Source organism: Malus sylvestris, chromosome 6, assembly GCF_916048215.2.
Source record: "Malus sylvestris chromosome 6, drMalSylv7.2, whole genome shotgun sequence".
Lineage (NCBI taxonomy): Eukaryota > Viridiplantae > Streptophyta > Magnoliopsida > Rosales > Rosaceae > Malus > Malus sylvestris.
Window position 1 is genome coordinate 23,378,201 of NC_062265.1, and position 144,179 is coordinate 23,522,379.

The 144,179-nt window shown below is 38.2% G+C and overlaps 7 protein-coding genes, 1 long non-coding RNA gene, 1 other non-coding gene and 1 pseudogene across 13 annotated transcripts; 5 read left to right on the top strand and 5 right to left on the bottom strand.

The window, feature by feature from the left end:
• Window positions 1-9,729: 9,729 nt before the first annotated feature.
• LOC126627383 (subtilisin-like protease SBT2.5) lies at window positions 9,730-10,675 on the bottom strand. Of its 2 annotated transcripts, none has more exons than XM_050296857.1 (3): window positions 10,411-10,675; window positions 10,171-10,318; window positions 9,730-10,055 (listed from the first exon to the last, which is right to left on the bottom strand). In XM_050296857.1, the coding sequence occupies exons 1-3, from the start codon at window positions 10,485-10,487 to the stop codon at window positions 10,047-10,049; spliced, it is 234 nt and encodes a 77-aa protein (XP_050152814.1). In that variant the 5' UTR covers window positions 10,488-10,675; the 3' UTR covers window positions 9,730-10,046. The 2 variants fall into 2 exon arrangements, with proteins under 2 accessions (XP_050152814.1, XP_050152813.1); XM_050296856.1 differs by having other exon boundaries at window positions 9,730-10,060; window positions 10,411-10,653.
• A 6,684-nt stretch (window positions 10,676-17,359) lies between these two features.
• LOC126627377 (uncharacterized) lies at window positions 17,360-97,365 on the top strand. Of its 4 annotated transcripts, none has more exons than XM_050296848.1 (6): window positions 17,360-17,369; window positions 93,801-93,921; window positions 94,037-94,154; window positions 94,976-95,438; window positions 95,743-95,870; window positions 96,709-97,365. In XM_050296848.1, the coding sequence occupies exons 3-6, from the start codon at window positions 94,077-94,079 to the stop codon at window positions 97,171-97,173; spliced, it is 1,134 nt and encodes a 377-aa protein (XP_050152805.1). In that variant the 5' UTR covers window positions 17,360-17,369; window positions 93,801-93,921; window positions 94,037-94,076; the 3' UTR covers window positions 97,174-97,365. The 4 variants fall into 4 exon arrangements, with proteins under 4 accessions (XP_050152805.1, XP_050152806.1, XP_050152807.1 ...); XM_050296849.1 differs by lacking the exon at window positions 17,360-17,369 and adding an exon at window positions 74,355-74,364; XM_050296850.1 differs by lacking the exon at window positions 17,360-17,369 and adding an exon at window positions 93,622-93,762 and having other exon boundaries at window positions 93,858-93,921.
• LOC126627384 (uncharacterized) lies at window positions 22,007-27,375 on the bottom strand. The gene is made up of 2 exons (XR_007624988.1): window positions 27,140-27,375; window positions 22,007-22,651 (listed from the first exon to the last, which is right to left on the bottom strand). It is a non-coding gene; the product is annotated as an uncharacterized LOC126627384 (long non-coding RNA).
• Window positions 27,524-28,403, top strand: LOC126625544 (uncharacterized; annotated as a pseudogene).
• On the bottom strand, window positions 35,180-35,298 carry LOC126627540 (5S ribosomal RNA). The gene has a single exon (XR_007625038.1). It is a non-coding gene; the product is annotated as a 5S ribosomal RNA (ribosomal RNA).
• Window positions 36,015-38,007, top strand: LOC126627378 (probable inactive receptor kinase At3g08680). Its single transcript, XM_050296852.1, has 2 exons — window positions 36,015-36,535; window positions 37,321-38,007. The coding sequence occupies exons 1-2, from the start codon at window positions 36,076-36,078 to the stop codon at window positions 37,890-37,892; spliced, it is 1,032 nt and encodes a 343-aa protein (XP_050152809.1). The 5' UTR covers window positions 36,015-36,075; the 3' UTR covers window positions 37,893-38,007.
• On the top strand, window positions 66,121-67,269 carry LOC126627380 (uncharacterized). The gene has a single exon (XM_050296854.1). The coding sequence runs from the start codon at window positions 66,290-66,292 to the stop codon at window positions 67,061-67,063; it is 774 nt and encodes a 257-aa protein (XP_050152811.1). The 5' UTR covers window positions 66,121-66,289; the 3' UTR covers window positions 67,064-67,269.
• On the bottom strand, window positions 67,336-72,514 carry LOC126627376 (probable polygalacturonase). Its single transcript, XM_050296847.1, has 5 exons — window positions 71,833-72,514; window positions 69,675-69,795; window positions 69,394-69,568; window positions 68,397-68,467; window positions 67,336-68,122 (listed from the first exon to the last, which is right to left on the bottom strand). Exons 1-5 carry the CDS (start codon window positions 72,157-72,159, stop codon window positions 67,488-67,490), a joined length of 1,329 nt encoding a protein of 442 aa, XP_050152804.1. The 5' UTR covers window positions 72,160-72,514; the 3' UTR covers window positions 67,336-67,487.
• LOC126627375 (uncharacterized) lies at window positions 73,112-78,384 on the top strand. The gene is made up of 17 exons (XM_050296845.1): window positions 73,112-73,236; window positions 73,859-73,991; window positions 74,381-74,431; window positions 74,523-74,698; window positions 74,984-75,061; window positions 75,167-75,278; window positions 75,373-75,457; window positions 75,548-75,599; window positions 75,690-75,751; window positions 75,830-75,948; window positions 76,039-76,160; window positions 76,306-76,374; window positions 76,561-76,618; window positions 76,721-76,794; window positions 77,566-77,614; window positions 77,810-77,889; window positions 78,176-78,384. Exons 2-17 carry the CDS (start codon window positions 73,874-73,876, stop codon window positions 78,236-78,238), a joined length of 1,368 nt encoding a protein of 455 aa, XP_050152802.1. The 5' UTR covers window positions 73,112-73,236; window positions 73,859-73,873; the 3' UTR covers window positions 78,239-78,384.
• LOC126627379 (ethylene-responsive transcription factor ERF061) lies at window positions 81,094-82,540 on the bottom strand. Its single transcript, XM_050296853.1, has one exon. The coding sequence runs from the start codon at window positions 82,233-82,235 to the stop codon at window positions 81,252-81,254; it is 984 nt and encodes a 327-aa protein (XP_050152810.1). The 5' UTR covers window positions 82,236-82,540; the 3' UTR covers window positions 81,094-81,251.
• Window positions 97,366-144,179: the final 46,814 nt, after the last annotated feature.

Here is a 144,179-nt window from a genome sequence, read left to right on the forward strand (position 1 = left end):
CATGAGTATTACAGGAAGTTACAGACTTGTCTCGTTATGATCCTGATACAGCTGGTAATCAGGTAGAGATGCTTCGTCGATTTAAGCTGGGAACTAAGAGGAAATGGCGGACTTTTGCTAGTGCACTTCCTTGTAATGATTATCATGAATTTTTCTAGATCTTGGTTCGGATGGAGGATTCCGATAACCTTCCTAGTGACAGTGAGGATGATGTCCTGATACAGCTGGTAATCAGGTAGAGATGCTTCGTCGATTTAAGCTGGGAACTAAGAGGAAATGGCGGACTTTTGCTAGTGCACTTCCTTGTAATGATTATCATGAATTTTTCTAGATCTTGGTTCGGATGGACGATTCCGATAACCTTCCTAGTGACAGTGAGGATGATGAGGACAAGAATGATGGTCAGAAGAAAGATGATAAAGGCAAGGGTATCTCCATTTCGGGACCCCGTAAGACGCAAAATTTCAAGAAAAGTGGGGTGAGTTCAAGTTCTTCCAGTGGGGGATTTAGTGTCACCGGCCCGAGGAGAGGTGGAAGATTTGCTGGCGGGCCCAGATTTCAGAGGCAGAGAGATTTTAGTGGTGCTAGTGGTTCTGGTGCCCCGTTGTGCCGTCGTTGTAACTTCAGACATCATGGTGAGTGTAGGAGGAATAGTGGGGCATGCTACACTTGTGGACAAATGGGACATCGAGCGGCACAGTGTCCTCAGAGTCAGCAGAGGCCTCAGCAGCCTGTTATGCCACCTCCAGCACCGACTCAGCAGAGCTTTGGTTCAGGCAGTTATGGTCAGACGGGTCGTGGTGGTGCTTACCATTATCAGGGTGATGCTGCTCCCTATGCTACCGGACAGTATCAGTTTTCTCAGGATCCTTATTCTCAAAGTGGGTATTCCCAAGACCCTGGGGGTTATCCTTCCTATTCTTCCATGCCAGCTAGTGGATCTCAGTGGCACCAGAGAGGTCAGCCCCGACGGGGAGAGGTAGCTGCCAATGGTACATGATCATCTAAGCAGTCTAATTAGTCAGGTCAGGGACGTACTTCTCAGGGACGAGGTAACCAAGGCAACAGAGGTCGTGGTGGACGACAGCAGGCTCAGGGACGTGTTAATCATATATCACTGCAAGATGCTCAGAACCATCCAGATTTGATCATGGGTACGTTAAATGTTCTTGGTCATTTTGCTAGAGTTTTGATTGATTGTGGTGTTACGCATTCTGTGATTTCTCATACATTTGCTCAAATGACTCAACCTCACCCTTCACCTCTAGGATTTGATTTAGAGTTTGCCATGCCTAGAGGGGACAAGTGTTATGTTGATAGTGTGTATCTTGGGTGTCCAATGATGGTAGAGGGCGTAGCTATGCTAGCTAATCTTATTCCATTAGATATTGTGGATTTTGATGTAATTCTCGGGGCAGAATGGTTGCATTATCATCGTGCCCATATTGATTGTTACGGAAAATCAGTTACTTTTTATCGCCCTGGACTATCCGAGGTTACTTTTGTGGGGGAAAGAAGTGGGGTGAGACATGGCGTTATTTCTGCCATAAGAGCAAGGAAGTTATTATCGAAGGGTTGCCAAGGATATTTAGCACATGTGGTGTTAAATGATGTTGTTCCTAGCAGTGTAGAAGAAGTTGGTGTGGTCAGGCAGTATCCTGATGTATTTCTCGATGATTTGCCAGGATTGCCGCCAGACAGAGATGTGGAATTCTCTATCGATTTGCTCCCAGGTACAGATCCTATATCTTTAACTCCATGTAGAATGGCTCCAGCTGAGTTGAGAGAATTGAAAATTCAGTTACAAGAATTACTTGATAAAGGTTTCATCCAACCTAGTTCGTCACCTTGGGGAGCTCCAGTATTATTTGTGAGAAAGAAAGATGGAACTCTGAGATTATGCATTGATTATAGGCAATTGAACCGGGTAACAATTAAAAACCGTTATCCATTGCCTCGCATCGATGATCTGTTTGATCAGCTGAAAGGTGCGTGTGTATTCTCTAAGATTGATTTGAGATCTGGTTATTATCAGTTGAAGATTAAAGATGAAGATGTACCTAAGACGGCTTTCAGGACCCGTTACGGACATTATGAATTTCTAGTTATGCCATTTGGATTGACTAATGCACCTGCAGCTTTCATGAGGTTAATGAACGAGGTATTCCAGCAATATCTTGATAAATTTGTTATTGTTTTTATTGATGATATTCTGGTATACTCCAAGTCTAAAGCAGATCATATTCGACATCTTAACTTGGTATTAAAGAAATTGAGAGAACATCAGTTGTATGCCAAGTTCAGTAAATGTCAGTTTTGGTTGATTGAAGTGGCATTTTTGGGGCATGTTGTATCGGCACAAGGAATTCAAGTAAATCCTCAAAAGATAGCAACAGTGGAGAATTGGGAACAATCTCGAACTGTCACTGAGGTACAAAGTTTTCTTGGGTTGGCAGGTTATTATCGACGGTTTGTTCAGGATTTTTCTATGATTGCTTTGCCATTAACGAAGTTAACCAGGAAGGATGTTAAGTTCGAGTGGGATGAGAATTGTGAACGGAGTTTCTAGCAATTGAAATATTGCCTCACTCATGCTCCAGTATTGGTACTTCTTGATGATAGCGGTAACTTTGAGATTTACAGCGACGCATCTTTGAATGGTTTGGGATGTGTTTTGATGCAACATAATAGAGTGATCACCTATGCTTCTCGACAGTTGAAGAATCATGAAAGAAATTATCCTACTCACGATCTTGAATTGGCAGCCATTGTTTTTGCTTTGAAGATTTGGAGGCATTATCTCTATGGTGAGAAATGTAAGATCTTCACAGATCATAAGAGTCTTCAGTATTTATTTACTCAGCATGATCTTAATCTTCGTCAGCGAAGGTGGATGGAATTGCTAAGTGATTATGACTGCACTATTGAGTATCATCGGGGTCGTGCTAATGTGGCATGGCATGGCATGGTGTATTCTTGCTGAAAAGCGTTGAAGGATTGTGATTTGAACTTTTGGTGTTATATATAGGACTATATGCTATTTTTCTGGGAAAGTATATAGGTTTTACGGTGAGGGGTTAGACGTGTTTTAAATAAATGTTTTGGAAATATTTGGTTTTACTGACCCACTAAATTTTGTTTTTGCGCCCCTCCAGGTTCTAGCTAGCAGTTGGCGGCTCACGAGGTTCTTTTCGGCATTCTGACAGGCACTCTACATGTAGGACTCACCTGCGGGTGTTGTACTTTAATTATAGTCCTACTTGACTGCACCTAGTACCTTCGCTCTGAATTGTGTGTTTACTTTATAACTCGCTCTAGTATGCTAGTTGAATATTTCTGCTAGTAGTTGGTATTAATCTTTCGTAATTCTTATTTCCTTGCTTCCGTATCGCACTTATGGTTACATCACGCTCACGTGACGGCCAACACGCCCTGATCCCAGGATCGGGGTGTGTCAGTGAAAACCCGTTTTAATACTTGTTCACATCATCATTTAACGTTGGTGACTTAACAAATGTTCAATTTTTAAAATTTTAAGTAATTATTTATAATGTTTTAAGAAGTTTAGACGAATTTAATTCATCCTTACTTCTATGCTTAATATTTTGATATTGTATGTTTTGATCAAGGTTCTAAAAGACGCTCACTAGGTGCTAATTGGGCGGTAGGCTAGGGCCTAGCACTTAGGTGGTTAGGCGGGCGCCTAGGCAGACTAGGCGGATTTAAGTAAATCTATTATATTTCGTGTAAATAAGTGTTTGCTTATACTCAAGATATATATAACTATTAATTACATCATAAACTACAAAATAGAATGACATATATATTACAAAGTATTGGAACATAATGAAAACATGGGGGACAAGGATATAATGTGTGTTCATTTATGGAAAAAATAAATAAAATGCAAAATGAATGTTAACTATTTTTTGTCTAAGCGAGTCGTGACCTAGGCAGGTCTGAGCGGGCTAGGCAGATACCTAGGTTGTTTAGGCGGGCACCTCAGCAGGTCTAGGCGTTCTTTCAAACGCCTAGGCATTAATCGAGATGGTGGTCAGCAACCTAACGCCTAAGCAGGACCTAGGTGGTGCTAAGCATGAATTTTTAGAATAGTGATTTTGGTTAGTTTAATATAAAAGATTTCTAGCGGTGAAAGAAAGCCATAGCCTAATTTGAGCCTTAAAAATGTGGTAGCTAGGTCACTGTCCACTTCGATATGGATTGGATTCGATTTGAAAGGAATTGATATGGTCTCCAGCTCGTATTGTCCGATGAAAACAAATGCTGTTCCTCTAGTTTTTTGCCACAATATAGAGCAATTTTGGTATCCCCTCCCTCCATATATGGTGACAATATCTTATCCTCACTAGCATCCAGAAGCATTTGGACACGTGCTAAATGCTTTAGAGAATTTTGGCTGATCATTCAAGAAACTCAGGATCAAATAAAGAAGAGCAACTTATATAGAATGGATTCAGTGTTACGTGACTTTCCAATTCAATAGTACATTGCCATGTGGAGAAAAATTGCACATGACAATGTATTATTGAATAAAAGACGCGACTTATATAGAACGGATTCAATGTTACGTACGTGGCTTCCCAATCTAATAGTACATTGCTATGTGCAAAAAAATTGCACATAACAATATATTATTGAATAAAAACGCTATGTGACGGTAAATCCATTTCATTTAAGTCTTTCTTCCAATGGAGATATGGATTGGCTATGGAGATATAAAGCAAACAAAAAGCTAAGATTATCATAGAAGGTGGGATAGGAGGAATGTCAAACAGGAATTAAATTTGTATCTGCATTGACCCCTAGCCTTAATGAATCAGATCAAAGATAAGGTTTCGATGCCTAGCTATAAGGTCCTTAAGCTTCTTTCATTTATTCTTTTTTAGTTAAAGATAAGCCTAATTGCTTGTCAAGGTTCGTAAGGGACAAGTCTCTCTCTCTTTTGTTTATGGTGACAAAAATTCCAAGTTGTAAGGAACGTGACTTCCAACACTTCTTTTCTCCGCATTGATACCTCTGGTTTTTTTTTTTTTTCCCTGATATTGGAATTGAATTTATTAAAAGAAAATTAAGTGAAAAAAAATAGAAAAAATGTACATAAGGAAGTAAAAAAAAAGGCATGCGAAAAACGTTTTCCTTATACAAATTCCTTTAATTAGTTAGGACCTTTTTTAATAAAGTATCGTTTTTGTTGTGGGAAATTCACATTGGATTAGAGAGATTTTTCAGTGTGACCGTCACACAAGATGGTACATTACGTATCCTTATATAAATGGTGGATTATATGTGTTAAAAGGTTAATAACTTAAAAATTAAAATTTTCCACCACTTGCATAAAAACACGTGGTGTACCATCCGCATTCCCGTCGCAACTAAAAATTTCTCCTTGGATTGGTGCATTGCATTAGCTAATTTTATTTTATTTAATTAGGAAGAGATCATGAAGATCTTAGGAAGCAGGAGGATCTGACTTTTTTTTACCACCAAAGGTCAAGTGCCAAGATCCGCATACCCCACCGCGATAGACTAATCACTATAATGCTCAATTTTCACCACATAACCTTTGTGTTTATTTGTGGCTTGAAGATCTATAAAAGGGCTTCTAAGCCAATCCTTTCTTCAACAAATAAGGCAAAGCCAATAAGCAAGGAGTTGGAGTTCAATTGAATCTCTTATTACAGGGCAGTGATTGCTCACTCTCCCTCAAGAGCTTCTCAGCTTAAGGCAATATGTTATACCAAGATCCTTAGTTTGAGGGGGATATTTGGTATATTTTAGGCTGTGGAGCTCGTGGGGGAGAACGACCAAGCTTTTGCCTTGATTTGTAGCAGGCTCTAAATTTCATCGATGGACAAATAGACCCCAAGGCATTTTTGTTGCTCACTCTCCCTCAAGGGCTTCGACCAATGTCAGACATGACGAGCTCGAAGACTTGGGGAGAGTGAATAAAAAGTGTCTTGATTAGTATATGGCAATGACATTTGATGGTGGTTATCAATGATCATGCATCGAAGCTCAGATGTTTTTGAAATGGTGGTTAGTGATCTTACTGTTATCATTTCTGGCTCAGGTAAATTTTAGAAAATATCATGTTCACACACACATACACCCACATGACATGCATCATACATATATGGAAACAATTTGAGCTCGTTGGAAAATATCAACTTTGACTAGAACAATGAACTAAATGAACTATATAAGTTATCATATGAGTGGGCAAGAACTCAACGCTAATTATCGATGAGTTTGCTTTCCATGTCTGTTATTTCCTATGCTATACATGTTCCAGTTGGTGAACTATATATACGTCCCCCCCTCTTTTTCGTTATCTGCAACTTTGGGCTCCATCGAATTGCATGTGAACGGAAGAAGAACAAAGGAGGAGAAAACTGTTTTTGCATGTCAGAAACAAAAAAAACAAAAAAAAAAAAAAAGAAGAACAAAGGAGGAGGAGGAGACTGTTTTTTATAGAAAGAGACGAGTACTGTTAGGGTGATCAAGTACAGGAGTATTTATCTTCTTACATAACCGAAGAACTTACTCTTTCACTCTAATAATCATATTAACTAGGGTTGTTTTTAGTTATATTCTTTGTACTCTACAGAAAATCTCACTTGACCTTCTACAATCTATTATATCTCATTTTACCCTTTATAGTCTTCTTTTGTGTCTTGCTTTATCCCATTTCATCAACTAAGTTGAAGGAAGCGTTATGTTCCGTTGATGTGGCATTAATTCTTTACTCTTTTCAACTCGTCTTCACATTTTGGACTTTTGAAAACCGCAAAATAATCCTAGGATGCAAAACAACAAACTAAAAGCCCAGCCAAATTTACCCCAAATTCTTTCCCTGACCCTAAGCGGCTTAATTTCCCCAAATCTTCATTAAAACTCCCAATTTCTTTAATATGTTCCTGTATCCAGTGTTGAAACGACCAAAGAGCTTATGCCATGTCAATAAACCTTATGTTTTTCTCAACTCAGTTGACGAAATATGGTAAAGTGGGACGCAATAGAATAGCACAAGAGGTAAAGTGAGACATAATAGAGTGTAAAGGGTCAAGTGAGTTTTTGTGTAGAGTACAAGGGCATAGCTAAAACTAAGTATGAACTAAACCTAAAATCGATATTGTCACTAATATGTTTCCTATTGGACATATTATTGAGGATTTTAAAGCTTTGTTGCTGAGGATCACTGAGGCTTCCTATACTCACGTACGTCGTCAAGCAATAAAGTAGTCCATCGCCTAACCTGCTATGCATGCACTTACTGTTGTTAGTCCTTATCTCTGGTTAGATACCCCTGCTGGCTTTATCTCCGATGTACTACTGGAGGATGATCATTCATTGTAATTTAACTTACTCTTTTGTTCTCCTTTGGGTTTTTCCCCTTTTTGCAATGCAATGCTATCGTTTTCATAAATAAATTAATATATATATATATATATATAACCCTATAATCACATGACACTTGTCACAATTCCATCCTTTGATGCTTTTACTAACATCCCCTCAAGTTCATGATTAGAGCATTGATGCATGAGATTGTGACAATGTGTTTCAAAAACGAATGTACTAATAATCCTTCGTAAGAATATCAGCTGTTCAGTTTGGAAGAGACAATTGAACATAAAGATGCTTCTAAATGCACGTCAAAATTGATACATAATTAGTATATGGCAGTGACATCCAATCCCAGAGGCTTTGAATTTGCTTATGGAAAGGTGAGTAATATGCTTATCACTTTTTTTCACATCCAGCTAGCCGATCAGGTTACTGCATAATTATCATGATCATAAAAAGTATATATGCATGTATGGAATCCATTTTTAATTTTATTAAATATCTGTTAGCTACATATAGGAATCAATTCACTTCCAGAACCAACAATTTCTTAATTATTTTTGTCAATATTTGGAGAGAATGTTTGAGTACGTACTCTAATTAAACACCACACATATACGTATATGCCATTTATATACACACGTTCATGAGAAGTATCCATAACTTGCTTGACTACGTACCCTAAGATTCAGCATTACACACGTTGCCAAGAGATGAGTCGAAGGGGGAGGCTGGCTTTTGCCTCTTCGTTTTACATCCAGGTTTCCCGCTGCATATGTAATTTGGCTTGGTACATTTTACATGTATGGAATCTTTTCACTACAAGTCAAAGTGAACTGAATATATTTGGTATTTCTATGAATTTCATTCATGAACTACCCACTTTCAAATTTCTAGTGAGGGAAGATATGCTTTTTCTTTGAGTAATTGAATTTTTTTGTTTCCCAAAAGGAGTTAGTGATGGTAATATATGTGAAATGAAATTAGTCATTTAGTAGTTAATTAGGATAAACATATATACAGTTGTAAAATGAAGGTGGACTAATGGAAATTTTTTGTATGATATTAAAATACAAACACTTGCATGTATAATTGATTCACGTATTATAACATAAATAGACACAAATGAGAAAAGGAATAGACCAGATAGCTTAAAAATAGAAGTAAGAAAAATGAATCATATCAACTAGTCCACCCCCTCCCCCCACCCCACCCCCGGGGGATCTGATTTCTTACTTTTAAGTATTTAATTAGGAATTTAAAGAAAAAAAATTGCACCCTTTAGATTCTTTACATGTAAACGTAGTGAAATTAAGAATCAAAATAATTCTTATTCATACTCTTTGTAAGTAAACATGCATATCCTTAATAACCAAACACGTAATAGAATAATATGAATCTATGCTTAAACCACGTTGGATTTCAAAACCAGAAAATAATTAATCGGGCTAATGACAACAAAGGAAGCTAGGGTATTGTATACTGATATGTGCATGTGAATATGTGAAAGAGTCAAGAGTGAAGTGTGAAGTGGTACATGCACTGATGCACATGAAAAATGTCAGGGTCTCTCAAACTTTGTTGAAAAGTAGAAGTGGTACCACCACATCTGCCATGCCCCTTTTATTACCTTAACTAAATAGAGCAGCTGCAGCTGCGACTCCAGGGCCACCATTTCCTGTTCCTGCTCAAATTATAGGAGGAAGGAATCTCTCTTCTTTCCTCTCTTATTGGCATGTATTTCTTCTTTTCTTTTCTTTTCTTATATGTGGTGATCACTTGTTTGGCCTTGTTTCATAAACTCATAGTCTTATATACACTTGGCCTCTCTTCTTAAACCCAAAAAAGCCCATGTTAATGCAGACTAAAACGAGTTTAATCGTCATTAAAGCGCTATATTTGAGACATGGTATGATGGGGTGTAAATCTTATATAGGTCATGAGAGGATGAACTAGGGAAGAAGTTGAACCCTTATGGCATTATCATCAATAAACGTGATTGGAAGGGAATTCTATTGCATTTTCTTTTAATTCATAAATATAACTTAGTTAGAGATTTACAGTTCAAGTGGTTAACATGCATCCGATGTTATGTTAAGTTGTATTCTCAGTATCCCTTGAAACACCAAAAATTAAATATAAATATATAAAAACGCTTATTTTATCATTATAAAGAGAAAAACTCTTACGTGTAAACTTATGAATGGAACCTAGTATGCTAGTTCTAGAACTTAAATTAGTGGACTACGTAGCATCTCAAACTTTCATATGCATATCAAAAACCATACAACTCTCACTGGATAAAAAGCCAGAAACCAACGAAAACGAGCTCTATTTTGGCCGGTCTCAGTCTACCAAATCTTGATTTAAACAGTTAACTCAATTAAAAGAATGGTTTAAGAAGGTGAGAACTCACTGGATCCGAGAGAGAGAGAGAGAGAGTCAATTCTCACAACTCCAAAATTACAATTCTCAAACAAATCTTCCTAGATTTTTACCAGCAATATTACTATTTAATTATTTTAGTTAACCCATAATCACACCCCAATTAACATACAGCCACAGAAGCTCCCGTACTAACTCATTTCCTGTTCGCACTCTCTAAACTTGATCTTCTCTTTCTGCTACATTAAGCAAGCTCTTGATTTTTCTCCACTAGTCTCACTTCTTTTGCAGATCTAAGCACACTGGCCTGACAAAAACAACACAGAAAAACAAAAGTTAAATCAGACCCAGAACAGAAATACACAAACACTAATCAACAATTAATGGCGCATTATTAATTTTACAAATTAACCAGACCTGGTCCTCAGTAATTTCCACAGAAAACCCATCAACAATGACGAGAGACAATGTCTTCTTGTAGCTTCCTGGGTCAAGGGTTCTTGCCAACAACTGGTCATGCTTCCGGCTTAGGAATAAATCTAGCTCATTTGCTCCTCTCTTTGTTCTATATATATAAACAGATAATTAGCATAACTTATTTGTATGATGAAAAATATACAATGAAATGAGTGGTAAAGATAAGTTTATAGTACTAACCGATCAGCTCGAAGGCGTTGGTACTGAGGATCATAGTTCATGAAAACAAAATATGACTCGCTTTTTGTACCTTCCATTTGCTTCTAGTCTGTCTTTCTAGAGAGTTTGTTCTTCTACTAGGGTTATATATTGACTCGTATACGATACAATATGGCCTTCAGCTACTTCTGAATGATATGGTTATTTATACATGAAGTCTGACATTTTCTTTTTCATTTGGGATGCCCAAGTGTACTTCTAAGATAAAATTATTGGGTAACTATTATTGTGCGAATGGTGAAACTTCAACTTCTTCTAATATATTTTCAGTTATTTTATATGTTTTAAACGAGTCTCATAATCTCATGGATCCCTGTTATTTGAAAGTGATACAAAAAATGGTTTGGGAAAACAGTACATTTGGAAAAAAAATGGGGAAGAAATTGATATATATCTACAGTATCTATTGGCAGACTGCATGCCTTAGCAAGTAATGGGAATCCTTCTATGGCTACATCAAAGGAAATGCTATCATTCACACTTGGAAATTTCTCACCTAGTGTTTGAAAAAACGTTTTTGAAATGTCGGCCACACGCTTGCGGGATAAAAGTCAACACTTTTTTTTTATTACTAAACAAGTTTTTTGGCAGAACATTTGCAAACCGTATATTTTATATTTATATACAGTGTTAGTTAGCAATTAGTAGTGTAGACTAGCACGAAGCTGAAAGGCAGTACCTGTTCATTTTTAAGAATTTAGAAATCGATTCATGACATAGAATAAAGATTAAAGAGAGAATCACTAAACCAACTTAGTCTACCACTGACTTATTCGTATTAATATAGCCTGACTTGGAAGTCAAAGATCCATATAGTAAGTAATCACAATTGAATATACAATCCATTATCTGTTCAAAAGAAAAAAGAACTTTTGTTCACCTATTGGATACCAAGTTCCCCAAATGTATGCTACAGTATTTTAATCCATCAATTAATTATTGTGCTTTTGTGTGTATATGCACGTGCGCCTCATGTTTGTGTGTATAATTGTTCTTTGATCTCATTTTATCTTTTATGAAATTGGATTTGTCTCACCCTATTTAAGTCCACGGTGGCAGAAATTTGAGAGTTTTAGAGGTTTAGGGAAGTTTGAAAATTTCATACCTTGCAACAACAATGGCTCATCTCTGCCATCATGGTATGAAATGTCCAAACCCTTTTAGTTAAAGTTTATGGACAAAATTCACATAAATGGGGTAAAATAGCTCGATTTTGGCAATTCCAGAGAACAAAGCGAGATAAACCTAGTTGTAGAATGTAAAGTGAGACCTTGAGACATTTTTAGGGGCAAATCGATAAATAAGCCTAAAATTATATGTACAAGCAAAGATCAAATCCCTGAATGCTACGCCATCAAATCCTAAATGCAACACTTTCTTTAAAGTTAAAACTCTAGTCGCAATTAACCTAAGTGCAGAATCGTAAAATATAGAAAATTGATACAAAACGAACAACTTAATTTGACAAGAAAAGGAGTTGGGTGCAACTATATATTGAAAGATTAACTAATTAAGTACTAAACCAACATATAATAATGAATATGAACGGAAAAAAAGGACCTCATATCTTAGGCTATATTTGGATGAGGAATTTTCAAGTGTCGAAGAGTTGAGGTCAAGTTAGAAAGGAATTGATCATAAAATTATAGAAGGAAGTATGTACACTAGTCAAGTGGTGATAAAAGAGGAATAAAATGAGGTTATGGGATTCTAGTTGCTACATAACCAACATAAATATAACGATGCGTCGTGGGAGTTAATAGCGGCAAAATGGCAAAACGAAAAAAACCTAAAAGCGGCATTTTGTAATGGTCATGGAGGTCTATTCTTATCTCTTATAACTAATTTTTAGTTGGAACTCAACTCACCCTAACATAACTTTACGGTATTGTTCTTGAAAAATACCGCTACTAATATGCCAAACAGTGTGCATTGTATTTACACATTATCTAGCTGGTATGAGGCGGTAATAGATAAGACAGAGTAATGTAAAATATGTATATTTTTAATGAACGAGCTATAGGGATCGGTTTTCGAAGTCATGCATGTCACAGATGCCAAGCAGAACATGCGCAGATTTAGCTTCCATGTGATCGATGATGTGTGTTGGAATTGGTCAAGTCAAGAGTGTGAAGTGCAAAGGATTCTCATTAAGATATATCGTTTTTTCTCTTATTATTATTCTAAGTTAACATTAAGATAAGGAAATAGGGTTTGAAACAATCAAAGAAAAAAACAAAAAAAAAACTAGAGAGAAGAACTATTCACTCGAACAATTCACCACCACTTCATGGTTTTTTGGTTACAAATATAAGTGTTGATGCTTTCATTATATCCATTGTCACTCATCACCTTCATTACCACTGATCTTGTATTGTTCTTCTCCGTCTAATTTAGATATTTGACGATTATTCTGTAGCATAATTAATTTCGTTGATTGTTTTACTTTCTTATTGTATCCCTTAATTGTATCATTGAGTAAATAACTGAATTCCACTAACCATTCTGCATTTTAGAGTTAGCATGGTACCAGAACCACATTTCATGTCCTTACAGGTCCCACATTTTAGTACATTTCACTTTTAATGGTCAAGATTGCGTTGAGCTATTGACAAAAAACATACAAAAAGAAAAAAAAATTATTTCGGTAAATAAAGGTGCAAGTTAAGAAATGTTTTGACGCAATTGGCTCTCTACCACAGTAGTGGCGAGAAGTGTTGCCCTTGCACTACGGCGTGGGTTCAAATCTCATTGTGCTTATAGATTGAACAACAAACTCTCTGGGAATTTATTTTCTTTGTCATTAAATACCCTAACAAAAACTTGAATGTCTGTGTGTTGTCGATCATAAGATTGTGAGGTTATATATACTTATTTTTCTGATTCATGCTAGCCATTTCTCAATTTCCTCCCAATTGGAAAGAATACATTTAAGTATTGTTTATGTCAATTGCGATCTGGTACTGCATGCATATACGATCGGTAGTGATGAAAAAAAATTATAGTGTTCTAAAAGAACTTCGATTGGTCTTAAATTTTTCAAAAGAAAAGATAAAGCACTACTTTGACCACCAAAATATAAAAGAACTTCACTGATGAAAGAAGTTGAATTACTATGGCTGTACCACCATATTCCCACCAACAGTACTAGGAGAATTCCTGAATCAGAAAATTTTGTTAGATTCAATTATCATTAAAAACGAATTTAAACTGCGATAGTGATAGTTTATTGTGAGATTTAGCCTATTTCACCACCCATTTAATATAGAGAATAACATTTGTCCAAAAAAAAAAAGTACTAATGCAATTTAGTCAACATTTAAAATGTCATCTTAACCGTTCAAATAAAGTTAATCTAATGATTAAAAGCATGTGTAAAAGTAAGTGTTAAAAAATTTGTCCCTTCATCCCAACTCTATATATATATATATATATTATTCTGGGGCAATGCAAGTGGGGCAAATGCCACGTACATGAACGTACGTACATGAATAATATCACAGCAACTGCTCATATTCTGCCAGAAGCGGTACGTGAAAACTGCAAGATGAAGGGGTCACCACCAAACGAACGACCTCCATGTGCCAACCATAGAGCGTGTAACAGGGTGAGTAGGCGGGGCACCATTTTGAGATTCCTCAGCACAGAAAGAGAGAGAATGGGAGGTACACAGAGTCGAGGGCATAAATCCGCGAGATTTTGTATAATGCTTCGAAGTATCTCTATATTGTTTTGAAGTACCTTACAATTTTTACGATCTGCAATATATATGTGATGGAGCGTGAACTGATGGAGACAGAGAGTCCTACTATACTAACTCGTGTGTTTGCTGTCAGTCACGTGGTGTGGTGGTGACTGGTGTCAGGTGAGTGGTCCTTTCCTAACCTCTGATCATCGATAGACTTTTCTGGTCCAAGACCCAGACCAACCCACACGTGAGGTAGATGGAATGCATGAGTTGTGTTTTAATTTGAATTTGAATTTTGCAAGCATCAACAACATTGCGTGAACGACAGACTACCAATTTATATTTATATTTGCAAAGCACATCTTTATTTATAAACTTATACCTTCATACATAATCCAACAGGACCAACACCTTAATTTGTAACTAATATTGTAGAGGAAGTTCCTAGAAAGGAGAGGTGTGGTGCTCTATCGTCGAGAGAGGTTTGACGTCGGTCTGTCGTCTGAGATTTGACAGGTTAGGTTTTTAGCTCGAAATGTTTGGTCGCGACTCCGGTGACTTTGCTCGGCCCTCGCGGTTTGTAGGGGAGGCCGTGAGTGAAGAAGCTCCTCTGGCGGCTAATGGGTAGTTTGCCTCATTGAGGAGATCTGGATATGGTGGAGATCTGAGAGTAGATCTGGTGTCTGTGGAAGGCGTTAGAGGAGGTGGCCACTTGGGGGTGAGGGGGTGTGACTGGGGTGCGGCTCTTCTGATCTGCCATGGCTGGGGGAAGTCCGAGGGTAAATCTGGAGGAGCTGGGGTTACGATTTGGGACCAACCTTATCCTGTCCGAGAAAGAACAGGGAGGCGTATGCATTGAGAGAAAGGATGTCGAAGGTGCATTGTTGGGGTTTCAATACACTGTGATTGCAAAAGTTCTCACTGCCAAGGAGGTGAAAGGCGACGTTTTCGTTGACTGCTTTATGTCTCTCTGGCGCGGGCCTGAGGGGGTCTCGATTAGGGAGATTGGAGATCGGAGCTTCCTCGCTCGATTTGCGGGACAATGGGATCTACAACGGGTGGTCGATGCCGACCTGCCTTGGATGTTCAAAAATGACCTTGTAATGGTGGCGGATCAAACGGAGAAGGGGCTGAACAGATGGACCCCTCTCTCCCTAGGGGTGTTTTGGGTCCAGTTGCATAATGTCCCGGTGCTCAGTATGACTCAAGCGGTAGCTGAATCAATAGGTGGTTTGATGGGTACGGTTCGATTGGTGGACAAAACTGGGAGTCGTGATTGCATTGGACGATTCCTTCGGGTGAAAATTGGATTCAATGTTCGTGAACCCCTAATGAGAGGGACCTTTGTGACCTTCCCTGATGAAGGCAAGATCTGGATTGATTTTAAGTATGAATCGTTTCCTAACTACTGCCTCATTTGTGGAATGTTAGGACACCCTACTAGGATCTGCAAGGAAAGCCTGGATGATAGAACAGGTGCTGAGGAATGCCCAGAGATGAGGAAATAGGCCTTTGCGTTCTGTGGGTTGGATGCAGTGTCGGACCTGAGAGGCAACCCGCTGGGAGCTGGCTCCAAGAATAGGGCATCATCTGGGTCTAATGGTGGGAAGAACGGTTCGGACCGGTGGAAGGATGAAAGAAGCGATGAACCGGGTGGGGGTAGACGATTCGGGCGATCCTCAACGGCGTCAGGTATAAGATGTCACCCTCAGCAATTTGCTAGTAGATCTCAGAGTGGCAGTGAGTGCACCGCCTAGTTGGAGGAGGAAGTTATTGACACTGCAACATCACCAAGTAAACCCCGATGGTCGTCAAACAAAACTAGACACAGCGACAATAAGCTTGCTGGGAAAGTCAGACGTCAACGGTTAGCTGAAGAGGAAGCGAGGACTGCGAGAGAACTAGATTTTGATACAGGCTTAATTGGGCCGGGGAGAGCGGTGGCCGTGTGAGCGGAGCACGTGGTACTCAACGACCACTACGAGCAGGAGGGAAGGGTGGACACAGTCAGTGTGACACTGAATGGAGGTTTTACTTTTGACCTTATTCTTGTGCCTATTGTTGATGAGGATGGTGACAGTGTGAGTGTTGGTTGGAAGAAAAAGATCGATGGTCGAGATTGTGTGTGTGTTAGTGACCTGGCTACGGATGATCATCCTTTCGAGCTGGAAGCTATCATAGAAGCTGTGATGAAAGAGAACAAAGGTAAAAAGAGAGTATACATAGAGGTAGAATACGATGAGGTTAACCCTTGTGTGGAACCTAAAAAATCTAAGCTAAGGATGAAGTCATCTGTAGAGGCGGAGGAGACCAGCCGTGAGGGGTCTCCTAAGTCCCAATGAGGCTACTTACATGGAACTATCAGGGTATTGGGGGTGACCTGACAGTTGACAATCTGCTGGATCAGAATCGGCTCCACACCCCTAACATTGTGATTTTGTTGGAAACCAAGAATAAGAGCAGTCGTTATGGGTATCTCAAGAAACGTTTGGATTTGGAGTACATGCACGCAGTGGAACCTATGAGCATCGGGGGAGGTCCCTGTGTGTTCTGGCAGGATGCTTCCCAGGTAACTTTGGTGAAGTCTAAGGACTTTGTTATTGAAGTTAAAATTTGAGACGATCATAAGAAGTGTCACTGTTATTTGTTTCCTATCTATGCAAGCATTGATGAGAAAAAACGGCAGGACCAATGGGTGTACCTAAGCAGTTGGGTTGGAAATGATAGGGGAATGACTCTTCTCATCGGGGATTTTAATGACATTCTGTGTAATGATGAGAAAGAGGGGGCAACTACAGACCGACGTCTAGCATGCGTGACTTCAGAGAGTTTGTGGCTCAAAATGAGCTTATGGACCTGGGTTTTGTTGGCTACCCGTTTACGTGGCGGAACAACCAGGAGGCGAAGCCTATTCAGCAACGCCTGGACCGTGGTTTGGCTACAATGGGATGGCACGACCTATACCCTGAGACTACAATCAGGCACGTGGTTCTGGAAGAGTCTGACCATGCCCTACTATTTTTGTCCACGGAGAATGTGAAAGCTTGGAGGGGTAGAAAATTCTCATATGATGTACGATGGAGCAAAATGGAGGAGTGTCGGCAATTGATGGTAGAGGAATGGAGAGACAAGCACGGGGGGTCACACGTCTTCTGTTTTTGTGAAAAAACTGAAAGCCCTCAGACACAGCCTTAAGGAATGGTATAGGGGGAGAGGAAGGAACTCAAAGAAAGTTATCGAGCAGTTGAAAGCTGAGATCAGAGCGGCTTATATGTCTACCGACTTCGCCTCGGATGAGGTTAAGTTTAAGGAGAGAGAGCTCAAGGCCGCCCACCGAAACGAAGAAACTTACTGGCGGGTGAAGTTGCGTGCCCAATGGCTAAAGGAAGGCGACAAAAACTCTAAGTTCTTCCACGCGCAAACGCTTAAAAGAAGGAGATTCAACCAAATGAAGGGATTGAAGAACTTGAATGGAGTGTGGCAGGAGGACGATGCAGCGATTTGCTCAATCGCTACCTCTTATTTTACGGAGTTATTTAAGTCGAGCAGTCCTAGCCAAATTGAAGAGATTGGGGAATGCCTGGGACCACGGGTGTCTGCGGAGGACAACCTTGCTTTAATGGCAGCGGTGACTGAGGCGGAAATCAAAATGGCTGTCTTTCAAATCCCACCAACCAGGGCCCCGGGTCCAGACGGGTACTCTGGGTGTTTTTATCAGGATCATTGGGATACAGTGGGCAAGGATGTGGTAAAGATAGTCAAAGCTTTCTGGCATTCTGGTACTATTCTGAGGAAGCTTAATCATACCAACTTAGTGCTTATTCCTAAGGTTAAGTGCTCGAAGAACATGACGCAATACTGGCCTATTGCGCTACGTAATGTAATCTACAAAGTCATTGCCAAGGTTCTCACTAATCGGTTAAAACTGGTGATGCCAAAGGTGATATGTGATAACCAATCTGCCTTTGTGGCTGGGAAACAAATTCAGGATAACATCTTGGTGGTGCACGAGCTCCTACATTCCCTGCTTCACCAAAAAAAAGGTGAACAGACTGGCATGGCTATTAAGCTTGACATGGCTAAGGCGTACGACCGCGTGGAATGGGTGTTCCTTTTATCCATAGTGGCGAAATTAGGGTTCGCGCCTTTATTTTGCATTTGGATCAAGGAGTGTATTTCTATTGCCTCTTTCAGCATCCTAGTTAATGGAAACCCAACTGGGTTTATCCTGCCGGAGAGAGGGCTGCGACAAGGTGACCCATTATCTCCCTATCTCTTCCTGCTTTGTACTGAAGGACTCTCTATGCTCATTAGGAAATGGATGGAGTGGGGTGCTCTCCACGAGTTCAGAGTGTCGCCTAATGGGAACCCGATCTCGCACCTGTTTTTTACGGATGACTCAGTGTTATTTGGTCATGCCAGTGTGGTGGTGGCGAAAGGCATCATGGAGGTGTTACGGACATATGCCTGTGGCTCTGGTCAAGCTGTTAATCTATCCAAAAGCTCGATCTTCTTTGGCTCGAAGACCTCGAGCCGAGTTAGGAGGAAGATTGTGCATACCATGGGCATCCAATGTAAGATCGGGTTTGGTAGGTATCTAGGGCTGCAAGCCGATTTTGGTCACTCTAAAAAAGTTGTATTTGAAGAGGTACGGGACAGGCTTGAATCTCGGCTGGGGGGCTGGGCTTAGAAATTTCTATCTTAAGCGGGGAAGGAAGTCCTTGTCAAGGCAGTGGCAATGGCACTGCCAAACTATGCCATGAGTTGTTTTAAGTTACCCATTAGGGTATGTAGAGATCTTGAGAAAGCTATCCGGAATTTCTGGTGGAGAGGGAGCGAGCAGCGGAATGGTGTCCACTGGATTTCTTGGGAGCGGTTAATGAAGCAAAAATAGTTCGACAGCTTGGGTTTTAGAGATATCCAATGTTTTAACCTAGCTTTCCTTGCCAAGATTGGGTGGCGGCTGATCCAAAATTCGAAGTCGTTGCTTGCTACTGTTTTGAAGGAAAAATACTATCCAGGAAAAAGCTTTACTGAGGTGGGTAAGGGTAGGAACACGTCTTGGGGATGGAAGGGTATCTTTGAAGCCCGTAAGGTGCTCCTGCAAGGCTTGCGGTAGAGGGTAGGTGACGGGGCCTATATCAACATCAGGGAGGACCCTTGGTTTCCTCGACCATCTACCTTCAAGGTTAAGCCACTGGTGAACTTGCAAGCTACTTTGGTGAGTGATTTAATTGACCCAGGGTCTAACTCTTGGAGGAATGATTTGATTTCGGCAAGTTTTTATCGGGATGATGTGGGCCCGATCCTAAGCATTCCCTTAAGCAAGACTGGGTGCCGTGACAGGATAGTGTGGCATCACAATGCGAATGGGGATTATTCGGTTCGATCGGGGTACGGGGTGGCTATAAACCTTATGGAAAATGGAGCTTTGGGGAAGAAAGGTCGTGGGTTTACCAGCGAAAAACCAAAAAATTGCCATGCTTGGAACTTGATCTGGAAGTTGAAGGTACCCAATAAAATTAAAATTTTTATCTGGCGGTGTTGTAACAATGCACTGGCTGTTCTTCGTAATCTGAAGCGGCGACATATGAGAGTGGACAACGTCTGTGGAGTGTGTGGTGCTGTGGATGAGTCGGAAAATCATCTCTTTTTCCGATGTAACCTTAACCACCTGTTTTGGTTCTGCTTTCTGCTCCAGTTGAACTCATTTGACCTGGTAAGCGCTGACTTCCTAACTAGCTGGGAGATGTTCTGGTCTTGGGTTAAGGGAAGGGATAATGCGGAGGAGATTATGCAGGAGTTTGCCTTTGGGTTATGGAGACTGTGAAAAAATAAGAACGAGGTGGTTTTTAATGGTGTACACCGGCAGCCTTTGGAGGTTTTGGAGACTTGGAGAAGGAACATCTCTGAATTCAGAGACGCCACACTTAGTGCGACTGAGGGAGATCATCCCAGGTGTCGACCGATGACCTTGTCCTTGGATCGTGAGGTAGTCGATGGGAGAAGCCGGCTTTCGGGGTCCTCAAGGTCAATACTGACGCCTCGTGGTGCAAGACTACACTCCGCACGGGGGTAGGATGGGTCTGCCGTGATTTTACGGGGCTACTTCATGGAGCGGGTGGCTCGGGATCTGAGATGTGTCACTCTGCGGCTGCTGGGGAAGCTTGTGCAATTAGGACTGCTCTCTTGGCTTGCATTGATTACGGGTTTGATAATGTTGTTATTGAATCTAATGCCAAAGTGATTATTCAAATGCTTAGGAATGAACTGCCTCATGATTTCAGTCTTGAATGTATTCTTGGTGATATTGAGGTTCTAGCACGTAAGATGATGTCTGTTTCATTCTCTTTCGTGCCTAGAGAGGGCAATCTTGCTGCTCACTAGGTTGCTAAGTTTGTTTTCAAGAAGGGTCGGGATTTTGGGTGGGACTGTATTGGGCCTGAATTTTTTTTTAACACCCTAACCCAGGATGTAAATCTCTCTATTCGCATCTAATATATTTCTATCTTCGGGGAAAAAAAAAACACCTTAATTTGTATTTTGCCAAAAGAACACAGAAACGGAGACGTTGACAGTCGTTATGGGTAAAATTGGACATATATATGGAATACTTTGGTAAAATGAATGAACCTTGTAAGACAGACAGGGGGAGAGAGAGAGAGCGAGAGAGGGAAGGAAACTAGAACGCCCGCAATAGGGTTTGGGTTTGACTTAGAAGAGAGAATTCAAAATGAAAATGGTTGCGTTCGCTCCTTTTATTTAACAACTCTTATTTTCCAGTCATAAATTTGCCTATGTTTAATCAGGTTAGGTGCCAAATGGGTTTATCAACCAAGTAAACACGTGAGAGATAGCCTTGATTCAGGGGAGGCTTAGTGCCACATGTCCATATTTCAGTGTGCTGCAAAGTCGGGCCCTAACAATTGTTATCATAGCTAGATGTGGGTCAACTTTGGTTCAGACATGCCGATCGGATTGATAGGTGCTGTATTGTGAAGGCGCAAGAGAAGCCTAAAGTGATGAGTTTCATAGTGACAATTGTAAATCCCATTTGGGGTCAAGTCAAGAAAATTTTACGTATATGTACCCATTGGCGAAGTTAGGATTTGCCTAGAGGAGGGACGAATTTCAGAAGAGTACAAGGTTCAATTGAAGCAGTTGCTTTCACATTGGAGAGTGCAAAGTTTTGAGTCAATATTCATAGCAGAAAATAGTTTTTCCACCAAAATGGTTGTAAGCAATAATATCAAAACCAATGTCAGAAGCTTAAATTGGTTAGAATTAGATCCTAAAAATGTTAGGCTCTAATCAAACAATGGACTGGGACCTAGCAGCTATAGGTGCCTAGGCAAGATCTAGGCAGGAGCCTAGATGGTTTAAATTATCGTAAAATAAGCATTAAACAATATTTACATTGTTTTTAAAAAGTATTACAATATTTATAAATAATGTGAGAGTTTAAGATAAATACGGTGGGAGTCTTAAAAGAGAAAATAAAAATACATACAAGAATTCAAAAGAGAGAAAAAAAAAAAAAAAAAAGGGAGGGGGGAATGGGTAAACAAAGAAGTGGGGCACAAAGATAAAGATCGGAAGAGAAGTGATGGGTCAACATAGTATTTTAAGAGAGAAAAAAAGTAAACAAATAGTCAGCAAGATAATACTTGGGTAAGTTGTCAATACCAAATTTTTACTGACTTATTAGGTGGCCCAATAATTGTCCAACACCTGTCTTTAAAACTCACACCCAAAAGAATATTGCCTAAGTCAATATGGTGCCAAAATTTGGGGTTTGTACAGCCTTAGTTCCCTCCATATATAACTGTTTGAAAAATGAATATTTAAATAAATTAAGGTCCAAAAAAATCTTGAAAACATATAGTCGTGAATGAAAGATTGGGTTTTTGCATAATTTCTACGTAAACAACATAAACACACACTAGTTTAACTTGTACTTCATCAACTATAGTTCTAGAAAATCAGGGCATACACCAAAATAAGTTCTAATAAGCTTAGAATTCAAGTTTGAGGTATCTCCAATTGGCAAACAAGTACTCATAATGCCCAAATTCAAGTCTCAAAACACTAAAGCATTCCCTATATGGACTTGCTTATATTAAAGCACAAGTCATTTACATCACGCACTTAAATCCTCTATGGTTTCCAAGTCTCTCTTCATAGGAGCTTCAGCCTATATTTCTTATATCTGTTGGTTATCGTAGAAGAAATGGGTTGTGATTCCATTGGCATGCTAGAGCTTGGTTGAGTTGTTGCTTTAATTTCGGAATTTGGTTGGCCTCTTGGTGCACTTTGAGCTTGGTTGGCCTCTTAGTGCACTTTTAGAGCTTGGTTGGCCTCTTGGTGCACTTTTAGACTTGGTTGGCTTCTTGGTGCACTTGGTTTATTTGTTGATGCATTTCCCGAGTAATTCATTGCTTGCTAATCTCTAAATTGTGCACCTGTTCCACTGGTTTGCTGCCTTCTATTTTCCGCTTCAATTCTTCAACAACTCTGGCCAAAATTATACATGAAATCAACTTCTCCTTTTCTTTTCATGACCTAACTCCAACTCAGCTACAAAAAAGTGCCTTTTACCTGTCCTACAAATTGATTCTAGTGAGCCCTAGAAAATGAATTGGAGAAAATATCCCTCCTCGTGACTGACATGTGATATGTTTTAACGGTAAAATGGATGAAAAGTAATTTAGGTGGTAGATTCCAGTAGTTAAGAGAATTCGGGTGGTTAAAATTAAAATTGAAAATTCAGATGGTATTGGTGCGCATGCTTCCAAGTTCAAGTGGTACTTAAGCACAATTCCCACTATAAAAAAATTCGAAAATTGAAATTAAGTGCCCCGTAAGACAATAGTTGACCTGTTTAAATACAACTTATGCCATTATTCACATTTATGCTGCCAATGTGTATTTCCCTTTCAAAATTCCTTAACACTGTTTAAATACGGTAAAACAACTTGGAATTTGCTTTAAACTCGGAAATTTATTACGATAAAGCAATTTTCCTCGTTTGGCAACTTGTAGCAATTTTCCTAGTTTCCCTCCTAATTTATTATTGGTTTAAAGATTATTTCTTGTTATGTTAATACCATTTTGATGCGTGACTTTATATCTTAAATTAATCTACTTTTTATGTTAGAAGCAATGAACGGATTCGATAGAAAAAATGTATGCATACAAAAGCCAAGTAGAAAGAAAGAGACCTAAGAAAATGAAAATAAAGTGGAAGAAAATAATAATTTGAGATGGAATATAGATAAGGAAAGTGTTAATTGGCTGACATATGTCGAGGACAAGTTTTTATAATTCTGATTCAGTCATATTGAGTGCTTAATTTATTATTCATATAACTGCTGATCATGTTTAGAATCGTGTGAAGTTTTAGAAAATGTTCTATGCAGTAATAAGTGATATACTAAGTTGAAATGGAGTTATTTGGGATGCAACCAAAAAGATGATAAGTGAAGATGAAGACTATGTATAGCAAGAGTGTGAATGTATGATATATTCATTTTTCTTTTTCTTTTGTGTGTGTGTGATATCCTTTTAATTCCTCTTATACTTATGATTTGCTTATTAACTTTTTTTTTTTAATGGTAGTCACATTGTCACTCCCTGATTATGAGATACGTCCAGGATCGACATGTGATACTATGATGTAGGAGTGCTAGGAAAATTAACAAGATATACAACAGAATCCTGAAACTGAAACTCAAAAATAAAGTATGCTACTGGGGTCTCTTTCACAATTATAAATAACAATTGTACAACAAAATACACATAACCCTTACCCGGGTACCATGCCTCGTAGGCACCCAAAAATGATAATCCAAAAGAAATGCGAGGAAAGGTACAAGGGTACCTAGTCAATCCAAGCACCATGATCTCTACACTGCTATCGAAGAAGCACCTCGTAGCAAATGAACCATTCCACCTACACAATTGCCTTTACACAGTGGGAATGGTGCATCGGGCAAGACAACAACTTCGATAAGTTGTGAAGCTATTGTGAGTGCCAATAATCCAACGTATGTGATGATCATAAAACAAGTGCATCAATCTCAGTTAGGAACATCATTCATAAAACCAAACTTTGTAAAGCCATAAACAAAATCACTAGAAAGCCTAAAGGAATCACACAAGCATCCATCAGCTTTCCTAGGTTGAACCGCACAGGGTCTCTTCCTCATTTTCACAAATACAAAACTAAGGTTAGCGTGACATAGTCCGATCAAGCTTCCAACAACAACAACAACAACAACAACAACAACAAAGCCGTTTCTCACTAAGTGGTGTCGGCTATATGAATCCTAGAATGCCATTGCGCTTGGTTCTGTGTCATGTTTTCAGTTAGATCCAAGTACTCTAAGTCTTTTCTTAGAGTCTCTTCCAAAGTTTTCTTAGGTCTTCCTCTACCCCTTTGGCCCTGGACCTCTATCACGCAGTCGCATCTTCTAACCGGAGCGTCAGTAGGCCTTCTTTACACATGTCCAAACCACCGTAACCGATCTTTCCTTCAATTTCGGCTACTTCTACTTTACCTCGAATATCCTCATTGCTAATCTTATCCTTTATCGTGTGCCCACACATCCAACGAAGCATCCTCATCTCCGCTACACCCATTTTATGTACATGTTGATGCTTCACTACCCAACATTCTGTGCCATACAGCATCGCCGGCCTTATTGATGTCCTATAAAATTTTCCCTTAAGCTTCAGTGGCATACGGTGGTCACACAACACACCGGATGCACTTTTCCACTTCATCCATCCAGCTTGTATTCTATAGTTGAGGTCTCCATCTAATTCTCTGTTCTTTTGCAAGATAGATCCTAGGTACGGTTGCTCTTTGGTATTTCCTGATCTCCGATCCTTACACTTAACTCATTTAGGCCTCCATTTGCACTGAACTTGTACTCCATATATTCTGTCTTTGATCAACTTAGGCAAAGACCTTTAGATTCCAACACTTCTCTCCAAAGGTTAAGCTTCGCATTTACCCCTTCTTAACTTTCATCTATCAACACTATACCGTCTGTGAAAAGCATACACCAAGGAATATCATCTTGAATATGTCCCGTTAACTCATCCATTACCAATGCAAAAAGGTAAGGACTTAAGGTTGAGCCTTGATGTAACCCTACAGTTATGGGGAAGCTTTCGGTTTGTCCTTCATGAGCTCTTACGACAGTCTTTGCTCCATCATACACATCCTTTATAGGTTGGATATATGCTACTCGTACTATTTTCTTCTCTAAAATCCTCCAAAGAATGTCTCTTGGGAACCTATCATACGCTTTTTCCAAATCTATAAAGACCATGTGTAAATCCTTTTTTCTATCTTTATACCTTTCCATCAATCTTCGTAAGAGATAGATTGCCTTTATGGTTGAGCGCCCTGGCATGAACCCGAATTGGTTGTCCAAAACTCGTGTCTCTTGCCTCAATCTATGCTCAATGACTCTCTCCCAGAGCTTCATTGTATGACTCATTAGCTTAATACCCCTATAGTTCATGCAATTTTGTACGTCGCCCTTATTCTTATAGATAGGCACCAAAGTGCTCTTTCGCCACTCATTTGGCATCTTCTTCGTTTTCAAAATCCTATTGAAAAAGTCTGTGAACCATGTTATACCCGTCTCTCCCAAGACTTTCCACACTTTAATCGGTATATCATCTGGGCCCATTGCTTTTCTATGCTTCATCTTTTTCAAAGCTACAATCGTCTCTCCCAAGCTTCCAATTCCTAAAATTCAGCATTCTAGTCTAACTCATAGAAACTTGATGATTCTAAGGATCTATTTCCTGATCAAATCAATAGAATTACGAAGTATGAGGTGTAATCCAGACCAACTCAACAAAATCTATAGGATGTAGAGTTCCAGACCAACTCAACGAAACCTAATAGGAAGGGGATTCCAGGCCAACTCAATGGAATCCTATAAAATATAAGGTTCTAGACCAACCCAACGAAATTGAATAGGAAGTGGGATTCTAGACCAACTTAATGGAATCTAAAGGAATATAGGGTTCCAAACTAGCTCAACGGAAACGAATCGGGTGTGGAATTCTAAACTAACTAATGGAATCCAATGAAATACAATGTTCCGGACCAACTTAACAGAACCAAACAGGATTCTAGGAATCTCTTTCTAGACCAATTCAATAGAACCAAATAGGAATCAGATTCCAGACCAACTCAATGGAATCCAAATGATAATAGTTTGATGTCACATATCCCTATAACATTGGGTTATTAGTCTTCTAATAGCCCTATTGTTTCACAATCACTTTAAATATATAGATCAAAACACATTTCATAAAATAGATCGATGACTGGATGTAAAAGCAGCACTTTAGTATAAAACATATTTTATAAATCCATGTCATATCCACTAAGTATATTTGCATGAGAATTTCATGGTTAATAATCATATCACATATATTAAAGTCACTCACCTGGAGTCCGCGCTATAGCACCCTATCCCAAGGATAGAGGTGCTCATATACGACTAGAGCCTATAATAAATCACAAGTCTCGTCTCACAATTCTAGTGATAAAATACTTGATTTTAGATTGTACAAGCCAATTATAGATTGTACAAGCCGATTACAAAGTGATTCATGTTAAGGTCCATAAACCTAAGTAGTCTAATTTGGAAGATCCATTCAATGAATTTATGATCCGTTAATTTCTAAGGGCAACACATTACTCCCACCACAACATATTACAATTCCATAACGATCTAGAGGTTGGATCTTTGCCTACTACAAAGGTTAAGTGGCAGTCAATTATGAAATTAAGTTCAAATAGTCAAATCTGGTCAAATGGATATCAAAAATAGACTCAGGGCATCAAAAATAACATACAAGACAATTACGTCCTCAAGCCACACATCAGTACCTCGCTAGAATTCAATCAATACCAAAATCAACCAAATAATACCAAAATGAAGCTCGTGAAGATTATAGTAATTTTTATACCTTCGATATAGTTTGGTTGTGGATGGAAGGCAATGAAAATGAAAAATCATCGTAAAATGCTTGGTTGGCCGGAAAATTCGCACCTTGCCGCACTGTTGTTACTGCACTAACTGATGATCGAGGCTTATGGATCTCCTTCTGTGTCATAGGCTGTTAATTAATGGTGGTGGTTGGCGTTGGGGTGAACGTAAACACAAGATTGCCGACTAGGAACTCAAAAAACCATCGAGCTTGACTTGCTAGAAAAGATTGCAAAACGGGGTGATATCTAGGTGGGTTTTGTTTGTGGGGTTAATAGGAGTCGAATGTGATGGTCACAACGGTTTTTATCGTTGTAGCACGCTGGAAAGGTCACCTAAAAATTTTCCCATAAATGCGTTGAAGATGTGGGTCAAGGAAGATATCGGGTTAGCTCGCGGGTTAAAATTTCCCAAAATGGTAAGGTGATCTAGCTTTACTAGAGCCTTCTATATATTGAAATTGAAATGTGTGCTATTGCTTGCTTATTTATCTTTTGTTTCAAATCTTTTTTGCAAATCGAGCTCTATTCGAAAATACTAAGAGTGATCCCGAAAGGTCTGCGAATTTTTATTGACTCACTACGAAAAAATAAAACTTTCTAACTAACTAAAATTCTAAAATTAATGAAATAAAAAAAATCATGAAATTTAAAAAAATATGGAAACTAATAGTGATATCCGGAGACGAGATTTCACACATATGATGGTGCTAAAAGATTTCATTAAAAAGTCATTCCAAATTAGGATGACATAGTGGATTTGTGTGGCAAAAAAAAAAAAACCCCATGTGAGGGTGTTGAAACAGGTTTAGAAGCCTTTGAGGTTATGACTGCTCCAATGAGCTTGATCATATTGATTTGGTTGGTGATACGCAAGGTTTAGAAGATAATGAAATTATTAATGAGATTTCACCTAATTCAGCCAATGGTCAAAAGACTCAAAACAAAAGAAATCAAGTTATGTTGATGTGTCTTGTACAAAGAGAAAATCAGCCACCCATAAAGATGTGATTGCAAAATCACTTGCTAAGATGGCTTCGTCTGTTCAAAGCTATATGTGCAGAAAGAAGTGTGGTCTAACAAAGGTATGTGAAAGTAAATGTGATACCAGATTTCAATGAAAAAGAACAAATCAAAGCATGTGTTTTGTCGATTGAAAATAACAAGCAATTTCTCATGTTGAAAACACTCTCAATTGAGAAGAAAAATAATATGGTATTATTGCTTGCTTCACGATGCGCATAGAATCGGTTTCATTACATATCTCATTTTAGTGTTTTTCAGTAAAACATTAGTTAGAATAAAAGCCTTGCATGTCATGAAAGTTTGTTGACATTTACAAGTGTGCTTTATTGGGATTTTCCTACCTCAATCAACTCTATAATATTATTGTAAACTTATTTTTCGTAAAATATTTTTAAGAAGTTAATCGTTACAAATTGTAGTGTGTGTTTCTTTATGTACTAAGCATTGGCATTTGGGAGCCCTAGTTTATTTATTTATGTTCTTCTGGCTGTATCATTGATGTAGTACTAATTGAGGATTGCACTCATCTATAGTTGGGCTTTCACTCCCCTGTTGCATTTTTGTACCGTATTCTTTTACATTGAAATATATAATCTCTATTTCTGGTATAGTTTTAGATGAATTTTAAATGGTTAAAAATAGGTTGCAACATTGTAGAAAAGGTGAACTGGATATTTTTTATTTTATCCAAAAAAGAATTGACATTAAAGCGAAAACTGCGAATACAACCGTTTCCAATACAATCAAAGTTAAAAGCAAGAAAGAGCACTAGTAGGTAAGTAGTGATCCCAAACACGTGCAGATTCCAGCAAAGGACCAATGTGGACCAAAGCATCTGCAACAAAGTTAGCCTCAAGGTAATATGGTTCCACTCGACCTGCCTGAAGGAGCAAGCAATACCCAGGCATCCTCGATTAACGTATTGACCTTCCAGGGGACCTCCCAACTTCCTTTCACTGCTTCGATAACAATTTTGGTGTCTCTTTCCACAACCACCCTCTGGAAACCCTTGGACCGAGCAAACTTGAGGCCTTCTTTTAAGCCCATAGCTTCATCGAAAGTAACAGTGGCCCTGTCAAGGTTTAAAACACCCGCTTCCACAACATGAGCGTCACAATTTCTAAGAATAAAAGCTGCAACCACCTTGTCCTTAGACACCGATCTATCAAAATTCAGCTTGACCATATGACCAGTTTAACGTTTTTCTTTTTTAAGTTTGTGTTCTTGTATTAAATACAAATTCTAGGAATTATCCAAAAATGTACCTTGTAATTTCCCTCATTATGTAATTTCTCTGTATCCAACATTCAAACAATGAAATTAATTAATGAGTTTTAATTACTGTAAATTGTAATTCCTGTCATTTGGAATTCTTTGAAAATTAAGTAATTCCTGTCATTAATGAGTTTTATTACGTGAGATAAAAAGACAAATAGATTGTTTAGAAAACTCATAAAAATGGCCTTACAAAATAATTTTTGACGAAAAACACTTTATAAACTTTTTTAATAACAAAGACAAAATTCAATATTTTAGTAAGTGCAAGATTAATCATGTAAAAGAAAAAATGATCCTATTCATAACAAAAACACTTAAAACCCACCTTAAGAGCATCTCCAAGAGAGATGTGAAATTTTAAACATAAAATTTAAATTTGAAGGCTTATGTGGCAGTTTGATCTTTTTTACAATTTTGTTTTCCAACCGATATGCAAATTAAAATATTATTTATTACATTATTTACTTTTCATAATTCTAATAAATATTTTTATAACAAAAAAAATTAATAAAAATGATAAAAAAAAACATTAATATCCATTAAAAATATATTTGAAGTTGTTGTCAACCACCTTTGCTATCAATTTTGACAGCAATCACCTTTGTTGTCAATCCGCATCATGACACATAAGAATTGATATTTAAGTTGGAAAACACTAATGTTGTCTTTGTTTACTATTATTGCTGATGTAAACTTTTTAACATCTCATTTGAAGATACTTTAATAGGTTTTTTTTTGTCATTGGTGGGCGTGTAGCCTCATGAGGGGGAAAAAATATTTATTGTACCGAAATTCGGTCTGGTAGCCCAAATGTCATATACAATTAGTTGGAAATTCATAATCCATTTTTGAAGTTTCTAACCATTATATTATTACATTTGGTATATTTAACTGTATTTCTAGCATATTGGAAAGTCTCTCCATGAGTGGGCTGCGCGCTGGGTTTGGTTTGGTGGTTTGCATGTCTAGGTTTTGTTTTATTTTGTGGGCTTTTTTTGTGGGTTTTTTGTGCTTATCTATATTTGCATATATAAAGGAAGCACCTAAAAATTAATTTTGAAATTGCACCTCAAGAATTTTAAAATTTACAAAAGAAGTTAAAATAATTCAATAAATATTAATTTTGAATGAATTTTAAAATTTAAAACACTTTGAATGAATTTAAAATTTTAAAATTTAGAAAAAATAATAATAAAACCCCACGTTATTGGATGGTTTATGTTTAACTTCTAATTTATTTAAAAAAATAATAATAAAAAATATATTAATAGAAAAACTTGAATTTCTTAATTTATTTTGTAAAAAATTTAATTTAACATGCAAAGGCCAATTGTCACATGTGTACATGTGTGGCAATAGGCTAGTACAACAACAACAAAGCCTTTTCCCACTAAGTGGGGTCGGCTATATGAATCCTAGAACACCATTGCGCTCGGTTTTGTGTCATGTCCTCCGTTAGAACCAAGTACTCTAAGTCTTTTCTTAGAGTCTCTTCCAAAGTTTTCCTAGGTCTTCCTCTACCCCTTTGGCCCTGAACCTCTGTCCCGTAGTCACATCTTCGAACCGGAGCGTCAGTAGGCCTTCTTTGCACATGTCCAAATCACCGGAACCGATTTTCTCTCATCTTTCCGTCAATTTCGGCCACTCCTACTTTACCTCGAATATCCTCATTTCCAATCTTATCATTTCTTGTGTGCCCACACATCCCACGAAGCATCCTCGTCTCCGCCACACCCATTTTGTGTACGTGTTGATGCTTCACCGCCCAACATTCTGTGCCATACACCATCGCTGGCCTTATTGCCGTCCTATAAAATTTTCCCTTGAGCTTCAGTGGCCTACGACGGTTACACAACCCGCCGGATGCACTCTTACACTTCATCTATCCAACTTCTATTCTATGGTTGAGATCTCTCTAATTCTCCGTTCTCTTGCACGATATATCCTAGGTAGCGAAAACGGTCGCTTTTTGTGATCTTCGCTAGATTGCTCCGATCATTAGTGTGGATAAGTATATAAATGGATATAGATAGGAAAGCAAACACAAGATGTACGTGGTTCACCCAGATTGGCTACGTCTACGGAATAGAGGAGTTCTCATTAATTGTGAAGGGTTTACACAAGTACATAGGTTCAAGCTTTCCTTTAGTGAGTACAGGTGAATGATTTAGTACAAATGACATTAGGAAATATTGTGGGAGAATGATCTCGTAATCACGAAACTTCTAAGTATCGGAATGTGGTATCGTCTTGACTTGCCTTATCTGTCTCACAGGTAGATGTGGCATCTTCTCTGGAAGTACTCTTCCTCCATCCAGGGGTGGTATCTTTAACTGGTGGAGATGCACAAGGTAATGTATCAATTTCACTTGAAGCTTACTTGTAGTTTCAGGCTTGGTCAAGCGCGATACAAACCATGTAGTAGGAGTCCCTCAAGTTGCCGAGCTAGGGGATTTGCTGAAAGAGGTGACAGACAAGGTAAGCAATCAGAGCTCCGGCTGATTGTTCACATTCTCCCTATCTTGTAGGCAGCATGAAGGATAAAGAGAAGAAAAATGAGAAGAGATGATATGGGATACTTTTGCTTTTGAAGAAGTAACTTTCCACAGGCTTATTCTTGAACTGAGCTGGAGGGTTTTCTGGTTTCCTCCAGAGTATAAGGCCGACTGAAGAATTTGAGGGTCAAAACAAGTCCATCAAATCTAGAGTACGTTCGACCCTACTGATATGGGATACTTTTGCTTTGACAGAGTAATGGATGTATCGGCACGTGTGCTGTTACGCTTGTCTCCACATGCTTCCTTGTATCCTTCTCACTTGCCCTATCTGTTCCTCAGGCAGATGCGGTATCTTCCCTGGAAGCATAAGATGTTGAAGATGAGTACTCGAGAGCAATGCCAGGTAAGTAAGTTTCAGGCAGTCAGTTCCTGGCTGGAAGCTTGATTCCAAGTGCTGACTGATTGCTCTCTTTCTCCTTGTCTTGCAGGTAAGAACAAGGCCAAAGGAAAAGACAGGGAAAAAGCATGATATGGGATACTCTTGCTTTTAACCCTGATGATATGAGATATTCTTGCTCTAGTATAACTTGTTTGCAGAGGTATTATCGGGGGGAAAGAAAGCTGAATATTTCGAAAGGCTTCGTTGAGAGTGCCCTCTCATATATGAGGAAGGGTTGAGCATTTTTGCAGGTCTGTCTGTCCGTTGGGGATGGAGGTTGACATATATAGGAGTCTCCTTAACAACAAGTAGTAATGCTATTCCTTTACCCTGTCAGAGCACTTTGAAAAAGTGGTCTGTGGTATGTGGAAAGCTGATGTTGCGTGTGAAGATTACAGACAGCTTTATCCAAGGAGATCCGGCTCTTGTAGTTGGGAAAGTGTTGCCTCTTCGGTTTTCGAACAAGCAATCCTATCAGGGATCTGGCTCTCGAGATTCGGAGAACGATGTCTCTTCGATTTTTGAGAAAGCAATCCTGCTGGGGGTCTGGCTCTCGAGATTCGGAGAGCGGTGTCTCTTCGATTTTTGAGAAGGTAATCATGTTGGGAGTCTGGCTCTCGAGATTCGGAGGGCGGTGCCTCTTCGATTTTGGAGCAAGCAATCTTGTTGGGAGTGTTTTCTCGAATGTGAGTAAAGGTTGGGCATGTTTGCTAGTCTACCTTGCCACGAAGCACAGAGGTTGACACACAGGGACTTTCCAATTATCCAGCAATGGTACTGTTCCTTTACCCTCTCTTCGATTTTTGAGAAAGTAGTCATGTTGGGAGTCTGGCTCTCGAGATTCGGAGGACGGTGCCTCGTCGATTTTGGAGCAAGCAATCTTGTTGGGAGTGTTTTCTCGAATGTGAGTAAAGGTTGGGCATGTTTGCTAGTCTACCTTGCCACGAAGCACAGAGGTTGACACACAGGGACTTTCCAATTATCCAGCAGTGATACTGTTCCTTTACCCTTGTGGGTAATAATATGGGGTAGCTAGACCTTCAAAATTTATGTGTCTAAACTTTGTTAGTGCTGTTTCTTTGCTATTCTTTTACCCGTCTTGGTCAGAGCGATGTAGTGGAAGCTGCAAGCTTCACGTGCTCAACTTTGGCAGAGAACTTTGGCAAAGTTATCTGTGATACACATGAGCTACTATTGCGTGTGGGAAGTGGGTGATTGAACAGTAAGACTCATGTGCTTTCTACTTCACCAGAAGTCTTCGACAGAATGCCCATAATTTCCGCAAAGCTGAGTGTGCGTGTGACAGGTGCTGCCAAGGCTGGAAAAGTAGGTGCCTCTTCGATTTCTGAGATCGGCCCTCGTGGTCTCTGAGCAGCCCAACTTTTGAGAAAGCAAGCGCCTCTTCGATTTCTGAGATCGGCCTTCGTGGTCTTTGAGCAGCCCAACTTTTGAGAAAGCAGACGCCTCTTCGATTTCTGAGATCGACCCTCGTGGTCTTTGAGCAGCCCAGCTTTTGAGAAAGCAAACGCCTCTTCGATTTCTGAAGCTCCGTCGAGTGCAGATTTTTATAGGGGCTGGCATTAAGTTCCAAAGCACACTTGAATCTCCACCAGTAGAAGCTCCATTCTTACACTTCTAAGATCTTGATTTGTTCGACCTCTTCTCTCTTCAACACCTTTGAAAATGTCTGGCCCCTCCGACCGTCGTTTTGACTTGAACCTTGTTGAAGAGGCAGCCCCGCCTTCTCCAGACAACATATGGCGCCCATCCTTCGTCTCCCCTACTGGTCCTCTTACCGTTGGGGATTCCGTTATGAAGAATGATATGACCGCTGCGGTGGTGGCCAGGAACCTTCTCACTCCCAAAGATAACAGACTACTTTCCAAACGATCTGATGAGTTAGCTGTTAAGGATTCTCTGGCTCTCAGTGTTCAGTGTGCAGGTTCTGTGTCTAATATGGCCCAACGCCTATTTGCTCGAACCCGCCAAGTTGAATCATTGGCGGCTGAAGTGATGAGTCTCAAACAGGAGATTAGAGGGCTCAAGCATGAGAATAAACAGTTGCACCGTCTCGCACATGACTATGCTACAAACATGAAGAGGAAGCTGGACCAGATGAAGGAATCTGATGGTCAGGTTTTACTTGATCATCAGAGATTTGTGGGTTTGTTCCAAAGGCATTTATTGCCTTCGTCTTCTGGGGCTGTACCGCGTAATGAAGCTCCAAATGATCAACCTCTGATGCCTCCTCCTTCTAGGGTTCTGTCCAGTACTGAGGCTCCGAATGATCCCCCTCCGGTGCCTTCTCTTTCTGGGGCTCTACCGACTGCTGCGACTTCTCCTAAGCAACCTTTGTGAAGGCTCTCTCTTGTTTGTTTATTTTGACTCATGTATATGTACATATTTGTAGCTTATCGGGGATATCAATAAATAAGCTTTCCTTCATTTCAACGTATTGTGTTAAATACACCAAAGCCTTCTTCTCTAAGTTCTTTGAATTTTCTTTTGTTGGAGCTTTGTGAGTGGAGCATGTAGGTTGAGGTAGTGTTCCCTTAATTTCCTGAGTGAGGAAAACTTCTCGGTTGGAGACTTGGAAAATCCAAGTCACTGAGTGGGATCGGCTACATGAATCTTAGAACGCCATTGTGCTCGGTCCTGTGTCATGTCCTTCGTTAGATCCAAGTACTCTAAGTCTTTTCTTAGAGTCTCTTCCAAAGTTTTCTTAGGTCTTCCTCTACCCCTTCGGCCCTGAACCTCTGTCCCATAGTCGCAAGGTGGGGGGGATGCAACACGAGGACTTCCCAGGAGGTCACCCATCCTAGTACTACTCTCGCCCAAACTCGCTTAACTTCGGAGTTCTGATGGGATCCGGTGCATGTGAGTTGGTATGATCGCATCCTTAGTGGTAAGAAAAGGATGGTACATTGTTTTTTACAATATGATTGCTCATTATATACGATAGAGTAATGCTAGGGAGATCAAATTTAGAGTAATGTTAGGGAGACCAAATTTTTTAAACCAAATTTGCAAACTAAATTATGTGGTTGTAGATGATTGAATATTAATTAAGCGTTGATTAACATGTTTATTTTTTTATTGGTGACACATTATTTAGTTTAAAAAATTTGGTCTCCCTATCATTACTTTATACGATAACAAAGCTTGGCAAACGCCTATTATTTATGTCTACATCCCCATGAAAGTAATATACCTATGTCTATATCAAAACGTAAAATAAAACATCTATTTTTAAAGGAAAAAATAGCACGTTAAATCAAAATGTAAAAAACTACGCAATCTAACATATCGAGCTCATTAAGAAAATTTGTTTTATAGTCATCGGGTTTAAATCTGAAAAAAAATAAAATAAATAAGTTATATGCATTGAAGGTATAAAAAATGAATTTCAGGGAGGAAACCCAAAGTTTTTTAATAGACGGAATAGAATATGCTAATGCTGGTTTGGTTGGCAGGCCAAAGTTTGAACAAAACTTCAGATTCCACATTTGGATTTTTATGAACCCCAACGGCCCAATAATGTAGCAGCAAGGTTAGCTGGATTGATACAACCAAGAAACATGATAATAAATCAAAATCACCCAAACAAGGAAACCACCACCATCCACACGCCATTCTCCACCAAACATCACATTCACATTCCTCTCTGAAGAAAAATATGTTAACCCTAACAGAAAAACCCAGAAGAAGCCCCAAAAACGAACAACTAAACAGCTGCGCCAGCTCCTTCGCCGACTATGAAGACTGCATCGTTGGCTTCATGGACGACCTTCAACTTGTCCACTGCGGCCACGACAAGAAGTGTTTGGGGTGCGGGGAAGAGCTAGCCCACCTGACACTAAGGGGTGTGCTGAGGGGTTCAGTGGGTGTGATCGGAGAGAGCAGGCTGGCGATGACTGAGAAGGTGGTGTTGTTGGGAGGTAGGGTTTGTGCTGTGAAAAGGTTTAGGCAAGTGAGCTCCGGAAGTCGTGAGTTTGGGAAGAAAATCGAGCACTTGGCTAGGGTGAGTCAGAAGTGCGAGTATCTTGTGCCTGTCGCTGCATATTTGTATGCTAAGAGGATCAAGTTTGTTCTCTGCGATTATAAACCCATGGGAAGCCTCGCCGACTTGCTGGCCGGTAAGTCTACGTATTCACTTGGAAGTAATTCCCGACGAAGTAATTAATTAAATGTTCCTATAACCTTAAAAAAAATCATTTCTGGGTACTAAACATATTAATACCCAAAACAATGCTTTTAGACATTCTCTAAAGAAGATGTTAAATCCTAAGTAAAATGTCGTGTAATTAAATTTGAAAGTAAGAAAAAGCTTCAACTGATGTGGATTGATATATAAGTTTTCATATGTCAAATTTGACTTATGAGAAAAGGTGATATCAAATAATTTTTAATTATTTTATTGTGTGGGTTCCATTAATGCATCAATTATAGATCTTGAAAATTTATTTTAATTGATTTATCATTTGGAAAAAAAAGAAAATTTGACATTGTTACGTCAGTAATCAAATTAACATTTGACATTTATCTTTTAACATATTTATTGGAGATGCTCTTAGTCATCAAGGAGCATCTTTAATTAATTTGAATGAGTCTAGCTAGCTAAATTCCATGTCGATTTGGTGACAGATTTGTGTGTGTTTTAAAACTACGTCGTCTTGGACTTTCTTCATATATTTGTAAAAATAAATCCTAAATATTGAAGGTAATAAAATAAGAATTTATTTCGCCGTTCCAAAGACCTTTCCACATAATCAGGTTCGTATTCTGAACTTTGGCACTAGAACTAAAAATTTCTAAGGAACGACTATGATACTGTCACTCTGATATATAATATACAATTATATGTCTCATTTTTGTGACACCGTGTGGCATTTGATTAATTTTGATTTGATCATTTATTAAGGTGCTAGGCAGCATGGCCACACAGCATTGGACTGGAACCAAAGGCTCACCATAATTGTTCAAATTGCACGAGGAATTGGATTCATCCACGAACAATACCCTCCATATGAGAAGAAGATGCAGATGAACGTGCATGGGAACATTAAGGTTTGCAATGTCATGGTGAATACCGACTTCTCAGCCTGCTTGTCTGGTTACGGATTCACCCAATTGGCAGAGCCAGTTGAAGTTCTCAACACAAGGCAGCTGATGAAGTCGCCTAGCTGGCAGCAAGAAAATACCACCTACTCTGATGAACTGAGTCAGAAGAGTGACATTTATAATTTTGGGGTTATACTGCTGGACATATTGGCAGGACCAAAGGGTTTGGAAATGACAGAGGGCGTAAAGGAAAAGAAGGCAAGCATGAAATTAGAAGGTGGTTTGGAGTTCTTTGAGTTTTATGTGAAGGAAGGCAAAGAGAAGAGGCAAGTGTCAAAGGTTTTGGAAATTGCTTTGGCATGTATAAGTACCAAACCAGACGCTAGGCCTTCAATAGAAGAGATTTGTTTTAATATCGTGGAGATATTGTAATTAGTTGTAGCGAGCTAATTTTAATGGTGTTACTTGTTAGTATTTTATATAGTCAGTTTGCGTGTGTACAAGGGATCGATGCATAATTATATCCTTTGTTGAATTGTAGTTCAAATGGTTTGTTTGTATATTCATTCATAAGTTTCATTTACAAGTGAGGGCTCTTATAGAGAGACCGAACAAGGCTGAGAGTCAATGGACAAACAATAGCAACATGCCACTGAATGGACCACTAGTTAAACCAGCTAAACTTAATTTAAAGTTACAAGAAAGATAAAGCAAGACTAATCCTAGTTACAAGTTTATAGGTGAACATAAACCCTGAAACTAGGGAAAAGGATGCATAGTGGCGGCTGCAACTCAACTTGTGAGTAGTTGGAGTTGTAGATGCAACTTGTATCCTATTCACTGAGTGACATCTTTCAACACTTCCCCTCAAGCTGGATCAAAGGGATTGATTGATATTCCAAGCTTGCATAGCAACCTTTGAAATTGAGTAGAATCTAGGGTTTTTGTGAAAATATCTGCAAGTTGGTCATGGCTTCGAGTGAAAACAATTTCGATCACTTTGGCTTGAATTTGGGAGCGAATATAGTGGCAGTCCACTTCATTGTGTTTCGTTCTTTTGTGAAACACAGAATTCGATGCGATGTGCATGACAACTTGGTTATCATAGTGCAAGTACATTGGTTGAGTGCTTGAGAAACCAAGGTTTGAAAGAAGACTTTTTAACCAAATCAGCTCACAAGCAGTGGATGCCATCGCACGATACTCAGCTTCGGCACTTGACCTAGCTATCACAGCTTGTTTCTTGCTTTTCCATGTAACAAGATTGCCTCCAACAAAGGTGCAAAACCCTGTGGTAGATTTGCGATCAAGGGCATCACCTACCCAGTCAGCATCAGTGTTGCCCATAATGTGACTTGTACCATTTTTCTTCATGAGAATGCCTCTTCCCACTTAACCTTTGAGGTACTTGAGTAGTCTTTTGACAATTTCCTAGTGAAGTGATGTAAGAGAGTGCATGAATTGACTAATAAGACTCACTGCATAGGCAATGTCTGACCTTGTAATAGTAAGGTAAATGAGTTTCCCAACTAATCTTTGATAGGTTCTAAGATTAGTTAAAGGTTCCCCTTCAACATCCAACTTGAGCTTGCTAACTAAAGGAGTACAAGCAGGTTTAGAGTCCATCATCTTTGCCTCATCAAGGAGATCCAACACATATTTCCTTTGATTTAAGAACAAGCCTTTAATGGAAGTAGCCATCTCAATCCCAAGAAAGTATTTGAGAACTCCCAAGTCTTTGATTGCAAATTTATGATGAAGAGATTGCTTGAAGGCATTAAGTTCATCAACATTATCGAGCCGGCCACACTGTGGGCCTCTATGCTGTGAATGGTTGTGATGTACAACCCACTTGGCAGACGTTCCAACTTCTTGTGAATATGCTTCTGGCCATATTCGTATGAAGTGATACAAAGAAATTCAGAACCATGATCTTTAGTGGTTTCAAGATGATATTTATTATCTCGAATATCTCTAAAACTCAGCAACGTTCTTCCGGAACGTGGAGAATAGAGTGCCTCCTTAATGGTCAAGATTGTACCATTAGACAACATGATACGTGTCTTTCCGTATCCTTCAATCAGGTTGGATGAGCCTGAGAGAGTTGTCAAATGAGCTTTCTTGGGTATGAAGTTAGTAAAATAGTGTCGTTCATGCAAAATGGTGTGCGTAGTTGCACTATCTGCCAGACAACTAACTTCCCCACTAAACATACCTAGAAATAAATTGATTGAATTGGTCACATGCATAAATATAAGTCCATTCATTCAATTAAGCAATTCGAGAAAATCATATCCATTCCAATAACAATCCATAATTCAAAACAAACCAAAACCAAACAAAAGATTCCAAATACATAGAAAATTTGTTCAAAATTAAACCATAAACCTAGCAAAATAGGGGCTAATGCCCTAAAACATGTCTAATTTAGTCTTCCATAGGTGATGATGCCTCCTAGAAGTCTAATATCTCCATTAATGTGGTTGCATCGTCCGAATGATCCACATGTGCAAAGTTAGACTCACGACGGGAATGATACTTGGCAATAGCCTCAGGGGAAACTGGGCATACGTGTGACCAATGATCCTTTGATCCACAGCGATAGCACATATCCAGTTCAGTAGAAGCAGCCTGAATGGGAGCTTTGCCCTTGTTCTTGAAGTTTGGGACCTTAGGTGCGAGTGGTGGACGTTGCTGGGTCGCAATTCTTCCCTTAAGTGCGGCACTCTGTTGACCTTGGGCCCGTGGTTGGGCTTGCCGCCTATTTCCACGACCACGACGATTCTTTCGTCATTTATGGCTGCTAAAATTGGTCGCATAAGCTTCAGGCACAGCGTTTGAGCCAGTGGGTCGAGCTTGATGATTCCTCATCAAAAGCTGGTTCTGCTTTTCAGCAAGAAGTAAAATAGAGATCAAATCTAAAAACTTGGTGAATTTATGTGCCCTATATTGTTGCTGCAGGACAATATTGGTGGCATGGAAGGTCGAATAGGTCTTCTCCAGGAGATCTGATTCGGTTAGTTCCACTTTACAGAATTTCAACAAAGAACGGATTCTAAAAACTTCAGAGTTGTATTCATTCACGGACTTAAAATCTTGGAAGAGAAGATGCTGCCAGTCATGTCTTGCTTCAGGCAAGTATATGTCTTTTTGGTGATTGAAACAGTCAGCCAAAGCAAGCTAGAGGGTGCGTGGGTCTTCCTCAGCGAGATACTCAGTCTGCAATGCATCATGGATGTGTCTTCGAATGAAGATCATTGCAGTAGCCTTCTGAGCTTCGTCAACAGTTTTGTCGGCACTAGGTGTCTCAATGGTAGCTCTAATACCCTTTGCAGTGAGATGGAGCTTCACGTCTTGAACCCACTTTAGATAGTTTCTTCCAGAGACTTCGAAAGCGGAGAAATTGAGCTTGTTCAAGTTCGACATGTCCCTAAAACAGAGGGGAAAACGTGATTAGTCATATGGTAAACCATAGACATATATTGTAGAACATACAGGTTCTATAGACATGTATTAGTTTAATTTATGCATGAAAACTTCAGGTTTCATGTGGTATGTTTTGAATGAAAACTTCAGGTTTCAAAGGCACTAATTTTGAAACTACAGGTTCAAATTAGTTTTATGAACGATTAGTTCATAATGAGAGGTTCCTGCAAGAAACACAGAATGCAATATACTAACTAAGTGTAGTGGATTTGAGTTGGCTTCGGAAACTCAAGTGTGAGAGCTTCAGTACTACGAAAGTATGTGACGGTTCAAAGTATAAAAATAAATTATTGAATCGTTAATGTCCAAAAGTGATCTTCAGGTCAATAATTTTGGATTCATTATCAGATTAGTGGACTGCAGGTCACTTTTAATTAATTCAATAAATCGGGCCATATAGGGTCGGTTGTATAAGCAAATAATATTAACATACTGGTTAAATTATTTAAAATGCTAAAATAATAGCTTGTGGGTGGAAAAATGCCCCAAAATAATTTGGGCATGGGTGTTGTGGGTAAGGGAAGGCACGGGGTGCCTTGAGTAAAAATGGCAGGGCCTAGGGTATGGCTGCAGGCCACGGGAGGGACAAAACCCCCAACCGTAGCTGGTTTAGGTGTTTTGGTCCAAGGGGTCACGGGGGCAAGCCCAAGGCTTACGGGTTGGTCAAGCAAGGAGCCCAACAAAGCTAGGGCCTTGATTTAGTGGCGCAAAAGGCCCAGCCCGAGGGCTGGCTTTGTGTGTCTTATGTGCATAAGGCGCCCAGCCGAGGGCTAGCAGGTTTTTTATGTAGGCCAAGAGAGGCCATGGGCTGCAGGCTCAGCAAAGAAACCAAAATCAGGCCAAAGCCTGTTTTCCTTTTTGGCACAAGGATGGTGCGATGCACCAAATCCCATTCCCCCCCCCCTTTTTTTTTTTTAAATTCCCTTTAGGTTTTAGGAAAAACCTAATATGCTTGTAATTTAATTTTATACATTGACTCACAAATTCCACATAACAATTTAATTGTGTGACGCATGAAACAAATATATATAGTGACAAATATATGAACATATACAATATATATATATATATATATATATATATATATCAGAAGGAAAATATAAACATAGGGGGTTCATGCATCATGGGGAATGTTTTCATGCTTCATGGGTTGTTTCAAATATCTTCCTTTATTTTAAGCGTACCAGAGCAGCAAAAAACGAATAAGCCTTTGAATGTGGTGGATGATAGCCTCCTCCTACGATGCTTCAGTTTCTCAGCTTCTGGCAAGAGCGTGCTGATAACGTGTTGTAGGCCTATTTAATTGAGCGATCTAAGGTTTAGAGAGAGAGAGGGAGGCCGGCCATTATAGAGAGAATAGAGATTGATTTAATTGTGAGGTGTGTTTGATTCACCCCATTGTGCCTTTATTTATAGTAGTTGGAAGGGTAAATACATTTCCCTTTATGATTACAACATTTAATAGGTAATCTAATCCTAATAGGAATATATAATACTTTCCCATATTCTCTAGGATTTACACAATCACATTCCTATTCTAAATAGAACTGCAACAGGTGGTAATTAAATTCATCAACATAATTAGGGTGTTGTGGCACAATTGTAAATATTTTGAAAATAATAAGTATTTATTTGTTTACATGGCAATTTATTTCAAATTTGGGTTTTATTTGAATGTTTAAAACGAGATAGGTTTTTGTCAAGGAAATAAGTGTTGCATGGGCTTATATCTAAAGAACCCTATTGTTTAGTATAAATAAACTAGAAGTGTTTTCTACTTCCTTATGATAGGAAGTACTTCCAAGTGAATACGAATTACAGGCAAGCAAGTCGGCGAGGCTTCCCAGGTTTGTAATCAAAGAGAACAAACTTGATCCGCTTAGCGTACAAATAAGCAATGACAGGCAGAAGATACTCACACTTATCTGACTCACTTTAGCCAAGTGCTCTATTCTCTTCCCAAACTCACGCTTCTCAGAGCTCACTTTCCTAAACCTTTTCACGGCACAAACCCTACCTCCCAACAACACCACCTTCACAGTCATTCCCAGCCTGCTCTCCCTTATCACACCCACCGAACTTCTCAGCACAGTTCTCAGTGTTAGGTGGGCTACCTCTTCCCGACACCCCAAACACTTCTTGTCATGGCCGCAGTGGACAAGTGGCAAATCTTCCATGAAGCCGACGATGCAGTCTTCATAGTCAGCAAAATAACTGGCGTAGCTTTTGATTATGTCTTCATGTTTGGGGCTCTTATTTCTGGGTTTTGCTGTTAGTGTTAACATAGTTTTTTCAGAGAGGAAGTAAGGAAGTTTGAATGTGAAAAGTGTTTGTTTGGTGAGAGTACGGTTTTGTTTTTCTAGTTTAGGTGATTTTGATTATTTATTGTGACGTTTCTTGGGTATATCAATCCAGCTAGCTTGTAATTGCTTCGTTATTGGTCCGTTGGAGTACAGAAAAATCCAAATACGGAATCATATTTCCTTTCAAACTCTGGCTAGCGATTCAAACCATCGCGGTCTATTTTATGCCATTACCATTAAAAAAAGAATGTTGCTATTCAGGACACAAACTTTTGGACAAGATTGTTTGCCCTCCCCTGCCCTTCTATTTTGTGTGGTCACGGTTAAGTCACGTCAACATTTTATATTACTATTCATTTTTGTCTTATTATCTCTATAAAAAAAACAATATAAAATGTTGACGTGGCTTAACCGTGACCACACAAAACAGGAGGACACGGGAGGGCACCGGAAGTGGGAGGGCAGACAATCCTTGTCCCAAAGTTTTACCACTCACAGTGTGCAGTGTGTGGAGGGAACATTACTGGTTCTCAGAAAACCAGAGCACCCGCCGAGAAATTTCTGGATGGCTGTCAGTCAGCAAGAACCATGTTGTTACGTAATTTTTCCCCACAATCCAATTTCATAATTTTCATTTATCATTTTTTTTTTTCAAAGAGTAGATATCATTAAATTTGAATTAAAATGTTTACATCAGATGCCAAAACATTAAACAACCATTCTGGCTCAAAACAATCTCATACATGTACACTCTCCACACGCGTAACAAAAGCTACCACCTAATGCGCGGCCCCATTACAGGCACGAGAAGTGAAAAGAAATTTAACCGAATATAGTTGTTGCTTTAACTGTAAAATATCCCACACAATACCGTCAATGATGGTCTCATTTTGTAATGCACCATTCAATATATCCACCAAGTTTTTTGAATCAGATTCCACTTGGACCATTTCAAACCCCCTCTCCACACATGCCAACAAAGCCTCCCTCATTGCCTCAGCCTCTGCCATTAAACTCTACTGGCACGGTACACTACCCACCCCTCTAGCAACTTTAAAAATCCCACCAAAATCTCTTGCTACCTATCCAAAACCCCCATTTCCCGTTCGAGAACACCAGGCACCAGCACAATTAACTTTGATCATCCCAAATGGTGGTTTAGACCAGCTACCCCCAACACCTCTAACTTGGAGATCATGTCGACATGCCTTTTGTCCTCCCTCCCCCGCAGCCAATTCAATATCACTCCAATGTTGTCTAAAAAGTTCCACCGCCTCCCTCGGATCCACTACGATCTTATCAAAAACCACCTTATTTCCACACTTCCAAATTCGCCAAAGGCCACACACCACCCATCTTAAAAATCTCTCCTGCTCCATAGAATCGCTAGATTTTTTACAAAGCCATTTCCAACAATCCAAAAAATCCCTCCCCTCCACACGAGCAACATCCAGTTGAATGGGTGATCCAAACCAAAACATACGAGCAAAAGGACATTGAAAAAATAAATGTACCAGGGTTTTGAAAGCATCATCACAATGTGGGAATTTTGTCTCCAATTGAACACCACGCCGCAGTAGATTCATACGAACTGCCAGAATATTTTTACATCCCTTCCATATGAAATGTTGCAACTTTGGGGGAACCTCTAATTGCCAAATAGCGAACCAGACCGGATCCTTCATCTAATCACTACTAGATTGCCCCACTCCCTTACGACTAAGCTCACCATTTCAATTCATCTCCTGAGCCACTAAGTATCCCGATTTGACTGTATATAGCCCATTCCTCGTGTAATGCCAAATAAGCTTATCACCACATCCAAACTTACTAAGTGGCATACCCAGTATACTACCAGCTTCCTTCACATCAAAGCACCTTTCAATAACATTTTTTTCCACTTACCTCCAGGCGCAATTGGATCTTCTACCCTTCCTGGCATCTCATCATGCCGAGATATAGGGAGAAAAGTACGAGGAGTTGGTAGCCAAGGATCCTTCATAACTCTAATACTCCGCCCATCCCCCACCCTCCACCTAATGCCCAGCTTCAACACTTTCCTTCCCTGCAAGATTCCTTTCCTTCCCCATGAAGTACCTCGCCCCACCAGAGCGTCGATGAATGACGAAGTAGGAAAATACTTAGCACGTAGGACTCGAGCAAGATGGGAGTTCGGATTACAAATAAGACGCCAACCAACCTTTGCCAACATAGCTAAGTTAAAGGAGATGGTTTCCTTAAAACCAAGCCCACCAATTGACTTCCTTTTTGACACTTTGTTCCAGGCTAACCAATGCACCCCTTTCTTTGTCTTTTGGTCTTGCCACCAAAGCCTCACAATTACCTGTTCAATCTCTTTTGCTAACTGAACATGCAATTGAAAGCATGACGGAGAGCCGAAGCCAAACTCTTAATTAATACCTCATTCCCAGCCATCGATAAAAACTGTTCTGCCCACCTATTAATTCGTTCATCCAATTTGTTCCTGACTGCCTCAAAAACTCTCTTTTTAGACCCTCCAAAATCTGCTTGAATGCCTAGATATCTCCTAAACCCCTCCATATGCTTGATCCCCAAAAGCTTCGATATTTGGGTTTTTAAAGATTGTGGACAACCCGAACTAAAGTGGACCAAACTCTTCTCCAAATTGATAAACTGCCTCGAACCCTCCATATACCGCCGAAGCATATTATTATTACATTCCGCCTCAAGTCGTAGCTTGGCAAAATAGGACCGAATCATCCGCAAAGAAAACATGGGATAGAAAATCTGCATGTAGGTTCACCTTTATCCCCTGAAACCATCATAGTCTCTCCTTATTATGTAGCAGCGATGAGAACCCTTCAGCACAAAATAAGAATAAGAAGGGCGATAACAGGTCGCCTTGCCGAAGGCCCCTATGTGGTGTAATATAACTTGTGGTCTCCCCATTAACTACCACACCATAAGAGACAGTTTGCACACATGCCATCACCCATTGGCAAAATAAGTCATCAAATCCCAATTTAGGCAACATAGCACTAAGAAAAAACCATTCAACACAATCATAGGCTTTCGCCATGTCCAACTTCATAGCCATATAGTTAATACCTTCATCACTCCCGTGATTCATGGAATGAAGCAACTCATGAACCACCAAAATAGTGTCTGATATCTCTCGCCCTACCACAAAAGCTCACTGATTGGGATTAATCACCTTTGGAAGAACTTTCTTCAACCAATTCGTTAGCACCTTTGATATCACCTTATACACTACATTGCATAATAATAGGTCGATACTGGGACATCTTCGTTGGGGTATCCACCTTAGGAATTAGCACTATATTGGTATGGTTCAATTCCTTAAGCATCCGTTTCGACTGGAAAAAATTTTTAACCGTACCAATCACCACTCCACCAACCGTTTCCCAATGGTGCTGAAAGAATCTCACAGTAAAACCATCCGGACCAAGTGATTTTGTGGGATGCATTTGATAAAGAGCTTGCTCAATTTCAACATCATGCACCAAAGCAATCAATAAACTATTATCTGTCTCTCCTACCTTACACGGCACAGAAGGAAGTATATCCTCAAAATAAATCTGTTGTTCCCTAGAGAAGAGATTCATAAAATATTGAACATCAATACTATGTATACGGCTCAAATCGGTGGACCAGGTACCATCCTCCTCCTCTATCCCCTGAATACAATTCTAACATCTTCGTTTCATAGTATGAGAATGGAAGAAACGTGTATTCTTATCTCTTTCATTTAACCATTGCACTCTAGACTTTGTACGCCAATAAACTTCTTCCCTTCTGATTGCACTCTGTAATTCTGATTTCATCCCTTGAATCCGTTGACCATAAAAAACCGGTTGCTGATACGCCAACTGGAGTTCTTCCTTCAATCTACTTATTTCTTTTTTATCATTGCAACCCTATTTTTTTTCTCCACAAAAGCAAACCCTTACGAACACACTTTAACTTAGAAACTAAGTTAAAAGCAACAGAGCCACCATGACCTCTCTCCCAACAAGTTTGGACCACCTCCTCACACTTCACCTCTTGATTCCAACACTGATCATACATAAATCTCTTCCTTCTCCGGTGTTGTTCCACTTCAGTCAAAAGAACAAGCATCACATGGTCAGACCCCTTAAGAACAACATGTTGCACCACTGCTTGCTGATAATACCATACCCACTCATTTATAGCAATGGCATGATCAATTCGCTCCTGAAATAAACTTTCTTCTCGTCTGTTACGCTAGGTGTAGGGATAACCTTCAAATCCCAAATCTAGCAAACCAGAAGTCATCACAAAATTCTGAAACCCCATCATACTTGCAGTTGTACAGTAGTTCCCTCATTCCTTCTCAAAGTCCGATAATAAATTGTTAAAATCCCCCATTAACAGGCACGGTTCCGTATAGCTAGCAATGCGTTCGAATAAAACTGCCAACTGTTGAAACCTTTTTCTCTCATCAGTACTCACATATACCACAACGATCCTCCATTTACATTTTAGGACCACGTTATCAATCACCATCTCAATAAAGAAATCCCCATATTTGATTAAAAAAACTTCCTTAGCATCTTTCCAAAACAAACACATTTGTCCAGCAATTCCCCTAGGCTCAATAGCATGCATACACTCCATATTAAATCGTCGTTTCAAATACCGATACCTCCTACTATGGTTCTTTGTTTCATGTAACGCCACAATCCCAGGGGAGTGGAGCTTGTTTTGCTCTAACAAATTGTCAACTGTCAGGTCTCCCCCGATCCCCTAACAGTTCCAACATATGATTTTCATAGCGAGCGCAGAGACCCCTCATAGGTAGTCTTCACTGGGTCAATACATGATCTATGCATTTTAAATTGCCGACACTCCACCCCATCAGTCACCTCTAACTTATCATCAGTCTAACGACTTCGTTTCACACCCCTTTTCAAAACCGCCTCAATTATAGGCAAGAGATTAAAAAGATTGGAGTCCTGAGACAACCGCCCCCCATCTCCATCTGAGTCACTAACAATCCCTGCTCACCAGCATCTTCAGGAGAGTCTTGGTTCTTCACCAACACCAGAACATTCAAATCAATCAGGTAAGACGGATGCCACACTTCAATACTATCCGTAATACCCGTCTTCTCTTCAGGATGATTCACTAAAGCTATCATTCCTGCCTCCGGTCTCCCAGACCAATGAGGCCTGCGTCAAAAGCCCTTTCCCGTTCCACACGTTAACGCTCAATCTCATCGGCTTCCCTTACACGACGTTCAGATTATTCCATATCACCTACATTCGAGTTACATCGCCAATTCGAGGACGAAGCATGACCCTTTATTCCTCTATGCATAGTCTCCCCCTATGACCAACCAAAAAATTTAGCCTACCTAACTAGTTCTCCTGCAGATCATGTTCTACATCAACTCCTTTGAAAGCAAATAATGCCTCTGTATCATCCTTCGACGCTTCTCCCCCAGAATTTCTGACCTACAACATTTCATCACATGTCACATCTTACCACATATCAAACAATAATTGGGTAACCCTTCATAACGAAAGTCATTCCATAACTCTCAATCATCTGGAAACTCAATATTTGCTTCACACATAAGAAATGACCAATACAGTCTCGACCATCATCTTTATCCACCTTGAGCACTTGGCCGATCAACCCACCAATCGTAGATGTCACCGCTTCCATCATACTCAGTGGAGGAACATTATGCAGTTAAACCCATATAGAGACTAGATGAAAGGGTTTACCCCATCGACCATGATGTGCCCCATCAATCACCAGCACCAAGTCATCTTGAAACAGCCAAGGTTTATCTGTTTCCAATACTCGGCACATATCTCTCCGACCAACAAACCGAGCCATGAATCGAGCCCTACCTAGGGCTCTAATAGACACCTCTTCCCTCCCTTTCCACAGACTAGTAAACTGATCAATAAACCCATTATCATTGACAACTTTGTTGGTAAACACTTCCGCCACAATACTATAATGCAACCCCAACAAAGCCCCTTCAACAGCCTTCTTTTCAATCTTTTTTCCCCCTTTCTCCTTCTCCGTCAGAGAGAGACTCGTCCCAAACTTCTGTGTCAAAGACTCCAAGTTTGTTCTTCTAAACCTTGCTATTGTTGGAACTCGTACTGCTACTAATCCCAAACAGCTAACCTCAACCAATGCAAACCCTAATTTTGCCTCACCCACAAACTTCCACCACACTGAGAAAACCTGATCTCAGTCTTAACTTCAATGCTAATTGGATGCCCTCACGCCAGGACCCCACCACGAAAATTGGATCGAGAAAACCAAACCCTAGAGCCGTCACAGTTAAGAAACCAAACCCTAGCCTTGCCGCCTACGCAAAACCCCCTTATGAGTACTGACGGCAAAGATTTCTAACTTTACGAATTTCCATAGGTTTTTGTTGTTGGCTTTGTGCATGTTTGTGTCTCATATTTTTTTTATTATTAAGAAACATGTAGTCAAGGTAACAGAGTAATTTGTGCATCTGAGGTAGTTACTTGAGTCTCAAATGGTGTTACATATATAATGCTTTAACTAAAATTATTTAAGTCTGTTTCATGTTTAGTGAACTTAGAGCATCTTCAATCATCCTATGAGTTTGTATTTTATAGCAAAATTTTAACTAAATTTATCAAAAAGTTATTTTAGCAGCTTTCTAAAAATGTCATACTCCAACCATTATTCTTTAAAAACAACATACTAAACGCATTTTACACTCCTTTTTATATGGGAATTGTTATTAGCACTCCAAAAATCTTATTTGCCACTCCAAACTTTCTATAATTAGAAAGAAAAATACACTTATGAGGAGTGTAGAATGAATTTTTTTGAGTGCTAATAGCAGTTCCCTTTTATATATACAAAAGCAAAAATAATTTTGTATCAAATAGACCTTACAATTGAAAAAAAAAATATGGATGTGAAATGAAAGGGAAAATACAGTTTTTGAGTGTCGAAAACAAGACTGCAAGGTAATATTCATGAGAAATTAGACATGTTGTTTAAGCCCAAAATGTCTTCATCAAAGGGACAAGACCACCCAAAATTTGTAGAGTTGGGTTCAAAACAAAGCTGCCAAAAACTAGAGAATCATTGAGTTTCAAATGGCCCATATCTTGCATAAATTCTTAAGGGGGCAGTTTGATCCAAGTCCAAAATATTCAGTTGTTTTTTAATTGGGTGTAATTTTATTTGATTTTCTATTAGACCTATTTTTCCCCTTGAAAATAAACTTTTTTTTTATATATAAATTCTTTAAATTTGAATTTTTAAATTTTGAATCTTCAAATACCTTTATCTACCCGTTTTCTAATTAAAAACATTTTAAAATCACATTATTGTTGTAGCCTATTTTATCTGACAAGGTTAAAGGGGGCCAGCGGCAAGGATAGAGAGATTGAGGGAGATGTGCTTGTAGAATTATAGGGAAATGTATGTGTTATCCTTCCTACATAATACCTTTATTTATAGTAGTAAAGGATAGAAGAAATTCCTTCATCCCCAAGGAATACAAGTTGTAATAGGAAATGATAACTAGAATCAAATCTAATCTAGGATTTACACAATCACATATAAACTAGGAAAGTTTACAACACTCCCCCTTGAGTGTGTAAATACTCAAGGTAGATTCAGCATCATGCAGAAGTTGAGGAAGTCGACTCGTCGACCCTAACTCTAAGGAACAATGCTTATTCTCAATAAGGTAGGAACTTGCATAAGTAAGTGAGTATCACTAAAAAAAAACCTACGGCTAAGGCAAAAACTCGAGTAGGGACAAAATCCATAGTCTAAGGAAAAATATTTGAGAAATGCAAAACCAAAAGAAACGTCTCTGGGATGTCATCAGGGATATGACCAACCCATGGTGGGTGCCTCGTTAAAACCTAGTTAGGTAGCAAAAACACAATGGGAAAAATGCTCTTAATCGTAGGGAAAAAGAGTACATTAAGATCAAGCAAGTATCTTCAAGATACTCACCCTAACTTTGACACAATTCCAAAGACAAATAGCAATGTTACAACTCAAAAAGTTTACACATACCAATTCCATGAACAAGCTTCTGAAACGTCATCTTCGACAGTAATTTGGTGAAGAGGTCGGCCAGATTGTCTTGTGAATGGATTTACGTGACTTCAATCTTCTGATGCTCTTGTTGTTGATGTGAAAAGAAGAACTTCGGCGCAATGTGCTTGGTGTTGTCTCATTTGATATAACCCTTATTAAGTTGTTCGATGCATGTTATGTTGTCTTCAAATATCCTCGCAGGGACATCTACGATAGGGTAAAGATCGCATGAGGTTCGAATATGGTCTACTACTGCTCTCAACCAAAAGCATTCCCGAGTTGCTTCATGTAAAGCGAGAATTTCAGCATGGTTAGACGAAGTGGCAACTAAGGTCTATTTAGTTGACCTCCAAGAGATTGCGGTGCCTCCAACGGTAAAGACATAACTCGTTTGAGAACGCGCATGTGCGAATTAGACAAGTATCTTGCATCAGCATAACCAACAAAGCAAGAATCAACTCGAGAAGCAAAAAGTGCGACATCACTTGAGGATCCATAGGGATAAAACAAGCCCAAATCCGTAGTACCCTTAAGGTAACGGAAGATGTCTTTCACACCAGTCCAATGTCTGCATGTAGGTGCATTACTGTATCTTGCCAAAACATTAACAACGAATGAGATGTCGGGTCTAGTGCATTGAGCTAAGTACAATAAAGCACCTATTACACTTAGATAAGGAACTTCAGGTTCCAAAATCTATTCATCATCCTCATTTGAACAGAAGGGATCTCATTTCGCACCTAGCTATTGAACGACCATATGAGTACTCGAAGGCTTCGCTTTATCCTCATTAAAGTGGTGCAACACCTTTTGGGTGTAGTTCGATTGATGTACTAGGATTCCATCCGAACAATGCTTTATCTCGCGAGCTCTTCAGGAGTTCCTCTAAGATTCATGTCATTGACATATACTCCAACAATCGCAAATCCAGAATGTGACTTCTTAATGAACACACAAGGGCATAGTTCTTTGTTCACACATCCTTGACTAGGGAAATACTCACTCAGATGGTTATACCACATTCTTCCGGATTGTTTCAAACCGTAGAGTGAATGCCTCAGAGGAATTGAAAGCGTGTTCCGGGGTTTGGAAATATTTGAACCAGTCAATGTAAGTCATTCGATAACTTTCATGTAAATTTCCGTATCAAGATCCTTATAAAGATATGCAGTTACTACGTCCATCAGCTGCATACTCAGTTTTTTGGAAACTACCAAACTGATAAGGTAGCAAAAAGTAATCACATCTATAACAGGTGAATAAGTTTCATCATAGTCAATCCTGGGGCGTTGTGAGAAGCCTTATGCAACAAGATGAGCTTTGTAACGCACAATTTTGTTCTTCTCATTACGTTTCCGAACGAAAACCCATTTGTAGCCAACGGGCTTCACATGTGGAGGAGTATGAGCTACAGGCCCAAACACCTTACATTTCGCAAGCGAATCGAGTTCGACTTGGATTGCTTGTTTCTAGTTGTTGGAAATGTGCCCTAAAGCCAATCATATGATGATAGTTTACGGACGTTTCACATGTTAAACTAATCTAGTTTAATATAAAGGGCAAAGATTATTGTTTAAAGTCGTCTCATATAAATGTTATATGCTTAAACGATAAGGGAATATGTAATTGGGAGAATGTGATCTAAAGAAGTTAGATTCATGAGACCATTCTCTTTTGTATACATATCCTAAACGTTCCTGATCATAAGATTGCCAACTAGGCATTGACAGTATGTTAAGATTAGTACGTGCTATGTCTTCTCTTAAGGAGAGTGACTGGTCTTGAGTCATTAGTGTGACCGACACCAAGACAAGCATGTAGGTGCTCAATAAAGAATGAGTCCATTGAACATGATCAACGAGGAGTTCTTATACACATGTCACATGAGAACTCATGGTTGTAGTCATTTGACCTGAGACATCATAGTTGTCTTGTGGTTAGATCTTTGATCTTTGACTATGTCAAAGTCACTCCATCAAAGGGTGTCCACGACATAGTTGGGGTTAAGCCACTTAGCCACAGAGGCAAATGAATGCGCAACAAGGGATCTCCATCCTTCAAATCGTTTGAGGGAGAATACTCTATGATATGATTAAGAATCTTTGGCCAGAGTATGAATGAGATTTAGGAAGTCGTTCCAAATTAGATTCAAGGTAATCATATAAGTAAGAGAATCACATTGGATAGTAGACCTGAATAAACTATCTAACCTCACAATGTGGTCAAGAGTATTATATTAGAGAAAGATCGTATTGCATTGTAATCCTAAACTAAATAGGTTCTCCACCTCTTCTGATTAGCTTGGGTAGCCATGACATACTGCTAGGTCTCACTCATGGTTTGTGAAAGCCCTAAAGGTGAGTAATCACTAAAGGGAGAATTGAAAGTAAGTTTCAATTCACAATCGATTTGAAGAGTTCTAATCCCCCACTGCCTCGCTAAAATGAACCTAATGGATCGTACACCGAGTAAGGTAGAGATTGAAGAAACAATGGAGATGAGTAATGATTATTTATGGCTAGGATTAATTAATATGTTAATTAATCAAATGAACATGTTCGTTCTAGACCTCGGGTTAGTTTTGGGTCACAAGGCCCAATCGGATTTGAATGTCAAGCCCATTAACTCAAGTTGTATGACAACTTGAAAACACAAAGGGCTTGAAAGCCCAATGAACCCTTAATGGCCAGCCATATAGAGAGGGATAGTGAACTTGCCTTAATTGCAAGTTTGCCACTCCATTGTGAGGTGGTATAAAGGCAACTTTATAGCCATTTCATCCTTAGGGTTTTCTAAGGGAAGAAAAGAGAACACAAAGCACTCTCTTCTCTAATGAAGGCCGGCCACCCTAGAGGAACTTAGCTAGCAATCTTCCTTCCTCTAGGTCACTCATCTCTTTATCAATGCTCTCCTTGGTGTGGAGACTTAGAGGTTCTCTATTTTGGGAACTTGGAGAATCCATTCTATTATCTCTTGGGTGATTAACCTTTGCTTATGCTAAGAGGAATCAACAAAGGTATAATATTTCTCAACTCACTTTGTTCTTGAGTTGAGTCTTGGTTCACCACACTCACTAGGCCTTAAATTTCATGGGTAAAGTTTTATTTTTGAGTGCATACAAGCATGATTCCGCCTTTAATTGTTAATTGCATGTTGTAGATGTTGCTTAGATGTTGCTCAAATGAACTTGTTTTCACAAATATTTCCTTCACCAGTTTGACCAATCAGTTATACGTCGACATTCATCAATGGAACGCGTTTCAATGCCATCGCTCAACATGATCTCAGTGGTTACTGCATATGCTAATGCATTGTTAACAATCATCTCATTTCTATGCCACACATCATCTAAGCTAGCATAATAGACCGAAATCTCATGATTCTTATGAGGGGGATTTGTCTCTTCAAAGACGCTTCCATAATCTAGAATTTCCTCATGAGTTTGATAGAATGAGTAAGCGATAGTTGGATTCAAAGTAGGCTCTTCAAAACCTTGTGTTGTGGAATTCCTCTTCCTGGGATGTGAATCCTTTGAATTAAAGGGTCTACCATGCTTTTGTGTAGGGGCAGATGATTGGCTAGCTGCTAATGTACGTGGATCACCAAGATTGGCGCCCTGGGCCTCCAGGAGGGAAGTCTGTCGTACATTTGGTACATCCATCTTTGTAGGCATATTCGCAGCTGGAATATGTGATATTGTCACGGGCGCTAGATTAGTAAAAGCATCTGGCATACTCTGAACTATGCTCTGAATATCTAATATGTACTGCACTTCAGTTTCAGACTGAGCGGTGTGGGGATCTAAATGAGGCAAAGTGGAAGTCATCCACGATAATTTACGTCATTCTTCAGGAACGTTGACGTTCTTATCTCCCCCTAATGACGGGAAGACTGTTTCATAGAAGTGACAATCCACGAAACAAGCGATAAAAAAATTGCCTGTCAAAGGTTCTATGTAATGAATAATCAAAGGAGAATCATATCCAACATAGATTCTCATCCTTCGCTAAGGCCCCATTTTTGTACGTAAGGGCAGCGAGATCGGCACATATACCACACAACCAAAAATGCGCAGATGCGATATGTCGAGTTCGTATCCGGTAACCAACTAAATGGCACTGAATGGTTATGTCACAATAGGCCTCAAGTGGACCAACTTGGATATTGCATGGCCCCAAGCAGCTATCAGGAGCTTGGTACGTATGACCAACGATTAAGCAATCATTTGAAAGCGCTTAATGAAAGCCTATGCCAGGCTATTCTGGGTGTGAACATGGGGTATGAAATGTTCAACTTCAACCCCAACCGATATGCAATAGTCATCAAAAGTTTTAGATGTGAATTTTTCAGCATTATCCAATCAAATAGATTTGATCGGATAATCAAAGTGGTGTGCCTTGAGCTTGATAATTTGAGCCAACAATTTGGAGAATGCAGTGTTCCTTGTGGACAACAAGCACATGTGTGACCAACATGTGGAAGCGTCAACCAAAACCATAAAGTATCTAAATGGTTCGCATGGAGGGTGAATCGGTCCACAAATGTCCCCCTGAATCTGTTGTAGAAAAATGGGAAGATTCGAACGAATCTTCTCATAAGAAGGCTTAGTAATAAGCTTTCCCAAGGAACATGTTTAACATGCGATTCCTTGGATCGAACCTAAACTTTAGGTTAGTGGATGTCTATGTGATGATTTGAGGATTCTGCGCATCGCTATTCGTTCAGGATGTCCCAAACGATCATGCCAAAGTGTAATTTCGTGAGTGGTCCCAGTAGTAGGGCCGGCCACATAGTGGCATTCTATAGGGGCATATGGTTGTAGTATACAAACCACTTGGGATACGCTCCATCTTCTTTAGAATACGCTTCTGGCCATATTCGTAGGAAGTTATGCACAGAAATTCAACTCTGTTTTATACGTGGGTTTCAGCGTGATAATTGTTATCTCTAATGTCCTTGAAACTTAACAACGTTCTTCTAGAACATGGAGAATAAAATGCCTTAGCAATGGTCAAGATTGTACCATTAGACAACATTATACCTGCCTTACCGTATCCTTCTATCAGGTTGGATGGGCCTGAGAGGGTTGTCAGAGGTGCATTCTTAGGTATGAAGTTAGTGAAATAGATGCATTCATGCAATATGGTGTGCATGGTTGCACTATCTGCCAAACAACTAACTTCCCCACTAGTCATACCTAGAATGAAAAATTAATTTGAATCGATGACATGCATAAAAAATCTAAAAACAAATAGCAATTCAAAATAATTTCATTTATTCAAGGATGATAATTAATTAAAACTTAAAATCCAAAAACAAATCACCAACAAATAATCCAAACATAAAGGAAAATTGTTCAAAAATCAACCAAAAACAAAGGGGGGGTTCGGCCACTAGGTGGAATTCGTCCCCATTGTGCAATTTTAACTAACTAAAATTGTTTATGTCTAAGATTATAATCTTCCATAGGGGTGGTATCCTATTGAAAGTTAGAAACCTTCATCTTTGTAGTCTTTGGTTCGTCCACTTGCATGAAGTTTGATTCAACCTCCATTAGGGCTGCAAAAATATCGAGATAAAAACCGTTGTTTTGAAAGAACCTGATTACGTGATGATATGGATGAACTGGTTTGATTCATAAAATCTCCTCGTCAAATTCCTAAGCACAGCGGTAGGAGCGTGCTGATAACGTATTGTAGCCTATTTTATCTGACAATGTTAAGGGAGCCGGCGGCAAAGATAGAGAGATTGAAAGAGATGTGTTTGTAGAATTGTAGGAGAATGTGTGTGTTATCCCTCCTACTTAGTGCCTTTATTTATAGTAGTAAATGAGAGAAGAAATTTCTTCATCCCCAAGAATACAAGTTGTAATAAGAAAGGATAACTAGAATCAAATCTAATCTAGGATTTACACAATCACATATAAACTAGGAAAGGTTACAACAATTATTACAAATCTTATAAGTTTATCAAAAATTAAAGAAACATTGTCAGAGGTAGATAAAATATAAGGAAAGGGATCCTCTTCGGATCCCTTTCTCCTAATCCACCAAGTCCGGGGATCCGGGCAATTGAAATTTGATCCAACGGCTAAAGTTATTATAACTTTTAAAGTGGACCCCTGTTTGTAGCCGTTGGATCAAATTTCAACGGCTCAGATCCCCAGACTTGATGGATTAGGAGGAAGGGATCCAGAAAGGATCCCTAATGAGTCGATATTATACTATATATTTTACCCTAAGCTTAGTAATAATTTATTGGTTATTATGTGTGAATTTTGATACTTTGAATTATATTTTTAATGTAGGACATTCGATTTCCTCCGAAGCAGTGATCAAACGGATAAATTTTGGAGTGATTCTAATTGGAGGTTGTTCATGAGCCTTTCAAGATGATTGTATCAAAATTCTAGATTTTTCTACCAAGCCGTTTGATTGTGGCAATAAAATAAAGGCCCAACACGTAACCTTCCTAGATTGACGTTTATGGACGTTTTGGGTATTTTGGAGGTCAACATGACATATTTTAAGGAACATTCCTTCTGAGGATTTGTAGGGGACGTCTCCAGCTTTCAAAAGAGACATTTGGAGACCAAATCGGAGTTGATTTTTTTTTTTTAATGAAATGATAGCGTTAGTAAGTTAAATGTTAGATTAGCCACTGATGGGGTTCAAACCCACGTCGTCATGCAAGGGCACAACACCTTTCCACCACTGTGTTTAAGGGCCACTTGCAATCAGAGTTGATTTGGTCGGTCAAAAGATTGATTTTTTGAGAATTCTGAATTTTAATTTAAATAGGAAACCTTTTATTTTCTGTTTTATTATGTTATTATGTTTCCTAGTTTTGTTCTAAGACCTTTTAGGGTTTTATTTTGTAGTAGTATAAATTAGGCTTGACAATTCCTGCCACGACAGAATACGAAATTAACAGGTGTTCGAGTTGACACGATAACGAATTGAGTTGTTATCGGGTAACTCGATAAGCACCTGTTAAGATAACGAATTGGTTCAGGTATACACATGGGTAACACGATACACGATAAGCAAAATATTAATGTTATAATTTTATAACCCTAAAAAAATACTATAATAATTATATATATTAATTTAACAATTTTATACCCCTAAAAACTATAATAATTTTATCTATATATATATATATATATATAATTAATTATTAAAAATTGGTGACCATTAAATCGGCTTAAATATACATACCATTCAAATTTTTAAGTGTTATACGTACAAAATAAATAAATTTAAATCTACTTAATAAATATATATATATACTATTGAACTTAATGAGATACGAATTCTACAAAACTAATTTCAACGATCCAACCGTCAAACTTGTTTGTATATCCTTTGAGATCGCATCAGCAAAAAATCGCAAAAAAAAAATATTTAGAAATTAAGTAATGGGACAAAACTTTTCGACGGTTATCAATGAAAAACCACGATTTAACGGTTATTTTAACTCCGATTTTGATGAAATTTTACAGCTGCACTCCTTGACCCTATATGAATACAATGAATGAATTCGATATTCAATTTAAAATATTTACACTAGTGGATACCACAAAATCTTAAGTTATACTTAATGAAAGTATGAATAAACTCTTAAGTGTTAGTGAATCTATCATTTTGATGGGATACGCATTCTACGAAACTAATTTCAACGATCCAACCGTCAAACTTGTTTATATATGCTTCAATATCGCATACGCCAAAAATTGCAATAAACAAATATTCAGAGATCAAGTAACAGGATAAAACTTTTCGACGGTTATCAACGAAAAATCACGATTTAACGGTTATTTTAACCCTGATTTTGATGATTTTTTACAGCTACACTCCTTGATACATATGAATACAATGAATGAACTTGATTTTCAATTTAAAATATTTACACTAGTGGATACCACAAAATCTTATGTTATACTTAATGAAATTATAAATAAACTCTTAAGTGTTAGTAAATCTATCGTTTTGATGGGATACGCATTCTACGAAACTAATTTCAACGATCCAACCGTCAAACTTATTTGTATATTCTTCGAGATCGCATACGCTAAAAATCGCAAAAAAAAAACATTCAGAGATTAAGTAACGAGACAAAACTTTTCGACGGTTATCAACGAAAAATCATGATTTAACGGTTATTTTAACTCTGATTTTGATAATTTTTTACAGCTACATTCCTTGACCCTATATGAATACAATGAATGAATTCGATCTTCAATTTAAAATATTTACACTAGTGGATACCACAAAATATTATGTTATACTTAATAAAATTATAAATAAACTCTAAGTGTTAGTGAATCTATCGTTTTGATGGGATACTCATTCTACGAAACTAATTTCAACGATCCAACCGTCAAACTTGTTTGTATATGTACATGCTCCCCTCCCTATAGCACGAGGCCTTTTGGGAACTCACAAACTTCGGATTCCATCGGAACTCCAAAGTTAAGAGAGTTTGGGCGAGAGCAATCTTAGGATGGGTGACCCACTGGAAAGTTGCTCGTGAGTTCCCAGAAACAAAACCGTGAGGGAATGGTAAGCCTAAAGTGGACAATATCGTGCTACGGCGGAGCCGAGACTGGGATGTGACAAAAGGAGCCTAGCAACCCTGATACGCCGAAACCTCTTATTTTGGGCCTTAGGCTAACTACGACTAGTCAAGAATTTCATAATGATAGAAAAGTTTTTTTTTTATGGACAATGTTGTATATATTAAGAAATAAGCGGAATAAAGATATCTTATTTACAAGTAAAAAACTATTAAATTATAGTATTATATGGCAATAGAGTTTCACAATGCAGATATTTCATAAAATGATAAAAGATTTTTGGTAAACCTTGTATTCGTGTCGTGTTTCTCGTGTTCGAGTCATTTTTGTATCATACCCAATATCTTAATGGGTTGTGTCATGTATCACCCATTATGAATGGGTAATATGACCCCATCCGAATTTGACCCAATAATATCAATGAGTAATATGACCCGACCCGTTACCCATTAAAGAAAATATATTTTAAATCAATAAATAATCAAATGAAATACGTAACATTAAATTAGTATCTACATACCACATAAGTGAGATCAAAGAATCCAATGGTAAGGATTTAATCTCACATAAATGAGATTAAATCCTACGGCTATTGTTGTAGTAAGGTTTTTTAATAATTTTTTAACTAATGAAGAAGTGTGAGAATATAAAAAATATATATACAAATTAATGCTCGTAATAACAAGATCTGCAACTTTTGTGAAGAGGACAACTCCGTAAGTCGCCACCATAATCCCATAAACCATAAATTTAAATTTAACTGTTGACTGTCGTTTACATTTACGTTCCATTCTTCTTACCAAACTTCTTTTTTGAAAACATGACCTTTTAGCAGATGAAGAAAGATAAATGGTTAAAATAGTTTATGTGCGTTCAGATTTTTACGGTTAGTAAAAATAGTGCTCGGAGTTTATAAGTCTCTAGAAACTATATAACATTGACTCATATTTCAATTAATCGTAAACATCGGAACGTGATATCAAAGATTCGAGCCGGTCATTTTTCTATGTCCGCTAAAAGATTATGTTTCCAAAAAAAAAAAAACAATCCGAAAAACGAAATTCGGTGAGAAAAGTAGAGTGTAAACCACAATCGAGATTAAATATAAATATAGGGTTTAAAGATGGTGCCAAATTTCGGAGTTGATCCATTCACTAAAGTTGTAAAACTTGTCAATAAGAGTGATTGTAGATTTTTTTTTTTTTTCACACTTCTACATTAATTATCATGAATTTTTATGAATTTTGTACTCAAACTAAAATACTATTCATGAGGGTTTGGAGGTTTTAAAAATCTAAACAACGATGTGCAGAAAATGCAATCATAAGCGTTATATATTCTTTTCACATTTTTCACACTTGTACATTAAATAATATGAATTTTTATTAAGTTAGATGCTTCATTAGTATGAATTTTTCCCACTTGTACGTTAATGGGTAATCCGATAACAATTCAACTAGTTAATATGTTGATCTAAAATCTGTTATTTTTATATTGTTTTGAGTAGAGTCAATACACCATATAAGAAATTATCAAATCTAATTTTTGAGATGGCCAAGAAAGTGTAGAAAATACATAAACTGAGCCCACGTATCAATTTGTCTCCTGCTTCAAAGTCACAATCCACAATCCTGGTCAACATAAACCTGTTTATAAAATAAAATAATAAATAATAATAAAAACAACTTGTTTTTCCCTTCTAAACACGTCCTGAGTGACGTCATTTTTTATTTTCTTCCAGCGCCCGGCACATGTATTTACTAACATACCCCCTTTTTTCTCCTATGTTAATGTTATTATATAACTAACAGATTTTTTAGGATATTTCTTTGTTTTCATACGCATAGAATACTTCTTAGCTCTAATTTTGACCGTTAGAAATCTATATTTATAGGAAACTTTAACGAAAAGCTCTTGGTACTGTTCACTTTAACGAAAAATCACATTTTTACATTAAAAAGTCAATCCTGGTACTATTCACTTTACCCTTTATTTTGTCCTTATCGTTAAAACTCAAAGTTTTCAAGTCATTTTCATTAGTTTTCCTATATTTCTATAATTTAGTTAAGCATGAAAACAACTCAAATTGGATTTACGCGTTTCTTCTATAGTTTGGTGCTTGAGGATTTTTTCGTTAACATTAACAGTTTAACACCCATAAAAGTCTTTGAAATTGTTCTATTAGGAGCACTGTTCTAAAAATCCTCGCCTATGGGTTAAGTGGTTGGTCATTGTTCTTATTAATGCTTAGGCGTTTGAAAATCAAGAAAGAATGTCTAGTCCTCCTTAGGCGTCCTCCTAGCCTGACTAGACGTCTGTCTGGCCCGCCTAGGCACCTATCTAGGTACTTTCACTTAATAAGAAATCAATAACTTTTATTTTGCATTTTATTTTTGTTCAATAAATTGTAAGAGACTTGTTTAATACTTGGATTAACACTCATTATATGATTGTCCTCCATATTTTCAATATGTTATAATACTTTAATTTATATGTCATTTTATTTTGCAATTTATATATCTCAATACAATTATGTATTTTTGAAGTATAAATCGACATTTATGTATACAATATAATATAAATTTCCTTAAATCCAAATAGTCCACCTAGGCCCCACCTAACAGCCTAGGCGCTAGGTCTCAGCTCACCGTCCGACCAACGCCTTATGTCTTTAGGAACCTTGATTAGGAGTAGGTGCGGATTAGTTTGGTTTATACCTCAAGATACAAATTGAACTAAATATAAAGTCAATGTTTGTATTGGTTTTAAGGCCTTAAACTAGTAACATAATTAATTTAAATCAATGTATTAGAAACCGATTTGCGGCGGTTATTGTTTGTCATAAACGATAAGCAATTCTATTTCTCGATCGCAGATTAGAAACTTCAACAAAATGAACACTAATTGAGAAAACTTCCCATTATTGGAGTTAGGTTTTTCAATTTTGGCATTGAATAGTTGATATCAATGTGTAAGATGAATTATTATAGTAAGCCAACAAGAAAAAAAAAAACTAATGAAAATGGTTTGAAAACTTTGAGTTTTAACGATAAAGACAAAATAAAGGGTAAAGTGAATAGTACCAGGTTTAACTTTTTAGTGTAAAAATGTGATTTTTCATTAAAATGAACAGTACCGTGGGCTTTTTATTAAAACTCCCTAAGAAAAACTCTAAGGTCCCTTCAGGGGCACCCGATAAAATTGGACAATACATAGAAGAATAAGATAAACTCTAAGTGCCAAAAAAAAATATAGGCAATTTAGTTCCTTTGAAGCAGTTTATCAAACCGAACTAATTACAATTTATTTCTTAATACATACAATATCATATACATTAAGGTCTAGTTTGCCAGTTCGGATTGTACTGACAATTTAGTCGGATAGGATAAATAGTCATTAAAGTGTACTGACTAAATTAGCGGGCATTTGGTACAATATCAGACTTTTGATTGTATTATTTATACTATATTTAGTATTGTACCAGATAAGAGGACTTCAAACTATTATTATTTTTAAGAGAAAAGTTGATGATTAATAAAAAAATTAAAAAAATAAGGGGAAAAAACAAAATTTTGACTAGTCCTTGTTTGTTTATTGAATTTTTCTCATATTTATACATGTTAAAAACCACATAAATACATAATAAGGTATAACATCACCTTGAAAACCACACAAATACATAATAAGGTACAACATCACATTGAATTCCATTGAAAGAATGACATAGCAAGCTATATAACTAAATCGAATAAGGTACAACATCACATTTGACACCTAACGAAGGTACAACAAAGATGACTATATGCACATATAACCATTCCATCTTTGGCGAGTAGACATGGTTATCATGTCATGTTTATCGTGTTCGTATTGTTTTCGTGACATACCTGATATTTTAACGGATCATGTCATGTCAAACCTGTTAAAATGAATTGTCACATCCCGGCCCAGGCCTCCACCACATCTCGGGTTCGACTCCACCGTAAGATGATATTGTCCTCTTTGGACCCCGACCACGCCCTCACTGTTTTTTTTTAGGAATTCACACGAGAACTTCCCAGTGGGTCACCCATCATGGGATTGTTCTCGCGTGAACTCGCTTAACTTTGGAGTTCTGATGGAACCAGAAGCCAGTGAACTCCCAAAAGGCCTCATGCTAGGTAGAGATGGGAATATACATATAAGGCTTACAGGATCCACTCCCCTAAGCGATGTGGGATGTTACAATCCACCCCTCTTAGGGGCCCGACGTCCTCGTCGGCACACTTCCGACGAGGGATTGGCTCTGATACCAAATTGTCACATCTTGGCCCAGGCCCCCACCACATCCGGGCTCAACTCCACCGTAGCACGATATTGTTCGCTTTAGGCCTCGACCACGCCCTCACGGTTTTGGTTTTGGGAACTCACACGAGAACTTCTCAGTGGGTCATCCATCATGGGATTGCTCTCGAGCGAACTAGCTTAACTTCAGAGTTCCGATGGAACCCGAAGCCAATAAGTTCCCAAAATGTCTCGTACTAGGTAGAGATGAGAATATACATATAAGGCTTACAAGATCAACTTCCCTGGACGATGTGGGATGTTACATGAATGGGTAATATGACACATCCTAAACTCCAACAACATAAAGGAAAGGGTCTGTGTAGCTGCTGCGCCCGCCCCTTTGGGTAGCAGGTTCGACATCTACTAGAAAAGAGATAATTTGCATCAGAAAACCACTCATTTGCTAGGTTGCATGTGGAATGGTAGTAAGCAGACCTTTTTGGATATGTAATCCAAGTCGATAGTGGAGTTACAGGAATAACCATCTAATGGAAAACTACTTTCACGTTCAGTTTAGAGAGCACTTTCTTCGTTGAGAATTTCTCGTCCCCCTTTGTGTAAATTCCCCTACAACAAATTAAAAACTTGCGGGGCTCTATCTATTTCCCTCTCTCAAGCCCCGAAGAAAACCCCCTCCCTTCCGAACTCCATATCTTTTTTTACTCTATATATCTTTTCCTAAGAGTATGGTATGGATTACTTCAGTGTCATGGCGTTTGGTACTCAAACATTAACTCGAGCTATTTTCTCTACCCTTTTTTACCCTCAAAAATCAAGAGCATCCCGCGTCCTTGAAATGATAACCATCTTTCAGCTAACCTAGACTCCTCCATACCTCAAGACCACCAAGAAATAGTACAGGAATATTCATTGTTGTCCATCGACTACTGCTTTCAGCTTGATCCTAGGTCCTGACTCACCTTCTGTGGATGAACCTTGCAAAGGAACTCTTAGGTTCTCAGGGCATTGGATACTGACCAATGTTTGCGTTACTCAAGCCGACATTCTCGTTTCTGCAGCGGAACACTCCCCTACAGAGGCATTTCTACACCGTATAGCTTCGGCAGTGCAAGAGTGCTCGATCAGTGAGTTATTACACACACTTTCAAGGGTGGTTGCTTCTAGGAGTACCTCTTGGCTGTCTCTGCACCCTTTCCTCCTTTATCACTGAGCGGTCATTTAGGGGCCCTGGCTGGTGATCTGGGTTGTTTCCCTCTCAACAATGATCTGAGCTATTTCCATATTGAGAGAACAAATAAAAAAACACAAAGAATTTCACTTGCTTATTTTAGTGAATAAACCTCTTTTTTTTTTTTAGTTGGTTTATTTTTCCACCAATATTGTATCAATGTTGTGTCGTATAGAAATATAAATATTAGATATGGTGAAATCCAACACAAGTCTTTTTTTTTTTTTTTCCTCTTATTTTTTCTTATAATTCTAATTGATTGAATCTGGAATTGTATTGACAAAAATTATTTTTTCTTTTGTATTGTTTTCTCAACATTATATTGACAATAGTACGAGAACACATAAATCGCATAAACGACACAAACAAATCACCGGAGTAACACAAAATCTATTACCTAACCCGCTTAAGTCGCTACAAACAAAATTTGGAACTAAACTAAAGTCAATGTCCAATGACGCGTCCTCATGCGTGTTCACAGGAAAGACACGAGTACAGACGTGGAAGGATCGGTTTGCACATCTTTGATGGTTTTTGATCAATCACCCTACAATATATTCAGCTTATCGATGGTTAATCTGCATATTATGGAAGACCACGGGCCCATATATCACAAGTCAATCTAGTCGATGAACCCAAACTTACCGGCAACCCCCTCCCTCCAATCACGTGGCCGGTGGCCCCATTGCCCGTTGCCCGCCTTTCGCTCCTTTCCCTCTCTCAAATAGTCAATCCTCTATCAAATAGTCAACAATTTTCAAAATCCCAACTGCCCCACCTGCCCGAAATACTACAACCTTCAGGTATATATATCCACCAACCGCTCGTTTTCTTCCATTCACACAATATTTGAAAAATGGCCAAGCTCCTCCTCACCGTCGCCGCCCTCTTCTTCCTCTTCGCCCTCTCCCACGCCCGCACGTCGTCCGACCTACCCGCCAACGAAATCAGCGGCCGCGATCCAGCCGGCGCCAAGTTTCCCGAATCCAGGCCCAAGCCCAGACAGCCCACCACCACCATCCTCTTGCCTAGCGAGAAACCCGTCGACGATCCCGCAACCCTTCCCGAATGGCGCGAGATCACCACCTCGAAGCTTCCGGAATCTGACGGCGCCACCATCTTAGCCAACGAAGAGTCGACCGAGTTCCAGCACAGCGAAACCGTCCCGTTGACCGTCATCAGCTTCCGCCCCGTCAACCGCCACTTCCCCAGGCGCCCCTTCCCGTTGTCTTTCCGTCACGGGCACCGCTGCCGCCACGCCCACCGCCCCATGTCCCCGCGCTTTCACGGAGGCGAGGGCGATGCCGTTTCGTACGGTAACGATATGCTTGTGGCGTCCAGCGACGACATGGGGTTCAATCCGGCGTTTCGAGGCGGAGCGCGCCAGATCCCCGCTAGGTGGGTCAATATCCGTCACGGTGGGCCGAGTTTCCCGTTCAGGCATGAGGAAGACATGGAATTGGAGAGGCCTCATCACCATCACCACCGCCGCCACCACCATGAACACGACCACGACCGCCGCGAAGAATTCGAAGGAACGGAGAAGCAGCCGAGAGAGCACAAGCATGATCATGAGCATCATGGGGGCGGTTTGATGAGGAGGGTCCGCAAGTTTTTGAACCACTTTTGAGCTTTGAAGGCATTGATTGATTCCCACATATCGATCTCTCTCTTTTTTGCTTACTACCAGTTTCTGTAAATAACTTTGCATGCATGAGAGATGTAGGATCGTATTTGTGTTCGTATAATCGTATGGATGTATGTATTTGTATTGAGTATGAGTGGATTGTGTTTATGTATTTGCACTTGATAAATTTGAATTTTGTTTTAAGATTACTGGTTCGTTTTGCAAATCTCAATTATTGAACTGATTAAAATCAAATACTAATGACTTCTCGATCGTTTGAGATTTGTAAATCATCATTTCATTCATTTTCCCAAATATAAGAAATAGTATTTTTGGATAGCGAAAAATAACAAACAAACAAACAAAAATTACAGAGCTGAATTCTTGGGCTTAGGGGAACAGAGAGGAAGAGTTCACATTTAACTTTTTAGTAGTTGGTACATGAAGCTGTTTGTTGGGCACTCAGTTCCGAGCACTGCAAAGGGCTGACCAGATGAGCAGCCCCGCTGACGTCCGAGCACTTCCATGGCGGCGTTCTTGATCCCGTCACGCCGTGGAGGTTGATGTTGGAGAGGCAGATTCCGGTGAAAGGGGAGTTCTTCACGCCCAGGATTAGACCGGCCTGCTGAACCTGCACGCCCCAGATGTCCTTGAATGTGATGCCCTTCACGACTGGGAGAGCGTTTGGGTTGTATTTTTCATCCGGGTGGTCTCCAACATCTCCTGCAATCTTTATTCCCTTCCGCGCTTTTTCCAAGTACACGTCTGACACGGTGATGTTTCGTATGAACCCTCCACGACCAATGTTTGTTTTGATGTGGATGCCAACTCCCATATTGTGAAGGTTTATGTGTTCGGCCAGGACATTCTCCACTCCACCAGAGGTTTCGCTTCCGACTGCAATTCCAGAAAATGGGGATGATCCTGTAATCCGGCGGATAGTAATGTCAGAACTTGGGCGACCGTAAGCTATCCCGTACTCATCCCATCCACTCTTTACAGCCACGAGATCATCTCCAGTGGATATGTAGGAGTCCTCTATGCAGACATTAGAGCTTGAATCTGCACAAACGAATACAAAGAGAATACAAAGATATATATCATGAACATAAAGGCTTCGCACTCCATTTAGAGGAAAATAGACAATTTTTTATTTCTTCAACTAATCCTGACTTTATCTATACACAATTTTGTAAATAATTCCAATCGAGAAATGGCGTGCTCAGCGAACAAGATGTGGCTTATTTGGAAAATTTAAAGATAATTCCAATCTAGCAGCAGGTATCTTTCTTTCTCAGTGAACAGGATGTGGCCTATTTAGAAAATTCCCATCTACCTGGATCTACTCCATCGGTGTTGGGAGAGTCAGATGGAGCCAATATTGTGACATACCGGACAACAACGTTGCTGCAGAGAAGAAAGAATGTATCAGTCTTAAATTACAGCTCAATAGTTCTACAATATTCCTTGCAGAAGGTGCATTCTCAACCCAATTGCCTCCAGATAGAATAGAATAATGTTTATTAATTTTTTTTTTCATTTAACTTTTCTGTATAAATGGGGGTAAGGCTAGCCGACATTCACCTCTCCCAGACCCTGCGTAAAGCGGGAGCCTTGTGCACTGGGTACGACCTTTATTTAACTTTTCTGTATCCAACGTGAAATCGTACAATAGATCAATTTGATCTACCAAAGTAGATTCCCCATCGGCCGATTAGGTGTCCAGTCGAACACAACCCCTAGTACATGTATAATAATAGCTTCAAGAGTATATACACAAAACAGATTAAGATGATATATATCAGTTTTAGGCAAGTAGATTTGATCTAATTTCAGCTTATAATTTCAATATATTGGAAAAGTCATGCAAAATTCATGAAGCATTTAACAGTAATGCATACAAAATTTCCTACCTAATCATAATTAGATAGCATTCAACTTCAGGTTGAACTGGTTATACAATTTACCAAGTTACCAACCCTCTACACGAATATATGTTTTCTTCAGCTACCGACAGAAGGCTTGGAATCTATTAGTGAAGTGAGTTAAGCATTAGAACGTTAAGATGGTAAGTGGCAACTATCCTTTGTCCTATCCCTCAATTAACATTTCTGATTGATTTGGACAATGCGAATGGACCCGTCAATCCCCTTCTTTCTTGCAAACTTATAACTTGATTCCAAGTTTCTTCAGACCAATTCCATTTCTAAAAGATATCCTTTTATTATCACCCATAGGGAAAAAGTCCTTAATTAATTAAATATTCTTAATTCATGCAAATGCGTATCTGAAATAAAAACAAACGTATAAAAAAGGGAGAGTTTGGCTGTTACCTGCAATACACAGGGTGAATGTTCCAAAAGGGAGAGTTCTGGAAAATCACATTGGAAATGATAATGTTTTTCGAGTTCATGAACTCAATGAGATTTGGTCTAGTATACTGAAGAGTTCTTTGCCTCCACATGTTCCACCATACATCCCCTTGGCCATCAATGGTTCCGTTCTCACCTGAAAGGGAACACTTTATTAGATATAAGGTATCTATACAACAAAAATCAGAAGCTATGCCAACTTATATACCTTGATAACCACATCAAAACTCGTTGAAACGTACCAGTGATAACCACATCATGAACTCCATCTCCATGGATAAAGCTTATATACCTTCCTCCAGGGAGCTCCCTCCCTCTTCCATAAGATGGCAAAGGAGCAATCAGCGGCCAATTCCTAGTGTCCTGAAGCATTAACACATGAAGAGAGTTAGAAGGAGCAGAACATCACATGAAACAATGGCAATCAAATATATCAACATTCACAAAAAGTGTTTAATTTTATCACGGAAAAAGGAGGATTTTTTTTTTTTCTGATTATACAAGGATATAAAAGTGAAAATACAAAGTGAACCATGCTGCCGGAATCAGGATTTGCAATTTTGCAGCATTAATATTTAGAACCATGCTGCTGGAATCAGCGAAAATACAAAAGTGAAAATTTTGAAAATGATGTATTGATGATTTACCTCACAAAATGCAGGCTTCAAACAAAATGCAGAAACAGTAGTGGAAACTGATCTCATTTGGAAAAACTTTCAGTATGAGAGTTAAAATTAGGGAGTGCACTTCTAATCTCAATAAGGACAACAAACGAAACTTATGATTTGTTTGCTGTGTCATCATTTAAAATTGTAAATTTACAAAGACCAAATTTTCTATCTGCAAAGAAGGAGAATAAAGATAAAGATGCTAATGAGAAAAGCAACCACTAGATTTACTGCTAGCACAATTACACCATTATGTTAAAGCATTTGAACATGCCAGTTTACTCGAAGTCCAAGTTAAAAAAGGAACTGACCGAGCAAGTGTAGCGCACTTTGTCCCAGTGATTAGGGTGGCACATTCTTTTCCCACATTAAACAAGAAACCATACCAAACTCCAGGACAGATTTCCCTTTCATGACTGTTAAAATATTAAAGGGCCAACTACATTTTCCACCCTTCAAGTTTGAGGTGATTTTCAAAATGGGTAATACAATCAATCAGTAAGAAGGCACAAACTGATACAATTTCAACACCTTGGGGTGCAATATGAGAAAATAAAAACTTTAAGGCCAATTTTAAAAATAACCCCAAACCTAGAGGGTGTAAAATGTAGTTGACTCAAAATTAAACTTAGCAATTTAATGGTGATTTGGCTTATGGCTTATGGCTTTAAACATAGAATACACTGTTTAATTAATAGAAGACATAACTTTAGAGGAATAGCTTCAATAATAACATAATAACAAACCTAGTTTTGTGTTTTTCTAAATAAAAAATAGTATCCTAATCCAAGCCATTCTTATCTGTGTAGGATCAGCAATATACTAATCTATATATTGGGGTAGATTCAAAGACGACAAAAACCAGTGGCAAACCCATCCAGCTGTCCAGCAATCTGATTTCATCAATCCTATAAATGTTATGCACATGCAGACATGCTGCTATAGACCCACCCACCTTGTCTTCCTACTTTAATCCTGGTTCCACCACAAAGCCTCAAGGACTCCATACACATGCATTCTTGCTAAGCCACACAAACCCAACACAAATGGGATTTTAAACACAAACCCTAAATCACCAAGAAACACAAAGTAGCATCTTGCAAAACCTGAAATAACCCGCTTATTTGCGGGACCCCACACTCTCGAGAATGACTTACATGGGACGTGTTCATTGCCACCATAGCGTCTCGTTACAATAAAACAATGTCATGTGTAAATTTCTCAATAATGTGGCATTGAATTACTGGATCAGGATGCCACATGACAATGAACCCATCCCATGTAAGTTTCAGCGCTCTCCAATTGGGTGGGATTCATTCCAATAAAACAATGTCATGAGTAAGTTTCTCAATAAATGGTAACGGTGTTGCATTATTGGATCACGACGCCATGCGGCAGTAAACTTGCTTAATGTAAGTTAAAGCCCACCCTCTCGCGTTGAGTGGGATCCGTGTGAGCGCGAGTGAGACTAAAATACAGGGTTTCATGTTTTCTTGAGAAACCGACTGAGAATGACCCCGTCGGTCACCCCTACCAAGTTTATCTCCTCATCACATTAACTCTTTCGGTAAACAATAGACATCCCAATAAAACTTAAGCATAAAAAAAATGTAGACCAAAACTAAAATTGGGTCCTAAAATTAATCACTAACATAGTAAAAATATCAAATTACAGAACAAAATTTAGATGAACTTACTGAATTGGTGATAAACAAGCACGCTGGATTTTTACCTGGGTGGCTCTGATGACAGCACCTTTAGCCAAATAAAGAGTCATGTGGCTAGTGAGGTTGAAGCTCTCTGTTAAGTAGACCCCAGGAGGTATGTAAAGAAGCGTACCACCTCTCCTCTTCAAATGCTGAATCCGATAAATCGCCTCCCGGAACGCCTTGGTGTTCAGCGTAACGCCGTCGCCGACGCCACCAAAATCCACTATCGAAATCTTGTCGTTCCGGTACCTCATGGGCACTATCCCGGAGCAAGTCACCGGGTCCGCCGCCGAGAGCGAGAAGTAGCTGAGGCAGATGAGGAGTGAAAGGGAAAGCCAGAGAGAACCCATTTCTCGTAGTTTCGAGCAACTACGAGGGCAATTGCGGGATTGAGATAAACTCCAACGGGAAGGTTCCAACAGTCGAATTTTTGGTCTAGATGCGAAATGGGGTTTGCATTAATTAACCGAAAGCAAGAAGCTTGCGGTTGAAGATCTTACTGGGGAGTGGTTGTGGGTTTTGGGAAGCTGATCTAACTGCTGAGAAGAGCCGTGAGGGTGGTGGGAATTCGGAATCGGAGGGTTCTGGAGCGGTGCTTTTTGTCTGCAAGTGATTGTCTCCAACGGGCAAAAAGGGAGGAGGGAGCTTGTGCGTAGAGGAACGTTGGGGAGCTCAACGCTTTAAGAACCTGACTCGGTGGTTGATAATATTCGTACCAAGTACTTATTATTTATTTTTCTTTTTTCTTTTTTCCCTTTTATTTTTATTTTTGAAGATTCTAGTTTAATACCTCAAAAAATGTAATTACAAAATAACTTCTTTCACTAACGTTTATATTTGAATTTTTTCACTTCTTCGAATAATACATGTTGTTTGTTTTCACACAAAAAATAAAATTTTAGCTAGAAATTAATAAAGAAAAATAGAAAATATAGTTTCAAAAACATTAAATTTGAAGACGTTAATTAGTCCTTTCGACCATGTCCATTGAGAAGAAAAAAAGAAAGGCAACCAGAAGTAATCCGATGACGTACATCTACACACTCTTTGTGTATAAAATGACACGTGTCATTTGAAATATATTGAAAAAATAAAAAGGTAAAAAATTAGCTCAAAGATGACTAGCATTTCTCAATTTTAACTGAAGTGAAAATCGAAAACAAATTTTAATTCCAAAATAAAAGTAGGAGCGGACTTTTGGGCTAGAAAATTTGGACGTTTCGGCCCATAAAGCCCAAACTGGGGGGTCACCAGATCCAATTCAGGGGACCGCGTGCTTCCTTCTTTCCCGCCAAATATCCCCTTTAACCTTTTTACCCGCCAAAATATTCCCTTCCCTAGTCCCAGTTTTTTGCCCTACCGCCATTTCGGTTACCCCTCTCTCTCTCTGTTTTCTCGCCGCCATCCTTCACTTGGCTCTCTCCAAGGTATGTGAAGCTTTCATTTGATTTCAATTTTGTTTTTACTTCCACTTCCTGTTTGGTTGCCGAGAAAATGCTAGGAAAATTTAGTTTCTGTTATCCTATATTTTACTTCTCGAGTTCGACCAACATCTTTGTGATACTTACTGTCAATTTTGTTTCTTTATTATCCTGGGTTTTGAAATTTGAGCCTTTTTTTCATTCTTGTTGAAATGTTAGTTTTGTTTAATTTCATTGTTGGGTTTTCAGGGGGAATTAAGGAATCGATTATTTAACCTACTTGTATTTTAATTTTGATTTCTCTGAATTTTGAGAAATCTTCCAGAGAACCTAGAAATGGAGAAATTTCAACTGATCCAATTATCTGCAATCAGCGAAATATGATGGCGTATTGGATTATCGTTAAAATTATGTAATTTTGTTGACTTTGTGGAAAAGCTCAATAAGTGACGCTTAATTTCTGATTTTTGTCAATTTTGCGTGCAGATTTATGCTGTTTGGTTGTGATACTAAAATGTTATGAACTTGTACAATTTGTCAGTGCTATTAGGTTAGGGTTTAGTAGTTACATGCTTAAATCTCTATGAATTTTGGAAAATTGACAATGTTGATCGGACATGGAATGCAGGTAATCTGCTCAAACATGACCGGAGAGCAAGTATCTAAAGGAAGCGATGGCATGATGATCGACGAATATGAACAGAAACAAGGGAGTGTTGTTCCTGAAGGATTTAACTCCCATTATCTCAAAGTTTACTATGGTAAACCCTATTTTAGTTATATTCTATTTAAATGTGATATGGTTAGCTACGCAATTTATTGAAGAAAGTTGAGGTTCCACCATAAAACAATTGGCAATATGGGGAGTAGCCCAACCTCTTATAAGCCCTTGCAAGGTTTCTCCTTTTACCGACGTGGGACTCTTTTACCTTTACATCCTCACATTTATGACTGCTGTAGAAACTTATGATTCTGTAGATTTCAAAACATGAGCAGATCACCACTTCAGCTTGTTGAATTAGTTTGATTGATGGTTATAATTTTAAGTCACTTACGACTTTCCAAGTTATAACTTAGAATTAGATATTAGCATCTGATTTATTTAATGTGTAAGTAATCTTCCCCTCAAAGAAAGTGTTATTTGTGGCAGGAAAACTCTTTCCATATGCAGATATTTTTAAATGGATGTCCTATGGAAATGGTAAGCCATGGATCTTAATCAACCAGGTCCCTGACCTACGCACTGAAAGTTGTCCCTACTGTGAATACGTAATCTGATTGCTTATTTGCAGATGGGAAGCATCCCGCGTGCGACCAGTCCTACTTTAGCCGGAGAGAGTTCTCTTTCACACTGGACAATGATGTCTATCTGCGGTTCCAATCCTTCAACTCTGCGTCTGAGCTTGAAAGTTCTGTCAAAGAAAAGTGTCCGGTCAAAATAGATATTGGACCTGTGTATAGTGTTGATGTAAGTTTTCTTGTTTCTAAACCAAATATGATTTTGTGGCTTAAACTTTTGCTGTGTATATGCTCTAATGCTGCTCTTCCCGCCCAACTATTTCATAATGCCAGTATTGACTCGATTATTAATTGAATCATGCAAATCGAAAAAAAATGTTATTCAACAATGCACAAGTATAGATCAGAGACAGAATCTCAATCCATGGTTTCTTTAATTTTACCTATGATTGGGTGTGTGATAACCTTTTATCACCATATCTCTCATTTCAGTTCTAATCTTTCTTATTTGCAGCCTTCGAAGAGGCACGCATATGCTCAGAGTGGCGATAATGTTTTCACCCCAGTGGAGAGGGAGCTGATCTTTGATATAGTAAGCTAATCACACACTTACATTTTGAATTGTCAATAACACAATCAAACTGAAATTTTTACTACGACTGTTGTACGACATGTTTGACTGGGTTTTCTCCAACAGGATATGTCTGACTACGATGATGTGAGGTACTGCTGTTCAGGAGCTGATGTTTGCTTGGAGTGCTGGCCACTTATGACAATTGCTATCAAAGTGATTGATACAGCCCTTAGAGGTAGGAACTTTGTTAATTGTCATATGATGTATGTGTGATTACTGGTTACAAGTTACAACCTTGCCTTTTCAAATTTCTAAATGTATTTCTACAGATGACTTTGGTTTCAGTCACATTCTCTGGGTATATAGTGGTAGACGTGGCGTTCATTGCTGGGTTTGTGATGGGAAAGCAAGAAGGTGATTCTCTGAACAGCTGTAATCTATACTTCCATTTCTTAGGTTCTTAAGACATGTCATGAAACTCCAATTATGAACATTTTTCTGCAGGCTGACAAATGAACAGAGGGCAGCTATTGCTGATTATTTTCGTGTCTATAAGGTGGTGCACTGTTTAACGTACATTCGGGTTTTGAGATATCATATACGGTATACATTTTTGTGAAAGATTTTGATTCTATATTTTGTTCAGGGCAATGAAAACAGTCAGAAAAAGGTTTCTTTTACTGGTCATGCTCTCCATCCATTCCTTTCGTAAGTTGTCGCATGTATTATTGACTTTCTAATACTGGACAATTTGTTGCATCCACTAACACCTATCCATTCCTGCAGGAGAGCTTATACTGGAGTTCTTACAGAGTTCTTTAAGAAATTGCTTTTGAGTCAAAAGATATTTTCAACCAAGGAAAGATATGAAAAGATCTTAGATATGATTCCCGATCCTGATCAATGTATACTATGTTTCTTTTCATGTCCTATGCATCTTTATGCCCTATCCTGGAATGATGGACAAGTTATTAGTATTTTATTTATCCTTGCAGCTATTACTTCTGAGCTTCGTGGAAGGTGGCAAGAGAAGAGACAAACCTCCAGCTCAAAAGAAGACATTAATGTTGTTAGATGGGAGCAGCTAAAAACTATGCTGCAATCTGGAAAACCCAAGGTACAAAGTAGCAGATGTTTGTGAGTTTAAGTCCTATAGTACATTGTCCTGTGGCAATAATTCTTTGTGATAGGATTTTGATGTTTTAGATTGTAGTTTAACCTCTTCTGTACTTAATTTCTCTTGATATCATTTATTATTTAAGGTGCAAGGATTGCGTAGGTGCGTTGAAGAGATTGTGTTCTCTTTTACCTACCCTAGGCTGGACATGGAGGTTTGAACATCTTCACTTTCTTTTACTGTCTCCTTTTATCCAATACTAGTGAGTAGTTTCTAGTATACATCCTCCTCTGATTCATTTACACTTTGGAAGTGTGGATATCGTGTGGCGAGTATAAACTAACTACTTCAGAATTATATGCTGAAAGATTCTCTCTTGCAATGTATCTGTTTATGGCAGGTTTCAAAACACATGAACCATTTGCTAAAGGCACCATTCTGTGTACACCCAAAAACAGGTTAGTCCCTGGGGCACTCTTTCCTTTCTTGGGTGGTACCGGATATGATTACTATGCATCTGGATGTTCTTAATTATGCTTTTTTTTATTATTTTGTTTCAGGTCGTGTTTGTGTTCCAATTGATCCAAATCATTGTGAGGACTTTGATCCTACTGCAGTACCAACCCTTTCCACTGTAAGTATCTACTACACGTACCGTTTCTTTCTTCTCTGCATACATATTTACTTGTGGGTCTGTTATTTTTGTCCAACTTTCCATAAAGTCAAGATGTAACATAGTATATTTGAAATAATAGTATAATTTCAAACACCTGCATTTCTAGATGGTTGTACATTTTCAAAACCTCTTTAAACAATTTTCCCCTCATAATATGTTCAATCGATACCACTTCTACCGTTTTATGAATGCATACATTCCTAAGTGCATCTTTTGTTTGTATTATTATCACTCAAGTATCTTTACATCTGTAATCCAGCTACAGTCATCCTATGGACATGTTGCAACCTAGTTGCCTAGCACCACGTGCATATAACATTGTTGGTCTAATCATTTGGACAACACCCTCCTTGCTCTTTCAATCTTTACGAATGATTGATCCAGATATTGAAAAATAGCCTATTTTATGGTGTTGGGAAACATGAGTTCTAGTTCAATTTTAATCTTGTTGAGCAACGAATTTTTGTCTATCTAACGTTTCTTACTCATCAAATTCTGATTTCTATTTGATTGCATGATTCATTAGCCAGCTGCCTTCTTTATGCGTACTTGTAAGGCTATCTAGTTGTTGTGCAACATTCTTCATCTGAAACTAGAAGATTCCAAGCATCCATAAAGATGGTCGTACATGCCTTTTATTTTGTAGATGCTATATAAGCTGCTTTTCTATTGCTCTGCAATTCATTGTCCTTTAGTTTTTGGGTTCTTACATGATTATTTTGAATTCAGCTTTTAGAACAACTCAACATTGGAGGCTTGAGAGCAGAAGGTGATAATGGTGCGTCAAGTAACACCGCTTATCTTTCATTTTATTGAACATCGAATCTGATTGAGCATAGGGGTTTATACCTCGCGGAAACATTGTGCTGTTGGGTGATTGTATATTGTATCATGTATGATTAGTGAGCAGGAAAATGTTCGCTTCAGGTGAACCTGCTCTAAATGAGAAAATGTTTTCTATTATTTATCACAGAATGGGACAGAACGGCACTCGGACAATCAATCAGGTTTTTCAGATCATCGTTTCTGCAGCCTCTGCTAAAATCTTGCAAGGTACATAACATTTTATTATAATTCTTCTTCTATTGAAAAACTGACCTATAAACCAGAATCACCTTCTCATGATGCTGCAGTTCTCTTTACTTACTTGAGAATTAGTCTTAAACCGTATTTTCTGTCAAGCGAAACAGGAGTTAACCCCGTTTCTTTATTTGAATGAACTACTTTTGTAGAGTAGAATACAGTATTCAACTACGTCGTAAAGTTATAACGCAATTATTTTTTCAGCCTTAGTTCTTATGTATGTGTACATGTTTTTTTTCATTCATGAATGTTGCAGGAGGAGATGGAAAGCTCCTACACTGCCAGACTGCAGCAGTCGAATAACTCCTTTAATTGGTAAAACTGTTTGCTATTCATGTTATGATGTCCAACTTTTATGGATCTAGTTGATGCTGGAATTATATTTTCGTTCGACAATTAGGATTTCAACAAAGAACCGACATCTATTTGTAGATAACATTTACTAATACTAGCGTTTGAGCACTACTCGGTGTCAATTTTGTGTTTATAAGCCGTCAATAACATTTCATTTCAGTCGACATAGATATTGGCGTTATCTATACGACATCCTTTCTTTGTTAAACGATAGACCTGGATCAAGACACCCAACATTTATGACATGATGATCAACCATTTCAACCACCTGTTGTATAATTTTGAATTAAACAACCAGTATTGGTACTTGAATTGGTAAAATGGATTAAGACAGTGCACGGAAGTGGTGTGTTGTCTCGTTCTTGAAAGGACCATGAGTGAAGAGACATCATGTTCACATGGTTTCTCATCTCTGCAAAGTGCAGGAATTAGAGATAAGGCTTTGCTCCTTCTTCACCTACGTGGCTCACATCACCATCCATCATCTCTTATGAGAACTTTGACCATTCGTAAATTCTCGGACAATTTGGAATTTTGCTACGATGCTTACAACTTACAAGTGCTGAGCAATATCACTATTTATCAATTTATATATGACCATCGGTGATAATGCTCAATACTTGTAAGTACTGTAGGCACTTCAACAATTTGAGTAGTCTAATAAATTGTGCAAGAAACTTTGAAGATCCTAATATTTTGATGGGTCCAAAATTTGAGTATTTTGTTTCAAAAAAATACTTGGCTTCTTTCAAGGGAAGTCCCCATGTCAATTACTATTTGACATGTGTATAGAATTTTAGAGTTATAATTGTATACTTGTCAAACTGTAATTTTGAAACCAAAAAGAGCCAAACAACAATCCTTTTGTTAATGCACGGAGAGTTACACTCGTAGGAAATGAGAGTTAAAGTTCTTAAGGAATTAACTTGGCTCCTTAACGAATAAGGAGGAGTTCCTCTTCAATTAAATATGTAGCCAATTCATGGAACTTCATACTTATGATCGGAACCTTTCATATTATAAATCACTATATAAAGATCATCTCTGCAAAAAAAAAAAAAAAAAGGTTTAAATATGAGAGTGTTTAGTAATCTAACTATATAAAAACATATGGACAGATTCGGTAAATAAATTATGAACAGTCTATCTATTTGTTACAATTAATTGACCCAACAACCTTAGTTTAAATTGATTTTTTGTAGAGATGATCTTTACAGTGGTTTATGATATAAACAGTTTCGATCATAAATACGAAGTTGAGTTAGTCACCAAGTGAATTGAGGAAAAATTCCTCCTCAATCCTAAGGAGCCAAGCTTTTCTCATTCATTAATCACCTTATTGATAGATAAACAACCATAATTAACAACTCAAGGTCCCTCGGACATTTTATAAGATTGAAAAGTGCCTCAATAAAAAAGACAAGGCACAAATACATGAGAAAACTTTGGGTGTTATGGAGCGTCATTTATACCCCCGTTTCTTTATCTCTCATCCCGACTCTCTATGACACTTGATGACATAACAAAACCTCTCCAAATATAGCCCCAAAAAAGAAAGGGATCCTCTCCAGATCATTTCCGTCAAATCTACCAAGTCCGGAAATCCGGACTGTTGAAATTTGATCCAACAGTTACAGTTATTATAATTTTTAAAGAGGCCCCTTGTTTTTAGTTTTGTTTTTAGCCGTTAGATCAAATTTGAACTGTCTGGATCCCCAAACTTGATGGATTTGGTGGGAAAGATCCAGAGAGGATCCCTTTCTCCAAAAAAGAACCGAAACATAATACATAAAAAACATAGTGATAAGCTCGGTTGGTTCAGTATGGGATATCGAACCAAAATCCTTGTTCCGATTCTCAGACCAAAGTTTTCGAGATTCTCAATTTCAAGACCGATCTCAAACCAAATTTTCAAGAATCCCGAAATAATTTGGGGCTCATGTGTCCAAACAATCGTAACAACATAGAAACTTTGTTTACAGCTAAACAGTGTAGCTAAAGTAGCAAATACACACATGAATTCAGAGAAAGTCTCGGCAAAGCATTCAGCTATTACAACATTCATCGAAAAATAAAGAAAACTATCCTCCCACAGAATCTCCAAGGCAAGAAACCAAACTCATTGGCCTAAATTCTCTCATGCCTATAAAGAAAGAGAAATTGAAAACCCCAAATTTCAAACGAAATTGAAAACCACCAAATCCAAAACCCTAGAATTCAAATGCCCAAATTAAAAACGAATGGAAGCCACAAACAGACTTTACCACATCAAGATTACCAGATGAAGACAAGAATATTACCTTAGTGAAGAGAGAAGCAAAAGGAAGCAGAGGTGGCTGTATTGATTATCGAATGCAGAAGAAGTTGTCAAGTGCAAAAAGAAAATGGAAGACTGGAGTCTGGATGTAGTGTGAAGGTAAGGGGGAGAAAGTGAAAGAGTGGAGGTCGAGAGAGATTTGTGGGTCTGAACTGAAAGGAGTACAGGAGTAAGGAGGGAAGGAAGTGAAGGTGAGGTTGGGTTTCATTTTTAATGAACGGCTGAGATTAATTCTCAACCAATCCAACGGCTTATAATATCTAAAACTACATATATTTTAACTTCGGTTCGATTTGGTTTTACCAAAAAAATCAGATTGTGAGACCAAATCTCGTACTGAAAAGGTCGGGATTGGTACCAAAATTTTTAGGATTTTCGATTTGGGATTTGTTTTATTCGGGATTTTTTCGGTACAGTTCAAGATTTTCGGTATTTTTTTCCTCTCCTGAGCTCTAGCTTAAAACAAGAAAAACAGTTCTCCCAAAAAAAAAAAAACACCAACATATTAAGATAGCTCATCTTATTATAAATTACAATTTACACTTAAAAACTCCAAGTACTAAAGCTACACAAAAACAAGAAACACAAGTACTACCACTTATATACCTAAATTTGCAAAAGTTAATCTAAAAACCAAGGTTTCCCAGATCAAATCCTCTTTCTAATTAGCAAGAACTTCCCAAATCAACTCAGGATCAAATGAAGGCATTCCTGCAAGTGAACACCCTTCAAATTCCGACTCTTCTCCCATTCCCAACTCCGCCATCCCCATTTGAAACTCTGTTGAAACAGACGGCGGTGAGTTCTTCTCACTCCTCCAAACACCGTCCTCAGACACGGTCGGCGTCGGGGTTAATGACGCCATTTCGTGGCCAAAACCGTCGCCAAAGACCAAAGGAGACGACGAGGACGACGGAGAGGATTCCACCTTCACAACCTTCCCATTCTCACTGAAACTCCCATCACCGCCACCAACTGAAGAACTGCTCTTCTTCACATTCTTCTTGGCTCTGTCCCTCTTCACCTTCTGACAAATCGCTTGGATTTTCGCATCCACGGAGTTTTTCACGGCGTTCAGTCTAGAACCGTCGCCGAAACCCAACTTGCTCGGGTCCTTAAGATTTGGGAAGTTCAACCTCGCGTACTCACCGCGGAGCTTATAGGCCGCCCTGTCGTACGCATAGGCGGCGGCTTCCGCGGTGTCGTAGGTGCCGAGCCAGACCCTCATTCTGTTCTGAGGGAGTCTGATCTCGGCTACCCATTTGCCCCAATGCCTCTGCCGGACTCCCCTATAGAGCTTCTTCTTGTATGGAGCCATGTAAGTGGTTGAAGAACAAGCCGAGCTCTGCAATGGGTTCGTCGCAAAAGAGCGCGAAACCGTGGCGTTTGCGTTTGCTCGGCTTTCATCGCAGAACTTCTGGAGAAGGTCTCTCTGGCGGAGGTAAACTGATGAGCCCAGCGGCTCGGATACAGAACTGCCGCTGCTGGTGGTTGTTACGGCGGTGGTGAGTGTTTGTGGGCAGTGAGAAAAAATCGAGTCCAGGGTGTTTGTGGAGCTTGTTAGTATGATACTTGAGAGAGAAGATCGGATGTCAATGGCGTCTGTGAACCCAAAAGCAAGATTGTTTTCTTGCATTGTGTCCATGATTTTCTGGGGAAAAAAAAAAAAAATTGAAACAGCCTGTTCGGAAATATTATGTGTGTAGGAAAACAGGGTACCAAAAAGAAGTCCCTTTTCCTAAAAATTCAGAACAAAAACTGAAAATTTTCAGATGGGAAAACAAAGAAAATGAAGGAGAAGAAGTGAGTGATGATCCGAGAAAAAAATATATGGATCGGAAAATATCAAAGATCAGAGCTCAAGTTAAAACTTAAAAGAAAGGGGGAAGCTTTTTGGTCTCTGAAGTTTTGGAGCAAGATTTGTGGAATTACTATGCTGAAAGGGTGGATGGTGTTGCTATTTATAGCTGCAGTTTATTGGTTGGATTTTTAACATCTACCTCTGTCCACGATCCAAAATTCTACATGGTTACTCTCAACCCAACTTTTAATATGGCTATATTGCCCTTTTGTGTGGAAAATGAGCCAAATTTGTGTTTAGATTTTTTATTTATTTTCTTTCTTTAACTTTTGGTTTAATTCGTTTGTTGAGTTGAAGAATAAGAGCTTTTTTGTTCATTTCATTACTTTTATTTCCTTTTACAATCACAAAATTATGTAACGACTGTTGATTTTTAATTGTCTCGTTCTTTAACAACTTAAGCTTCTGCGATTTAGCAATAATCTAATACTATATCAGTTATCGTGAAGTTGAAAATTTGCAAGTGACTGAGGGTATTAACTTGATCCTCATTAGTTAAAGCTTATGCAGTCTCAAATTTCTGTTTGAGTATGTTTAGCTTGAATTTCAGTTGGCTCAACCCTTAACATATTAAACTTTTGGGATTCAACAATTGTTAAAAATTATATTAAAAAGTTGTTAACACGAAATATGAACTTGTCAGCTTACTCGCGAAGAAGCGTGTTAACTTAATTTACATCATTATAGTATAACCCTCACATGGATGAGTCATTACATCATAACCAATTATCATTGAGTTTTAGTTGCAATGAAATTGCTTAGGAAGGAATGAAAATTGAAAAGACAAATGGAAGGCTCTCAAACACACAAAGTGCAAAATAATTATGGAAATGAAGAAGGGATAAAGGGTGACATTGTAATTGCATGAAGGATCTAGAAACCCCAAAAGGTGTAATTCAACTGTTTATGCAAGCAAATCCAATTGTTGAGAACTTTAACAAAAAGATACCAATACAGTTCATTTTAACGAAAAATCATATATTTACACTAAAAAATTAATCATGATATTATTTACTTTACCCTTTATTTTGTTTTTATCATTAAAACTCAAAATTTTCAATTTTTTTTATTAGTTTTCATTTCATTGTTTGTGAATGTAAATCAATCGTGTAAGATTTTTGGTTTCACTCACTCACTCCATGTGGTCGGCGGTCCCCTCTTTCTGTTCGATCAAAAGCTACTTTGTCGATTTATCATACTGAGAGAAGAGTCAGCTCTTCTGTTAAAGTCCATACCTTCAATAACTCTTCTTTGCCACGCGTCTTCCCTCTTCTCCCTTCCAGTCCAACTGCACAGAGATTTTGCCTTTTCATATAAAGTTCAATCATATCTGTGAATATTCGCAGCTTGATCGGCTAGCCATGATTTGTAAAGCATCTTACATTAAGCAATTATTAGGGTTTGTAGTTTGACCCCATTTCCTTCAAACTAGCATGTGTGCCGAGAAGGACTTACCGAGTTGCGGAGTAAGGATTTTAATTTAGAAGATGCTCAAAAGTCTCAATATAAAACGCTCTCTTAATCTTACAAATTTATTATGTTGTGTAGTAAGCAAATGTCCAATGTTGTGTGGGTCTATTATGGAATCGTCCTCATCTTCCTCTTCTTTAGATCTAAACCCCAAGTCTCTCTGACTTTATTTCTCCCTCCCTCATTCTCAAAGCTCACAAGCAACGGATTGCTTGAACTCCATAAGAGTCACCAACCTTAAATCAAACACGATGAAATAAATTAAAAAATGACAGACTCGGATTGGGATCATGTGCCTACGAAAAAAAACCTTGAAATCATAAATATAATACTAAACTTTTCTACGCGAGAAAAGATGTCAGATTGAACCTTATGAGACCATCGTGGTCCCTTCATAACTCTGCCGACAGACTTACCTACACTTTGAAATACCTACTACAATATTACGGACCGTTGATACCACGTTTCTATATGTGAGGAAGTTTGATCAATTTTCTAAGCTTTCTAACATTAAGTATTACAGTTCGGAGTTTGATCCATCGATCATCACATCAAACAAATAGTTGTACATGTATGTGGAGATACCACGTGATACCACTTGACGTTTTGGATTAATAGTACGATTATGTCAAGTAGGGAAGTTTGATCTGATTTCTAAGCTTCTGACATTAGCAATAATAAGGGTTTGGAATTTGATCCATTCATTTCAAACAAGTTGTGCACGTGGGGAAGTCTCTCGTGCAAGTGTGCCAAATTCCTTGGCTACTAGGGAATATATTTATATATTAGTTTTATGAATAATCACGTCAAAATTATTATTAATTGTTAATGTATGTGAAATTTATAATAAAGTTTTCATGTGTCAAATATTTATATTATTAGCACACACGTGAGCCAATGTCCTTAGAATTTTCCGTAGAAAATATCCAAATATATACGATCCTCGTTATCTATTTTTATTAGATATTGAATAATAATGGGTTACTATAATAAGCAGTAAGGTCTATTTCATTACATTTTTGACATGATAAGCTCAACCAGTCATCTTCTATCCTTACTTTTTCCTTCTCACAAGATGAGTTTAATCTACCCTGATGTGGATTCCTAACTGCATATTCTCTGTACATGAAGTGAAGGTTTTGTGCTCTGTGAAAAATTATACTTATCCTAATTTGGGAAAGGTATGTTTGCAAAGAGCTTCTCAATAGTACCCAAAGAATTCCACTGGGATAGGAAAGATTTCAATGTGCCCGGAATATAGACACATATGTCATATGTTATTGTACAAATGGAGCAACACTTGAAAGAAATTTTTTATCTCCACTTGTACAATAACATATAACGTACCGTCCCGTATTTCAGACACATAGAAAAATTTGTCTCTGGAATAGAATGTAAGATTGCTACAGAATTTTCTTATGAATGTCGCATCAATATTCAATAGTATTTATATATTATGATCATTAGGGCATGCAATAAATACGAAAATAAAGTACCATGAGATTGAGAACTTGAATAATGGTTGAACCTTTTTATTTTAATTGCCAACCATTGATACTATCAGTGTCTTAATCAACAAAATTATGTTCAAATTTTATTGGTTCTTAAAAATTGTAATACCATTTGAGATTTTCTTAAAACACAGTAAAAGATTGAAGAACTTGAGTGGTAATTTCTGAATTGACAGATAAAATAAGGGGTAAAAAATAAAGGCTTTGTAGTCAAAATAGTCTCTGAGATTGGCATAACTTCTTACTTTGGTTTTGAGATTTAAAATAGATAGAACTTGTCCATGAGTTTATCATATCAATCATTTTGGTTATCATGTGAAAAATCTCTATTAAAGTAAGAAAAATGACAAAAATACCTATAATTTTGTCAAATCATTTTGGGCCCATTGTTTATTAAATTAAGAGTATTTTTGTCATTTTGTTCCTTATTTATCAGAGATTTTTTATGGAATGATCAAAATGATTGATTATGAATAAACTCAAGGATCACTTATATTGATATCAAATCTTATAAATCAAAGTGAAGAGTTATGTCAATTTCAAAGATCATTTTGGCTAAAAAGTCAAAAATAAATGTTGGAAGGTAGCCATAAATTGTAGAGGGAAACTTGTGGTGCAATTGAAAGTCTACAGAATCCACTCAGAGATTGGGTGATCTTGTAAGTAAACCTAACATTTCCATATACCTTTTCAGTCACTTGTATTTTCAATCAACCCTAATGGAATCTATATGTGACATTGCAAATTGAATTGATTTTGCATTTGAATTATAAGTTGTTTCACAAATTTGTACAAACTTTTTTATTTGAGTAGCCCATAGGAGTTAGGAACTGCAACATGGAAGAAGATAACTCATTTGCTTCTCTCCATGTCATGCCCATAGCAAATAAAAGGGAAAAAAAAGTTGGTCATGTGTCTTTTAATTGACTTAATGACCACAAGTACATATTACAATGGGTTTCCTTAGTAATGAATTTCACTTTCAAAATATGTGTGGTTATAATCTTTTGCCGTATAAGGTTCACAACAAGTTTCAAATGCATAAACGGATGATAATCACTTAATAGCTCAATTTTTTTCATTAAAACTGAGACGGAAAACAGACAAGTGCTAACATAATCGAAATCATTTGGTTTAGTGACAACTAATTTTTACTTCTATAAAACATACAAAGTTTTGATTTTATAACCGACAATTCTAAATTAAAAATGACAAGAATTGTAAGATACAAAGGAGAAATAGTGCATGCTAGCTAGTGATCGAGAAAGGCATCACGTGTAAGCATACAATATCACTAATACAAACAAAGCCAAAACTAAAATATGAGTCATCTTCTTCACCAATAATTAACCACTGATTGAATGATTTCTTAGACCAATTTTCTTCCAAACTTCCGAAGGGACATCTTTGGAATAATAAGAAAAGGTTGGCATATCATCACCTCATAACGGGACCAACCATAGTATGGTGGCATTGAAGACGTAAAGGTGTTCTTGAAAAGGTGATGGGGGGTTGTCCTTTTGAAGGACAAAGCTCGTGAAACGACAACACCTCCCATCTTCTTCATCGGCCCCCAAGAAAATAAAAAGTTTGTGTATTTGCATGTGAACGAAAACCTAACCGATCCTCACAAATCAAATCCCAAATAGTACTACTTGTAATTCTACCACGACTCCACCTCCACCCCAAAAACGTTTACCTAGTTTTTTGGGTTATTAACCAAAAGAAGTTGTGGTTCATGTGGGGAAAACCTAACATGCATAACTCGTTGTATTGTAGGGGTTGAATTTTGTGATCACAATTAATTGAGTTTTCATTTTTCATTCTTCCCTTCCATTCTAATGTCATTAACTCATTAAGGTGTTCTCCATTCTTAGAGGAAAAAAATGCATTATCACGACAAGGTATGATCATAACAAGTTACGATCACACAATCACGCCATCTCTAATTGTTTGGCCATAATAGTGCAGGATCTTTTTCATCTTCAATGGTGCGGGGCTATATTTTGTTCCTCTCACTATTTTATTATTTTAGCATATTTTAGTGTTTAGGTTTCGTTTTTATTTTCAATTTAAAAACTTAAACTAATTACTAAACAAGATTTTAATTTTTTAATTTAAAAAAAAATCAAAATCATAAAAAAATAAAAAAAATAAAATAATTATCAAATAGTTTCTGAAGTCAATTTTGTCGACTGAGTTTTGACCTGGCTCAACAGAGGGGGGCATCTGAACGTGATTCAATGCCAACACCAAGGGCAATTGTACGACTTGAAGGTCAAAAAGTTATATTTTGGCAGTATGCGGACTGGGTCGCAAAGCAATCTGGCGACGCCGACTATTTCACAACTGTCTCCTGAGGCCGACACGTCCCACCGACGGCCTCACAATTCACTGGTCGACTACTTTATTTCTCCACCGGCAAAAAATAAAAATAAATAAAGACTCGGTCTCGTGAATCATAAGCGAATCAACCACCACCACGACGGAAGAGGATCCTCTTCTGAGCTTAGGATGGGGATCCTCCTGATCATGAAATTCGGACCGTTCAAATTTAATCTAACGGTTCCAAACAGAGGGACCCTCTAAAGTTATAATAATTACAACCGTTTGATTAAATTTGAACGGACCGGATTTCATGGTCAGGAGGATCCTCATCCTAAGCTCAGGAGAGGATCCTCTTCCCACCACGACGCCATTTCCTTCCCCGCCTATTCACGTACTTGCGTCAAAACTTTTATATTTGAGGTCATCGTGACGTCACATTAAGATTTTTTTTTTGTTGGAATTTATTATTTATTTGTTGAATTTTGTTGGAATTTACATGAGGATGATTTAATTAGGACTAGGAAGAGAAATTTTGGTATCATTGATCCACATATTTTTGACACACTTATTATGACGAGTTTAATAATCGATTCTAAAACTTCTTACTTACGAGTAGATAAAAATATCACGATGATATTTAAAACTTAGGTATAATATTATTTAGTAAATACCTATGTTCTAAAAAATATATTGATACTAAAAGAAAAAAAAAACTCGGCCTAAGGGCCTAGATGCTATGCGGCTGGCAACTACTCTAGAAAGAACGCCTAAACTTGCTTAGGTGCTCAGCTAGTCCATCTAAGTGTCCGCCTAGATCCACCTAGGCACCTACTTAGGTCATTACTCTTACTTCGACAAAATATAGATAATTTTATTTTGCATTTTATTTTTTTAATAAATAGTAAAAGACTTGTTAAATATTTTGATAAACACTCATTATACTCTTGTTCCCCAATTGTAGATACCGCTATTATTTTCAGGTTTTTATTTTAGGAATGTGAGATCTACACACCTATTTTTACTTCTCTCACACCCTTTTAATTTTCGACCGTTGATCGGATGAATTGAAGAAGATAAAAAAACATAAATTAATAAAGAGTACGTGAGAAGTAAAAATGGGTGTGTTATCCACACATTCCTTATTTTATTTAAATCCTTATACTTGTGGACCCTTCTACATAAAAGTCTCCTGTCTAGTGAACCTCCCACATGCGCTTGAGCCTCTTGGGGCCGTGAGCCTGTGGCGATTTGAAGAAGATAACACTGACAATTGACTTGGTCACAAGCCTTAGTACAAAGTGGGGCCACGTTTTCCTGATAGCAGTCCCAGTGGGCCCAGTCTGTCTGCTAAAACTAGTAATGGGCAAACAGTACCTTCAAATACATACACACATGATTATGCTTTGTATGATTGAATCTGTTTCTTTGGGTTTCAAGTTTCAATTGATGGAATAGGGTTCTCTTCCTTTCTTTTTTCATTATCTTCCATCTTTTTCTTTCAAATTTTTTATTTTGTCTTTCTCTTGTTATAAAAAATTAATATAAGATGTTGACGTAACTTAACTGTGACCGTTCAAATAAGAATGGAGGAAAGAGGAAGGAAAAGATGAGGGAGAGAGTCCTACTCCCAGATTGATATACACATTCTCTTTAGCGTAAAGTTTAAAGTGCAGCAGCTGACCTAATATTTTCTGTCTGAATACGATGGAAGACTTATAGATATAATAACCTTAAGGGAAGGGATCCTCATTTTTTTTAAATAGGGATTAGTTATGGAGTCTACATCACATCGAACTTTAACGATCCGAACCATCTATTTTTCAAGTTACACCTCATAGATCATCCTTGCAAAATATTAGCCAAATCGGAAATATTTAAGACATCTAATTGAGTTAAAAATAAATAAATAAATACTTTATTATATAAGAAACAATGAAATTTTATTTTGATAAATAAATAATCAAATGGTTTTGGATTGAATTGAATTTTTGCAAAAATGATCTATGAATCGAGACTTACAAAATAGACGGTTCAGATCGTTAAAGTTTGATGTGGAGTTGGTCTCACACCTAATCCTCATCTTTTGAAAAAAATGAGGATCCCTTTGCATAAAGAGTGTATACATATATAATATGCCAATATGCGGAGAAGATAATGTAGTGTTATCTTAAAAGCTACAAACACCTTTGGCATCAATGGCCTGCATGGGCCCTAAACTACTCCAAATCTTACAGACCAACGTATTTCAGAGATAAATGATCACATGTTATGGCCAGTGCAAATAAAAATAGCTCTTCAACTTCTGCACTGCTTCACTGTTAACACACACTTTGGTTGGCTTCTTTCACTTTCTTTGATTCCTTGAATTATACTAGTAACCATTGTGTTAGCAACAGTTCCTCGTGCTAAATCGTTGATGTTTTATATGATTCACTTGCCATAACGATTGACAATCATTTAGGCGCTCAACCATTGATATGTTGTTTGATCCACATGTCGGTTGACACTCATTCATGCACATGTAAACAATTGTTGTTAGCAGCATAATTAGGTGCCATGCACTCAACTGTTGATGCATTGTACATAAAACCACCTTAATTGCATTAAAAACTAACAGTCATCCACATATGCGTGTACGCGACTGTCATTAGCATTATAATCCGTCATTGCTAGCTTGCTAACTTCATCCAGATGAAAGAAAATTAAATGAGTCAAAGATCTTTGAGTTAGACCATATCTGGTATAGTGAGAATGAACCAATGTCTAATCAGGTTTCCAAATTTCTTGCAATGAGCTGGCTTGGATTGTTTGATTTGCTAATCATGAAATTATTTACATTATTATTTGCAATTTTAATTCTATGATTGTATGTGGTGGACCTGGTCGGTTTGACAGATGCTATTACTCCATTGTTTTATTCTGATAATATCTAGAGCCCACGCCCAACCTCCCAGAAAAGGAAGAACGACAATGAACATTTAAGTGTGCTTGCAATCAGACCTATCTGGAGGCTGGAGCTGTGGACTTTTAGCCTTTTAGGGCTTCTGTTTTAGCGTTTAATTAAATCTACAGTTCCAATCATATCAAACCCCTCAAATTAGGGGAATTAAGTTGACTGAGATATTTATATATATAAAGAAAGACCAAGTCATCTTCTTTGAGAGCATTAACAGGAAGCCTGCTGGATTCAACCTTCAACCATGTTAATATTACAGACCAAAGTCAAACCTCCACCACATAGAGACCAAGTCAAAAGCTAACTAGGGTTTAGCAGTGTTTAAGCTAGGGTTGGGACGTGGCCCACGTTTGTGGCGTTGGAACCCCTTGTTTGTCCCACATCAGCTAGGGGAAGGAAAGCAAAGCAATTTAAATAGAATTACTCCATTTTAACTATACCGAAGTCTTCTGTGATAAAACCCCATATCTAAAGATTGTGCATGTGGTTAAGTGGGGACAGTATCGGTGTTGTTGGAATGGGCCCTCAGCCCCTTGACCTGAAAAATTCCACATGGTATCAGAGCAAGGTTGTCCACGTGTGAAGCCCAACGGCCATACGCGCTCCACGTCACCCAATACCTGAAAAATTCCACATGGTATCAGAGCAAGGTTGTCCACGTGTGAAGCCCAACGACCATACGCGCTCCACGTCACCCAATTGTTGTCCACGTGTAGGCTTGAAAATCCGCCACATGTGCGGAGGCGTGGCTGCTCATTGTCATTCATACACCACGATGATTTTGAGGTAAACAATCAGCCAAGGTTGTCAACGTTCGGGCAAGTTGAGCAACAAGGGCATCAAATTCTGCCCGGTAACACGTTCACCCCTACGGACATCGCTGCCAGGGTTCCTATCATAACTTCCATCATTAGACGTTGAGAATAGGGCGTATTCTTGCTTTGATACCACTTGACATGGTGACAAAGAAAGATTATTCAACGATCTTAAATAACAAGAAAATTTCAAACTAACATCTTATTTACAATGCCTCTTAGCCTTATACAAATAGGATTAAAATTAAACAAATAACAAAGTACCAAAAACACCTCTAAAACTTAAAACCATAATAAATAAATAAAATGAATTTTGGCTATAAAGTCCATACATCATGGAAACTTGATGAGTTTGATGCACATCGCTGTTCTCTTTCAAACAATGAGTAATGAGTCAAAATCGAACATTGGGGCCCAAGTCTAGAAAGCTTTATTATTATTGTCCAATTTGCACTTTTCGTGTTGATCTTCAATTCATTATGTCATTTGATCTACATAAAAAAGTAGAGTTAAGATGATGAAAGCTAATCTTTAGGTTTAAGTCTTTCATGTTAGTGATGATGGCAAGTGGGTTAAATCCAATAAAATTCTAAGTAAAAAATTCGATTCCATTTTAATGTAACAACCAAAAAAAAGAAAAAAAAAAGAAAAAGAGGTTGCTGGGGTTCAGGGTTCCACCCTTCATATTAAAAGTTGAACAATAGATGAACAGGCATCAACTCCATATGAGTTTGAGGTCGCTGACGCCTTTTTTACAGCAACCATCATTTGGTGCCCATCCAAGATCGCCCTGATAAATTAGATCTCGGGGGACGAGAAAAAAAATGTTGTGAACTCCCCTAAACCCAAAAGAATGGAGAAAATTAAGTAATGAGAGGGCGACTTTCGTGTGGTAGTAATTGAGATCCATCCAATTTTCAAAGGAGTCGTTCCTGTTCTAGCAGTTGAGCAGGGACCTCTCTCTCTCTCTCTCAAAACCTAGCATAATCCAGAAGAAATGGTGAGACAAAAGTTCCTCACGTTGAGGGTGAGCTAGAAAGCTAGGGGATCATATCTTTCAGTTCGTCACGTTACGGCGCTTGCATGGTCTCCTATCGCAAAAAATTTGATGCAATTTTGGAAGAGTTAGCAACTTGCATGCAAAGTCTAGTATATGAATTAATAATAAATTTGTAAACAGAAATGAGATGTGTTAGTAGCATCATTCTATGTAAAATTCAAAATAATAATAATAATAATAATAATAATAATAATAATAATAATAATGAGGGTAAGTATATTGCTTCACAGTGCTGCAAGTACTAAAGAGAATCTTACTTGCATGCAAAGTCTAGTATATGAATTAATAATTAATTTGTAAAGAGAAACGAGATGAGTTAGTAGCATTACTCTACGTAAAATTAAAAAAAATATATAATAAAAATGAGGAACTCAGCCACCACCTTACGACTAGCAGCTTTATTAAATCTCATTATTTTAGAATTTCATAGTAATCTTAAAACTTCAACATCTCTCTTACCATCCTTCGTCCTCTTTTTCTATTTCCTCTTCTCTACATGTATTTCTCTTTTATTACTAACATAAGTAAAAGAATAATTCTAGTCATGTCAAATTGGACAAGGATTGTCTGCCCTTCCATTTCCCGTGCCCTCTCGTGCCTTCCTGTTTGTGTGATCATGGTTAAGTCACGTCAACATTTTATATTACTATTCATTTTTATCTTATTATCTCTATAAAAAACAATATAAAATTTTAACGTGGTTTAACCGTGACCACACAAAACAGGAGGGCCCGGAAAGTGAGAGGACATACAATCCTTGTCCTATCAAATTATACGCATTGATGTGACAAGTGATTATCATGACCACATCAATTAGTGTTTTTCCAACGACCATATCAATTAATGGTTTTACTCATCTCATTGAATATTAAAGTTTCCTCATCGAACAGATCACATATCACGTGATATGATATAAAATATTTAATTAGTATAGCATTATTCCAAGTAAAATTGAGAAAAAAAAAACGAAATGGTTATCAAAATAGTTTTCGCAGATAACCCATCATCCGGACTTGGTTACAGCCCAGTTCGGCCCACACCCGATTATCTTTTACATTATCCGCTGAAGCCACTTGGAGTCCGGTCCATTTGCTTCTTCACTCTCGGTCTCTCAGTCTCACTATTTTCTGGTCTCCTCTTTGCGTACCTTCGTTGACATCCAGCTTTCACGGTTCAAACTTTAAACCCCTTTTTTTTTTCTCAAGGAAGAGTATCTTCCTCTTCGATGCAACCTTAAACATTTGCTAAGCAGCACAGTTTGTGCAGCCATTGATTCAACCAAGTTTATGCAAGACAATCACAGAGAATCTCCATATTCTTCTTCTTCTTGGTAAGCAATCTGAACCTTTATGCCCTTCACACAAGTTTTCGTTTCTGGGTTTTCTTTTTCTTTCTATATAAGAAAGCTTAATGATTTCATTTATTGGTTTTTAATGGAAAAATAGGGTCCGGTTGTAGTGTAAAGAAGTGGGTTTGTCCCAGATCATGGAGAAGAATTTTGTTCTGTTGGTTGGGATTTTATTGTTGCAGATTGTAGTTCATTGCTCTGGTGCTGATTCGAAGGTAAGGAATGAGAAAACTGATTTGAATTGGCTTTTTGTTTTATAAAATCCCATAAATTGCAATCATGGGATGAAAATTAATCACTGGTTTTCTGCTGCTGTTTGGATTCGGATGTAGTTATGATCCTCGTTAGATTATTTTGGCGGAAAAGATAACTAGAATTTAGTTTGGTTGGCGATGATCATTTGAGCTTTACACATAACAAGTGATGGTATTCTCTAATGTGTGTATGGTTTAAAATCATGTACTTTGGTTCTATGTTTTGTTCCTCGTTGACCTGAAAAGTTTCAGTCGCCATTTCTCATGAGCAGCGACTTAGTGGACGCAAGTTTTTTGAGTCTTCCCTCACATCTATACATCGATTTCAACTGCAAAAATTACGGAGTGCAGCAGTCTTTCCTTCATGGATCTCTGTTTGTTCCTCTGTCATGGACCCATAGATCAACTGATTTATCTTTCCTCATGTAATTTTCTGTGTGCATTTTTGCCTCCATTTGATGAATGTTGGAGCCAAAAATCTGTGCATGAAACTGGATCTGAGCTGGTATACTCAAGTTTCTAGATGGATCATTACTCCTCAAGTTTCTAGATGGATCATTACTCCTCAAGTTTTCATCCAAAGCATGTGGTATTAATCATGGCATTAGTCAATGGGTGCTCAGCGGGCTCCCTTGTTTTTTTAAAACGGAAATTGCAATTTGGACCAGTGATTTTATATTTTTGGAGTTATAAACTGGACCAAATGAAACTCACTTTTTATTTTTGGAATGATTTTAATTGCTTTTAAGCATGTATTTATTGGTTAGAGGTTTTGAATGTAGGTAGAATCCGGTGTGAAAACTGATTTGGGTCGGAAAAGTTCGTTAGCATCGACTAATTCAAATGGTTCCAATGATAACACTGTTGTGTCTAATTTGGTTTTGAATGCTAACGATGTTCAAAAATTGAAGAAAGACGGAGACCAGGTGGTTGGATCAAAGGAGGGTGATGCGGATAAGAAGAGCAATCCAAGTAAGGAAGTGGGTGTGAAAGAATCTGATACTGTGGCAAAGAGTGGTGGAGGATTGAGTGAGGGATCCAAAATAGAGGGCGAGGACAAGAAACAGAAGCCGAGTGATGGGTTGGAATCAAAGGAAGTGCCTAAGGAGGTGGATAATGGAGGAAATGCAATCTCTGTGAACCCCATGAGGAAGGAGGGGACTCGGAGTGAGGAATGTGGTCTATCTAATATGTGCACTGATAAGGGCAACCAGCTGGTTGCGTGTTTGAGAGTTCCCGGAAATGGTATGTTTTACATTTTGTATTCATGGCAGTTCTATGCATATTTGTTGTTTATACTATCCATCCTGGGTGTTTTCCTGATTTCTTGGACTAATGGATTGTTCTCATTCAAACTGAATTATTAGTCTGGTTAAGAATTCGGTATGCAATAAATCTTCAGATATTAGAGTCTGTTCTTTATATTTTTTTCAGATCATTTTTCATTTAGCATACTAAAATATGGTTTTTTTAATTTTATTTTTTAAAGTTAAATTTGTTATGTTTTTCATTGATCATACTTGACTTATTGTGGGTTATCATTTTTCAGATTCTCCCCATCTTTCACTTTTAATTAAGAACAAGGCCAAAGGCCCTCTCTTGGTTACCATTGTAGCTCCTGGTTTTGTGAGACTGGACAAAACAAAAATTCAACTTGAAGAGAAAGAAAACAGAAAGGTAAGTGTAAAGACGCTATAGAGTTGTTCAATCACAAAAGATATTTTTGTTTGATGATTTCTTAATTGAAGCTAATAAATTTATATTGTGATGCAAATACTTCATAAAGTCCTGTTTTACTTTAGACTATAATGTCTAATACTGTTGTAAAAAATTGTGCGATTGCTTTTGCAAAATAGTTCAAAGGGGATCCCTAGGGCTATAAGAGAATCAATTTCTTGTTTCCTTTAACAAAATGCAACCTAATGTTAATATTCATCATCACATAACGCCCGGTTGGTAATGCTTCCTTGCTTGAAGGACTTCATAGAATATTCAGCTTGTCCTTGTATTCCAACTGGCGAATGAGAGTTTTCCTCCAGGACACTTGGTTCCTTTGATCATAGTGTGTCATAAGTTCTTAAACTTTCCAGATGCATACTGCTACCATGAATTGGCTGAATCTTTACACCTATGTCCCACGTGGGTAGTAAGTCTATCCAAAAAGTACCTTGTAGTAAAGAAAACCGATGCAGTATTGCGGATGCACCAATTAGGCAATAGTCTAATAAGAATCCCAGTACACAATAGATTGGTTGATTCTAAAGCCTATCTCTTACATTGATAGCAAGAGTTTACAGGAAGCTAGATCAAATGCTCTTACTCATAGTGGTGTGGTGGCCATGGGTTCAACTAATGGCCTTGCCAAGTTGGCTTGAACACATACCAGTGGCAATATGTAACTCATTTTCGTTTTGGCATTGAGAAGATCTAGGCGTGTTTTCTAGAGATGTTAAAGCGTAATGCTTGTCACCATGTAAAAAGTGGATTTTGATCTGATATAATTTGGGTTCTGCAGGTTTTGGTTTCAATTGGAAAGGGAGGAGCTGGCGGTTCAATTGTGCTAAAAGCAGGAAATGGTCAATGCAACCTTGATTTGAAGGACCTGGTCACACACAGTTCCAGGAAGGAGCCTGAGAATTCTTCAAACTCTGCCTACACAAACTTCCTAAAACAAAAACCTACGATTGCAGTTGTGTTCTTTGCTTCAGTAATGATATTGGCATCAGCTTGGATGTGCATCAGCTTTAGGAATAGGCGGTTCTCTGGCAATGGGTTGAAATATCAGAAGCTAGATGAGGACCTGCCAATTTCCAATGAGGAAAAACCGGTGTTGCAGGTTAACGATGGATGGGATAATAACTGGGACGATAATTGGGATGATGAGGAGGCACCCCACACACCCTCAATGCCGATTACTCCTAGTCTCTCTGGCAAAGGCCTCGCCTCACGACGATTGAACAAGGAAGCGTGGAAAGATTAGTCAGTTAGGTTAAGAAAGAGATTATAGATGCATGTTTCTATTTTGTTAATCTGTCTGTTTATCAGTCACAGATAATTATCTGATTTTCCATTTCCCAAGCAGATGTAAAAACAGGAAAAAAGATTTCCCACTTATTTACATGAGGCTATTAGCCGACTTGTACACCAAGGCTTTTTGGGTGTCTTTAGTGAACTTTTGCTCCCGTTCTACTTTCTAGGGCAGATGTGGTTTAAAGCCTGCTGGCTAGGGTACGTCTGCTCTCTTGCACCTAAGTTCGAATTTTCTTTTCCTAAAACTAAAGTAGTTTTATATATTGCTTTGGCTCGTCTCTGGCCTCACTCTCACAATCCTGATCATGGGACACCCCTATCGAAGATTTACTCGTGGATTATATGCCTTCCTAACTATTAGTGGATTTTGGTATCTCCTAGTCCTTGAACGCAACTTTGTTCTGTTTTTGTTTTATCGTTTTAGTAATTAACCTTGTTATGAACTGCTCATCTTATTTTGGACTTGAAGGGGACTGCTGGGTTAATCTATGACCTCTTGTTCAACCTCAGACTTTGTTGGGTTGAGCATGGCAATTCCCTTATGTTGTCTCAATAGGCAGCCCAATAAGGTGAAGAAATAAATATGTGGACTACAAAAGAAATACTTGCAATAAGGTGCCAATTTTCTTCTTCACATTGCAGTTTGTGTTGTAGCCTTGTTGGTATGCAAGATGGAAATTGTTTGCTTCTCTTTTATTTTCCTTCATATTTATATATTAAGAACACTAATTTTCTTTTACTTTCCAATCAAATTGTAGGTACATTTTTTTTTCTTTTTACAAACGATATCAAATTCTAAGTTTATCATTCTTACAAGTCCGTTTGGTATTACCTTTTTTTTCACAAAAGAAAAAATAAAACTACTTCATTTTAAAATTAAGCAATAAAAAAATATTTGGTAAAACTAAATATGTTGTTTATGTTAAAAGCAATGACCTCTACACAATAATTTTTAAAAGCAGCTTGTAAATTGTTTTTAAAAGCTAATTTCATAAAAAGTGAAGTTAAGCCTTTTATGGATATTTTAGATTTATGTACTACCCTTATCAGTTTTTAGAAATCACATTATTTATCATTCTAAATACATTTCATTCCTTGGAGACACAAAGTGAGGGTCACCACCTACCACTACAACAACTAACCTTACATTAGCATCGCTATTACCATCACCATCGTTGTCACCATTGCCGCTACCACAATTGTCATTGTTGCTGCCATAACCACCATAGCCACTGGCACAACCTCTACCACTAGTATTGCCACCACCATCATTGTCATCACCGCCGCCACCACTTCCACTACAACCATAAACGCCACCATTGTCACCACAACAACAATCGCGACTACTGCCGGTTGTCGCCGCCTTACCACCATTGCTACCTATGCACCCTAACCACAACCATATCCACACCATTTTTGTTGCCATCACCACTGTTACCCCCACTACCACTGGCAACATTGTCGTCACCATCACCGGCAACATCGTCGTCACCACCACCGGAACATTGTCGTCGCCATCATTGTCCTTTCACCACCACGGCAACATTGTCGTCACCACCACTGGCAACATCGTCGTTACCATCACTGTCCTTTCACCACCGCCAACCTCACTACCACCATTGTTGCCATTGTCGCCGCCACCACCACCACTACAATCGCTACTACCAACACTGATATTTTTACATCGCAACCATTACACCCTACTACTAACACCACTATCATACCCCCACCATTGATGCTACCATCACCACCATTACCGTTGCCATCGCTCTGTCGCCACCAGCCGCACTACCATATCCAGTTTTTATCACTTTTTACAATTATATTAGTTATATTAAAATTCACCAAGTGTCGTTACACTACTTTTCATACTCGCAACACTTTTTAAAATACAGTTGATCAAACTCTCAATTGCTTATTTTACAGCTAATTATTGTTAAAGCACATCATAAACAGTTTTCTAAAAAGGTATAGCAAACTCAAACTAGCCCTAAGCCATTGAGATTGGCTCAAATAGTGTTGATGGTTGGAAAATGAGGTAGGATCAGACTAGCTCAAGCAATCAACTTTCTTCTATTGTAAAAGAAAACGACGACTAGTATTGACATAAATGCACATCTAAAACAAGAACCTAACAGAGGTAACTCTAAACACTAAACCCTTCAAATCATTCAATTCGAAGACTGAAAATTAAAATGGGGGTGTCTAGATAGCACCACCCTAGTTAAAAATGAATCAATACAAATCGAAATACCATAGTTCTATTTGCTTGCAAAGGACAAAACTATTTTTTCTTCGAAAAGAAAATTTTGAGCTCAAGAACAAAAAAACAGTTACATTACCTTAACCAACCGATAATAAACCACATGTGCACATTTTTTATCCAACGATGTCAACCCAAATATTGCTTGTGAATTAGTTGAATTCAAATCTTCTGCACCCATTTGTATATGTGACCTTTCTATGACTCACTTGAAATCTTGACACTTGTCTGCTAACTGAACAAAAACCTAACAGAGTTAACTCCAAATAAAAAGATTATCCAAAATAAAAACTCTAAATAACAGAAAAAAAATAACAAAATAAAAAATTAAAAAAAAAAAAAAACCCAACGTACTGGGTACTCTTCAATTAATTATTCTCGCTTCCCACCACCTCCTCCCCCACGGACCACTACCTCTTTCCCACTCCGACCTAGGACCCCCGATCTAAAAAACTTCCACCAGATCGAACCTATCGAATTGAACCCAATTGAAACAAAAACAGATCGTCCACAAAAATCAACAAAAAATATATTTGATTGTTCATAGTTTATGAGCAGAATACCCTATAATTCACAATCATAAGAAGTTTTTTTGGTCGAATTTCGTATGAAGAGGAAAGAAAACGAAGAGCCGTGCTTGGTATTAATAATAATAATATTATTATTTATTTAAAAGAGCACAAAATCAAATTAAAGAGTTAACGTCTTTAAGTAAAGTTAAGTGATTATTCATGTGTCAAAAAGTTAGACAAGTCATTAAAAAAAGTTATACACAAAACAAGTGCATAAGACTAACTCGAATTAGTTAACTCCTTGTATGATTCTTGGGACAAGAGTAGTTGATAGAGATTTAATCAAAACTATATCCTTTGCATGTGTCTCATGGGAAAATGTAATGCCCGCTTTTGTCCTCTACTCCTAAATTAAAAATTTTAAATTAGTAAAAAAATACTCATGTTATACATTTTTTCACATCATGCTTTGATTATTTTTTTTAATAAAAGTTTAAGAAGGGGAGGGTACCGCATCTAGAATAAGGGCATATGACAATCTTCTTTAGCGAAACTCCAACCTGAGTTTTACGTCTAATAAAGAGAACGATTTTTATCAATTTAACATTTATTTTTTGTTATACAAGACAAAATATGTTACTTAGTATTACAATTTAATAGTATTCCTCTTCATTTGTAAGTAAAAAATTTTAAGTTCGATTTTTAGCAAAGACAAATTTGAACCGCATTATTGCTAACTTGTTGTAAGGCTTGGTCCAAAAATATTGTAAAAAAAAAGAAAAAAAAAAAGGCAAAAAATACGTAGTCCCTGGAATCACGCTCCCCTCCTGTCTTCTATTCCTCTTAATTGTCGTATCTCACAACCTCTACTTCTACGGTGTCGTATTCAACAACGGTATTTAGGGGCATGTGAGGCCTAGCGTCATCGTCACCACGTGTCACATTATCACTGGACCACCTTGACGGAGCACGTGCAGTGGCTTCGCTTCTCGTTAGGTTGCGACTCGCACAGCACGTGGGGGGCCCTACGGGAACTTGTCAGAGGGCACGAGCCCTCACATGTCAAAGAGACACGTTTCAAACTTTCCGGAGTTAGCGGCCGGAGAATCAACGTTGGATGTGACTGTGGGAGGTAATTGACGGCTGAGATATGCGAACAAATGACAGTGTTATTGTATTCTCGTCTTTACCTTGTCTACTAGTAGGGTTTTAGAGGTAATTGGTGGTCGAGTATTTTATTTCACGGTTGGAGTCCGCCGACGACCTATTTGAGTTTTGACTGCACAGTATTTGCAGCTTTTTTCATGCCTGATAATATATTTCATGATTTTGGTTTTTTTTTCAAGATTTTTTATTTTTTTTATTTTTGCAACATTGTTTAATTCTAAATAAGCAAATTTGCAAGCCAAATGAGTAATGCTACATTTATTTCCTATTTGTACTATCATTTATATCATATTTCTAATAAAAATAGGACCCCCAACACATGTCAATCTCATCTTTATTAGAAAGATGATACAACTATGTGGTAAAAATAACATTTTTTTAACCAAATTAGTAAATAAACACGTTAATTAACACTTAAGTAATATCCAATCGTCACTTAGTAGTTAGTACTACTGTTTAGGGGTATTCTTCTTCACTTGTAAATGAAAGATCTTAGGTTTGATTATCGCTAAAGGCGAAGTTGAACCACATTATTATGGTAAGCCCATTGTACTTAGCTCATTCTCCCACCCCCTTAGTATAGATATTATCGCTGGTTCAAAAAAAAAAAAAAAATTCCAATCTCAACATCCACATCATTTGATTTATAAAATTTAACTTAAAATTTTAATCTCTCTAGCATTACCCGTACCCAAAATAGTATTCTAACAATTCGGTCCAGTTCAATCAAAAAAAAAAAAAAAATATATATATATATATAAATTAACCCAAAATCAAAATAGAATTTTTTTTTTAATTATACTTTGCACTCCCCATTAAATTATAACTCTTTGTAATTTTCAATCAGATACTTGGCAGGCAGTCGGAGAAGAAAATACATTACTTATTACATGCAAAGACGTAAAAAGGCAAGTTGCCGATACAAAGTTACAGAAAATATGGGGATATTGGGCCCATGAAATCCACTGCAGTTTAGTGGGGAAGTAGGCGTTCGGATTCGAATGTCGGCTTTTGATGTTCACTTAACAAAAAAAACAAGAAAACAAGTAGGAAAATGTATTTTATAGTAACAAAGTGGAACCTCTATTAGGTAAAATCTGAATCCCAGTGGCCTTATAGCACTTTCATTTACTAATAAGAGAGCCCATGTTTAAATTTAGAGTGGTATGTGCACTATTTTGGTTGTTATTTTGTTCATCGATGAGATGAAGCGGATTTGAATTTGAGATTTATTTTCAACATTAAGAAGAGAAATATCATTTTGAGCAAGTACAAATTTCTACAAGAGTGCAATACTAGCTAGTGTTATCGTCACAATAGCATGTGTAGTCCTATTTGTTGTTCATGCTTTCTTCCCTTTAGAACTATGATATATGATGTTCTAACTTCTATATACCTCAATGACGGAAAACAATCATGCATAGGCATCCTAGTAGCATTTATCTCGATATCGCTCTAGTTAAAAAAAAATGTTAGGTGATATTATTATGATATGTTAACAGGGGTATCATTTTTATTACAAATGATATTTTATGTTAATCTATACCAAAGACGCTACTGGGTTGAAGAACGAAACACTAACTACTAGAGCAATCCACCACTGTGGCAAGGGCGGCTCTGAGATTTCAGGGACTTGTGCGAAAATTAAAACGGGGCTCTTTCATGTACAAGTGTTTTTAATTGGTGTATATTATGAGAATGAAACTTAGTATGAAAGTTAGCTTTGTAACACAATATCGTCTATTAAACAGTAGATATAGAAGAATTTAAACGAAGGTATATGTCTAAGAAATGAAGTTTTTAATCAAGAAAACAGAAAGTATATAAAAAAATAACAGTTAATATTTTTCAAAACAGAAAAATAACTTGAATATTTTTCAAATTTATACTTAATTCAGTTATGCACATATAATATATATATTTTTATTTTGAAATATATACAACTGAATTTTTTTATAAATATATATAATTAAAAGTTGGGGGCCCTTGGAGATGGGGCCCTGTCCCTCCTAATTTCTCTCTCATTCTCTCCCATTCTTTCTAAACGGTTATGATTAAGTCTCGTCAGCATCTTATATTGATTCTTTTATAGAAAGATAGACACAAAAAATGAAAGTGTGAGAGGAGGGGACGGAAGGGGTGGAGATTAGGAGGGGAGAGAATCCTACCCCTTTGGCACTCGGAGAAGGATTCTCTCCCCTACTAATCTCTCTCCCTTTCCCTTCCCTCCTATTAAACAGATACGATTAAATCACGTCAACATTTTGTATTGATTTTTTTATAAAGACAAAATGACAAAGAGTAAAGTGTGAGAAGAGAGAAAGAGAGGGAAGGGGACTAGGAGGAGAGAAGTGGATATCACTTGGCACTCCCCCAAAGCCACCACTGCCACAACTTGCATGTTAAGGGATATGATTATGATTTGAAATAGGTCGATATCATCATCATATATTCATATATAACTCTTACATTATCTAGCATTAGTTTTGACAAGGTGAAAAGGACATGCATGTGAGAATAAGATCGAGTATGAACGGCTGGAAGCCTGGAAGCAGAAAGTCCTTTTTCTTATTCCTTACTCTATTGGCTGGCTCACGGGACTACTTGATCAGTGGAACCACTCTATTTGATTACTAGGTATTCATTAAGCCCGTCTTTTATGCATACTAGAATTGTTTAGCCCAGGAGGGTGAAAAGGACGTGCATGTGAGAATAAGATCGAGTATGAACGGCTGGAAGTCTGGAACCATATCAGTTTATCCTCGCAGAAAAGGGTAGTGATGACATTGGATTGCATTAATTTGGTTTTTCTTATTGTCGTGGGGTTGAAAACATAGAAATGGTTAAAGTACGTTCAGACTTTTGTTTTTTAAATATATCGATGAGACTTAAGACACGAAAACACATTACATAATTTGACTCGATAACAATTTTACGTAGTACTAGCACAAGATGGCGGTCATTAAAAACCATTTTGCCCCCCGACCCCAAGTTAGTGTCAATGACTCTTATTAGGGGTTGACATCACAATAGCGACATCTTAGATATAGTCATCTTTGTTTTTGAATAAACGATAATATCTACACTAAAATGGTGGGAGAGTAAGCTTAACCATACAATAATGTGATTCAATTTCACCCTTGGCGAGAATCAAGTTAGTTAACTAATTAAGAAATGTCGTGTGGTAACAAATGGTGCTTTAGTGTTTAATTAACCAATGTTTTTAATCACTTGATCTGCTAGTAAAGTATATTTCTCATTTAATATACGATTTTTAGTAGATGAACGATAATCATACTCTGTTTATAGATTACCGTGAATATGTAAATACTTCATCATCAGAAGAGATTTAGAAGCTTAATTATCCATATGGGATGACATTTGGATGGAGGACATTCACTAAATATTAATTAGAATACATCACGACACAAAGGTAGAGTAGATCAATCAATAGAGTTTGAAAAGCAAGCAAATAATCAATCATATTTAGTTAGATAAAGCAGACATGCATGCATTATGCCATCAAGAGCGCCAATGATTTACAAAGAAAGTATATATTGGAGGCCTCATCGGCCCCCAAAATAATGGTTTTCAAAACTGGTCCAGATTATTTGAAATACAAATCATGTAAAAGTCCTATCAAACTCATCTGTCAAGTATTGTGGGGGTAGAGGGACAGGTCAAAAACCCTAGCTCCGTGATTAGCTCGCTGCTCGCAATAACCTTCACTCGCTATGGCAGACAAGAATACGCCTAGATTTGCGCCGCTTAGTGCATGTACTCCTATACAACTATCATACAATAATTTAATTAATCATACTTCTTTTAGTTTAATTTGTCTACCCCTAATTGAGCATATTTGGTCGTTTTCTTTGGTCAACAGCATAGTGGTTTCAATTTCAATTGGAGAAGTAGGCGGCTCTCGTTAAAAAAGGAATAGTACTTGGCTATTCAAAAGATAAGATAAGTAGGAGCTATTACTTAAAACTCTTTGTTTCTGATTCGTAGAACTTTGTGTTTATGTTTATAACTGTTTATATTATAAATCACGCTATAAAGATTGTCCATGCAAACAAAATATACAATTAGAACTAAGATCGTTTACATCGAATAAAAAAATGCCACATGTTTCTTGTTTTTTAATGCCCATGAAAAATTAATAGCATGTCCTTTTTTTTTTTTAAAACAAACGATAGTATCTAAACTAAGGGGTGGGGGAGTAGGCTAAGCCTTACACTGGGTTAACCATAATAATGTGGTTCAAGTTCACCTTTGGCGAGAATCAAACCTAAGACTTCTCATTTACAAGTGAATAAGAATAACACTAGACCATAGTACTAAGTGGCAGCATGTCCATTATTTTTTTAAACACTAAAACATGTGTTAAAATATCATTGGACAAAATCAAAAGGTGACTACTCACTAGTGAGTACTCAAGTATTATCTATACGGTATACTATTAATTGAGGTTTTATTTATTTATTATTTTTAGAAAATTAGTTTCCAGTCCCTAGTTTTTAATGTACATTGACTAAGACCTTATCAATTTTAGATTTTGATCAAAGTCCCTAGCATTAATATATTAATTGACACACCCCGATCGAGGTCAAAGCATGCTGGCCGTCACGTGAGAGTGACGTAGCCATGTGTATAGTGCGGAAGCAATAAAGATAGTAATCATAAGAATAATAAAAAAAAAACCACATTTCTAGAGTGCACTACTAACAAGAAGTGATAGGAGTTAGTTACAACCGTAAACACTCCTAATCAGAGCATAATAAGTCTAGGTGTAGTCCAGTAGGACAAGTGCTAGTTACACAGTACCAGGAATGTCCTACTATTAATCAAATAGGTCAGAACAGCCAACAATCTCGAGCCACCAACATCAAACTTAGAACCTGGAGGGGCGCAAAACAGAAAACGTGAGTGGGCAAAAACAAATGTTTTACAAAATCATTTTATTTATCAATATACTAGCCCCTCGTTGTAAAACATGTATAATTTTTCCCAGAATCAGAATATAAGCATATACATAATTAGATATGAAATATATCAACTCAATTCATGCTTCACATAATCATATTCATATGTATGCCATGCCAAAATATAACAAAGTAAATTATCCAGGTAAGAATGATTTCATAGAAATATGATATGTTAGCCGGAACCCCTGAGGTGGTTTGTACGGCTGAATTCATAGCTCAAAAGTCAATCTAGCCGGAGTCACTACAATGACCTATACGGCAATATACTGCACATAAGTTGGAACCCCTAAAAAGGTATGTACGACAAGATTGGGTGAAATATAATTATGCTCAACTCTATTCTCTCATAATAGCCGAGCGATAAATCGCTAGTCACCTACGAGTCGGAACCATGAATAAGGTCTGTACGATAAGTAGGGGTGGTTCGGTATGGGATCCCATACCGAAACCCTTGTCCCGATTCCCATACCGAAATTTTCGGGAATCCCAATTTCAATACCGATCCCAAACCAAATTTTCGGGAATCCCAATTTTCGGGAATCCCGAAATAGTTTCGGGATTTCGGGACAAATCGGGAATCCCAAAAATAATTTTGGGCTTTTGGACAAAAAAAAGCTAAAAAACAAATACTACTCAAAATACACTCTCTTCTTCTCCTCCTTCTAGCACGCACGAAATGCGTCCAGCACAACCATCATCCAATATCGAATTGCTACCGAAGCGGTACAAGGGGATTTTTATACCTGTAAACATTCCTTCATTAATACTCGAAAAAAATCCATGGGAATGATAAAAGCAACAAAATTTGAAGTCCTTCTGATAGTATAAATCGATCGAAAACAACACGATCAATACAAATATAACAAGAAAATAACTAAAAAACAGATACTACTCAATAAAATTCAACCACAAATATTCAAACCCATCAAATCAAAAGCAAGAAAAATCATAAACCTTGCACAGAAAATGGAGAGCATTGTGATAAAAAGTTACCATCTTGAAACTGCTTAACCGTAACCATTTCCTACAGCTTAATAAAAAACGAAGTGTTCTGAAAAATGACGAAAAACCCAGAAGGGGAAACACAGGCGGTTGTCGTTTTCAGCAGCAACCACCGCCGGCAAGGAAGGTGAGATCGGAGGGATGCCCACCGGCCGAGGGTAGGGCGCCGCGACCGCCGTGAAACGAAGGGCATGCAAGCAGCGAGTTCAAAGTTCAACCAAGCAGTCTTAAATCCCAAACATTAATTCAAACATAACAACATATACATCCAAACAGTCTTAAATTTACAAGTAAGAAACACGGAAGTTACGAACTTTTTTACCTGAGGTGGAGGAAGAAGAAGAAGGAAGAGGATGCCTGAGGTGGACCGTGGGTTGTGGAAGGAAAGGACGAGGAAGAAGTGAAGTAGTGAACTCTGCAATTCGTCAAGTGTGGTGGTGGGCCGGTGGCTGGCCGGAATTCGTCACAGAGAGAGAGAGATGAGATGAGGGCTCGTCGGCTAGATGAGGGAGAGATCAGAGACGAGAGAAGAGATTAGGGTCGGCTAGAACGAAAGTGAAGTTTGTGAAATGGTTGTGAAATGGTTTCTGACCTAAAAACATACGAACGGCAAAGATTAAATCTAAAACAATGAACGGTTGAAATAATTCTCTTATAATTAAAAGAAAAAAAAAATATATATATATATTATATAATATTTATTTTCGGTTCGGTATGGGAATACCGAAAATTTGAGATTCAAAACCGAATCCCGTACCGAAAATATCGGTTTGGTTCGGGATTACATATCGAAAATTTTGGGATTTTTGGTTTGGGATTTTTTTGGTTTGGGATCGGGATTTTTTCGGTTTGGTTTGGGATTTTTGGGATTTTTTTCCAGCCCTAACGATAAGACTGTGCACTTAAGTTGGATCCAATATGAGCATATAGTGCAGGAGGTGACGTAAATAAACAGGCCTGTACCTCATATCTCTGGCTAAATCACAATCACCCTAGGTGCGGTTTTATGAGCTCAACATTATTCAATCACATATCACATCATCGATGATTCATATAACCAAACATAACTTACCTACACTTACCTGTGCCTCCATAACACCACATTTATATACATACATACATATATACATACATACACACACACACACACACACACACACACACACACATATATATATATATATATATATATATATATATATATATACATGCAACGATGAAATGCATATTCAGAATATAAAAGTAATTGGCATATTATTTCAAAGCATACTTTACTAACAATGCATTTCTGGGAAATATATCAAGTATATAGATATATACTGAAAACAAAAGCCCATTCACTAGTATGTCGAAGGGTCGTAACCCCCGAGTCGCCCGTGGATACGCTCGTCCTCGGGATAGGCCTCACCTATATGCGAATTAACTATAAAAATGTTATTTTAAAGCACATATACAAAACTAGCTAATAACTTCTCATACATTGCTCAATTTGGGTATATGAATATACACAGTGATCTACACAACCTCACGAACATTGTGATATTTTTAGAAAAAATTTTCTATGGCTCACGCGCCGAGGAGGGCACGGCCTCACGTGCGGCCCACGCGCATCGTCTTTGACCTACAGACGCCGGAACCGTGTCACTGGCGCCGGATTCTGGGCAGACCTGCAACTGCCCATTTCTCACCCGTTTTTGCACCATTTTTCACGTATTTTATACCAAAATGAAGCTCTTAACTTGTAGAACACAATCATACTAATTTTAAGTTCTAAAAGTCACGGAATCTCACTGAACAATTCCAAGAAAACCGGCCAAACTTCGTCCACACGATCCCGACGTCCAAAACCTTTAAACGAAGCACTCCGAGCTTCCTTGGAACCTCACTAAGCTTCCTACAAGCTTCAAATTCCGAAAAACATCCGTAATTACATGTGCATGAACAATGCACAAGTCGGGGGTTATGAAAAACTAGGGTTTTCGAAGGTATCCTTACCTAAAATGGGTACCAATCAACTCGTCTGGGCTTCACGAACACAATGGTACCATTTTCTTCCTCGATCAGTGAGGTTTGAGAGGTCCTTGGTGTTTGTCCGTACAAGAAGAAGGAGAGAGAGAGTCCGAGAGATAGAGAAAGAACACAGGAGGGAAGAGAGAGATAAAGTAATGTGGATATGTGTGTGTGGTCCAATCTACACACCAATCACAACTAACCATGGTTTAGTTCTCATTGGCCCCAAAAACTTAGGAAAATAATTATATTGGTCCACTTCTAAAACCATGTCGCATACGACTCATCTCAACGCCCAAAGGCATTCTAGTCTTTTCACATCTTCGATAAAAGTATTTCGGAACGGGCTGTGACAATCTCCCCACCTTATAAAATTTTGTCCTCAAAATTATACATAACAAATACCTCCACTAATAATCATAAAACAAGCGTGGATACATCTCTTTCATCCAATCCTCTGTCTCCCAAGTAGCTTCTTCCACTAAATGATTTCTCCATAAAACTTTCACCAAGCGTATGGTCTTGTTCCTTAGTTCCTTATCCTTCCAATCCAACAGAGTCACTGGCTCCTCATCATAAGTCAAGTCCGAATTGATTTCCAAGGGTTGAGGGGGAATCACATGTGAAGGATCTGAAACATAATGTCGAAGCATCGAAACATGAAATACATTGTGTACCTTGGACAACTCTGGAGGTAACTCAAGCCTGTAAGCAACCTTACTGACTCGCTCGGTGATCAAATATGGTCCAATGTACCTAGGACTCAACTTTCCTTTCTTTTCAAATCGTACAACACCTTTCCAAGGTGATAACTTCAGAAATACCCAATCACCTACATCGTACTTCCGATCAGTGGCATGCTTGTCTGCAAAGCTCTTTTGTCGATCTTGGGCCGCTTTCAGGTTATACTTAATTACTTGAACATTTTGAGTAGTCACATCCACAATCTCAGGGCCCACTAAAATTCTTTTGCCAACCTCTGACCAACATAGAGGCGTACGACAAGATTTCCCATAAATGCCTCAAATGGTGTCATACCAATGCTCGAATGATAACTGTTGTTGTAAGCGAACTCCATCAAATCCAAACAATCATGCCAACTATCTCCAAACTGCAGCACAGAAGATCTCAACATATCCTCTAATGTCTGAATGGTCCTCTTAGATTGTCCATCTGTCTGAGGATGATATGCCGTACTATAAAGCAATCTCGTACCAAGAGCTTCCTGGAATGCTATCCAGAACTTGGAAGTAAATCTGGGATCCCAATCCGAGATAATATTAATTGGCACACCATGATACTTCACAATCTGTGATATAAATAACTTAGCTAATCGGCTTAACGAATACTTCTCCCTCACTGGAATAAAATGCGCTGACTTCGTAAGCCGATCAACTACCACCCAAATGCTGTCATAACCATTCTGTGTACGAGGAAGCTTGTACACAAAATCCATAGTAATATTTTCCCATTTCCACTGTGGAACGAGAAGTGGCTGCATCAACCCAAACAACTTCTTTCTTTCAGCTTTAACCTGTTGGCAAATGGCACACCTACTCACATATTCGGCAATTTCTCTTTTCATACCTGGCCAATAATAAAATGGTCTAATGGTATGATACATTTTAGTACTTCCTGGATGCATCGCATGTGCTGAAATATGTGCTTCATCCAAAAATTTCTTTCTTTAATTCTACATTATTCGGCACGTACCTCATACTTTCTTGCATAAGCATGCCATCAGTTTCTCGAATCTCGAAATCTTTCTTTTTGCCTTGGTTTCTTGCTTGAATTATTTCCCGAGTCTCCTCATCAATCATCTAAGCCTCAAACACACGATCAATTAAAACTGGCCTAACCTAGAAATTAGCAAGCAAGGCTTCTCCTCAATCTTCCACTCCTAGCTCCACTCCAGTGGACCTCAAATCTGCTAGAAGAGGAACATGACAATCATAAATGGCATTAAGTCTGGCTGGAGTCTTTCTACTCAGTTTATCCGCCACTGCATTTGCATGACCATGATGATACTCAATCGTGCAATCATAGTCACTAAGAAACTCAATCCACCTCCGCTGCCAAAGATTAAGGTCTCTTTGAGTAAACAGATACTGGAGACTCTTATGATCTGTGAAGATCTTACATTTCTCACCATAAAGATAATGTCTCCAAATCTTCAAAGCAAAGATGATAGCTGCTAATTCCAAATCATGTGTAGGGTAATTCTTCTCATGAGGTTTCAACTGTCTCGAAGCATAAGCAATTACTCTACCATGTTGCATCAATACGCAACCCAAACCATTTAAAGAAGCATCACTATAAACCTCATAATTACCGCTATCATTAAGAAATGCTAGAACAAGTGCATGAGTGAGGTAGTGCTTCAGCTGTTGGAAACTTTGCTCACATTTATTATCCCACTCAAACTTAACATCCTTTCGAGTCAACCTTATCAATGGCAGAGCAATCACTGAAAAATCCTTTACGAACCGTCTATAGTAGCCTGCTAGGCCAAGAAAACTCTGTACCTCGTTGACGGTTTGAGGTTGCTCCCAATTCTCCACAGCTGCTACTTTATGAGAATCCACTTGAATGCCTTGAGTAGAAATGACATGTCCCAAAAATGCCACTTGATTTAACCAGAATTCACATTTGCTAAACTTAGCATATAGTTGGTGTTCCCTCAAATTGCTCAACACCAACTTCAGATGTCTAGCATGCTTAGCCTTAGACTTAGAGTATACCAGAATATCTTCAATGAAGACAATAACAAACATGTCCAAATATGGCTAGAATAAATCCATAAAAGCTGCTGGTGCATTAGTTAACCTGAATGACATCACTAGAAACTCATAATGACCATATCGAGTCCTGAATGCGGTTTTAGGGACATCTTCATTCTTAATCTTCAATTGATAATATCTTGACCTCAAGTCAATCTTAGAAAATACACAGGCACCTCTGAGTTGATCAAATAAATCATCTATATGAGGCAATGGATAATGGTTCTTAATGATTACCCGATTCAATTGCCTGTAATCAATGCACAGCCTCAAAGTTCCGTCTTTCTTCCTCACAAATAAGACTGGGGCTTCCCAAGGTGAAGTACTCAGTTGAATAAAACCTTTATCCACTAACTCTTGTAACTGCACTTTTAATTCCCTTAACTCAGCAGGAGCCATTCTATAAGGAGTTAAGGATAAGGGATTCGTACTTGGAAGCAGATCAATAACAAACTCCACCTCTCTATCTGGCGGCAATCCAGGAAAATCCTCAGGGAAAACATCTGAAAAATATCTGACCACACGAACATCCTCCACACTACTAGGGGCATCATTATTCAACACCACATGAGCTAAATATCCCTGACAACCTTTCGACAACAATCTCTTTGCTTTCATGGCTGAAATAATACCATGCCTCACCCTACTAGGCTCTCCTACAAATGTAACTTCAGGTAATCCAGGATAATGAAATGTGACTGTATTCCCATAACAATCTATCTTGGCACGATTATAGTGCAAACAATCAGTGCCCAAAATCACATCAAAATCCATAATATCCAACGACATAAGATTAGCTGGCATAATAATACCCTCTACTATCACTGGACATCCTGGATATACCCGATCCACAAAATAGCTATCCCCTTTAGGCATAGAAAATTCTAAATTGTATCCTAGAGGTATAGGATGAGGTTGTGTCACTTGAGCAAATGTATGAGAAATAACAGAATGTGTAGCACCACAATCAATCAACACTCTAGCAAAATGACCAAGAATATTTAACGTACCCATGATTAAATCTGGATTATTCTGGGCATCTTTCAGTGACATGTTATAGATATGCCCCTGATTCTGTTGTCGTCCATTGTGACCTCTGTTGGCATGAATACCACGTCCCTGTCTCTGCTGACCCGTCTTCCTCGAAGTTCCTGCATTACTAACAGCAATCTCTTCCTGCTGGGGCTGTCCTCCTTGGTACCACTTAGATTCACCGGTTGAATGTGGCTGATAAGACATAGATCCTTCCTGATACTGAGGGTACCCATTCTAATAGTGAAGATCCTGAAAATACTGCTGCTGTCCTAAGGTGTAGGGAACGGCGTCGCCCTGATAGTGGTAGGTACTTCCTCGTCTAGTCTGAGTATAACCACCAGATCCTAAAGCGTGCCGGGTAGGTGCAGGTGGTGGGAATGAAGGCTGCTAAGGTCTCTGCTGACTCTGAGGGCATTGAGCAGCCCTATGACCCATATGTCCACAAGTAAAACATCCATTATTGCCTCTCCAACACTCCCCAAAATGCCGATTATTACATCTGAGGCATTAGGGAGCACCAGATCCACCTAAACCACCAAAATCTCTCTGTCTCTGAAACCTTGGACCTCCAGTGAATCTACCACCTCTCCTCTGTATATTAGTACTAAATCCTCTGCTAGAAGAGCTGGAACTACCACCACTTCTCTTAAAGTTCTGTCTCTTGCGGGGTCCCTGAAATGCTTGCCCTTTTCTTTTGTCATCTCGTTTCTGGCCCCCATTCTTTCCTTCCTCATCTTCATTTTCACTAGGTATGTTCTCTTAGGCCTCAATCCTCAGTAGAATCTTATAGATTTCCTGGTAGGAGGCACAATGAGTCGATGTCGTTATGGAACGCCATTTCTTCTTAGCACCCAAACTGAAACGGCAAAGCATCTCTACCAGATTAGCAACAACCTCCGGATCATATCTCGACAGATCAGTAAACATCCTATAATACTCATTAGCAGACATCTTTCCTTGCCTCAGATGAGTAAACTCTTGTTTCTTAAGATCAATATATGTAGGAGGAATGAACCTTTTCCGAAACCGCTCCTTAAACACTCCCTAGTCCACAATCTCTTCTGGGGTCATCTCGTAAGACTCTTATCTCCACCAGGATGTAGGCTGTTCTCCCAAAAACCAGGTAGTCGTCTTAACCCACCTATCAGGAGGAAGATTCCCCTGACTCTGCATCACCTGAAAGGTCTTCTCCACATGATTCAACCATTTTTCCGCCCCTTCATGACTTTCATTACCCATGAATTGAGTCAACTTCAGATTATGGACTCTCTTAAGAGATATCCTCTGGGAAGTACGGAATGCTGTCTGAATGGCAAAAACTATAGCTTCCACTAATTGAGCAATATCAGGGAAACTAGATTCAGCTGGTTGACGGGGCTTTCTACGAGGCGCATAGTTCTGACATAAGATATCACAAGGATTAGAACATTTAAGAATTATACATGACTGTTAAACGTAGGCTCTGATACCAAACTGACACACCCCGACCGAGGTCAAGGCATGCTGGCTGTCACGTGAGAGTGACGTAGCCATGTGCACAGTGCGAAAGCGATAAAGATAGCAAACATACGAATAATTAAAAAAAAACCACATTTCTAGAGTGGACTACTAACAGGAAGTGATAGGAGTTAGTTACAATCGTAAACACTCCCAATAAGAGCATAATAAGTCTAGGTGCAGTCTAGTAGGACAAGTACTAGTTACACAGTACCAAGAATGTCCTACTATTAATCAAATAGGTCAGAACAGCCGACAATCTCGAGCCACCAACATCAAGCTTACTTAGAACCTGGAGGGGCGCAAAACAGAAAACGTGAGTGGGCAAAAAAAAATATTTTACAAAATCATTTCATTTATCAATATACTAGCCCCTCACTGTAAAACATGTATAATTTTTCCCAGAATCAGAATATAAGCATATACATAATTAGTTATGAAATATATCAACTCAATTCATGCTTCACATAATCATATTCATATGTATGCCATGCCAAAATATAGCAAAGTAAACAATCCAGGTAAGAATGATTTCATAGAAATATGATATGTTAGCCGGAACCTCTGAGGTGGTCTACACGGCTGAATTCATAGCTCAAAAGTCAATCTAGCCGGAGTCACTACAATGACCTATACGGCAATATACTGCACATAAGTCGAAACCCCTAAAAAGGTCTGTACGACAAGATTGGGTGAAATATAATTATGCTTAACTCTATTCTCTCATAATAGCCGGGCGATAAATCGCTAGTCACCTACGAGTCGGAACCATGAATAAGGTCTGTACAACAAGACCGTGCACTTAAGTTGGATCCAATATGAGCATATAGTGTGAGAGGTGACGTAAATAAACAGGCATGTACCTCATATCTCTGGCTAAATCACAATCACCCTAGGTGCGGTTTTATGAGCTCAACATTATTCAATCACATATCACATCATCGATGATTCACATAACCAAACATAACTTACCTACACTTACCTGTGCCTCCACAACACCACATTTATATATATATATATATATATGCAACCATGAAATGCATATTCAGAATATAAAAGCAATTGGCATATTATTTCAAAGCATACTTTACTAACAATGCATTTCTGGGAAATATATCAAGTATATAGATATATACTGAAAACAAAAGCTCACTCACTGGTATGTCAAAGGGTCGTAACCCCCGAGTCGCCCGTGGATACGCTCGTCCTCTGGATAAGCCTCACCTATATGCGAATTAACTATAAAAACGTTATTTTAAAGCACATATACAAAAGTAGCTAATAACTTCTCATACATTGCTCAATTTGGGTATATGAATGTACCATAGTGATCTACATAACCTCACGAACATTGTGATATTTTTAGAAAAAGTTTTCTATAGCTCACGCGCCAGGGAGGAGACGGCCTCACGCGCGGCCCAAGCGCATCATCTTCAACCTACAGATGCCGGAACTGTGTCACCGGCGCCGGATTCTGGGCAGACCTGCAGTTGCCCATTTCTCACTCGTTTTTGCACCATTTTTCACATAGTTTATACCAAAATGAAGCTCTTAACTTGTAGAACACAATCATACTAATTTAAAGTTCTAAAAGTCACAAAATCTCACCGGAGAATTCCAAGCAAACCGGCCAAACTTCGTCCACACGATCTCGGCATCCAAAACCTTCAAACGAAGCACATAATTTTTATAAAAAAAAATTACTAATTGATTTAGAGTTTTCATACTCACACCCTTATTAAACTCCTAATTAATTTTCAATTCAAACATTTCCCAAATATAAAAATAAAATTAGAATAAGTTTGTACACATTAAATTTTTATAAAAAAATTTCAATTTTTTTAATCTTATATGTATCCATTCTTAAATATGCCAATTTGTTAAAAATGTACCCCCTTTTAATTTAAAAAGTACCCATTTTTATATAAAATTTCATTCAATCTTTTCTCTAATTCATTTTTAAAACTTATATGGGTACATTCTATTTCGTTGATATGAGAATGTTTCCATGTCAAGTTTAATAAAATAAATTTAATAATATTATTAAGCCTAATATCTTTCTTTTTTTTGTGCTTTTGAAAAATGTACCCATGCTTTGGTACACTAATGTTTTGGTTAGTTTTGATGAACGTACCCATGTATATATGTATACACACACACAATATATATTAGAAAGTATAATTCATCTTTAATATTTTTAATCCCATAAATTATGGGTTTTATTTAAAATCTCATTAATATAAATAACTACAAACTTTATTTTTAATTTAAAAATATATTAACCTACATAGAAATACATTATTACATTAATATTAGGGAATTCGATCAAAAATTAAAAACCACCTAGGTTTAATTAAAGAACATTGGTAGTTAAGAACCGCATCCAAAGTGTCCTTTTATTTTTTTATCAATTGGTCAGTTGTGACTATGCAAATACTACCCGACTGCGCTAGGGTTTATAGGAACTGAATATTTTGTAGCCACCCCTTGAGTTCCCGAACTGCGAAGGGATAAGGGTCGCCCCACGCCATTAAAGCTTTTCATCTTCTAACCTTCTCAGCGTTTGGAATATGCTGCATGCACATACATTTATCATATATAATCTACATCGGACCATGTGTCCCAAACAAGGGCAATGACTCCAATTCCCCACGTGTGATGAGGGACCAAATTCACACTCTTCTCTCAAATATCTTTTATTTGATTTTCTTTATTTTTGCAGTTGGGTCTCAAAACTCAAAAGTGTGCAAAATTGTTATGATACAAAATTACAAATGAAGGCCAAGCCCTAGGGGTGGTTCGGTATGGGATCCCATACCGAAACCCTTGTCCCGATTCCCATACCGAAATTTTCGGGAATCCCAATTTCAATACCGATCCCAAACCAAATTTTCGGGAATCCCAATTTTCGGGAATCCCGAAATAGTTTCGGGATTTCGGGACAAATCGGGAATCCCAAAAATAATTTTGGGCTTTTGGACAAAAAAAAGCTAAAAAACAAATACTACTCAAAATACACTCTCTTCTTCTCCTCCTTCTAGCACGCACGAAATGCGTCCAGCACAACCATCATCCAATATCGAATTGCTACCGAAGCGGTACAAGGGGATTTTTATACCTGTAAACATTCCTTCATTAATACTCGAAAAAAATCCATGGGAATGATAAAAGCAACAAAATTTGAAGTCCTTCTGATAGTATAAATCGATCGAAAACAACACGATCAATACAAATATAACAAGAAAATAACTAAAAAACAGATACTACTCAATAAAATTCAACCACAAATATTCAAACCCATCAAATCAAAAGCAAGAAAAATCATAAACCTTGCACAGAAAATGGAGAGCATTGTGATAAAAAGTTACCATCTTGAAACTGCTTAACCGTAACCATTTCCTACAGCTTAATAAAAAACGAAGTGTTCTGAAAAATGACGAAAAACCCAGAAGGGGAAACACAGGCGGTTGTCGTTTTCAGCAGCAACCACCGCCGGCAAGGAAGGTGAGATCGGAGGGATGCCCACCGGCCGAGGGTAGGGCGCCGCGACCGCCGTGAAACGAAGGGCATGCAAGCAGCGAGTTCAAAGTTCAACCAAGCAGTCTTAAATCCCAAACATTAATTCAAACAGAACAACATATACATCCAAACAGTCTTAAATTTACAAGTAAGAAACACGGAAGTTACGAACTTTTTTACCTGAGGTGGAGGAAGAAGAAGAAGGAAGAGGATGCCTGAGGTGGACCGTGGGTTGTGGAAGGAAAGGACGAGGAAGAAGTGAAGTAGTGAACTCTGCAATTCGTCAAGTGTGGTGGTGGGCCGGTGGCTGGCCGGAATTCGTCACAGAGAGAGGGAGATGAGATGAGGGCTCGTCGGCTAGATGAGGGAGAGATCAGAGACGAGAGAAGAGATTAGGGTCGGCTAGAACGAAAGTGAAGTTTGTGAAATGGTTGTGAAATGGTTTCTGACCTAAAAACATACGAACGGCAAAGATTAAATCTAAAACAATGAACGGTTGAAATAATTCTTTTATAATTAAAAGAAAAAAAAAAAATATATATATATTATATAATATTTATTTTCGGTTCGGTATGGGAATACCGAAAATTTGAGATTCAAAACCGAATCCCGTACCGAAAATATCGGTTTGGTTCGGGATTACATACCGAAAATTTTGGGATTTTTGGTTTGGGATTTTTTTGGTTTGGGATCGGGATTTTTTCGGTTTGGTTTGGGATTTTTGGGATTTTTTTCCAGCCCTACCAAGCCCTATATATGCATGCACTTTTTTCCCCTTGTTTTGAAGCTTACTATATGTTCCCACACATATATAGCACGCGTTGAAGGGCAAAGCTTCTGCATCCTCTTCCATGCGGATTAGTTGCTATGGTTAAGGTAGGGACACACCTAGTTGATTTTTTATTATCTCTACATCCATACTTATAGGGTCTTTTCGACCCTTCTTGCATCAAAAGCAAGATATTGGTGTATTGCGGGTATAAAGTGCATTCGCATGTGTAGTTGAAACTTCAATTATTTTCATTTTGGATTCTTGAGTAACGTTGCATGTATTTATACTTATCATGACTGTATCGTTGATCGTTGTCCAAAAAAAGAGAAACAATCGTATCATTTTGTAAATGTACGGACTCATGCTCAATGACTTGTATATCTCTAAACACCGTATTTGAGAGAGATCATTGATGTGAGAATTACTTGACACACAAATTAAACCCTCTTGTTGACAATTGTAGTATAGATGTAAGTAGGGTATCGTTCTAGGCCGGGGATTAGGAGGGATTGCTAATCTATTCTAAATTAATTTAAAAATATTAAACAAGACTCAAGGACACAAAACTAGGCTAAAAACTCTAATAACTCGAAACACACTTAGGATGACTCAAAATAACGAAAACAATCAAATTAGACACTAGGAACTGAAATGGACGGAAATTGAATTAAAAGACTAACAACAATGAAAACTAACTAAATAATATAATTTAATAATGGGGGGTTTTGGTTTTGACAAGAAGTAAATTAAACTTAAATAAATTATAGAATTGACAAAAGCATGAAATTAAGGTGAAAGGATAGGTGACGGACTAGCTAGAGGGTTCTTCTCCACACATGACACATATGCAACCTAAATTGATTTTCAGTTGTTCTTTCAATAAATTGTGAATGACAATGTTCCAAGTTAATTAGGTCCGCTTAAATTAACTCTTAGATTTCCCTAGATTCATTGGATTGAATGGAATACGCATTACAACCAAATTATTCCTCATCAAAGTCCCTAACTATGGAATACGCATGATAGAGACATTCAACAAAGATCATTAAGTTCAACGGAAATCATAAACATTGACTAGGCATTCATAACTATGGAATACGCATGTTAATCCAGCCTAGAATTTACTTAACGTGATTGTGACTAGCAACCTTCACTACTTATGAATATAAGTTCATAACGATTAGGTGAAATTCACTTATATTCTAGCATCAAATTCATGCATGTAAATTAAGCATGCATTCTTAATCGACATACAAAAATAAGTTATCAATCAAGTAGTTAAGCAAATTAAATCACAACTTATAAATCACAACTGAAGGTAATCAATTCATATTACAAATATATTCATGGCTTTGAATTAACCTCTAGCCAAAATAAATTTAGTTACACATTATTATCAAATTAAACCAAAAGTTAAACATGAGTTTGAGAAGATAAAACCAAGAAAATAGAGTGAAGCTTTGCTCTCTGTGCCGTGCTTGTTTCTGCTTCTATGTCGTGGCCTGTTGACCTGCGCCTATCCTCCTCACTGCTCTCTGTCCGCACAGTTTTCTCTGCTGCCCTGCCTTCTCGGTTTTCTGCTGCCGCAAGGCAGCTGTCTCCTTCTCACGTCAGTCTGCCCGTGTGGACTCTCCTCGTCTCTCACATCTCCCCGTGTCTATCTCCTCACTGCTCTTCTGTCAGTTTGCTTCTTTTATTCCTGCTTCTCCCTCTGACTTCTCCCTCTCCCCCTCGGTCTTCCTGCCTTCTTTTCTATTATTTTCTGTTTGTTTTATTTTTGTTTCTGCCAATCCGAGTCCTCCCCACTCCTCTCTGTCCCCTGCGCACTGCCTTTTTTATTATTTCCACTCAGTCCCGCACTCCTTCTGCTTTCCTTTATTATTCTTCCTTTTATCAGTGTGCACTCCACTTCCTCTTTGACCGACTCTCCCTCATTCTTTTAACAAAACATAAATCATGATTATTTTTCTTTTTTTAATTTTATTTAAAAGCTGATTTACACAGACAGTTTTGACGAATTTATTACATAAAATTTCACTTGTTCTATTTTTATTTTCTTTGCATAACAAATCCTATAAACACAAAAATACGTAAATAGCTCAAAAATATAAGGAACTAACTAAGAAAAGACGAGTGAATTCGAAGTAAAAATATATATAAATATGATCCGATCAATCATCGTGATGAGGTCACCAATATGATTGTAAATATAATATAAGCCTTATGATTTATTTTGTTCCTAGTTTTAATTATTATCTTATATGATTTATTTTTCTTGTGTAACTAATATGCTTTTATGTTTTAACAAGCCTTATGAAATAATTTTGTTTGAGTTAATATTTAAACTTTGGACCTAAAAAACTAAAGGAAGGAGACTTGCCCGAGGCCTAGCACCAGGCCCATCCATCCATCCATCTTAGGACAATATGTCAGCTCCTCATTAATGCAAAGGCTAAGCACTTACAAGGGAAGTGACAACCGCTGAAAATCAACCTAATCTAAACCCAAAAGCACTTTCTGAATGGCAGAACATGTAAAAAAGATGATGACTCACTAAGTGCTTTTGGGCAAAGCTTGCAACAGCCAAGATAAAATGCCTATAAAAGGGAAGACAGGACCCCAGAGACAAGGAGATTCAACCAATCAAACAAACAAGCATACAAACTCTGCTCTTAAGCCAGTTTGTACCTTCCAAACCCTTTTTAGCAATAGTTCCCTTAGAAAGTCATCTTTTGTCCGATGTAAAAGCTCTGCTACCTTCTCCAGATGCTGTAGTATTGATTCCCTAATGTAAACTTGTTTACCACTTATCCCTTTTAACATACAAACCTCTGTAATCACAAAGAGAAGAAACTGCAAGACGTTCACCCTTGCTCGACAAGGTGAAATCTTGCCCGACCCTCTTTGTTTTATCTTTCAATTAGTAGATCTGGTATTATGATGTACTCTCCAATATATATTCAAGTCATTTCCAGTTATTTGATGATCAAGGGTTCCATTGACACTCACATTTGGTTCAGATTGAACGGGAACTAGACTGATGACTTAGTCAGATTTGGACTTCTAACCTTTAAAGCATACAAGATAATAAAAGTCTTTGATCTCAAGGCACATAAAAGAACTTAATGTAGACTTAACGCATTTACAACAATCATTTGATAACAAGAAGTTAGAATAACTTAGGGCACAAGTAATCGACTTAAACACACTTGTTCTACATCTGCCATACTGAGATGACAGTGGCACGCCTAAGCACTTAGTTAGTTTTGATTGCAAGCCTCAATGCCTACACCTAAGGCCCTACAAAGACACATTTCAGAGCTAATTTTGTCATCCTCTTGCATCCTCTAAACAAGCAGGAGCCCGACAACCAACCGAAGTGCCAACTCCTCAGGGAACTGTGTGCTCGAGCCAGGGGCCTTCTCCAGGGAAATTTCTACCCAAACATAGTTTTGGCATGCTCAGTGGGACCACAAGTCTTGTATGCCTAGATGACGAAGGAAAGAGCAAACCTTCAGGTGGAAACAGAGCAAAAACCACCCCAGTATATGCCAAAAATCAAACATGACGAATTTCCCCGAAGATCTACAAGGACCTGTCTTGACGGAAAGCCCGACTCATTCAGAGAAATTAGGAGCAAAGGTCATAAATGAAGACCTACATGCTACCATGGTCGTTGTATTAAGAAGCATGGAGAAAATCTCTCTAGAAACTAGATAGGAAGTAAGTAGACTCTGTTCCCTAACAAGGAATTTGCAAAGAAGGCTAGATCTGGAGTACTTTACCCCAGAAAATAATCGTACTAGAGAGATGATGAGAGAAGCTAGTCCTGTGATAGAGCTAGTTATTCCTCTATTTCCTTTACTAGAGGAAAAGAGGAATAAAGAAAAAATAAGGAAGGATCCGGAGTTAGTAAGCCAGTATTGGAAGAAATTCTGGAAGTGGAGTTGCCCGACCCCCTATTTTCACTAAACAGTAGGGGCAGAGCGGGCAAGAAAGGATGAAGTATGAGATGCCTCAGTTGATCGGGGAATCCAGCGGGAAAGGAAAACCTGCCAAGGCAGACAAGCCTCCTCCTTATAGGCCACCACTCTTGGCCAGTAAAGGAGGAGAGGCCCAATGGAGGAAGCCCGAAGTAAGAAGGGAGATTAACTCGGGTAACGATCGTAACCCAAAGTGGGGACTTTCGCATACCCCACCTAATACAATGGCTAATCAGCACCTCAGAGATGAGTTGACTGAGTTAAGAATAATGGTGGTGAGAAATGCTTAGCCACAAGCTCGCCCACTATTTAGGGTTACCTATGAGAAGCCCTACGGCCCTTACCCGGAGTTCGTTGATTAGTAGAATACCTTTCCTCTTAACTTTAAGATGCCCGCATTCCTAACATTCAACAGGGAAGATAACAATGTGTCCTCCATGGACCATATCTTCAAATTCTCCAACCATTGTGTGGCATTTGAAGATAATCCTAACTATAAGTTAATGTTGTTTGGGAATTCATTGACTGGGTTATTGTGGATGCAAATTTCTTCCTCCTTGATCTTGGACAATTTTGCACCTACAAAACAATTAACTCCTTAGGTTAAGGCCAAGAGCCTCACGCGCCCACGATGAATGGGGGGCTTTGGCCGAAGAACCTCCGATGCCAAAGTTAGAATTTAGAGAGAAAGAGTGTTTAGAGAATTTTGGGATTTTTGCCATAGTGTTGGAATGAATATTTGGTGAAAATAAGAGCCTATTTATAGGGCTAGGTTGGTTCACTTTAAAGAGGAATGTGGCCGGCAACTTAGTACGGTTTTTAGGTTTTGTTTTGGTTTAATTAGGCAATTAATTGGCTAATTAAACATAAAAGGAAATGTTTTGGTGGTTATGGAATTTATTGGCTAATAAAAAGGAAGAAATGGTGAAAAAGGTAGAAAAAAGTGATGGATTAGGTTTTGAAATGGGGATAGCCGGCCCTCTAGTGACTTTTAGGTTTGAATGAGTGTTTCAATTTGATAATTAAGGGATTGATTAGGTAATTAATCCCTTAATTAGTCAATTTTTAGGAAATTTGAAAGGAATATATTATTTAGCTAATTGATTAGCTAAATAATGGAATATAAAACATATTAAATAAATTAGGTTTTGGGAATTACCTTATAGAAGGGATTTGATGAAATAGGCCTTAAATTGTTACCTATTTTGGGCACTTTTGACTTGGTTGAAAGATGATTGCCCACTGCTCGCGCGTAGGAATCCCGGTATGCCTCAAGGGTATTTTTGTCCTCTTTTGTCCAAAAAACCACGTGGCGCCTAGTGAATATTTTTAGCTCCACAAATGCCCCCACACCTGTTGGGCTGCTCGCAGAAAAGGGCAGCAGGTGTAGAGATCTTCTTGCTTTAGGAAACTTAGGACTGCTTCCTATTTTGATGTAGATTCTCTCTTTAATAGGAAATTAGATCCTTCTAGGAAAGGGAAATAAATTTCTCTCAAAGCCTATTTAAGTCCACCTTAAGTGGGTTATTAAATCAACTTTGGAGAGCGATTTATTCTACCCTACAAGAGAGAGATAGCTTAGAGTATATTTGTTCCCCCTCCTCTAGCAATCTTCTACATCTTGCCCATGCAAAGGACCGTCTTTCGTTGCTTTCTTCGTCTTCTTCGTGCCGTACTGAGGTAAGAAAAAATTAATTTTCCTTGTCTTCTTCTTGGATGGTGCTACCGCAGGGCAGCTGTCGGGGTGGTGCGGCATGTCGGCTGGCATGGGCCAGGAGTCGGCTCAGCATGGGCCGATGAGGTATTAGGGGTGGGTTCAAAAAACTGAAAACTGAAAAAAACCGAATTGAAACCGAAAAAACCGAACCGAACAAAAAAATCGAACCGAATTGAAAAAACCGAACCGAACCGAATTCTTTTGGTTCGGTTCAGTTTTTGTGATCTAGAAACCGAACCAAATCGAACCGAACCGAATTAATTAAATTAATTTTTTTATTTAATTATTTGTTTTGGGTATTATTTTCTAAACCCAATTTGTAAGTTAAAATGTGCTAAACCCAATGTGTTGCCAAACTTTAAGCTCAAAATATTAAAAAAAGGCCTATAAAAACTCTAAACCCTAACCTATTATTTCTCCCTCATATAAGGTTCTGGAACCAAACCTCCTCCTGAAGTACTTACATCTATCTCCATAGCACTGTCTACTTCTGCCCCAGATTTCTTTTCCAAATCTACTCTCATATAACATGTAACAGAATCCATAAACATTTATTTCGGGTAGATTACTTGGGTAATTTGTGATGAAAAAGAATCCAACACACACTAAATAAATCCACCCATGCATTACTTTTACTAATCAAGTTGTCAACATGAAGTTACAAGCAAACAACCATGATCTTTGAACAACATCATACAATTTAACTTTTCTAAGTCATTTGTACGATTTTTGTGTTGTGAGGTTGTTAGTTTGGACTTTGGAAGACTTGATTGATGATTTTAGTTCAACTTTAAATGTTTATTTTCATTGTCTTTGATTCTAGTTAGAATGCTTATGTTATGATTGTATTGGATATGTTAAAATTTAAAATTTCAATGTTTTTCATTTTTTGAAAAAAAAAAAAAAAAAAACCGAAACCGAACCGGAAAAAACCGAACCAAACCGAACTGAACCGAAATTTCGGTTTGGTTTCGGTTTTGGCAAAAAATCGAACTGATTTAAACCGAACCCACCCCTATGAGGTATTGTGGCAGGGACCACTGCTTTAAGCTGCTTGAGTTGGCTAGAACCAAGGGCAGCTTGTGTGGCTGTGGCTGCGGATTGTGGCGTTGAGGCGCAGTGCTAGGCGCGTCATATGGCTCATGTCCTTTTAGGCTTTTGGACATGACGCTAGCTAGGCCGGTGATTAAGAGAAATGAAGAGGTTGCGAGCCTCATGAGCTGCTGGAATGTTGGGTTGAACTCCCCTGCTAGGTACCACAAATGGCGTTGCCTACTTTAGCTCTCTTTGTCGAGAAACGTGGGCTGTTCCCAAAAGATGAGGTGAATAGGGTCAAGGCAGATGCATTTGCTCGTCCAACCACTGTTGTGGATCTTGCTGCAAGTGAAGGTGGGAAAAGGGATCTTCCCTGCTTGCTTAAGAGATGCCGGCTGAGAAAAAACCAAAAAACTTCTTTCGAGCTTGTGATTGACTTGACTGCAAGTGAAGGGGTTCGCCGACTGCTTCCAGGCTTGTGATTGACTTGACTTTTTCCAAGGGGATGAAAAATGAGGCTGCTAGATCTGAGCATGTGGCGCCTGTCATGTCAAGAATGGCTAGTACAATTGCTGATAGGATTGTTCAGCATAAAGGTCCTGTTATGCCCCTAGTGCCGAATTTTGTACCAAGATGTCTGTTGGGAGCTAAGTCCGGTTCACCTTTAGAGATGCTTGCTATTATGAAGAGCAATAAGGTGGACTCTGTTGCTAAAGTGGCGCCAAGGCCCATTCCTTATGCTGCTGAGATTGATTCGCCTGCTGGGAATGAGGAGATTGCTCGCGTAGGCAGCTGTGAGAAATCCACTAAGCTTGCTTCTAGGGAGGCTGTTGAGATTTATGTGCTTTTGAAACCAGCTCTGCTTGAAAACATGGACGCTTGTGCCAAGTTTGTTGATGGTGTCAGAAAGGTTGTTTGCCCAAGCTCGTTTGCGAAACATATGACCCAATATAGAAGGACTGCTCTGCTTGCTATGATGCAGATATAGCAAGGCTGCTAAGGAGATGGCAAATACTATGGTAGATTCTGAGCTTGTTGCTTTGAAGGGGTCTAATATTTTTGCCCCCACTTCGTTGCAGCTTAAGACCTCTCGCCAATAGATCATCGACTTGAAAACTAGGCTTGACTCGATCCAAGTTAAGCATGAAAGTGCAGAGAATGAGATCGGATGTCACATACCTTAGATTCAAGATTTTAAGCACGTCGTTTCTGAGCTTCGTTCTGCTGCAAAAGATGAAGAGTTGATTACTGCTTATAACCAAGTGATCCACTTTAAGAGAATCATCGATAGGCTTGAACCCCAAGCGTTGGAACTTTAAGGCGTACTGAAGATCAACGAAAGTCTAAAGAAGGAAGTGGATGAGCTGCAGAGCATCCATGTTGATCTGATCGAGGAGGATGAGCAGTTGAAAGGTGAAAAGGCTGGGCTCGGGGTTTCGAGACCTTCTCTATTTCTCCGAAAGACTTACTTGATTTTACTTTTGAGGCTTCCATTAGTGAAGTAGTTGGAAAAGTTAGTGCCTAGGCTGGGGCAGCCGGGGGTGAAGCACCGGATGATACCGCTGCTAAGAGCGTCGCGGCTGCTGAAGGTGTGGCGACCGAGTAGTTGTGGGATGTCCAAGCTGCTATAGTCTTCTAGGTAGCCTTTAGGATTTTATTTGTTTTTCCTTGTAGCTCTTGTTTTGCTTGAACTCCTTCGACCTTTGATAGTTGTTTATAAAAATGTTTTCCTTTGCTTTTCTTCATCTTCGCTTCTTTTGTTCATGCCCTAACCTATAGACTTGATAGACCAGTGGCAGGCATGCTACTTTTTTATAAGCAGACAAGCCCGTGTAGCCTATGCAGCCGTAGGTGTTGGTGTAGAACTTTGCAAAGTTGTTAGCCATAGGGTTGGCAGCCGGATGCCTTACTTACAGAAGCAGACAAGTCCGCGTAACCACTAGGCTGTTAACCTTGGCTTTCTTCAATTCCGTAGGTTGCGTAGCAAGTATCACAACACTTTAGGACTTGATGTAGGTTGTTTCGTGCTTGGCAGATGTGAAGCTTATCGACTACGTAGCATGTTGGCAGTGGATAAAACTTCATAAATGCGTGCTAGCTTGTTTAACCTTTCACAAGAATGTGCGGTTGTATAAGTCTAGCGCGGTTTTACTGCTCGAAGGGCAAGCCATAAGCAGTCTTCCAGAATCCGTAGGCTACCTTAATACACTCGGTAGCAGCTTTAGGGTTCCAGGGTAGCCGTCTATAGGGTGTACTGCATAATGTGCCCCCTCTGTCTCTGGGGTTTGGTTCCCTACAGATTAGGCCAAGAGACCCAAAATCCTTCAGTTAACTAAGCCTTGAAAAAGACCATTGTGGCTACTTATAGGAATCCAAGCGCAAGCCATCGTGCATCTAGTTATACTAGGGCAGCCAGGCTCATCCACATCTGGATATTTGGAGTGTAAAGTTTATCCTCCCGTCTTGGAGAGCTGACCCATATGGGTGTTAGGGAATTGGTTTACCCTCTCTCACTGGAGAGCAATTAGTTTCTCGCACTAGAGAGCATGGTTGGTCCTCGGGGGGTGCAATTCCTACGATGAGTCCCTGAGTAGGTCTCAGTCTTCTTTTGAAGTGTAGGAGTGATCAGTTGTTGTAAGCATGTAGCCGAGCCAAGTTGTGATTACTTCTGAATTCCTCATTTAAAAAAAAACAAGTGAAAAGAACGAGAACTTAGCTGTAAGGTAGGAACTACATAACAACTGAATAGTCTTCGGCTTGTCAGGTGGTGCCCGTCGACCTTCTTGAGTCTTCGGGTTTTGTTGTAGCTGGGGAGGAGTTGCTTCTGGTAGGTTACTATTCAAGTGATGGTTTGCTCACGCTTCTCCTCTGCCAGATCTAAACTTGTGGCCATCTCCTTACCGTTCGGTTGTTCGTCTTTTGGTGGTGCGATATGCCCATAAACATCCGAAGAGTTCGTTTAGCCATTTTTCTTTCTTGTTGGTGAGGGATTTCTTGAGGCAGTCGAGGATCATCTTGTTGGATACTTTAGCTTGCCCATTACCTTGAGGATATCTCGGCGTGGACATGTGCTGCTAGATGCCATATTCTTAAGGCACTTTTGTACTAACTCCTTAACATCTTAGTGCATGGTAAGCCAATAGTAGCCTACATTAAGAGCCTTCTATGCTAAGGATTGACCTCCATAGTGGTTTCCACATACACCTTCGTGGATTTGATCTTAGAACTTTCAAGTTGTCGGGAGGCGCTAGGCAGCGGATATGTGATCCGGTGTGGGATCTTTGGATGAGAATGCTATGACACTTAGGCTGTTGGCTCCATCTCTATGCTTGGCTTGTCAAGATATTCCACCGGAATAGAGCATTTTGAGTTGGTGATCGAGTGCGGAGCCTAGGCCGGTTAGTACGTCTGTATAGGCGTTGTTTGCCCCGGGAACTTGAGTGAGAGTTTTAGTCTAAAATGCCTCAAGCTACTTGCGTACATTCTCTAGGTATTACATCATCGACATGCAAATGCCAGAAATCTCTATTGAGGGAGCAGGTGCAGTTAAAGTGTGCTCAGCTGCCTTCAGGGAGCCGTTGGGCCGCTCTGTTGCGTTGTCAAGGCTAGGTGTGAAGGTGCGGTAGGGAGCCGTGGTGCTGGGGCCATGTTACATGTAGCAGGAAATGCTCAATTTCTGGTATTAGGCCACTCTAGAGCTGAATAATGGAGCAAAGGTTGGCTAGGACTGTGTGATGCGTAGCAGGAGGTGGTGCTCAACTGCCGATACATGTTGCTTTTATGTAGAATCTTCTGGGGAAACGAGGACAAAACTTGCTTTTGAATGTTCCTTCCAGTGTTCGTCTACCCTTGGCATGTCTTTTGGGCCTAGTTGTTACGTTCGTCAGGATTCAGTGGAATAGTGCATCATAATGATGACTGCGTGCGTTTGAGGGTAAAACTTAAGCTTTTAGGTTACAACAACTATCGCCAAAGTTAGCTTTTGAATTTCTGATAACATCAATGAGAGCCTTTAAACTGTGGAATACAACTGATAACATTGATGAGAGCTTTTAAACTGTGAAATACAGGTAGTCGGGCCCCCAACTCTTCTCGTATCATGGTAGAGCTTATTTCTGCTTTAGATGCAACTATTCGTCCAGTCAAACTTTGAATCTCCTTCAGAGTAGTGGGGAACTTCATATTCAAGATTGCTTGGATTTTCTTAAATGGGCATCGGCAAATTTCGTCCCAAAGTGCATGCTTCTCTGCCAGAGCGAAAGAGTCTGCCAGAGTTAGATCTTCTTTCATTATCAGTTTTCCGAACAGAGGGTTTTGATTGATGGTGGAGTTGTGGTCAACGTACTGCCTTACAAGCAGATGAATAGAATGTGCAGAAGTGAGAAGGATTTCATCCCCACAAATCTTGCAGTTTCCAGTTTCTTGGGAGCCATTACTAGGACTCATAGGATACTGCCATTATAAGTTTGGCTTGGGTTCTAAACAAATCATCCTGGCATTTTTTGTTGTTGACAGTACTTCCACTTACAGAGCTTTACTGGGCAGAGATTGGATTCATCAAAGTTTCTCTGTGCTATCTACCTTACACCAACAAGTGGTTGTTTACCATGAAGAATGAGAAGCAGGACCTGGATTTTAGGAGATAATAGAGGCCGAATCACGGCCATTCCTCCTTACAGACAACATGGCAGAAGCTAATTTCCACAATCCCAGTGTTGGGAATGTTTAGGAGCTGATAAGAACAGCCGCCCAACCAAGGTGATAGCCTAGAAGCTTCTAGAGCAAAGGTTATATCTTACAAGGGAGGAATGGGATCGGCCCCATATCATCCCAACTCCCCAACATCAGTAATGTTAGAATAGAAAAGAAAGGACCAAATGGTTACAGTTAGATTCTTAATAATAAGATTGTTGGTGTATGGAAAAAAAAGAAAGCAAGTGAAGGAGAGTTCAACTAGGGAAGAAAAGGAATGGGAAGAAGAAGCCTCCAGCAGCAGAATAGAAGATGAGTGTTTTGAGTTGGAAGCAGCCATACAGATGGCTGAGTGTATATATGATTTGGATAAGCTAGATGATTTGTCTGAAAATCCAGAGTTGGTTGAATTTTTGTGTGCAGAACCTGACAAGCCACCCCCAGAAGTACAAGACCCCTTGGAGACCATTGATTTGGGAACTAAGGAAGATTCGAGGCCTATACAGATTAGTGGTTTGTTGGAAACCGAGGATTGGGCAAGGATTATCAGCATTTTGCACGAATTCAAGGACTGTTTTACTTGGGATTACACTGGAATGCCAGGTTTAGATCCAACCTTAGTAGAACATATTATGCCTATTAAGGAGGGATTTAAACTAGTCAAGAAAGCACCATGGAGGATGTCAAAAGAGATCAAAGAAATGGTCAAAGAAGAGATCGAGAGGCTGGTGAAGGTTGGATATATTAAGCCTGCCAAATATGTCGAGTGGTTGGCCAACATTGTACCTGTATTAAAAGCTTTAACTAAAGCAGTTTGATGTTATGTTGACTATAGAAACATTAATGGAGCCATGCCTAAAGATGAATATCCCATGCCCATGGCCAACTTATCCATAGATGCAGTTGCCAAACATAAAGTTCTATCTTTCATGGATGGGAATGTTGGTTACAATCAGATAAAAATGGCTAAAGAAGATATGCATAAGACAACTTTTAGGTGCCTGGATCATGTCGGAGCATATGAGTACTTGGTAATGTCATTCGGGCTCAAAAATGCCGTGCAACCTATCAAAGAGCAATGAATGCCATTTTCATAACTTAAATCGGCCATAGCATGAAAGTATACATTGACGATATTGTGGTGAAGTCTAAAACTGAATAGCAGCACTTAGTAGACCTCAGGCAAGCCTTGACAAGAATGAGGATCCATAAGTTAAAAATGAACGCTAAGAAATGTGCTTTTTGGGTAAGATCAGGCAAATTTTTGGGATTTCTTGTTCACCAAAAGGGAGTTGAGGTCGACAAAAATAAAGCTTGAGCAATACTGGAAACACTTCATCCCACCAATAAAGTGCAATTACAAAGGCTACTAGGAAATATCAATTTCTTGAAAAGATTCATTGCTAACTTGGCGGGAAAGATTTAGTCGCTAACTCCTTTGTTAAGATTGAAAGACAAAGAAGAGTTTGAGTGGGGCCCATCCCATCAAAAGGCTTTTGACATAATAAAAGCTTACTTGGCTTCTCTACCAGTGCTCATGCCTCCTAAAAAAGGGAAGCATTTAAAGGTTTATATTTCCACCTTTGAAAAGTCAATGGGAAGCTTGTTGGCTCAAAATAATGAAGGTGGAAAGGAACATGCCATATACTACCTTAGGAGAATCTTTATTGAGGTAGAGACGAGATATACTCCAGTAGAGCGGTTGTGTTTGGCTCTATACCTCACTGCCTGCAAGTTAAGACATTATATGTTACCTTACCACATCCACATTATTGCCAAGACAGATGTGATCAAATACATGCTATCAAAACCAATGCTGACTGGGAGGATTGGAAAAGGGATTCCTAGCACTATCCAAGTTTAGTTTCCAATACGTGCCTCAAAGAGCAATCAAGGGACAAGCAATCGCAGACTTCTTACCTGAGCATCAAGAGTCCCAAGAAGAAATTATCAATGTTCTAGGAACTCTGGAGGTGGCTAACATATGGATCCCACCAAACAATTATCACTTAGCGACCATTCAGTTGTTGAGTTATTGGGGCGCAAAAATATAAGTTGGCTACATCCCTAGAAAATCAAATATAATTGCCAATGAAATGGCGCAATTAGCTTCTAGAGTACCGATCCAAGAAAGGAACTTTGAAGGGAATATAGAAGTTCAGAAAAGAAATCTCCTTCCTATCTTTGAAAGGGGATTTAACCTAGATGTAATGACTGAAGAAATGTAGATGGAGGATTGGAAGACACCTATTATCTAGTATTTAAACAATCCATCATTCCCCACGAGCAAGAAAAATGGATAACAAGCGAGTGAGTATGTCATGTGGGACAAAACCATGTTGAGAAAAACTCCATATGGGCTCGTACTAAAGTGTTTAGGCCAAGAAGAATCCATAAGGGTAATGGCTGAGGTACATGAGGGAATTTGTGGTGCACATCAAGCTAGAAATAAAATGAGGTGGTTGCTAAGAAGATATGGCTATTTCTGGCCCGAGATGGAAAGGGACTGTAAAGCTTATGCCCAAGGATGTGAAGAATGCCAAATATATGGACCTCTCCAACATGTGCCCTCGGTACCCTTAAACCCCGTGGTCAAGCCTTGGCCCTTTAGAGGATGGGCAATGGACTTCATCGGGTAAATTCACCCAGCCTCTAGCAAAGGACACATGTTCATAATCGTAGTGAAATATTGCTTCACCAAGTGGGTATAAGCTTTAGCTGTAAAGACTATCACTTCAACTGCAGTTAAGAAATTCATTGAAACCAAGATTTTACACAGATTTGGGGTGCTCGAGACAATTATCACAAACTGCGGGCCATCTTTTATTTCAAAAGAAGTAGAGGAGTTTGCGAATAAGTTCAAAATAAAGATGGTTTAGTCCAGTCCTTACTACCCCCAGTCAAACGGCCAAGCAGAAGCCAGGAACAAGATCTTGGTAAACATTATTAAGAGAATGGTGGCTGAGAGTCCAGAAAAATGGCATGAGAAGTTGGGAGATACTTTGTGGGCTTACAGAACTTCCAAGAGGGCAGCAACTGGAACTACTCTTTATTCTCTAACTTTTGGGCAAGATGTTGTGCTCTCTATGGAGATTAATGTAAGTTATGTCAGAATTCAAAATCAATTCAGGCTAGTGAAGAGTACATTTAAGCTATGTGTCAAGGAGTTGAAGATCTTGATATAGCTCGAATTGAGGCTCTAAATAAAATTCAAGAGGGGAAGGAAGCTATTGCCCGAGCATACAATAAAAAGGTGAAGTTGAAGAATTAAAAAAAGGAGAGTTAGTATAGAAGACAATTCTCCCTGTGGGAGCTCAAGTTAGAGGTTTTGGGAAGTGGAGCCTAACTTGGAAAGGTCCTTTCATTATTCACCAAGTATTGGACAAATGGGGATATTACCTGGCAGATTTGGAGGGAAGCTTATAGAAGCATCCAATTAATGCTAAATTCTTAAAGAAATATCACCCAACATTGTGGGATGTTAGAGATTGTTACATTGAAGAAGTGTAAGCATTACATGGAATCTAAAGGCAGTTTCGGCTCATCATATTTAAGTCTCAAGAAAAGAAGGCAAGCCAAAGTAATTTGAAGAAGTCATTTTCATTTCAGTATATGTTGAAGATTACATTAGATTTAGCTTAATAGTTTTACATCCTTGACTAGGGCAGCTATCCTAGAATGTTGGGTCCATATTTCACCTGACTCCTCCTAAACAATGTCACTGTTAGCTAAATATGTGCTAGCATGTCCGGCTTCCATTTGTTGTCTTAAACTTCTTTAAATATTTTGAGCCTTTATCCATAAGGCCGACCAAGTTACTTTGACCGACAAAGTTATGGCAGTTGATCCTAAAGAATACACCTATGATGGTAAAGTGATCAAGAAAGTAGAAGTTATGGGGAAGTCTGAGCTTGTGAATATCAGCATAAGTGGAATCTACCAGTGTGATTAAGGCTGCTTGGCTACTCCTCAATGTCATAGAAGTCCTGAAACAGAGGCTGGAATCAGTGCACTTTTCTGGAGATATTATAAAAGCTGATTTCTCCTTAGGCATGTTGTTTCCAATAGCAATTGAGACTTGAGAAATCCATGAAGGTCCCAATGAGTGTACTCTTCATTCATCCAAGAAAAAAGAAGTCTGCAGGCCTGCTCGAAGGCGATAAAGGTTGTTGAGCAAATAGTGCATGGTGGAAATCCCTTTACCAGTCTTGCAAGAAGATTGAGTACAAATAATCTTGGGTGCTATGGGGTGATTTCAAGAGAAAAACGGGAAGAAAATTGGAATTAGAGGGGAAAATTGGAAAGCAAGAGCATACAAGAAAAATTCTGGTGAGTTATAGAATTCAAAGGCTTAGAGAGATTTTGATATTTGGTTGAGAGATGAATTGGGATTATATAATGAACAGTTGATTAACGACAGAGATCGTGGGTTAGTGTAAAGGTCTAGTTTACAAACGATTGCATTAAATGGCACAAGTCTCGAGTATGGGCGTGCGATGGTGGTTGTGAGGCGACTATTCAATCATTATTTACGCCTCAGTTTGGAGGTTCAACAACGATTGAAGGGGGCACTGCTTGGGTTAATATTTAAACTTTGGACCTAAAAGAAAGAAAGCCCATAAGAACTAAAGGAAGGAGTCTTGCCTGAGGCTCAGCACCAGGCCTATCCATCAATCCTAGGACAATATGTCGGCTCCTCATTAATGTAAAGGCTAAGCGCTTACAAGGGAAGTGACAATCGGTGGAAATCAACCTACTCTCAGCCCAAAAGCACTTTTTGAATGGCAGAACATGTAAAAAAGATGATGACTCACTAAGTGCTTTCGGGAAAAGCTTGTAATAGCCAAGATAAAATGCCTATAAAAGGGAGGACAGGGCCTAGAGACAAGGAGACTCAACCAATCAAACAAACAAGCATACAAACTCTGCTCTCAAGCCAGTTCGTACCTTCCAAACCCTTTTTAGCAATAGTTCCCTTAGAAAGTCATCTTTTGTCAGTTGTAAAAGCTCTACTACATTCTCCAGATGATGTAGTATCGATTTGCTCATGTAAACTTGTTTACCACTTATCCCTTTTAACATACAAACCTCAGTAATCACAAAGAGAAGAAACCGTAAGACGTTCACCCAAGGTGAAATCTTACCGACCCTCTTTGTTTTATCTTTCAATTAGTAGATCTGGTATTATGATGTACTCAGGGGGAGGGGGTGGGCTTAGCCTCACAATGAACCATTCAATCTTTTTAACAAGCGATATTATCTACACTAAGGGGGAGAGGGTGGGCTTAGCCTCACAATGGGCTAGCAGTAATGTGATTCAATCAATTATTTATTAAATATTATTTTCTCTATTTTTAAACACGTTCAAAACATCTTAAGAAGCGTGTAATGCTGGTTATAAAAAAGGTCTTTCGCACGCGGATAATAATGTGATTAAATTACCTTAAATTAGTTGTCAAATGATTGTTTTTTTTAACAAACGATATTATCTACACTAAGGGGGTGGAGGTGAGTTTAGCCTCACAATAGGCTAGCAATAAAGTGATTCAATCAGTTGTTTATTAAATAGGTGAGTAGTGATTTTGGTGTCACCAAGCTTCAACAAAAAAATTTGGACAAAAATGCCCCCAAGACAAAAAAATTCAAAGGCATCCCAAAATAATGCATCAAATAAGGCAAGGGCATTTTTGTCATTTTAACAATATTTTTTTAATAATATTTTTTTTTGTGTTTTTTCTAATTAGTACCTCACAATAGGCTAGCAATAATGTGATTCAATTTCTCTATTTTTAAACACATTCAAAACATCTTAAGAGGCATGTAATGCCGGTTATAAAAAAATCATTTGCACGCGGATAATAATGTGATTCAATCAATTGTTTATTAAATGGAGAAATTAGATTCTCATCCTTCATTTTGCTACTCATTTGATTAAAACCTTATTCCTTTTCATTTTTTTATCAAGGTCCTTGGTATTAATAGCATCATTAATTATTTCAATAATAAAATATTTTTTATTTCTAAATATATTCACTTAATGTTAAAAATGTTACAATTAGTATATTTATATATATGGCTAAATTTTTTATCATATATTTTTATTTTTAGTTTGTACCCTTTTTCAATTTCCAACCCCTTTTTTAATTTGTACCAATTTTCTTTTCAGTTTTAATTTGTACCCATATATTAATTTTTTTTTTGTGCCCATATTTTATCAAGTTTTATTTGTATTTGTACCCATATTTTATTTATTTATTTGTACCCATTTTTAATTTTGCTAAATGTACCCATGCTAATTATATGTATGTAACATCCCACATCGCTCAGGGATGTGGATCCTGTAAGTATATTCTCATCTCTACCTAGCACGAGGCCTTTTGGGAGCTCACTGGCTTAGGGTTCTATCGGAACTCCGAAGTTAAGTGAGTTTATGCGAGAGCAATCCCATGATGGGTGACCCACTGGGAAGTTTTCGTGTGAGTTCCTAGAAACAAAACCGTGAGGGTGTGGTCGGGGCCCAAATGGGACAATATCATGCTACGGCAGAGTCGAGCCCCGGATATGGTGGGGGCCCGGGTAGGGATATGACAATTTGGTATCAGAGCCAATCCCTGGCCGGAAGTGTGCCGACGAGGATGTCGGGCCCCTAAGGAAGGTGGATTGGAACATCCCACATAGCTCAAGGGAGTGGATCCTGTAAGTATATTCCTATCTCTACCTAGCACGAGGCCTTTTAGGAGCTCACTGGCTTCAGGTTCTATCGGAACTTCGAAGTTAAGCAAGTTCGCGCGAGAGCAATCCTATGATGGGTGATCCACTAGGAAGTTCTCGTGTGAGTTCCTAGAAAGAAAACCGTGAGGGCGTGGTCAGGGCCTAAAGAAGACAATATCGTGCTACGGCAGAGTCAAGCCATGGATGTGGTGGGGGTCTGGGCTGGGATGTGACAATGTACCATTCATGTAATTTTTTTCAAAATTTTAATCTTAAAATGTACTCATTTTTAAATATACCAATTTGTTATATGTAAAATGTACCCTTTTTTTATATAAAATATATTCAATTTTTTTCTAATCCATTTTTAAACTTATATGGGTACATTCTTTTTACTTTGATTTGAGAATGTATCCATGTTAAGTTTAATCGAAGAAATTTACTAATTTTATTAAGCCTAATATCTTCTTCTTCTCTTTTTTTTTTTTTTTTTTTTTTTTTGTGTGATTTTGAAGAATGTACCCATGTTTTGATACAATAATTTGTTGGTTAATTTTTTATGAATGTACCCATGTTTACACACACACAATAGTATGTTTATATTTTAATATTTTTAAGCCCACAAATTATGATTTTTTATTTAAAATCTCATTAATATAAATAACTATAAATTTCAATTTTTAATTTAAAAAAAATATAGTAACGTACATAGAAATAAATTATCACATTAATTTCAGGGACTTGGATCAAAAATTGAAAACCAACAAGGTTTTAGTCAAAGAATATTCATAGCTAGGGACCGCATCCAAAGTCTCCCTTATTAAATACTAGTTTCTCTATTTTTAAACACGTTCAAAACATCTTAAGAGGCGTGTAATGCAAGTTATAAAAAATGTTTTTCGCATGTGGATAATAATGTGATTAAATTAGATGACAAATGATTGTTTTTCTTTTTAACAAACGATATTATCTACACTAAGGGGGAGGGGGTGGGTTTAGCCTCATAATTGGCTAGCAATAATGTGATTCAATCAATTGTTTATTAAATATTATTTTCTCTATTCTTAATGTAAATTTTATAGAGACCGATTTTATTATGTGAATTTAACTGCTTTAATTGGTTTATGAGGGGTTTCTTCTAGCATGATCTAAGATTATTCAATTACTTCAAATATTTGACTTTCCTTTTGTCAATTTACGTATATAAATAGATTTAAAACATGTAATTCGTGCGTAACACGCTGTGATTCAAAATATGTCTTCTACACGCTCGTGAGCGCTTGCATGAAAGCTAGTTACTTTAAAAAAAAATTAGTTTTGTTCTCTTTCAAATAGAAAAAAAAAAAAAAAAAAAAACTAGAAACCAGAAAAATAAACGATTGGAATGCGACATTTTAGCCAATACCTTTGGACGTATTATTAAACTTCCATTTTTCAAATAATTTTTTTGTATCAAACTGTACAAACTATAGCTAAAAGTTCACTATTCATAACATATTCACTGTTCATAACCTCTCGAAAATTAGACATACATCATTAAGTTGTTTAATGAAATTTAAATGACAAAAAAACAGTACTCAAAATATTAGAGGAGCATATGCTCTTACCTAATAAAGTACGTGCATTATGTAATGTATGGAGGTGGATATAAAGCTTGTGCATCCCTTCGATTTTATATGGAGGAGGATACAGATACAAGAACAAGCAACAAAAGATATGAATAAAACATAAATAGGAGTCGAATTCTACCAGATATAAACACAATCCAAACCACCCTTGCCTTTTGATGTAATGAGAGATTGAGGGAGGAGGCCCTTTTATCATTTCGTGATGTAGGGTTTTGTAATTCTGTGATTCTCAATCCAAACAAACCATGCAAGTAGATGAAATTCAGTGCCTACAACCAAATAATTATAAACAAAGCTCTTCGTGAGTATGGTGGCCCATGGCATATCTATATAACTTGAGAGTATCTATGGAAAATCTCAACCAACTCTTATAATTTAGTACGTCGGAAAATAATTAACTTCGTGATATTTGTATAGCTCATTGATAGAGTACATACCTCGTGCCAAATTTGATTCTTGAACACACATGTAAGCTCGGCGACCAGACGTGCTTAACGTCATCATTCAATTTGTATTGTCAAGGTAGGCTTGAAATGCACCATAAAGATGCATTGTAACATCCCACATCGCCCAGGGGAGTGATCTTTAAATGTATATTCACATCCCTACCTAGCATGAGGCCTTTTGGGAGTTCATTGGCTTCGGGTTCCGTAGGAATTCCGAAGTTAAGTGAGAAGGAGGCCAGAGCATTCCCAGGATGGGTGACCCACTGGGAAGTTGCTCGTGAGTTCCCAGAAACAAAACTGTGAGGGAATGGTAAGCTCAAAACGGACAATACCGTGCTACGGTGGTAGAGTGGGCTCGGGATGTGGTGGATCCTTGGCCAGAAGTGTGCCGACGAGGACGTCGGGCCCCTAAGGGGGGTGGATTGTAACATCTCACATCGCCCAAGGGAGTGGTCCTTAAATGTATATTCACATCCCTACCTAACACGAGGCCTTTTGGGAGTTCACTGGCTTCGGGTTCCGTAGGAATTCCGAAGTTAAGCGAGAAGGAGGCCAGAACACTTCTAGGATGGGTGACCCACTGGGAAGTTGCTCGTGAGTTCCCAGAAACAAAACCGTGAGGGAATGGTAAGCCCAAAACGAACAATATCGTGCTACGGTGGTAGAGCGGTCCCAGAATGTGGTGGACCTGGGCCGGGATGTGACATGCATACATACGAGGATGTGAAAGAGATATCACACATCGAAAGTACCAAACATTACATGTCCTCAAATTCCTCCCTCTTATGCCCCAAAGAAAGGATTAATTAGAACCCATGCAGAACTTTTTTGCAGGATTATAATTGTGAACTGTGCTATATTTAGCCATTTCAATTAGAAATGACTTTAGTTGAAGTTGAATAAGTTTTTGTTTCATGGGTTTTCTAGCTAGATATACCCTATGATGATATGAAGTGGCTATCTTTAGTAAGAGAAATTCATAGTTCCAATGAGCCATTGCTTTGTTCCTTTCACATTTTATGGTCTTTCTCTTGGTGTGAAAGTTCGGAATATTGCTTTTAGAGTGTCCCAATGCCAAACAGGGTGTTGACCCTCTTAGGTCTGCAAGGAATCAAAGATATCAAACATTATTGTCTACGTGCACATGTTATCCTCACAAAATTCCCTCAGCTATTCCTCAGATAATTCACTTAAGGTTTATGTAAGTTTTCAAATTATGATTTCAATATACCATATAACAAAAGTAAGTAATCCACTAAGCTCAATCACTAGTGCTACAATCTTATGATATTCTTCTTTCCTTGTAATTATATGGTCTCATCATCATATTTGACTTGAATTATTGATAATAGGTTCGATATCTAATTGTGGTTGGTTTGTTTTTAATACACTAAGTCCTAATTCATTGTGTCACTTAGCTCAAATCTCTCGTATGTCAATACCGTTGCATAATCACTGATTTAATGGTTCAATTGATATAAACTGTTTGGCAGCACTCCATAAACTTGGTTGGTTATTGAGCAATACATTTATTTGAATTTGAATTCATGATAGGCTCCAAACCACTCCACTTACTCAATGTGAACTGTTAAGTGCCTAGAATTTGAAGTGTACAACTTGTACTTTTAAAAAAGAGAGCACCTAACGCACTTAAAATTCATAAGCTAACTAGGGACAGTCTTACTTTTTAGAGTACTGTTGCCCAAAACTTCATGACATCAAGGAAGCTTCCCGTTGGTCTTTACAGGGCATTCAGAGGCTTTGAAGGTTGGATCACATATCTATCTACCTCCTTTATTGGACACTAACCTTGAAAAAATAGCAAAAAAGATAGTGTTATTCACACAAACCTTTTTATCTCATACGCACTCGTATTAATTTTTATCTATTGATCTTTTTCAATTCATTCGATACGATAACCGAAAATTGAAAAAGCGTGTGAGAAGTAAAAATGAGTGTGGATAGCACTATCCAACAAAAAATATATGCTCAATGAGTAATGAAATACCAACTTTATGACTCTCGGAAAAACATAAAACAAGTTGAAATGTATAGAAAACAAGTTCACTTTTCAGGCGAAAGATATGATGGTCAAAAACCCGATATACACAAGAGAAGGTAAGTCTGTAACTCGCAAGACATAATATGCTGAATTGTTGTTCAGCTTAATAATTTCAATCTAACTATTTGTAAGTTCATCAAACAACAACTATAACGATAAAAAATATTGGTCGAATTTAGTTAAAGTAGTCCTAGTCCAAGCCCAATCAAGTGATTATGATTCACAGTCCAAACTTTTATAATGGTCAGTACCAAATATTTATATACTGCTGCATTTGGTTGCGAGGTTTACTGCGGCGGGTGTTTTAGGTGGAGGTGTTGATTTCCGGGGAACTTAAAAAAATCACCGTTAGGTTGCCGTGGCCGTTACAAAACCGGCGCCAGCCGGTTATTGCGGAGGCCCTGCCTCTTTGTCCCATTGGACGTGTCTTTTTTCTTCCTTTATTTTTCTCAATTTTTAAAATTACTTTTAAAAAAGTAAAAGGAAAACATGCAAAAATAAATAAATAAATAAATCCTTTTAGGCTGAGACCGTTGATTGCGGTTGGGAATAAAGCGCGCCTGACATTGGACAATGTGACCTTCCTTTTTTGACCACTTCTTTTTTGTCTTTTCCATTTTTCTAATAAATTTATTTATTTTTATTTTGTAAGTGCGAAAATATATAGAAAAATACAACGACCAACATGGCCATCGTTTGGAGGACAAATTACAGGAAATGCCAAGTCGTTTTGACGCGTGTGTAAATTTAAGATGAATTTTACCGGGTCCTGTCGGTGGGCGTAAACAAAATGATTTATTTTTTCTTTGGGTAAATAAATAAATAAAACGAAATTTCCAGATAGGAGAAAATAAATAATTAAATGGTTGTGAGTGTTGTTTGTCGGGTTGTCGGGCATTCGAATCCTGGTTGCAGGTCAATCTTCTTGGGTATCATGTTACACGGACCAGGTGGAACCATGCCGCCACCTTCCCTCTCCTTGATATACTTGCCATTTTACATTTCTACCCTTCTCGTGACTAGATAGGGATTGGAGAGGTCATTTGGTTCTCTAATTTTACAAATAGATTCATAGTTAAAAAGGCTTGAACTCATGTGGATGCAAGTCTTTCTCTACCTGATAACTTTACGCTTGAAATTGTTCTAGTATCTGTCACGCAAGAACGCATAATTAAATATCGACCATGCGTATGTACATTACTAATTGTGGAGTATGTATGATGAAGGTATTTGGTTTAACCTAGTGAAAAAGGATCACTTGATTGCGTTATTGAAACCAGAAGTTAGGTGACAAGATTACAAATAGGAGTTGAGTTTTTTGTGTTGGCACATAACATTGGTTTAAGAGATGTACTAGCATCAGTCGCACATAAAAACGTAACTGAATGACAACCAAGGATTTGTGTGGGACTTGTCGTGGAGCTTGCGTGACTCCATTGATTTGTAGGTGGTTTACCATGAATTGTACATAGATCAATATCTGACCTTTCGTGCAGAAATTCATCTCTCTTACTAATGGTAGCAAGCCTACCATTTATCTTGACTATGTAGTAATTGGTGATTTTCCTTAATGGTTTAGCTTTTTGTTTTACAATTGGCATCCCTTCTTTTTTAAATAAGGAGGTTGTTTTGCTAAAGGGTTTTAGAATGTGTCGGAAAGGGTAATCTCGTAACTCAACACAGTATTAGGTTTCTTCTTGCTTGTTTCATAAAATCAAATCACAAAGTAATGCAGGCTTTTTTGCATGGAAATATTGCAAGAAATTAAATGCTAAAATGCAACCCTAATTAATGAAACCCTAAAATATTTCTTCAATCTCTCCAACCAGTCTGGGTCTCTCTCTGTCCATGCACGATATGCTCCTTCCGATCACATGGATTATTGAGATTTGACAGCAAACGACCTGCAGTCTCAATCACTTTCAAATTTCAGCATGCATGCATATGCTACCAAATTATTGGAACCAGATCCTCTCCTGAGCAATTTCCTAAGGATCTCGCAATCTTGTCCGTTCATTGTATATCGTGCGGTCAGAAATCATTTAAAATTTAAATTTTAAAATTCAAATATGAATAGTACCTAACGAAAACTGACCGTACGATATAAAATGAACGAACAAGATTGCAGGATTCCTAGGATCCCTAGAGAATTGCTCATGAGAGGATCCTGGTTTAAATTATTGATCGATCAATTTACATGTAGATTTTCTGTCAGAAATATATTTATAAGATATCCCAATTTCTTCACCTCTAGAAAGTATTTGGTACATTCCTTCTCAATAATGGAAAAATTAATATTATGCACCTGCTCAAATTTAACAAAACTAATGATGCTATTTGTACTATTGTTTCGGATAAATATAGATTTCGATTTGGTTTGAGCTATAAGCAGTTTCGGGTTGGTTTGGTTTTTTCCTCATCTTCGCATTTGAGCTTGAAACTGAACTAACTCACACTGCTTAGCTTGTTTCATTGGTTTTACCGTCACTTAGAAATGAAACTATAATCCAAATAGGATCGCGTAAACTGTTGACAATTTACATATTGTGAAAGTACAACTCAAGATAAGGAAGGTTCTAAAATTGTAAAAGAGGACTAGAGATCATGAATAGTTCTAAGATAACTTGATGAAATTTCATATTATTTTTTCATATGAAAATATGCATCACGATTCACTTGAGATGATCAAAATAACAAAACTTCGAGCTCACCCACTTGATGTACGAGTTTGCTCTTTCTTGTTGTGGCAAGATAAAAAAGAATTACCTCTCTCAAAAAAGATCAATGTGGTGAGACAAAGCACAAATATCCGTCGGCAAGGAAAGTTGCAAAAATTGTTACCAGACTAGGGACAATGGAGATCTCCTCGTCCTTGGGCAAATCGGTGGAAAACAAGTTGTGGAAAGGGCTATAGTACCCAGACCGACCAACAAACCAGATAAAACACCAGGGGCAAAATGGACATTTAAAAGTGGGGACATCCCGATGGACAGAAACTGAAACCTTTTTGAGTCTTTGACTCTTCGACTGCAGCTTCCCAAACCACTGTCTTGTTTTGGTAATTCTCAACCTCAGTGACCTGTCCAGAAGTCGTAATATATTTATTATTATTTTTTGAACAAAAGATATTATTTGCACTA

Bases quoted from the DNA above. Each gene is read 5' to 3' on its own strand.
- LOC126627383 (XM_050296856.1), bottom strand. From the start codon at position 10,487: ATGGAAGGTACAAAAAGCGAGTCATATTTTGTTTTCATGAACTATGAT. The intron at 10,319-10,410 runs GTTAGTACTATA...TTATATATATAG, and splicing joins CAACGCCTTCGAGCTGATCG to AACAAAGAGAGGAGCAAATG. The intron at 10,061-10,170 runs GTCTGGTTAATT...TGTTTTTGTCAG, and splicing joins TGGAAATTACTGAGGACCAG to GCCAGTGTGCTTAGATCTGC.
- LOC126627378 (XM_050296852.1), top strand. From the start codon at position 36,076: ATGTTAACCCTAACAGAAAAACCCAGAAGAAGCCCCAAAAACGAACAA. The intron at 36,536-37,320 runs GTAAGTCTACGT...TCATTTATTAAG, and splicing joins CCTCGCCGACTTGCTGGCCG to GTGCTAGGCAGCATGGCCAC.
- LOC126627380 (XM_050296854.1), top strand. From the start codon at position 66,290: ATGGCCAAGCTCCTCCTCACCGTCGCCGCCCTCTTCTTCCTCTTCGCC.
- LOC126627376 (XM_050296847.1), bottom strand. From the start codon at position 72,159: ATGGGTTCTCTCTGGCTTTCCCTTTCACTCCTCATCTGCCTCAGCTAC. The intron at 68,468-69,393 runs GTAACAGCCAAA...TCTTCTCTGCAG, and splicing joins ATTCACCCTGTGTATTGCAG to CAACGTTGTTGTCCGGTATG. The intron at 68,123-68,396 runs GTAGATGGGAAT...TCGTTTGTGCAG, and splicing joins CACCGATGGAGTAGATCCAG to ATTCAAGCTCTAATGTCTGC.
- LOC126627375 (XM_050296845.1), top strand. From the start codon at position 73,874: ATGACCGGAGAGCAAGTATCTAAAGGAAGCGATGGCATGATGATCGAC. The intron at 75,062-75,166 runs GTAAGCTAATCA...TTTCTCCAACAG, and splicing joins GGGAGCTGATCTTTGATATA to GATATGTCTGACTACGATGA. The intron at 75,949-76,038 runs GTATACTATGTT...TTATCCTTGCAG, and splicing joins GATTCCCGATCCTGATCAAT to CTATTACTTCTGAGCTTCGT.
- LOC126627379 (XM_050296853.1), bottom strand. From the start codon at position 82,235: ATGGACACAATGCAAGAAAACAATCTTGCTTTTGGGTTCACAGACGCC.
- LOC126627377 (XM_050296848.1), top strand. From the start codon at position 94,077: ATGGAGAAGAATTTTGTTCTGTTGGTTGGGATTTTATTGTTGCAGATT. The intron at 94,155-94,975 runs GTAAGGAATGAG...TTTTGAATGTAG, and splicing joins GCTCTGGTGCTGATTCGAAG to GTAGAATCCGGTGTGAAAAC. The intron at 95,439-95,742 runs GTATGTTTTACA...ATCATTTTTCAG, and splicing joins TTTGAGAGTTCCCGGAAATG to ATTCTCCCCATCTTTCACTT.